This window comes from Mus caroli, unplaced genomic scaffold (genome assembly GCF_978045245.1).
Source record: "Mus caroli unplaced genomic scaffold, Mus_caroli_1 scaffold_9, whole genome shotgun sequence".
Taxonomy (NCBI): domain Eukaryota; kingdom Metazoa; phylum Chordata; class Mammalia; order Rodentia; family Muridae; genus Mus; species Mus caroli.
The window spans coordinates 4,811,696-4,937,431 of record NW_028227264.1 but is presented as its reverse complement, the minus strand read 5'-3'; the positions used below and the strand labels follow the sequence as shown (position 1 = coordinate 4,937,431).

Below are 125,736 nucleotides of genomic sequence, written 5' to 3'. Positions count from 1 at the left end.
CTGAGTGATGGAGATTAGAAATCAGGAGGAAAAAGGGCCCGGCGGCTCTCTTTCCTGCTTGCACAGCAAACACTCTTACCCACTGGGTCATTTATGTTTTTTGAAACACCGTCTTTGTATGTATTCTAGGATGTCCTTGAGCATGCTATACCTAGGCTGGCCTTGAACTCAGTCCTCCTACCTCGGCCTCCCAGTGCTGAGATTAAAGGTGTGAACTACCATGCCTAGCCTTGAGAGCTTAGGTCAAGGCAACAGGTTTCAGCAGCTCTGGGAAGATTATTAAGATGGACCAGGGATATGGGATATAAAGATCTTGATTTGTAGGCCATTGAGATGCCTTAGCAGGTAGAGGCACCCATGGCCGAGGCTGATAACCTGTGATACCTAGGACCGACATGTGGAAGGAGAGAACCCATTCCTGCAAGCTGTCCCTTGACCTTGACATACACTGTGGCAGAGTGCACATACACACACACACACGAAATCCTAAAATTTTGAGTAGACAGTGCCTCAGGAGCCTCCTCTTCCATATATGCTCATGCTTTCACTCACAGATGCACACATATGAACAAAAGTGATGGTGTCAGCTGGGCAGTGGTGGCACACACCTTTTGTCCTAGCACTTGGAAAGCAGAAGCAGGCAGATGTCTGAGTTCAAGTGCAGCCTGGTCTACAGAGTGAGTTCTAGGATAGCCAGGGCTACACAGAGAAACCGTCTCAAAAAAAAAAAAAAAGTTCAATTGTCAGACTAGAATGTGTTTAGTGATGGCCAAAAGAGGAGACACCATTTTAGCTGGAAAACTCCACACTCAGTTGTCAGTTGTCTTTGTCAAAAGAACTACCTATCATATATATGGCCCCTTTATAGTATCTGATCTAGAGAAAGCTGGGCTGGGTTCATGCACAGTTGGGTGCTTCAGCTGCCGTGACTGTGGGGCTAGGAAAGAAGTCTCACCTGTTTGGACGACGTGTTACCCACCGGAAAGAGAAACAGTTATGGTGTCATTCACTCCAAACTGAGCTCTGTCTACAAGAGGAGAGGAAAGAGCAGCCACTTGTATATGAAGGGTCCCAGGACTCCGTCTCCAGCCCCACAAACATCAGTCAACTAAATAAGAAAAGGAGAGGAGGCTGAAATCTTGTAGTGGTGCTTGGGTATGGGTCTATACCCCACAAATACAGTTGTTGAATCCTGAGCAAGCCTCTCTCCCTTTCCTCTTCTGCCTGGTCTACCCCAAGGCTACTTCTGCCTACTCCCTGCCTTTTTGGTAACACTTGGGTCTGTGCCATGAGGAAGTGGCCCCAGAGGGCGTAGGTATGTGTGGATAGACCCTGACCACAGAGGAGGACAACATGCAAGTAGGTAACACGCACACAGAGCCCTGGAAGCTCAGGGCACTCAAGACTCAGGCTGCCTCCTTCCATCTACAGCACCAGTGGACACCAAACTTAGACAAATTTCCTGAGTGACCTTAGACTGCATAGTCCAGTGGGGACAAGGTCATAGCCCTGGCCAGAAAGAATTCTCCTCAGCCTTCCATGAGAGTTCACCAGAGGCAGGTGGGAGTCACCAGTCATGCTGACCTCGGGGTTTCTGCTTTTTGCCAAACCTACACGTGAGGAAGTGTTTGCCAAGGCCATCTCAGTTTCTCTTCCCTAAATGCTAGGAGCTTCACGGACAGTTCAACCAGGCTTCCCCCACGGTGGCCAGTCGTCTTCCTAGAGTGTTCCTTTACTTTTTGGTTTATATTATCTTTCATGTTATTGAGCCTTGTGTGTTTTGTGTATGTCGTAGGTACATGTTCTGTTTTGCACATAACTTTTAACTTATCGTGTTTTGAGATGTACACACACTTTTCAGTAAATGTATTGGTTTTTCCTTCATAATTTACAGTTTGTATATTGTTTTGTGTTTTTTTTAATCCTTTCTTCACCCAGGATTGAAACATTTTCTCTCTCAAGCTATAAAGGTTGGTTATATATATATATATATATATATATATATATATATATATATAATTACGTGTGTGTGTGTGTGTGTGTGTGTGTTTATACCTGTGTATGGAAGTCAGAGGACAACTTATAGAAACTATTCTCTTCTACAGTGTAGGTCTCAGGGTTTGACCTCACTCAGATGTCAGACTCCGCAGCAGGCGCATTTACCAGCTGAGCCATCCTACTCTGTTCTTTTGTCATTTAAATAAGACTTTTAACTATAACCTGAAGTTTATTTTGATGTGTGTGCTGAGGCAGATTCTGGTTTATGTTTTGTGGTTTGGAGTCATGGACTTGAAGCCATGCAGATCACTCTGCTATTCATCTGTGTAACCCACAAGCCAATGGACATCTATGTTTCAGCCTCTTTCTATGTAAATGGGGCAGTCATTCATTTAATCTTATCTGATGAAGACAGTGTGAGAATAAATGAGCACATGTAACGATGAGACTGCATCTCAGCATCTCAGTGGCAGATCGATAGCTTACCCAGGCTCAGTCCTTAGCGCTGCCCAATAGAGACGTTTATGACAGGCTTTACAAAGAAACACATGTATTTTTAAATGCACCTGGTCTGTGTGAAATGCTCAGTCAATGGCTATTACCACTTTGAGTATAAGCTCTTTCATTCTTTTTGTGTGTCTGTGTTACGAGGACCCACTGTCAGGCCTCCGTTCCCAATTCAAAAGTCTGGCGCTTTCAGTGATTGACAGTCTCCCTAGATATCTTAGACTAGCTTTGAAGTGCCCCAATCCTGAGTGTTTTACTATTTGTTATTTGTGTGTGTGTGTGTACATTCATGCCACGCCATGTCTGTGGAGGCCAGAATGTAACTTTTGGCAGTGAGTTCTCCCCTCTACCTTGTTGATCTTGTTGTTTTTGCTGCTTAATGCATACCTCAGGACAGCTGGCCAGCAATTCCAGGCTATCCTCCTATCTCTGCCTCCCATCTCCAATGTAGGGGTGCTGGGATTACAGATGTGTACCACCACACCTGGCTTTTTATGTGAGCTCCGGGGATCAAACTCAGGTTGTCAGGCTTGCATAGCAAACCCTTTTAGTGGTGGTCCCATCTCTGCAGCCCTGTGTTGGTTTTGAGGTCCCCTCTTGCCTCAGCATCCTAAAGCCCTAGCCCATGAGTGCCTGACACTACACCTGACTTAAACATAATCTGTGACAGAGACAGGCTTACCACAGTTGGCTGTGGCCAAGCCCAGCACCTAGAAACCCCTGACAAATTGCAGAGACAAACAGGGTGTTGTGGAACACATCTTTAATCCCAGCACGCATGAGGCAGAAGCAGGAAGGAGATTCTCTATGAGGTGGAGGCTAGTAGGTCTACATAGAGTTCCAGGGCAGCTAAGGCTGTATACTGAGACCAGCTTTCTAACACAAAACAATGTTACAGAGACTAGCAAAACTACCTTCCCAGTCAGAAGTGTGTGTGCTCATCCCATGAAGATTGAGGGGCTGGAGAGATGGCTGAGCTGTTTAGGGTACTTGCTCTTCTTGTAGGTGACCAGGGCTCAATTTCTACCATCTGTATGGCAGCTCTCAAATATCTGTAAGACCAGTTTCAGGAGATTTGATCCTCTCTTCTGAACATACATTTATACATGCATACATATATACATACATGCTGTCTTAGTCAGGGTTTCTATTTCTGCACAAACATCATGACCAAGAAGCAAGTTGGGAAGGAAAGGGTTTATTCAGCTTACACTTCCATACTGCTGTTCATCATCAAAGGAAGTCAGGACTGGAACTCAAGCAGGTCAGGAAGCAGGAGCTGATGCAGAAGCCATGGAGGGATGTTCCTTACTGGCTTGCTTCCCCTGGCTTGCTCAGCCTGCTCTCTTATAGAACCAAGACTACCGGCCCAGAGATGGCTCCACCCACAAGGGGCCTTTCCCCCTTGATCACTAATTGAGGAAATGCCTTACAGTTGGATCTCATGGAGGCATTTCCTCAACTGAAGCTCCTTTCTCTGTGATAACTCTAGCTGTGTCAAGTTGACACAAAACTAACCAGTACACATGCATACATACATACATGCATGCATACAGGCAAAACATTCATACATATAAAATAAAAACCAGTTCAATTATTTTTACGTACTATCACACACAGGCTGTTTGGTTAAGGTTTAGGGAAAACCTTTATTTATTTTATTTATTTTCATTTCTGGGCCATCATGACACCCCAGCTTGAGAAAACTGATTGTCTCCTCCAGTGCAGGGCCATTAGACAGATCCAAATGTGGGAAAGTCTGGCCTTCCAAAAACCAGGCATATCTTCTCAGGACTGCGGGCCTTGTGAATAACATCAGACAGAAGCAATGGTCCAGCAGGGTGCTCTGTAGCATTCCACTGTCTTTGTACAATCCCAGCTACTGAACTCACACGCCTACGATACCAGTGGTTCTCAACCTGTGGGTCGTGGCCCCTTTGGGGTTCAACACCCCTTTCATGGGAGACAAATATCAGATATCCTGTATATCTGATATTTATATTACGATTCATAACATCAGCAAAAAAATACAGTAATGAAGTAGCCATGAAAATGATTTTATGGTTGGGGGTCATATCATGAGCGGAGTAATGCTTAGCTTTAACAGGCCATTCTTGACTCTGGAAGACCTGCCTTTCCTAAAATCCGGAGAAATCTTAGATTTTTTTCAGAGAGCCCCTCCCCCACGGGAAATGAGATGTACTTCATGCTTAGCACTCCATTCATCCCTAAGAAGAAATGCTATGAACCAATGAGCCAAAAGACACGAGGACTGACGGTCACTAACAGAGGAACTAAGATGAGCACAGGCAACAATGAGGGGTGTTGCACATGCTACATGAAGCCTTGAACCCTGGCCACATTGTTTAGAAACATAGGCTCCAAGGCTTATCCCAGCATCCTCTGTTGGCCTCTGGCCAAAACACTATAGAAGCTTTTCTTGAGCCCCACAGTACCTCACCCCACAAGGAAGGTGACAAGCTACCATGCCCTCACCCTGACCCCTGTCCTAAAACATGGTCAAGTTCCGACTTCTTCTGTGAACATAACTTTATTTGAAAACAGTCTCTGTAAAAGTCACCCAGGTAAGCTGGAGTTGTACAGCCGTGAGGGGGCCCTGATGTAATGGCTAGCATTCTTACTAGAAATAAGGAGAGGGAGACTCAGACATAGAGAAGCAGGATAAAGGCCATGTGAAGGCAGAGGCTGAGCTTAAAGTGATGTAACTGTAAGCCAAGGAATGTACCAGAAGCTAGAAAGAATCATTAGCACCTTCAAGCTGCTACCGCGTGCTGCAGCATCATGTGTCCACTCATGTAGAGGCCGTAGACACAAGATGTAACACAGGCTCCCAAACAGAGCAAGTATCCAGCTGAGACATCACATTATTTCCTGTAAGCATGCGAGGGGGTAAGGCAATGAATCTGTGCCTTTGGTTTGTGAATAGTAGATGATTATCAATGTCACAGAGAAACAACCCCCCTGAAGGGAAAGGTATCTGCCGTCCAATGAGATTACAGAAAGGCAAGGCTCTCCACTGCACGCCGTGGGTATAAAGATGAGTTGCACAGGGCGACTGCCCCCAACACAGTATGAGAAGTGGCCCACTATGGGACTAGAGACCATGTTAACTAGGGAGCTCTACTAATCCTGCTCTCAGTGTATCAAAGTTTTACCCAAACCACATCCATCTGTAGCCACTCCAGACCCTTGAACTGCTGGCCTTCATCAGTAAGTGATTGTGGAGCAGAGACCATAGACTTTTTGTGATCTTTTTTATTATTATTATTGATGGAAGGCCCATTCTATGTCTCAAATCCAGGCTTCTGCACCTACCCTGGGAACGTGACTTGGATTAAATCTGGTTTGGGGTTGCACGAGGCACGAATATGGGATGAGTTATGTGCAAAGCAATGGGGGCTGTGGAACCAGCTTGTTGCAGAACCCACTTTCCTTGGCTACACTCTACCACTTCCCTCCTTAGGAATGTGCTCAGCTTTTCTACCCCCTAAGAATCAAATGCAGGCTTTCTGGATTTGCTTCCCACTCCCTCCTGTCTTTTGGCCCTTCCTTTCTCTTTATAATCCTTTGCTTTGGTCAGCCCATCACCACGTGTTCCCATAGTTTTCTGCTCCTACATCTGGCACCGACCTTTTTCTTTCTGAATCGAGCTTCCCAACTGGAAAGCCAAGCCTCCCCACCACACCAAGGAAACAGTACAAAGCAAAACTGTTTTCAGGAACCAGGGGCCACTGTGGTAGAGTTCTAGAATTCTAGCCGCGTTCCCCAACTTCTCTTTTTATACACACTATTGCTAGTATGTTACTGTGTGGGTCAGCTTCCCAGCAATCCAAAGGGAAGACCATCAACACAGGTTTTTTAAAAATCATTGAGTTGGCTGAGCAGTGGCACACACCTTTAATCCCAGAACAACTCAAGAAGGTAGAGGCAGGCTGATCTTTGTATTCAAGGCCAGCCTGGTCTACTGAGCAAGTTCTGGGACAGCCAGACAAACCCTATCTCTAAAAAAACCCATCACATATATTTATTGTGTGCTTGCAGACATCACAGGGCACATGTAGAACCCAGGGGTCAAATCCAGGCTTGGTGACATGCGCCTTTACTGGATGAGGTGCATGGCAGCCCTCACAATACCATTTTTAAACTGCACAATGAAAACACTCAACAGCTCACCCGTCTGCCTGCTCAAACGAACAAGGAATAGAGGAGGCAAAATGTTAGACTGCTAACTCTTAGCATTACTCATATTTCCCAGACCTGGGTGGGTTATAAACACGTAGGAATAAAGACCAGCAAGAATAACTGATGTTATTTGCTTTGAAACAGAGTCCGTTTTGAAAATGAAGGGGATCTCCACATGTTCACTTAACAGGAAACAACCTCTCAAGTTTCCCATCAAAGCATGGTCTCCTAGCAACAGCCACTTAAAGGTGAAGCTTCTGAGATTTCGATTTTACTATCTGTTATGTATTCTCTGTGACTCAACCTTCCAGGTATGAAATGTCAAACTTAGATTAAATTTCCACTGACCAAAATGCAGTTTATTAAAGGAACTGGTCCAACTGCTGAGACAACACGGAGGTTCTCACTCAGCCTACTAAAGAACTATTAGAGTGCTGGCCAAAGTCTTTGACAATTCAACTGGTAAAAGATTAACACCCTAGCCAGGCGGTGGTGGCGCACGCCTTTAGTCCCAGCACTTGGGAGGCAGAGGGAGGCGGATTTCTGAGTTCGAGGCCAGCCTGGTCTACAGAGTGAGTTCCAGGACAGCCAGGACTACACAGAGAAACCCTGTCTCAGAAAAAAAAACAAAAACAAAAAACAAACAAACAAAAAAAGATTAACAGCCTAAACTGAAGCTATATTAATGAGCAATCTGGGGTTTGAAGTAACTACTTTAACGCAAAATGTACTTGCTGTTTTTTTTTTTTTTTTTTTTCCAAAAGTCAATGGAAAATCACTGGTTTCATCTAGTACAGTGGGAGGTAGAAGATTCTCCTTTCAATGCCAGCACCTAAGGGGAAAAGGTGGGGCTCACCCAAACCCTGAAGCCAAATCTGAGACAGAAGTTATGGGTCACTTCATCTAGATATATATGCAGTAGTAATTCAGATTACTGCCCCATATCTCATCAAGATACATAACCATGTTATGACTAAAAATATAATTAAAATCACCTAGTGAGGCTAGGCATAGTAGTGCATAAATACCCTTAATCCCAGCTTTTGGAAGGCAGAGACAGGCAGATCTCTAGGAGTTCCAGGCAAAGGCCTGGACTACAGAGTGAGTTCCAGGCCACCAAGGCTACACAGTCTCAAAAACAAAGAATGGAAGTCTGTTGGTAGAGGGCTTGTCTAGCAGTCCTTACAACCACATAATACAGGCGTGGTGGTACACATTTATAATTCCAGATCTCTGCAAGTTTGGACAGGAGGACCAGAAGTTCAACCTCATACTCGGCTAGGTTTGAGGTCAGGCTGGGTTACAAATAACCCCATTAAAGTAAAACAATTAAATAAATAAATAAATAAATAAATAAATAAATAAAAGGAAAAAAACTCCTGGTTAAAATCACAGCTTCCAGCCGGGCATGGTGGTGCACGCCTTTAGTCCCAGCACTAGGGAGGCAGAGGCAGGCAGATTTCTGAGTTTGAGGCCAGCCTGGTCTACAGAGTGAGTTCCAGGACAGCCAGGGCTACACAGAGAAACCCTGTCTAGAAAAAAAAAAAAAAAACAAACCCACAGCTTCTCAAAAGAAATCCTCATATATTGTCTTTGGGAATGTGAATTATTATAGCCACTATGGAAAACAGTGGAGATATTTTGGGGGGACAAACTTTGAAGATGTACTACTATGATCCAACAGTGTAAAGGGTTTCAGTTTGCATGCTGCAAACAAAGAATGCATATACTTGCCTAATAACAACAGAGAACACATGTCATATAGACACAAAGGATACTGTTCATCCTTTAGGAAGGAAAGTCATTTGAACATGGGTGAACCTGGACAACATTAGTACTGAGTGATATAAGCAGGCACAGAAACACAAATTCTTTGTGACCTCATTTTTATGGGAGTCTACAAAAGTCCAACTCAAGAATGAAATGACTTCAGACTCCAGGGCAGTGGTTCTCAACCTGTGGGTTGCAACTGCTCTGGGGGCCAAATGACCTCTTCATAAGGGTTGCCTAAGACTACTGGAAAACACAGATACAATTCGTAAAAGCACTAAGATTACAGTTAGGAAGAAGGAATGAAATAATTTTATGGTTGGGGGTCACCACAACAGGAACTGAAGGGCTGCAGCCTTAGGAAGATCGAGAAGCACTGCCCTGGGGCACAGTGAAGAATAAAGGAGATTTGGGTCAAAGAGTAGATGTTTTTACTAAATGAAAGGAAGAAATGCCTGGAAAGTATTGCAGGGAGTGCAAGCTACAGTTAATAATAATGAATAGATTTCAAAAATCCCTGAGAGCAAACTTTGGCCAAAAGAAAGAAAAAAGTGAGCTGATATGTCTGTAAATGGATTTACTTGTTCCAGAGTACTAACATATAGCAAACATACTACACCCCCATAAGCATATAAAGTTACTGTCAAATACATAGGAAAAATAAAACCGTTTCTTATAATTTGGAGTCAAGGATATGTTTGCCTTGAAATGCTTGTTGCATACATTTTCCTATTTCAATACCCCAGAGCTCTTAAATCGAGTCTCCGAAGTCAGTGGGTGACTTCTCGTTGCTTCCAGTTTGTCCCTGCTCATTCTTCTAGAACATGTTTTAGATTCATCTGTGTGAGCAACACCTACAGTTCTGTATGCAGAACAGCTGTGTATTCGGATGTGTGTGTGCCTGCACGCACGAGTTTGTACAGTATGTGGAGGCAAGAGGTCAGTGCCAAGTGTCTTCCTCAGTCACTCCCACTGCCTGGAGCTTCCCCTGCTCCTGTCTCCCCAGTGCTGGATTATCAGTCGCATGCACTGGGTGTGTGGTGAGGATCTGAACTCAGTCCTATGCTGATGAAGAAACACTGTACCCACTGAGCCATTCCCCTAGAAAAGATGCTAGCTCCTGATATCGTTAAGCCTTTTCTATTGGTAGTCAAAACTATGTACAATAATGGAGCAAATGTGCTCTGAGCTGTATGGTAGACTAACTACTCTTGTGGCTACCCCTGACCCCATACAATTCACATACCAGGTAAATTACAGCAACCATAACTATAAATGCATTGAAAACTCAAACCACATGGCCAGAAAGTGCCATGCCCAGTTGAAATGTTCACAGTGGCATTCCTTAGATAGCAAAAATAACAAACAACCTAAAAGTCCATCAACAGATCACATTACATTCACCACAACTATGTAACAATAAAAATAAATGGACTCTTAAAAAAAGAAAGTCACAGAAGGAAAATATACATTGTGCCATTTGTATAAAATTCAAAAACATACAAAATTAACAGCAGGGTAAATACAACTCAGAATAATTCCTGCAAGGAGAAGGGACATATGGAGCTTTCATAGTGAGTGACACTCTTATCTCTTACACTGCAGCCAGGTACATTTTCTATGTTTTATGTTTTACATACAAGTTTATGGACTTCCGTGATATGATTCATTTTTAAAAGACTGAAACTATGAAAGGTGTCAAATATGAACGTTACCATGTATGCATAACAATAAAATTTATATAAAAAGTATACACAAAATGCCTCCCTCTCTTCCAGAGCCCCACACCATCCATCAGTGTAACCTGAAAGGCAACAAGGCTAACATGGAAACCGCAGTCAGCTGTGCTGGCAGGCACTGAGTGCGTCTGCGCACCCCAGGTCAGGCCGGAGCAGACCTGCTACAATTGTCCACCTCCTCTGCTCATCTGTACTTGGATTTTTCTTTATCTTTGGATTTCTTTGGACTCCTGCTTCTGTCCCTCTTTCTGCTTCTTTCCCTCTCATAAGGTTCTGTCTGGTACTTGGGTTTGTGGCTGTTGCTATAGTGACCATCCCTTTCTCGAGATCGGCTACGACTGCGGTTCTGACGTCGGTCTCTCTTCTCATTCTTCTGCTTCTCCCAACAGCTTTCTTCTTCTTCATAATGGCCAAAACCCATTTCCCTGTAGATATCCTGTCAAAGAGATGCAGTGTTAAAGTCAGTCAGTAAAATAATCATCTATGAGTTCCGTCAACGCATGAAGCCCATAAAAATCTGCCGGAAGCAAGCCACTGCAACAGCTCAAAATCACTTGTTTATATTTTACTTCTTCTTTTTTTTTTTTTTTTTTTTTTTGGAGGGGGTGGGGGCCAGGCTCAGCTATGTAGCCTGAGCTGGTAATAAACTCATTCATTTCATCTCCTCAGCTTCTCTCAGTCACCTGCCCTAATGGTTTCAGTGTATGTCCTACCACTAATACTAGAATCTTATAAACTGTATTAAAGTAAATAACTCACAAGAGTTAACATTTAAAGGTCTAACTGGTTTACATCTATTTCAGTTGACCTCAAAGATCAGTCCCAAAAACATGGAGCTGAAGCAGCCACATAAACACTGACCAGGTCTTTTTTTTTTTTCCTAATGGAGTCTGTGGAATGAGCCCAGAGCTTCACACAAGCCAGGAAAGTATTCCAAGACACCCCCAGCCCAAGAGCAAAGCCCAGTGTTCTTATAAAAAGAAGCTATCCTCCAGTTCTCATTGCCCACTTACCCAAACTGAGACTCTATCACTGAACTACTAAAGTCCCCTACTAAGTCTACAAAGACAGTATCACGCAAAGGACACAGTAGGAAGAGGTCTAGGTGTGTCAGTCAGGCTAGGATGAAAACAGTCACTGCAAATACTGCAAATGTTGGCCTGTACAGCCCCACAATCCCTTCCAGGCTGGTCTTCAACTCACTCTGCAATCCAGGAAAGCCCTGAACTCCTGATCCCCTATCTCAACCTCCTAGTAGCTGCAATTGGAGGCCCGTGTTGCCATGCCTGGCTCATTAAAAAATAAAACAAAACCAACTTAAGAAAAAAAAAACTGTGTTGGGATCAAACCCAGGGTCCCTTGCATACTACGCACACTCCTACTATCCCCTGGCCCTGGTTGATTTTAAAGTGTTTTATAATGTTGTCTCTCTCTATCTTCTAATACACTTTCTATGGTCTATGAGCTGATACACGATGTGTTAACACTCTTACTTAATATGTCAGACATTAAAGGCGGTGCATGGTGCACTTTGAGGCAGAGATAAGTAGATCTCTATGAGTTTAAGACTAGGCAGATATACATAGCCAGCTCGAGGGCAGCCAAGGCTACACAGTAAGTCTCTGCCCTCAGACAAAGAAAAATAACCTATCCTTAAAAGTGACAGCAACAGTGTGTGCTGTCAGAGAATAACATGGTATATGTGGGCTGGCGGTGCAGAGGCAGACATACTAGAAAGTTACTTGGCAAGGCTATAGCTCTCAGTTTAGTCTCCAGTTCGACCCCCAAAACATGGATCTTTGGAGAACTGAGACCCATTTTGACTACTTCAACTAGATACTACTCAAGTTCCTGTAACCTAGTAAAAATCCAAAACCTCAACAACACAAGAACACCTATGGAATTAAGGCAGAGGGAACAATTAAAAAGCCGGTTTCTGAACTGAATAGCAAGGCTGCCATTTAACAAGCAACAATTTAAAGAAACAGAAACCGAATTCTCCCAGCAAACAGCAGCAAATAGGAAAATCTTAGCTACACTGACAGCTTGTACTGAAATTCCCGTTAGTAATTATGTCTTTGAAACTGAAATAGAAAATAGCTGAGCTTTCTTACAAAGGAAAGGAATTCATATAGCTACATTATCAAATCAAACTGAAATCTAAAAGACTTACTTTAATGTACTTACTGGGAAAAGGTTAGAAAAATGTATTTTAGAATCTAAAACTTTTATAGTTACAATCTCCATAAAGTATTTTGAAACTTAATGGTGTGTGTGCACGTGTGTGTGTGTGTGTGTGTGTGTGTGTGTGTGTGTGTGAGAGAGAGAGGACAACTCTCAGGGGGGCCATTTCCTTCAACTCTGCCAAGGCTGGGTTTGCTCTGCCACCCTTTTCTGCTAGGTTGGCGCACCATACCCCTATGCTGGTCCTCAGGTTTCTGGGGGATTTTCCTGTTTCTACTTTCCACATCAGCACAGAAGTACAGAGATCACAGATGTGTGGCATAAAAGCATGTCGTTTGGTTTTTCTTTTTAAAGGGAGTTCCAGGGACTAAACTCAAATCATTAGATTTGCATGGCAAGTGATTTTTTACCTGATGAGCCATCTCTTCAGCCTTTAGATTTAAAAAAACAAGCTTCTAACAGCATTTCTTCCTTTTTATTGCATGCCACTGTAAAGTCTTAATTAAGTAATCAGAAAGTAAAGGTTAGGGAGATGGCTCAGTCACAAAGTCCTTGCATACCAGGACAATGGTCTGAGCTCAGATCCACAGATCCCATATGAAATGTTAGGTGAGGTGGCATGTGCCTGGGATCCTAGCACGGCTGGAACAATGACAAACAGATCAGACAATCAGTGAGTTCTGAGCTCAGGTGGAGATGCTGTTTCAAAGAAAACAAGATAGAGTAGAACAGAGGAAGACACTTAACTTGAACCTCTGGCCTCCATACACACATACCACAAATTATATACACACACACACACATACAAACACACCTGTACACAAACATATGCAAAAAAAAACCATAAATACACATTTAAAAATACTCACAAAGTAGGGTAAAAAGGTTCCTAATAGCAGGGAACTTAAAACACGCCGTCTTTCCATTTCTTTAAACCTATAATTATCTACAACAGAACATTTATCTCAGGCCTAGATTGACTCACTGAAATAAATACAAGTTTGAATGCCTGTAGCTAAAAGCAGTATGTAAAGAGGGGACTTAAAAGGCTTTAGTAGAAAACATGTTAAATATTCCTAGTAATGTAATATGACATTTATTTTGAAAGACTGGAGTGAAATGGCTTATATGCCATTTCCCCCTGTAGGCTGGCATAGACAGGAGGATAGCTCAAGTTTGTGGGCTACCAGTCTAGCTGCAGTAAGAGACCCTGATATAAAGGAGTAAGGTGGAGAGTGACACCCCCCTGTAGTCTCCAGAGCATACTCCCTGCACACACGTGTATGTATGTACTAAGATGCACTTGCACACATACAAACACACATAAGAAGTCCTATAGGGAAGGGAGGAGATACTCTGGCGACATCACCTGGAATACTGCAGTATGGGTAATTCTATATAATAATGAAGGACTGAGGAAAGAGGGGGATGATACTATATTCCTGGTAAACAGCAGTAGACTGTGATTCTGATCTAACCTATGGTTTCACGGCACACTATACCTGTAAGCTTGTCAGTAACAAGCCGCCTCCTCTGTCCTTGTTGTGAACTTGGGGTAAAAGACTTGACCTTACATTTTACAGACAAAATAGCCTTTATTCCTTTTCCTTTTACATATTTATTTGAGGAACATTTGAAGGAATGGACCAAGATAGTTTAAAATCTGAAACAGGACGTGAGAGATGGCAATCTTTAAATACCTAACAGGCCACAGAAAAGAGAGAGACCGTAGCTCTGTTAGATGACACTGAGGGTAGGAATGCATGCTATCTATGAGTATTTATCAAATATAAGGTAGAAAGCTTACATAGGCAAATGTACTTGAACATCCATGTTAACACACACGCAGAGGAGAGAGAGAGAGAGAGAGAGAGAAAGAGAGAGAGAGAGCCATCATCTACAAGATGAAGAAAAAAGGGAATGGAACAGGGTTCAAGTTTCACTTTGTATGTGTATTAGTCTGTAGATTTCTCCTTTTTGTTTCTTTAAACTCAGAGCCTCACTATGTAGCTCACCCTGGCTTCCAACTCTTGACCTTCTTGCCTCAGATTCCCAGGCACTACAGTCAGAGATGTGTACTACCATAGTGTTCAGTTAGACTTTATGTTTGTATCTTACTGTTCTAAAATCTACAAACCACTTAATCACACTACCTGGGAGGCAAAGACAAGCAGATTTCTGTGAGGTTGAAGCCAGCCTGGTTTATATGAGTTCCAGGCCAGCTAAGGTTATACAGTGAGATCCTGTCTCAAAACAAAGCAAGCCACAAAACAAAACTATAAACCAAAACAATGTTTTGCACAATCCATTAACATGAAACAGAAAATGAGACCCATTACCTGAAATAGGAACTAAACAAATGGTATAGCCACAAGGAGACCTGTAAGTGACCTTGACAGTACTAGCTGCAGTAAGGAGATTAGGCAGACATAGGAAATGTCTGCACACACTTGTCCACGTTTACAGTAACAGCCTGTCTGAGAAGTATCTCCCTCCTCAAAAAAGGAGACTGTGACTCAACGTTAACTTGCCCAGGTCATATCAATGACAAGCAGTGCACAACTGTCACTCTTAACTCTCCTGACAGCAAGGCTGCCTTGCCCTAACACATCTACCTGTGTCTCTGCTTCAGTGTCGCACTCCTGTGCTCGCTGCCTCCTTACCATAGTCTCCTGATGTCTTTCTCACTCATCAAGACCATCTCAAATGACTACCATAAAATAAGATAAAAGCATGCAGCTGGGATGAAATGGCTTTTTTAAATTTAACAAAGAGCTAAAACGAGCTAGAAATTATTTCACTATTACTGTTTTAGGAAATATGCTGCTCAGGAGAGCTTTGTTATGATGTTTAATTATGAATTTTATTTTTATTTTGTATCTATAAAACAGACCGGACATAAAAACTTCAAGGGCTAGCCAGAGGTGAGAGCTCATGGCTGTCACCCTATCAACTGGAAGATGAAGGCAGCAGATCAGTTCAAGGACAGCTGCTGCCACAAATCAAGTTCAAGACCAACCAGGATTAACAGAGACCTGTCAGTAAACAAACAAGCCAAAGGAATCTTCAAGCCTACTGGCAGTGCTGCACATAAGACACATGCTGACCACCAATGTTTACTGTAGAACCATTCACAATAGCTAAGTTACGGGCACAACTAAGTGTCTAGCAACAGAGGAATGGCTGAGGACGATGTGGATGTCCACAAAGGAAAAGTCCTCAGCCACAAAGTGTGACGTCTTGTGTAGTAAAAGGATATAGCTGGACAGTCATAGTCAGCAAATTAAATCAGTCTCAGAAAGACAAACTATGTAAGTCTTCTCTCATTTGTGGTTCTAGATTTTATATAGTCAGGTACATATAGATTAAATATAGGAGTGAATTGTATAGGGAAACAAGAGGACTAATGGGAAGGGAGTGGAGAGAATATTTGCAATATACAATACATACACATAAAAAGATTTAAAATAAAATCAAGAGGCTGGAGACTGTGCCTCAGATAGAAGTGCTGACTGTACAAGCATAAGGAACTGTGCTCAAACCTCCAGAACCACAGTAAGAAGCTGGGCAAGGTCACAAGCCTTAACCAGAGTGCTAAGGGAGTGGAGGCAGGAGGACTGCTGGGGCTTGCTGGCTACCAGCCTGGCTCCAGGTTCAGTGAGACTCCGTCTCCAGGGATGAAGATGGTGCGTGATAGAACAGGTCAGTGTCCTACTCTGGCTTCCCTGCATGCATATGCCCACACACATGCACTACACACACAGAACTTTTTAACTTAGTGTGTAAGTGCTGAGAAGCCAGCAGATGCTCAGTATTTAAGAGGATGTAAGGATTTAAGGTCTTCAGAGGACCCATGTTCAGATCCCATCACCCACGTAAAGTTTCCGTATAACTGCCTGTAGTTCCAGCTCCAGGGAATCCAACACCCTCTTCTGACCTCCAATGGCAAGTACCATATATCTACAGACATATATGGAAAATAGTAACAGTAGTAATAATAATAAATCTTTTTAAAAGTATTGAGAAATTAAGCAGCAATTGAGAAGCAATTTTTCAACATAGACACATTGGTTTTTTAATGAAAATGAGTAAGGTAAGGAGATCACTCTTGATTACAATGTAAAAATGTATATATTACTCTAAAAACAGTATTTATAACCTGTGGGATACAGTCTTTAAAATTCAAGTCTGTATGCCCATTCTATAGCTCAAAGTAGGGAATGATTATCTAAAACTATCCCTTACTTCCTAAATCACACTACCAAGATACACTGTACAAAATTATAAACTACCGATCTCTCCATATTTAAGCCTGAATATTAGAAATACCTGATTAGGATTTTTGATTGGCATATGATCTTCATCTTCTTTCTCCTCGGAGCAGTGGCGTGTTTTCTTTCTGTGCTTTTTACTTGTGTGTGAGTGGCCTGACTTGGAGTCTTCTCCCTGCTCATCTAGTATAAGATCATAGTTTGCACTGAAGCACTGCATTAAGGACAAATGGAATAAACGATGGGTAAGAAGCAAGCCACAGGCAACATGGCAAAGAGAGGAGGCCATAAGGCTATGTGTAACTAAAGCAAGCAGCATCTGCGAGCATAGGCTGCATTTATAATACCAGTAACACACTGTCTTCACAGCAGTCCAGAGCACTGGAAGGGACCCTGGAATCAGCCAGCTAACAACCACCTGGCAAAAGTTCTAAAGAGAACAGAAACCAAAATGTATTTGTCAATACTGAAAGACTTAATTTAGAAAGGAGGCACACCATCAATTAAAGAAACTGAAGGTGTTATGAACCCCAAAGCTAGACACACTCTACATAAAAGGTGCATTGTATGAGTCTCCTTAGGTCAGCTGGGAGGGGGTTTAGTAACTAACAGTTATGATGTAGACATTTTTATAAGAATTTATAGCAACTAAAACCATAAGCTACATGAGTACAGATATACACATTAGAACCATTTTTAGTTACCAGGAAATGGGAACAATGTTTAAAAACATACATTTCAGTATCATAGCAAGATGCAATATAAAAGAAGTTATTAATAATGATTTTTAAATGTAATGAAAGCCTATATGAAGATTAAAAGTGAAAAAAAGCTTAAGTCAAACACTGTATGAGGTCCCGCAACTCAGGAGACAAAGCAGGCAGATTTCTGTGAGTTTCAGTTTGTAGCAAGCTCCAGGCTAGGCCCTCTCAAAAGAAACAAGCAAACAAAAGTACACAGACTGGAAAGTTAAGAGCTAAGAGTCTTGCTGCTCTTCTAGAGGACCTATGTTTTGTCCCCAGCACACACATCAGTTAGATTACAATTACCTCTAACTCCAGCTCCAGAGGTTCCAGACCCTTTTCTGGCCTCTTCTGGTACCCACATTTACACATGTGTGGATACCCACATAAAGCCTGACTTTAAAGCCTCCCGTCCATCCTTGTAACCCCAGCTACTCAGAAAGATGAGGGAAAGATTAGTCTAACACTCGTCTGCGCTACAAAGGAAGGCCCTAGGGGCCTGGGGAAATGATGGAGACTCCGCATACACATTACTGTAACTTTAACGTCAACAAACTCTAGTAAAAATAAAGGACTGAAAGGAAAAAATAAAAAGCACTGGAAAAGTATATTTTATTCAGCTGATGTAATTCTCATTCCTGAGGCTTACTGTCTCTAACCTAGGTCTAGTCCTGGAAGCTTCTAGACTCAGTACAATATAATCTAGACCTAGAGTGTTTTCAACCTCTGAGATGTACTGTTCAATAATCTCACCCTTTCTTTTTCTTTCTGATCTCTGGCTGGCTGATTCAACTCAGCTTTTCTGCCTCAAAACTCCTCTCTTAACTGACTGATTCAATCTGGCTTCTGTCTTTCAGCCTCTCCTGAATTGTTCTGCTTGGCCTCATACTAACTCAGGCAATGTGTTCTAATCTTCTGGGTCATTCCGACTTCACCTAGCTTGTTCTCTCTCTCCAACACTCTCCCAGTAAAACTGCCTCTTTCTTTTTTCTGCACTGCCTCAAGTCTCTTCCTTTACCTCTCTCTTCCTGAACAGATCCTATTCTGTCAAACCTGTCAATTAGACAACTCTTTCAAACAGGAGTGGCTCCTTCTACAAACTAGCTTTACCTTCATGATTTGGGACTACAGGCGTGTACTAAGGGCATGACTATTCCAGTCAGAGATTAAAGGTATGTGCTAAGGCTGAGCCACACCACAATTTAAAAAAAGGATTTTTTTTTTCAGTAAATATCACAATCTGGCTTTTCTCATGCCCTTAGTATACACCTGTAATCCCAAATAATGAAGGTAAAGCTAGTTTGTAGAAGGAAGCACTCCTGTTTGAAAGAGCTGTCTAATTGAGTTGCAGGACAAAGTGATGAATCGGAATTAAAGTAATTTCTCTAATGTAATATAAAGCCTTAGAATAAAATAAAGCATAAACTGGCTGATTCAACTCAGCTTTTCTGCCTCAAAACTCCTCTCTAAACTGAATTCAATCTGGCTTCTCTCTCTTTCCCTGAGCCACACCACAATTAGAAAAATATTTTTTTTCAGTTAAATAACACAATCTTGGGGTTCACAATGTGATCAAATATCCTGCAACAAGGCACCATTTGTGTGTGTGAGATTAGAACACACTGTCCGAGTTAGTATGAGGCCACGCAGAGTAATTCAGGAAAGGCTGAAAGAGTGAAGCCAGATTGAATCAGTCAGTTTTTAGATTAATGGTGGCACACACCTTTAATCTAGGCACTTGAGAGGCAGGGGCAGGCAGAACTCTAATGAGCTTGAGATCACCCTGGTCTATATAGTGAGTTCTAAGACAGGTACGTAGTTAAGACCCCGTCTTAAAAAATAAACTAAGAAAAAGCATAGAACTAGTGTAAAAATAATCCCAGTCTCTGCAGTGAATTCTGAGAAAGTTGGGCTCTGGAATTTGAGGAGTATGAGGAAGCCTAACATAAAAGTGCTATTGTATTTGAATCTGGGACTGAAGTCAACATGGCCATGTTCTTTAGGACCATACACATTCTGCTGTCTTCATACACATACCCATAGTTTTCTGAATGATGGGGAAGAAAACAGTCCCAAGGGCTGGGGTATACCTCAATTAGTAGAGTAGTTGCCCAACATTCATTAAAACACTTTAGTGCTACAAACGTAAAAATAATACAGTGACTTCCTTAAAATCAGAAGGGCCTCTGTAAGCATCTTGACTTTATGCCCTATGCTTCCTTGATTTGCCCTGTCCTTCCTAAGTGGTTAGCCCAAACTTACCTTTGATACGAAGGTAACATTTGCACATGCTCATCTATGCCTTTTATGACTGTAAGCTTTAGTCACATGCCTTCTAATATCCTTTGTTAAAGACCAGACTCAGCATGCTGGCCTGGCTGCCTGGGAAGACTTAGGGTGATGCTGTCAGCACCCTTCAGACACATCCCAATACTTTGTGCAGCACAGACAGGCAACACACTTTAAATAAAGCATGACTATCTAAAGGCCAACCTGATACTCAGCCTTCTTGATGAATACCTGGAGAAGACATGCCTATGTAACACAAAACAAAGACACGTTTTACCAAAGATGATCACCAAAGAAATGACCTTTGCAACGTGTGCAGTGATAGATTTATAATGGGAAATCAGTCATAGTTGAGCAAACAGAAATGACGCAATACGAGCAGTATGCTTCATGGCTTTTTTTCTTGTCATAACTTGGAAGAACCTGAATTGCATGGTCCAGTCTATAAATTTCTTTTAGATCCTATAAATGTCAACTCTTGTACTGAACAGGAAGGAGCCCTAGACAAAAATTTAGCAAAAAGATTTAGCAAATCTTTGTTGTTAAATGGCAATGTATTATACAGAAGAAAAAAAATCTAATCCTGTGACAGAGAACTACAAGATTTTGTTATGTAAATAAGGAAATTAAATATAAGGGAATGAATATCAGGGGCTGGAGAGATGGCTCAGAGGTTAAGAGCACTGGCTACTCTTCCAGAGGTCATGAGTACAATTCCCAGCAACTACATGGTGGCTCACAACCATCTACAGTAGATCTGGTGCCCTCTTCTGGTACACCAGCATACATGTGGGCAGAACATTGTAAACAGAGTAAATAAATAAAATCTTTAAAAAAGAGAGAATGAATAGCACAAGGATATTCAATAGAAAGAATTTAAAACATTAGTATATATAAAAGTAACGAATTTACTTCCTGAAGATCATCTGAGAACAGTGGGTAAGTAAGTAAGGTATTTATCGTAAGAGTCGGAGATAAAATATTTAGGCCTAAGGTTTCTTTCAACTCTAACTTTCTTCATAATACATGGTATACTAAAAAAGCCAAGTCTATGGGAAACACTGACCAGCTATGACAACAAAATGTCCCCCTCACAAATGACCTACAGAGGGGAGGCCAGCCGAGCATACGGTTCTTATAAAGGATACTCCTGCTTGGGCTTTACTTTTTCTTTCAGAACCAAATTGGCTGGTTTATCCTGTTCCTTTTCATACTCCTTGAAATCACTCTTGGTATATTTCCCACCTGTTTATTAAAAGAAATAAAAGAATTAGCATCCTATAGTGGTATACTAACAATTTTATAAAACACAAAGGACTACTTATGAAAGCACACAGTGGGAGGTAGGGAAGGTGAGGAAGGCCTTAAACCCAAAGCCTGTCTCTGCTGTTACTTTAGTTCAAAGTGCATGTCCAGTTTTCTTTAGTTCTATGCTGCCACCTAGTGACCTGGGTGAATATTATAACATCCAACTGAAAAAAACCTGCCCTACAACACTGTTCAAGCAAAGCCACTAAGTCCATGAACTCAACTACTGCATCAGCCAGCAGCTAACACTACTCCTAAACAGACACCACCCACCACCAATAGGTCTGTGATCATAACATGTAAAAAACACATCAAGAGGCTGGGCTGGGAAAGGGTATGGGCCTGGTAAGACTGGCGAGCCAAGCTGGGACAGGATTCTCCTTCCACCACGAGAGAAGCCAATTCAGAGAGAAACAAAGACTTCTGTACTATGAGCCAACTGTGAACAAAAAAGCTCTCCTCATGAAACAGAAAAAGCTCGACTCCCTCTAAGCAGTGGGTTGGAAAGGAACATGATTGATGAGTGAGAACACTGAGGGTGAGGCGCTGCTTCAGACTGCAGTGTGCACTGAACTAGAGTTTCCTCTACAACATGGCCTCTGGCGAGGTAAAGGCTGTTGTGAATGAACAATGTGGAGAAAGAACATTCCTCACAGAGACCAGATATTTCTTTCTCTAGATTTTTTTACAGACCTTATTAAAAAATATTGAAAAAAATCAATACAGCCTACTACTTATTACCAAACAGTCCTCTTTATTTCTAAAGTCATGGACAACAAACCATAAATGGTACAGAAAAGGTAATCTTGTGGCTATAGTGACGGCTCCATGGTTAAGAACAAGGTCTTGCAGAGGACCTGGGTTCGACTCCAAGTACCCACATGACGGCTCATAGCCATCTGTAACTCCAGTTCCAGGGTCTCTGCTGGGACCAGGCATACACAAAGTACACATACATATAGAGAGATAAAATATTTAGACACATAAAATAAGAGTGAATCTTTAAAATAAGAAAAACCAGGAATCTTAATTTTTCTGGTAAAATTTAGCATTACATGTGAATAACTACCAAAGTTTTCTGAGACAGGGTCTTAACTACATAGCCAACTAGCCTGGAAGTGGCTATATAAAGAAAGCTGGCCTTCAACTCACAGAGATATGCCTGCCACTGCCTCCCCAATGCACAACCCTAAGTGAAGCCTTTTTAAAAAACTGTAAAAGGATCTTTTTAAACTCAGCTAGAAATGCAGTTCAATGGCAGGACACGCGCTCAGCATCTGTGAGACTGCTATGCTCAATCCTTAGCATACACACATGCACACACACACACTTTACAAGATACAAAATTCATGACTAGTGTGGGGAGTTAACACTTACAATCTCAGCACTCAGAAGACTGAAGCAGGAGGATATTAAGTTTGAGACCAATCTAGACTCCATAGAAAAACTGTCTCACAGCCATTGAAGTACATTGAGCTCCACAGAGACAGCGGACAGGCACTGGGCAACTCTGCCTCACGGAGAAAAATCAACTAAACATGGGCAAAGGAGATCCTAAGAAGCGGAGAGGCCAAATGTCCTCAAATGCATTCTTTGTGCAAACCTGCCAGGAGGAGCACAAGAACAAACACCCAGATGTTTTTGTCAACTTCTCAGAGTTCTCCGAGAAGTACTCTGAGAGGTGGAAGACCATGTCTGCTAAAGAAAAGGGGAAATTTGAATATATGGCAAAGGCTGGCAAGGCTCATTATGGAAGAGAAATAAAAACTTACACCGCCCAGCCCCAAAGGGAAGACCAAAAAGAAGTTCAAGGACCCCAATACATCCAACGAGGCCTTCTCCAGCCTTCTTCTGTTCTGTTCTGAGTACCACCCAAAAAATCAAGGGCAAGCATCCTGGCTTATCCATTGGTGATGCTGCAAAGAAACTAGGAGCGATGTGGAACAACACTGCAGTGGATGACAAGCAGCCCTAGGAGAAGAAGGCTGCTAAGCTGAGGGAACATACGAGAAGGATATTGCTGCCTACAGAGCTAAAGGAAAACCTGATGCAGCGAAAAAGGGGGTGGTCAAGGCTGAAAAGAGCAAGAAAAAGAAGGAAGAAGAAGATGAGGAGGACAAAGAGGACGATGAAGAGAGGGAAGAGGAAGATGAAGAAGAAAAAGATGATGAATAAGTTGGTTCTATCGCATAATGTTCTAGCATATAAGAGATCCAAACTTAAGTTAAGCATGCCTCTATCAAGGACTTACATGTAGGTATACAGCAAATGCGAGAAATGTCACACATACAGGGACAGCCTATGGAGAACTCCAGCAACAAATGATGACATACACATTCAATGGAAGACTAGCAGCCAATGAAAAGCAGCCATATACTAGCACACAGATGCACAATGAATGATCTCTGAAGACACATTATCAACGGGGGCTTCAAAATACTGAGTATATAATCTGCATTCTGTGAACTATACTTTTTAAAAAAGCATGCATGTTTACAAAGAATGGCTGTAGAAACAGGCAACTGGTTACTTCTGGGAAGAGAAACAGTACAAGAGAAGTGGAAGAGAATTTCATATTACAACAAAAACAATAAACTTTTAAAAAGTTTGTATCTAAAAGAACTAAATCATCAAAGTCATTAATTATTTCATCAGTATATGTCTTCAATAGGTAATTTAGATAACTTACAATATAAGCAAACATTAAAGATAAAGGTATTTTCATCCATCAACACATATATACACACACACATTCCAAATAGCAGCTTTATAAAATCCTAAATGATCTGAAGTCTACTAACATTTCTCTTAACAGCACATAATTAAAGCATGCGTACACACGCGCGCACACATACACCACCAAAAGCAGGACATGGGTAAAAGAAGATAAACCAACATACCTTTTCCTTTCCATTTAACCTTTGCAACAGACTGGCTGAAATCCACATGTATCCTCCTGTCATCTATAAGCACATTATCCATTTTGAAGAATGCTTTCTCACAGTCTTCTTCCTATTGGTGATTACAAAAACTCAAGCATGAATGTTTCAGGAGAGATTTCTGCAGCTAGATCAAATAATATGAATACAAGAAGGCTATTACTACTAAACTGATATTCAAATACTTCTATACCAGATATTAAATGTATTGCATCTACTATCTCAATTAACCCTGGTAATAAACTTTTGAGGCTCCATCTAGTCATAATCTTCACTATCTCAAAACAACAAAACAAAACAAGAATGAAAAAAAAAAAAGTTAGAGGACTCACACTCTGAGATGTCTAACATGAGCATGGTCCCAGTGCCTTGAACTAGACTTTAAACACATATGAATGCCTGATTTATAACAAAGATGGTCCCACAGAGCTCTGGGGAACAGGAAGACCTTTATTTTCAGTGGGGCTGGGTCACATGAGTATCCAAAGTCAGACAAATGAAATGCAACATAATCCACATTGGGCACAGACAAAGCACTGACCCCAATGGAAACAATCTAATAACGTGGTTTATGAAGACAGTGCAGAGGGGCTGCAGAGACAGGTGGCTTAGTAGGCTCCTGCATTTGCTGCTTTTGCAGAGAACCCACGTTTGGTTTCTAGCACCCATTAGCCCACAACCATCCTTAACTCCAATTTTAGTGAATGCAGAGAATGCTCTCTTATGGCCGGCAAGGGCACCATACATGGTGCACATGCATATATGTAGACAAAAGACTCATATATGTGTATAAATTAAAATAAATAAAGCTCAAAAAAGAACATAGAGATTATTCTCATGTCTTTAAACAGATTTTTAGAGGCCATCTTGAGAAAATGTTGACAAATGAAACTAAATTAAAACTATTACTTCTGTGTTTATCAAATGGGTAATCCACAGAACAGAAGATAGATACATATGACGTATATTTTTAAAAAGAGCTTACATTTGTAACATATACAGAGTTCCTAAAGGTCAATAAAAGGCAGGACAGTCAGTAGGAAAGCAGGCAAGCAACCATCTAATACTTGATGGCACAAAGGCAGAGTGAGGGAGCAAGATATCTTGCATGGCTACTTCATTTCAGGAGCACATCTGGGCCAGTGAGGTGACACAGCTGGCTGCTGTGCTTGCCACACGTGCCTAACAACCTGGGTTTTATCCCTCAAACTAAAAGAAGAAGCCAGACATGATGGCTCATCTATAGTCGCAGCACTCCCACAGCAAGACGGGAGGCAGAAACAGAAGACTCTTGGAGGCCTAGGGTCAGCTAGCTCTGCAGCACAGCAGAAACAGAAACACAAGAAATCTTGCCTTAGAGTAAGATGGAAGAATCAACTCCCAAAAGTTGTCCTCTGACCTCCACATGTGGGCTGCCGTATGTGTGTACCCCCCACATATTAATAACAATATTATTAAACTTGGATTTTGAGATTTTATTTTATTTTATATTTATTTATTTATGTTTTTTTTTCGAGACAGGGTTTCTCTGTATAGCCCTGGCTGACCTGGAACTCTCTTTGTAGACCAGGCTGGCCTCGAACTCAGAAATCTGCCTGCCTCTGCTTCCCAAGTGCTGGGATTAAAGGCGTGCGCCACCACTGCCCGGCTGAGATTTTATTTTTTTTATCTGTGTGTTACCCTGAATGCATGTCTGTGCACTGTGGGAAACTCTGCTAATTAAGGTTGATGTCTACCATTGACGTTCTGGGGCTCAGTGCATAATGGAGAACTGAGAGTTGTACATACTACACACAGAAAAATGAGGTAATGTCTGACCTGAAGTAAGCACTTGCCAACCAACCTATCATCACTAAGGCAGATCTAGCAGCAGTTACCTGATCCAGTCCTCCCACTGCACACCAAGGAGGGAAAAACCTTGGGAAGAAGCGTTAAATACGTGAGCGCTTCCAGTAGCTGGCCAGTAATTGAGCCTAGATCTTAACACTCCACCATTTCTTTTTCTGCTACTCAGTTATATAATTAACAGTATGTGAAGGACTTTTTCTAAAACAATTACATTCAGACAGATTATAGCTGAACTTATAGTAAACAAACATTAACATCAGTAGCTGTTGAATGTATTTCTAATGAAAAGTTAAAATAGTTAATGTTCTTGGATACCTGAGGAAAAGCACATCCTAGAGACTGAAAAAGCAAAACTTTCCATCTTTAAGACTACTCGGAGGCAGACAGGCTGGTGCAGTGGTGAACACCAGTAATCTCAGACACATGGAAGCATTAGTCAAAGCAAAAAGTAAGTAAGAAAAACCAGATCTGGTAGATTTACATTATGACATACCTTTTCTTTTTTTTTTTTTTTTTTTTTTAAAGATTTATTTATTTATTATATGTAAGTACACTGTAGCTGTCTTCAGACAGTCCAGAAGAGGGCGCCAGATCTCGTTACGGATGGTTGTGAGCCACCATGTGGTTGCTGGGAGTTGAACTCTGGACCTTTGGAAGAGCAGTTGGGTGCTCTTACCCACTGAGCCATCTCACCAGCCCCATGACATACCTTTTCAAATTCAATAAAAGCATAACAGAGGGACTCTCCTGTTTTCCAATCCCGGATAACTTCACAACTGAAAAAAAAATTTTTTTTTTAAAGTCACTCAAAAAAAGAAAGCAAGCAAAGAAACCATTTACTCTAATTCTACATACCAGAACAAAATAAGCCAGCTATTAAACACACAGAACTCTATGGCTCCAAAGTTTTCAGCCCCAATTCTATTTAAACACATACACACATAGCTTATCAATCCAGTAAGCTAATTATCTAAATTCTATTCCAAATTCACAAACTAGGCTGGGGGGGGGGGGAAGCAGGGAGACTTCCTTTGAACAAAAATAAACTGCTAAATTAGTTTCATTCCAAAATGATTGTATGTATTGTTCCATTTCTTATTTTTAGATTTCTGAGATAAGGTCTTCTGGGCATCCCTGGCTGACCTGGTATTCACTATGAAACCCAGGCAACTTCAAAATCACAGCAATCTTCCTGCCTCAAAGATTAAAGATTTGTGTGGCGTGTACTGAGATTAAAGGTGTGTACAATAATGTCCAGTAAAATCTTTAAATCCTAAGTCTTTTTTAGTCCAAATATAAAAGACTTTAAATATCCGTTACATATGTAAGTCCTTTGTTTATGCTTTGGAACTTGTCACAAGGATCTACATGTAGCCCTGGTTAGTCTGGAACTCAGGATGTAAAGCAAGCTGGCCTTCATCACAGAGACCTCTCTGCTGCTGCCTCCCTAGGACTTTGATTAAAGGCACAAGTCACCATGGTTTGGGCTTATGCTTTGGATTTAAAGGCTCAAATTTAATACTGTAAGTACAGTTACCATACAGAACTAATTTACCAAATAATAACCAAGGGAAAGAGCTAAGAATGTGGAGTTGAGAGCAGCTGGCTTGTCTTGTTCCATGTATCATGTGATATGAACCAGTTTAAAAACATTAAATGAAAGGACATGCTGAACATAGCTAGCACATGTTAGAAAAAGTCTCCCTACTGGTTCTCTCTGTGTTCACATTAATCCTCTAGGGAAGGGGCCCGTGAGACAGCTGAGGAAGGAAAGGCACTTGCTCCTGACACTGAGGAGTTGAGGTTGCTCCCAACACCTACACGGAGAAGGAGAGAACCATCACTCCAAGCTGTCTTTTGATCTCCATGTGCACCCAATGAATACATGTAGATATTTTCTAAAAAGCCAGAAATAGTTTATTTTTATGATGATGATGGTGATAATGGTGATGATAAATAATGATGATGGCCAGAGAGATGACTCTGGTTAAGAGCACTTGCTGCTCTGCCAAGGGACTCCAAGTTCTATTCCCGGCAACCCAGTGGGCAATTTACAACTATCTATAACTCTAGTTCAGGGACCTAGTGCTCTCTTCTACCCTCCAAGGACACCTCACACATGTGGCATATACTCACACAAGACACAGACACACACATGTACTTTTAAAAATAGTAATAAATACTTAAAGTAAAATACTCAATGATAAAAATAATATAGGAAAAATTAAGCAAAAGAAAAATTTAAGATTTATTTATCTATTTAATTTATGTGTGTGAATACACTGTCATTCTCTTCAGACACACCAGAAGAGAGTATCGGTTCCATTACCGACGGTTGTGAGCCATCAGCTGGGAACTGAACTCAAGACCTCTGGAAGAAGAACAGTCAGTATTCTTAACCAATGAGACATCTTTCCAACTCAAGAAAAAAAAATTATTTTAAATTAATTTATTTTTATTTTATGTACATTGGTGTTCTGCCTGTTTTGCCTGCAGGTATATCTATGCAAGGATGTAGTTACAGGCAGTTGTGAGCCACTATGTAGGTTCTAGGAGTTGAACCCAGGTTCTCTGGAAGAACAGTCAGTGCTCTTAAATGCTAGACATCTCTCCAGCTCAAGAAAATAGAATTAATTGGGGAAGTATGGTAATTTATAAAATGCCTACTCGGAATGCAAGGGGACCCAAGTATGCAGTGAGGTGAGCTTGTAATCACAGCACTAAAGAGGTGGAGACAGGTGGGTCCTTATGACTCGGCCTACTTGGTGAGCTCTAGCCAGCAAGAAATACTGCCTCAAAAAAAAAAAAAAAAAAAAGGTAGACACCCCTAGAGGAAGACAGCCAAGCTTGTCTTCTGGCCTCTATTCATCTGCACATGCAAAATAAAAATACAACCCACAACAACAAACCACAGTTTTTCGTTTTTGAGATAATGATGTAAACAGAGGCTGCAATAGTGAAACAATGTTTTAAAAGACTAGTACATACACATACATACACACACACACACACACACACACACACACACACACACACACCCACCCCTTAACTGAGGAAGTGTTTGCCAAGTATGCAAGAAGGCCTAGGCTCAAGGCACAGAACCACAGAAACTGAGTGTGGTGGCCACTCAGGAGTGGAAGCAGAAGGATCAGAAGGTTTCAAGGCATCCTTGGCTACTTGGTAAGTTAAAAAATAAATACTTCGATTTGGATAGTCTCATTCTGGCAGACTGCTGAGAGTTTTAGAAGCTGAATTAAATAAGTATTTTAAACGTTGAATAAGGTTGAGAATAGTATAGAAGTAGGCTTAATGGCTCCACTCCTATATTCTATTGTGAAAATTTGTGGTAGGAACTGAAGAACCACTCAGATAGTAAAGTAATGTGTCTGAAAGCACACTTCTCTCTCCAACTGCTGAAACATTGACTTGTTAAGTCACCAGTAGGAAAGGCACCAAAGGGGCAGGACTGTGTCTCAGAGGGAGGGAGCTTGCTTAGCGTGCATGGTTACCTAGGTTTCATCCCCAGCCCCACAAACAATTAAAATAAAACAAAAAGTAAATTTAAAAACTCACTCAAAATTGACAAACTCACCAAAAATGTGTAATTAAAAAACCTCTGCTGAATGTGGTGACATCTGGCTTTAAGTTTTAACACTCAGGAAGCAGAGGAAGGCAGATCTCAAGTTCAAGCCCACTATGTGGCTAGTTGCTGGCCAGTCAAGACTACATAATAAGACCCTGTTCCAAAAAGACAAAACATAGAACTAACACCCACACCAATCAGTTAATACCTAGATATTTCCAAATTTCTCTTTTACTAATCCTGGGATTACCTTCTTATTGGCCCAAATCTTGAGAATATTATCTCCAAGTCCTCATCTGTGGTCACTGGATTCAATTTACACACAAACAGCACATTTTCTGGAGGTTTAATATCTGCATCAGGTAAGTCTCCCACCTAATGTTACAAATAATCAAGCATACAAATTAATTCCTTTAGTTTCTATTCCAAATATTTTTGCCCAAGCCCACAAACACTAATAATTCCTAAAACAATATAAATTTACACAATAGGCTGAGGGTGAAAAAAAATAACCTAAAAGATATTTCAAGGTCTAGAAGATATCTCCTGGGGTAAAAGTGCTTGCCATCAAGCCCAGTGACCTGAGTTCAACTCCTAGGACTCACATATGTCAGAATATGGTCCAAAAACGGAGTCATGTGAGGAGATTTCGGAGTGTTTGTGAGAGAACTCTAAGAAACCAAGATAAGAGTCTAGTGACCTCAGTTTCTCCAGAAGCAGGGAAGTGTTCCTGGATTGTACTTCCCTGCCCCTCCCACGTGCAGCAGCAGATAAGAGTGAGTTTACTTCAGACTATGTGTTACAACTTGCTATTGTTATCTGTTTATATGCCTGGATGGAAAAAGAGGGGTTTTGCCTGTGCAGTCTGCCTGTCTCACATGCAGCTTGCCTCCTCTTACCCTCAGAGTATAAACTGTGCAGTGCTCTGAGTAAAGTGAGCTACTGGATGAGCCTTCAGTCGGCCTCACTTATCACCTCCATTCCCCCAGGCCCCACTGCCTTCAGAGAAGTAAACACACAGTGGAAGAATCAACTTCCAAAACTTATTTTTCTTTTTAAATATAGAAAAGTACCTTTATATTTTTTTGCAGTTTTTTTTAAGATTTATTTATTTCATTTTATATGAGTACACTGTCACTGTTTTCAGACACTATAAGAGGGCATCAGATCCCACTACAGATGGTTGAGAGCCACCATGTGGTTGATGGGAATTGAATTCAGGACCTCTGGAAGAGCAAGAAGCCAGTGCTCTAACTGCTAAGCCATCACTCCAGCCTCTCAACTTCCAAAACTTGTCCCTCAATTTTTACATGCAAACCATAACCTGAATGTATTTATACACTTATACACAAAAAAACAAAATTTAGTAAATTTTGCAATCAAGAAAACTTGATACTCTTATCTTTCCTGGCATTAACAATATTAACAGCTATGTTACTTGATATTGCTTACTTGATAGTTACCTTACTTGATAACTGCTGCTAGTTCTTCAAGCAATACCATAATTTCTATCCCTTTACTTATTTCTAAGTTTTATTTCTATTTCAGATAGGAACTAACTGGAGCTCTGACTAGACTCACACCTGCAGCCCTATATCCCCACCATCCCAGGCACAATCTCCCATTTAAAGGCAATTGCACTGAAGTCAAGTTTTATAGCTAGGACACAAATCCAGACCTATCCTGGCCTCAAAACCCAAATAACACCCATGATTTCTTTTTTAAGTATTTGACATATTGTTTGTAGAGCACAGGCTATGAAGAAGAACAAAAGAAACCACTGGGGCTAGCTCAGTGGTAACAGCATCTGCCATCAAGCCTGATGACCTAAGTTGGACCCTCAGGGGACACAGATAACCAACTCCTGTATGTTGTCCTCTGACCTTCAAATATGCACCTAATTAACAACCACATACAAAGTAAAAATTATACGCTTTAAAATTAATTAAAAACTACCTTTCCTAAGAACAAATACACTCCCCTGGCCCCACAGTCCTGCTTCTCTCACATACATACCAATCAATCAATCAATATCACATGGTTTTTGTTTTCATTTTTGGCTATTCCTATTCATTCCTCTAAGATGTTTACCCAGTACATCATCAAGTAATATATTATTTAGTTTTACTTGTTACTGAATTTTGAAAAATGATTATGTAGAATCTAGTCTTTAGTGATTTGTAACACCCAATTCTTTCCAGACTGCTTTTCAATATGCAACCATAATTTCTACCTAGTTTTTCCCCTTAGACTCTCAATTGTAGGTCTTTTACTTTATCCAAGCTAAAGCCAAGATCAAAGTCAGCTGCCACAGCAGAGACCACACTGAGGTGTGCCGGGCATGCTTCCTACTAAAGAGACCACAGAGGGCAGCAGTGAGGTAGAACCATCATGACAAGAGCGCACTTCCCACAAGCATTTCAGAGCAACAATATCCCTTTATATGTATATCTGAAAACTGAGATGATTGTGTAAAGAATTGCTGACTGAATAAACACACCAAAAAGAAAAATCTTGAAATTCAGAAACATAAAAGCTGTAAGTGTGCTCAACATTCCTGTAGTCTGCCAATGGCAACAGCAGCCTATTAAGCTATGCCCAACAAAAAGTACCACAGTCAGGCATGATGGCACACATCTGGCATCCAAGATACCTGGCAGGCTGATGAGTCTAGGAAACTGAGACTAACTTGGGCAGCACAGTAAGACTCCATCTCAAAAAAATAAAATGAAAAGTATCATAACACCAAGGAGAAAAAAAAAAAAAAACCCAAATCAATAGAAATCCATAAATAAGCCAGGAAGTGGTGGCACATGCGTTTAATCCCAGCACTTGGGAGGCAGAGGCAGGTGGATTTCTGAGTTTGAGGCCAGCCTGGTCTACAGAGTGAGTTCCAGGAAAGCTAGTTCTATACAGAGAAACCCTGTCTCGAAAAACCAAGAAGAAAAAGGAAAAAAAAGAAATTCATAAATGAGAGAAAGGAGGACAAATAAGAAAAATTAATGGGAAAAGCATGCAGGAGACTGAAGGGATGGCTCTGTAGCTGGGAGACTGAAGGGATGGCTCTGTAGCTGGGAGACTGAAGGGATGGCTCTGTAGCTGGGAGACTGAAGGGATGGCTCTGTAGCTGGGAGACTGAAGGGATGGCTCTGTAGCTGGGAGACTGAAGGGATGGCTCTGTAGCTGGGAGCACGCACTTCTCTTTCAGAACCGAATGAACATCAGGAGGCTCACAACTCCAGGACCTGACACATCTGGCCTCTATGGGAACCTGTGCTCACCAAATTCATACACAAACACACATAGTTAACTGGGCTGATACAGTTAGCCAAAGAAATGTGATTCAGTGTAGAGAATTAAATGATTAATCAGCCCAAAATAAACTTTTCTCTACGATACATGAAAATGTAGTCTAATTAAACAACATTCAAAAATTATATGAATACTAAACTATATATAAACTATATGTTATAAACTATATATATATGTAGCTATAAATTAGATAACCATCTCCCATTTTTTAAACTTCTTTTCTTCCATTTATTTGTGTGTGTGTGTGTGTGTGTGTGTGTGTGTTTGTGTGTGGGCATGTGCATGCCATGGTGTATAAACAAGAGGTGAGGCTGTCACAACAGTGGGTCACAGTGTGAACACTTGAGGATTCAAGATCTCTGGATGGAAATGTAATAGAGCTTACTGGGTGATTGTAATAGCGATTACTGGGCGAAGCCTCTGAGCGTGTGTAGATTGGAAATTCCTTTAGTGTCAAGTTTTGAAGCCAATGATGTTTGTCCCAGATATAGTCACATTCATCGAAATATTTTATATTTTCATGGAACTTTAAGTGATGCTATGCACGCAGAGTTAATTTCTTGTTCTTAATAGAACTACATTCAATTTTAACTAGTCTTTGATTTTAAGGGCCATACTGTAATTTCTAAGTTCTTATTAAAATCTAATTACGTGTGTTTTTTAATTTTTGTTTTTTTTTTGGGTTCTTCCAGACAGGGTTTCTCTGTATAGCCCTGGCTGACCTGAAGCTCACTCTGTAGACCAGGCTGGCCTCGAACTCAGAAATCTGCCTGCCTCTGCCTCCCGAGTGCTGGAATTAAAGGCATGCGCCACCACGCCTGGCAGCTTTTTAATTTTCTAAGACAGTCCTTTGAATACTATAATACAATTTTATGTAATAAATTACTAATGAAATTGTACTGAAAAAAAAAAAAAAAACAAAAAAACAAGAGGTGAGGACAGTGGCAGGAGTGGGCTCTGTCCTTTCACCATGTGGGTTCTGGTGATCCAACACAGGTCACCAGGCTCGTCAGCAAGTGCTTTTACTCACCTCTTCACCCTAACTCTTCTCCTTTTTAAAACAGCACTCAGTAATTCGTGAAAAAACCAATCTGTTTATTTCCATATCATTGTATCTGACAAACATAATCCAAGCCAGGCAGTGGTACCACACACCTTTAATCCCAGCACTCAGCTCAGGGGGCAAAAGCAGGTGGATCTCTGAGTTTGAAGCCACCTTGGTCTATAGAGTGAGTTCCAGGACAGACAGGACTATAAAGAGAAACCCTATATCAAACACCCGCCCCCACCCCCAAAAAGTAACCCAGAAAAATAACCTAAATTTTTACTAGTTTATTTTCACAAAAGCAGATAAACTCCCCAAAATGTGTTATGTAAGTTACATAACAATTATCTTACCATCTCCAAGAGAATAGCTTGAGTTTTAGCCTCTTTTTCTGCCTTAATTTCTTCTACTTCTTCAGCCGATCTTCCTTTGAAGTCATCAATTTCTTCATCTGCTCCTATTCGACCACTCTGTAATATAGAAGATAGAACTCTGAGAATCATGGAAGAAATCATGTTTTACTCTTAGCCTATCAAACATAACAGAACAGAAATTTATAAACACCTGGGCATTCATTTAAATTAATTCTATTTGCCAGACTCAGCTTTGGAGTGATTATAAAATCAAAAGAAATATTTATATAGATACTATTATCCAAATAAGTGTTCAGTAGAAAGGATATATAATTTTAGAATTAAATACTAAACTCAACCATAAATTCAGCTTTGAGAAAGCCTAGTAAACAGCTTTGAGAAAGCCTACTAAATTTATACTTTAAATGCTTGACAAAATGTTCTCTGTCTTCCACAAAAATGGCTAGGTTGAGCCGGGCGTGGTGGTGCATGCCTTTAATCCCAGCACTTGGGAGGCAGAGGCAAGCAGATTTCTGAGTTTGAGGCCAGCCTGGTCTACAAAGTGAGTTCCAGGACAGTCAGAGCTACACAGAGAAACCCTGTCTCCAAAAGCCAAAAAAAAAAAAAAAAAAAAAAAAAAGAAAGAAAGAAATAAAAAAGAAATGGCTAGGTCTAGCCTGGCTCTAGAATATCCCCACTGAAAAAGTGTCTTACAAGACAGTCATTCATTTAGACCCTGAGGTTATTCTCCTAGGATTAGGTGCTAAAGAAACTTCCAAAGCACTGGTTTATATAACGTTTCAGAACTGAGACTCCTGGTAAAATAGAAACTAAAGAGAGAAATTAAGGAAATAATGAGACAGCTACAAAAATAACCATCTCTGTGTGTGAGAAAGTAATTCTAAACTTGCTCTTGTGTAACAGATCAAACAAGATAAACAATAGAAAGAAATGTCTTAATACACCTGTATAAGAAGGTGCTACTAGCTGGGGGGGGGGGGGGGTAGTGGTGGTGGTGGTAGTGGTGAACTCCTTTAATCCTAGTATGAGAAGAGGCAGACAGATCTCTATGAATTTGAGGCCAGCCTGGTCTCCACAGCAAAATTCTAAGCTAGCCAGAGCTACATAGAATCTGTCTCAAAAGAAAAGAAACGAACAATGCCACCAAGGTGCTACTTACATCTAATTGTTCCTTTGTAGGTTCGGGTGATCGATCAGGAATTAATAAATCAGGAGGGTCATCAAATGGATCATCTAAAATCACTGTATGATTTATCCTTGCAAAACAAATCCAAGTCAAATGTTACGTTTATTTCAGAATCTATAGTTTTTTTTATAGACTTTAGCATATAAATATTTCTACTACCCAAAGACTCCACAGGGCTTGGGAATTACTGACCTAGCGTATACTTTTATAGTGAGCAGCACAGTACTCCCTGACCTTGGTGCTCTGCATGACTTTATGAGGTAAAGTAAGCCTGGCATGACAGCTGGCACCTCAGCACTCCGGAGGTTGAAAGAAGAGAATTCCAAGACTGAGGTTAGCCTGAGCTAGAGAGTAAGTTCCAAGAAAGCTGGACTACAGAGTGAGACCCAGGCTCAAAGCATACACACGAAAAACTAAAGAGAAAGAAAAAGTAAATGCCTAAACCTTGTTACTTGTACCCTATTTTGTAAAAAATAATCTGCCTTTAAAAAAATAAACTGAAGCAAGAGTAATTCTAATCAACATAACAATTAGTACAAAAGAAAAATATGAAAGCTCCTTTCACAAGGATGGATGCTCTCATCTTAACTCACATTTTGAATTATTAACTAGTTGTGATGGTTAATTTCAACGGTCACTGTGGTAGGATCTGGAAAGTCCTGGAAAGGGAGTCTAGATTAAAGCCATGTGCGGAATGCCTGGGAAGGACCTGCTGAACAGGGCTGATGGGAAGAGCCTCCCCGATCACGGGAAGCGCCGTCTCCCTGGCTGGGCCCTGGACTGAATGAGGAGGGAGCGGTGCCCAAGCGCTCCTCACTCTGCTCCAGGCTGTGGATGCAATGTAACCTGTGGTCTCAGGTGTCATTTAACTACCCTACTGCAGCCTGGAGCTGTGAGCTCAAGTAAGCCCTTTCCTCTGAGAGTTACTTATGTCAGAGTAATTCATTACAGAAAAATCAAAGAAACTGAGATCTTACTCTATGTGTAGAAATCTCACTCATGCCAGTACATGTTCAGTACCAAGTGCTAAAACGTTCTCGTATATTAAGAAAGTAAAGCCGACCACACCTGATATCTTGATATGGTACAAAGTCCTTGTCCACAAAGGTCTCATTGATTCTCTTTACTATGTCCATGCCTTCTGTCACCTCACCAAACACTGTATGAACACCATCCAGGTAATCTAAATTTTCTCCTGTAGTAATAAGAAACTAGACCAAAAGGCACATAATAAATATTTGAAAACATATATAACTCTGAAATCACTTTGAACTATAAAAACCACAAAACCAAGACTCTAGATCTACTGTATCAATTCTTGTATACTTATTTTTAAAACTAAATAAAAAACAGAGATTATGTTTATATCAACAGGTACAAAGATGTTCCCGTGACAGTTTAAAATACTTCAACAAGACAGGTGTGGTGCCACAGCTCCTGTATACACACGGAAGCCAGAAGAGAGAGGCCATCAGGTGTCCTGGAACTGGAGTCCCAAAGCACTGTGAGCCATCATGTGGGTGTGGGGAATTAAGCTAGAACCTCTGGAAGAAGAGTTAGTGTTTTTAACCACTAAGACGTCTGCCCCACCCCAACCCCTGCACTTTTAATGTGGGAAAGAAATAACTTGACATTTCCCTTAATACACTTGACATTTGTCCTTAATATATTTTCTCATTACTGAATAGCTTGAAAAGGTAACTTCTCAGGCTCCATCCAGTCCTGCATGCCTAAGCATAGCTCATCCATCCACATCCTAACCTGAGATCCATGCTGGTCACTGCCATTGTTCACCATGGACACAGTGCCTTTCTTCTTGTGCTTTATCCTTGGTACTTTTTCTGCCTCAAAAAAGCTTGCTTGATCACCATACAGTTGTCTGAAAGTATACAAAAAAGTTATAAAACCTCAATACTCTCAAAATGAAACACAGTGAGCCAGGTGTGGTGGTGGCGCACGCCTTTAATCCCAGCACTTGGGAGGCAGAGGCAGGCGGATTTCTGAGTTCGAGGCCAGCCTGGTCTACAGAGTGAGTTCCAGGACAGCCAGGGCTACACAGAGAAACCCTGTCTCGAAACCCACCACCACCGTCCCCCCCCCCCCAAAAAAAGAAAGAACCACAGTGGTACTGCTACAGTGTGACTGTGTCTTTATAAATACCCTGCTGATTCAAACGCTCCTTCTTTTTCCTTATGGGTATTCTGGGAACTTAGGGTACCACTGTGGAGTTTGAGTCATATTTTAATGTGATGATTGAACCACCACTGCCCGGAAGATTTTAACAAGTTTGAAACCAGTCTGGGCAATACAGTGAGTTCCAGGACAGGCTGAACTAGAGTGAGATTCTGGCTCATGAAACCAAATCAATAATGACTGAGATGGGTGTGATGATGCCCATCTATAATCTAACACTTAGGAGGCTAAGGCATAAGAATCTTGAGTCTGGCTAGGCAATGGTGGTACACATCTTTATTCCGAGCACTTGAGAAGCAAAGGAAGGCAGATCTCTGAGTTCAAAACCAGCCTGGTCTATAGAATGAATTCCAGGCCAGCCAGAAATAGAGACATCCTCTCTCAAAAAAACAAAACAAAACAGAACAGAACAAAATCTGAGTCAGAGGCAAACCTAAGCTACATGGTGAATCCCAGATTAATCTGGGCTACAGAATAACACTCCATTTTAGAAGCCATCAATAAAATAGATAAAAATAGAAGATAGGGATATATAGCTCAATTGGTACAATGTATGTTTAGTATACACTGTAATAGGGCATGCCTCTATTCTCAACACGAGGAAAATGGAGGCAAGAGGATCAGTTTAAGCCCATTCTCAGCTTGGTTGGCACTGAGTTAAAGATCAGTTACATGAGATCTGGGTTACATGAGATCTTGTCTCTAAATACATACATACATGTACACACACACACAGTCCTGCCTGGTTGCTCTTTTATCAACTTGACAGAAGTTAGAGTTAGTTGTCTAGGAAGAGGACCCTCAATTAAGAAAACGGCTCCCTCAGATTGCCTGTACCAAGTATATAGAACATTTTCTTGATTACTGATTGATAGAAGAGGGTTCAGCCCACACAGGGTCAGTGCCACCCTGGCAAGTAGTTCCCTGTTGTATAAGAAAGTACACTGAGCAAGCTGTGAGGAGCAAGTCAGAGAGAAGTGTTACTTCATGGCTTCTGCTTCGGTTCCTGCCTTAAGTTCATGTCCTGACTTCCTTTAGTAAGTGTTACCCAAAAGGAATACACCCTCTCCTTTCCAGGTTTTTTTTTGATCATAATGTTTCATTATAGCATAGAAATGCTAACAAAAATACACACATAGGAGCTTACCCAAATATAGACTCTCCTCCTCGGCCAGTCCCTGTGGGATCTCCTGTTTGTATGATAAAATCCCTCTAGAATATACAAAATTCTTTGTTAATTCATGGTTTGCTACATGTTTCCAATAACTAAGAGCCTGACTGAGACCTACCAACTCACCTGTACATTGTGTATGAGGCAATAGTTGTAATATTTTATTTTGCACAGCTTCAAAAAATTCAAGCAAGCTGAAAAGAAAGTAAAAACTAAATTACAGGAAAGCAAAAAATCAGTTTTAGACAAATTAGTGACAACGTAATTAGTACAATTTAATCTAACTTTGCATTTTTATTAAAAGAAAAACAAAGGTTCTGTGAGCTGGACATTTTAGGATGGGAGCCTTGCCAAAGGAAATTCATCACTAGGGACAGGTTCACCCTACTTCTGGTTCACTCTCCCTGATTGGTGTGCTGTGCTAAAGATGTGATCTCACAGCTGCCTAATCCAGCCAAAAACTGCTGTGCCTGCCCCACCATTATGAACTGTCCCTCTGGAACCATAATCCAAAATAACTGCTTCCATGAGTCCCTTTCTGGTCACAGTGTTTTGTCACACCGATAGAAGAGTAATTAGTACAGCCTTCTAGATGTTTGGCACTGCCATCAGAAACATCACTAAATTATAGCTCATGCCCGTGAAGGACTCATAGATACATGTCAACAAGTTCTTAAAGCACTAAGAACCCACACAGAAAGTTAAATACATGAGGCTCCTTGCCCTTGGTAAATTTTTATTTATGGAACTAGGGTCATAACCAGGTATGATGAGAAGAATCAGAACCATGAATTTAAAACTAGTGTGAGGAACAACAATATGAACTAACCAGTAACCCCAGAGCTCGTGTCTCTAGCTGCATATGTAGCAGAAGATGGCCCAGTCAGCCATCATTGGAAAGAGAGGCCCCTTGGTTTTGCAAACTTTATATGCCTCAGTACAGGGGAACACCAGGGCCAAGAAGTGGGAGTGGATGGTTAGGGGAGTTGTGGGGGAGAGTATGGTGGACTTTTGGGATAGCATTTGAAATGTAAATGAAGAAAATACCTAATTAAAAAAAAAACAAAAAACTAGTGTGAGATATACAATAAGGCAGCCTCAAAAATAGAGAGAGAAAAAAAAACAAAAAACAAAAATACAACAAAGGTCCTCACAACTAAACATAAAATAATGACACTAGGCATTTCTAATAATACCATCTATATTACTTAAGTAGTTATATATACATATCTATTACACACACATTTGGTTTCCTGAGACAGGGTTTTTCTATGCAGACCTCTGTGAATTTGCCTGGCCTAGAGAGTGAATTCCAGGACAACCAGGGAGGCTTTTTCTTTTTCTTCTTCTTCAATACATAGTCTCTCTTTGTAGCCCTGGCTGTCCTGGAACTCACCCTTTAAGCTCAGAGGCCCACCTACGTACTTCTGCCTCCTGAGTGTTGGGATTAAAGGCCTGTGTTAGCACTGCCCAGCTCGTACCAGATTCTTAGGATAATGGAGATATTAAGGCACAGTTTCTGCTCTCCTTGAAGCACATCACTGGGAGGAGACAACCATGCGCAGAGTTCCAGGACAGTAAGCACATGTTCTAATAACATGAGTGCTGCTGGGATTTATAAAACCACTGCAGACAAGACAGAAGAAACAGACTAACTGTAGCTGACCTGAGTGCTACACACAAGAGCTCATGCTTTAGTTGAGCTCTTCATATATATACATACATATATATATATATATATATTACACACACACATACACATATATCCACATATCCACATATCCATATATATATATATATATATATATATATTACACACACACATATATCCACATATATATAGTATATACATATATACTATGTATACATGTATACATATATATAGTCAGGAAGTAAAGTTCTCAGAAGGATAGGGAGTGGAGAGGAGTGTGGGCATTGGCAACAATAAGAATATAGAAGGCTGCAACAGAAAGTGTAGGGTTTGTGAGGGAGGGGAGGAACAGTTGAGCGTGGGAGAAGGTGTGCAGGCAGGAGGCACTCCCTGTGTGCAGTACCGAAGCACACATCCTTTCATTCTGTGGTAATCTCTGCATTCCATGGGAGAAGGACAATGATTGTAGCTAATCTCTCCCAGTTTCCCGATTCTCCCAAAGGATACATTCTCCACACAGCTGCCTAGTGTCTCTCCAAGGCAAGTGTGCTATGCTATAATCCTGCTCCTGAAGTGTTCAAACCAACAACATGGCAAAGAGGACTTACTAAGGACCTGGCCTACCAGTATTTGGCCTGACTGGAAGTCAGTGGCAGCTATTTCATTTCACATACAAATTCGTTCCAGACATGCCAGATTTCTTCCTATTATCAGAAAAACTCCAAAGAAACTGCTAAGCACACCTTATCTAACACTCATCTCCGAAAAGGCTAGGTTTCTTATATGGCTTCTTCCCACCTCTCTGTTTTCATAGCAATATGCATATCCTTCTGTTAGGACTCGAAGTTAAAACTGGAGCCCGCTTCGTCCTCCCTCAATGGACATTCAGACGCCTAAACTCTAGTTGATCCCTGACGCCTTGCCGACCAGCCACACAGGCAGACACCAGGTAGAATAGGTAGCCAGGAAATACGCGACGGCCACCTTCCCGAAAACCAGACCCATCCTACCTGCTTTCATCATGACAAATGATGTCAAGTCAAACCGTATTTAACCCTTCCTTTACCTTTCACGAGTAAAGAAAGCATAGCCACGAAAGCTACACCTCACCCAGACACACAAGCCAAAGTTCTACACAAAACACACACACACACACACAGCCAAGGCCCGCTATGAAACTGAGCTCGAGCCAGAAACAGCGAAGAAAAGGGAACGTGGGCAGCGGGCTCACGGCCCCGCCAGGTCGCGAAGGCCTCCAGTCTCACCACGGGGACGCTCTTCGGTGTACAAGTCGATGACCACGTCGCCCAGAGTTGTCTCCAAGAGAACCGCCATGGCGCCGGCTTCTCCGCAGGAACAAACACCCCGGCAATGACAGGCGCATGCGCAGCCAGTGCGCGCCTACGTCTTACGTCACGATGTGTGCGACGGCTTCTGGCGTCAGCCGCGGGCGCCGTCGCCCACCTCGGAGGCGCGATTTCCCTCCTTCGGCCCGGCAGCTGTTATCTGGTGCCTGCTGTCTTCTGGCTGTGGAGGCTGTTTGAAGACTCTCTTCCGCCCTTGGTGACCCATATAAAGACCTGTATCAGCCGGGCGTGGTGGCGCACGCCTTTAATCCCAGCACTCGGGAGGCAGAGGCAGGCGGATTTCTGAGTTCGAGGCCAGCCTGGTCTACAGAGTGAGTTCCAGGACAGCCAGGGCTACACAGAGAAACCCTGTCTCGAAAAACCAAAAAAAAAAAAAAAAAAAAAAAAAAAACCTGTATCTCAAGAGGGCCATTCTGTAGGAATAGCGGAGGCATCCAAGAGCTGAGAAACCTCCAAGCCGGCGGCACATCCTCCCCTTGCCTTTGGAAGAGGTTGCCTTGGGGTTTCCATAGTCTCTCCATCAAAATCGCCAGGCCCGAGGCATCGATTGCTACCTGAGAAGGTGACTAACAAGCTTTGGTTTGGGGTTTTTCTTGTTGTTGATTTTGATCATACTAGTGTGTGTAGATCAGGACTGGACATGGCTTAACAGCACAGAGGTTTTGTGCAACAAATTAGAATACAAAGGCTTCAGTCTTACATTGGAGATATATAATAAAAACTACCGGTTTTTTTTGATGCTGATAACATATTTCCATGTTTTAGTACACTCTTTACTTTTTTAAAAAATATTTTTTAAGATTTATTTACTTATTATAATAAATAATAACATAAAAACAGCATACTGTAGCTGTCTTCAGACACTCCAGAAGAGGGAGTCAGATCTCATTATGGACGGTTGTGAGCCACCATGTGGTTGCTGAGGTTTGAACTCAGGACCTTCAGAAGAGCAGTCAGTGCTCTTAACCACTTAGCCATCTCTCCAGCCCGGTACATTCTTTTCTAATCAAGCAGGTTATTCACTTTTATGTCATTTTAATGTGTACTTGTGAAAATCAGAGATATGACAGATCATAGGCATATCCAGGAAGATGAGGAGAAAGGACTTTTTAAAGGTAAAAATTTTTTAATAAGAAAAATAGTATTTGCAGCAATTCCATGGCTAGAAGTGTTCACCACGCATGTGTTATTCCTTATATTCCAAGGAATTTAGGAAACAGAAGATGGTAAAGAAACATGAATTTATTTACAGTCTGGTCCCATTTAGAAGGGTGTAATGAAAAGCCCTGCACCTGTTACCGTCTTCTAGTTTAGAAAATCATTGGATAAGGGCTAGAACACATGTAGATGATATAGCTGTGCAGGAGTTAATAAGTCACTGGACTGATTTGTTCCCTTACCAATGAAGCCATTGTGAATACATCTCTCTTCTCTGCCTCTCACTATTATTTATCTCTTGCATTGGTATAGTTTGGATGGATGGCTAAGCCTTTCTGGTTTGAACTGGAAGAAAACAAGATTTGTCCTCAAAGAAATTCAATAGCAGTACAGCATTTGCCTTGCATGTGTAAGTCCCTTGTTTCAAACTCTGGTACCAGAGTTTAGATCTGGTTTTGATAAATAAATAACAAAATAAAAATTTCAACTCAATAAGGTATTTAAAAGAAAAATGAAAGCCTGTGTCCATGTTCTTTACTTTGATTGACAGTACTGAGATGTTAATGTCCTTATCGTTTTCTAAAATCATAGTAGAATCTTGGAACAGCAGAGATTTTCAGGAGAGGTACCCTTCAGTGAGGGCAAATGTAATAGCCAAGCCAAGGATGTAGGACAGGAGTGATCGTCTTGTGAGAAGACTGCGTTTGAACTCAGGCTGAGAAAATGGTCAGTGACTAAAAACACTTCCACCTCAGGCCTACAGCCTGTGTGTGGGCCTCAGGAACCCACCAGTTACCACAGAGCCAGCACCAAATGCTACCCTGTGACCTCCACATGCACACCACAGCCATGCATGCTCACACATTTTTTAGAAATTTTTGGGGGGTTGTGGAGAGAAGCATTTGTGGATAGTAGCACTGGCTGCTCTTCCAAAGGACCCATTTCAGCACCTAGCATGGCCACGGCTGCTTACAACCAACTCTACTCCCAAGGGATCACACATCCTCCTCTAGCCTCTAAGGGCACTGCATGCTTGTGCTGCACAGGCACACATGTAGGTGAAACTCCCATACACATAAAATAAAATAAAGATATTTAAAGTTTCTCAGAGATAATACACTAAGGACTTGTCAGGAAGTGGCTGGAGATGACATCAGATTATACGATGCTTGCCTAGCATGGGTACAACCTAGGATAATGTTTCTTGTACCGTATAAACTACATGTCTGTAATCCCCGCACTCAAGTTGTAGAAGCGGGAGAATCGTTGAAGATCACAGTCACTGTGTAGCGAGTAAAAGCAAACCAAGGATGCATAGGCCCTGCCTCAAAAACAAACATTTGAATCAGATCTGCATAGCCTTCAGTGAACTGAAAACCTGGTAGGAACTAAAGTATACATAGGAACTTACATACAGACTCTTTGCAGAATACAAGACAGTGGGAACAACTACACAGAGGCAGGACCAACATTTGCAACCAGTGTCCTGAAGGAATTGGCAGAGGTGTGACAAGACCTGACAATCCATCTGTGAGACACTGCCCGATAACTAGGGTAGCACTGGTAATATGAGCATCCTAAGGAGTGTTCCCATTGCAGAGGAATGCTCAAGCTGTAAACGGGATTCTAGGACTTAGGAAAGGAATGCAAGAGAATCCAGATGAGAGTCAACCATGTTTACTGTCAGCTTTAGCATTCATTCCCAGCCCCACGGTGGGAGAGTAACCAAACCCAGCCCTACATGGAAAAACATCCCACCAATCCCTAAGCCCATCCAAGTTCAAGACTTGAAACCCCACTAATCCTTACCCTGGAAAGCTCCGCCCCTAAGAAATCCTATATAAGCCCTACCTTCTGCACAATTAGCTGCTGCAGCAGCCACCCAAGAGGCAACAACCACCACCCTCCCTGGGTTTTTTCCTGCCAGTAGATGTCGTGTGTGAGGTTTGTTGTGCAGTGTGACTATGGTATTCCTTGGCTCCTGATTGCCAGAATACCTTTCTGGGCAGACCTGAACCACTTCTACAGAGAATGACTTTCGTTTCAGAACTGCAACACTTACAATGTGTATACCTGCTTTCCACCTAGAAGGCTGGAAGTGGATGTTGTTAATAGCATGGTGATCTGTGCTGTTTATAGGGCCACACCACACTATTATATTTATCCCATATTCTCCTTCCCTAGACTTTTATCTTTCTCAGGCAATAGAACCCTCCTTAGAAGAGATGTCACATGTACTTTATAGCTTAGTGCCCTCTAAACATCTGTAGGACTGAGACCAAGCCAGATCCTAGGTACTCAAGCTATAGAACCCATCTTCATGGTAGAGGTCACATGTACTTTGCAAAAGAATTTCAATGAAATTACACCGAAAGCTTTATTGTACACACAGAATTGAAACAACGGTTATCAGAAAACATGTTTTTCTCAAATTGTGACATACTTAAATATATCTAAAACAAACTGCTTGGTATCAGACTATAGAAGTATGAACCAACACCAACTAAGTAAGTCATGTTGAGCTGGCTTTCCTTCTTGCTGCATACAGACTCTCTCTCTGCCAGCCATGACATTTGCCAGAGACCCACAAGTCTCTGAAAAAAACACAAGTAAAATGAAAAAGGCAGTATGACTTCTCTCAAAAATACCAGTCCCAGGGTGTTGACACGCAGTGGGACTAGTTTAGAAGAAATTCAAAGAGTGATGATATATGTGTTCAAAGACAGCATGGGCATGCATAATCGAAATGAACTACAAGAGAATAAATATACAGCTCAGTGAGGAAAGAGACTCAATATGTGAAATGGAATTTAATAAAGAGAAAGTCTGAAAATAATTATAGCAAAAAGTGTCCCAAATGTAAGGAAAGAGCCATACCCACACTCAAGAAATAGGATCAGAAAAGAAATTTTCATCATATTATGGTTAAAACACCAAATATACAAAACAAAGGAAGTGTATTGAGCTGCAGGAGAGAAAAACACTGAGACATGTATAAAAGGAAGCTTTGTAGAATAATAGTTATCTACAGAAACATTAAAAAGTCCCAAAGGTACAGAATGTATTTCAAGTTCTGAGAGACTGTGGCTGCCAACGCAGACTACTATTCCCCAGAAAACTATGTTATAATTGATTGAGAGTCACAGAAACATTCCATGATTGAACGAACAAACAAAAACAGGCTGAAGGAATTTATGAGCACAAAGCCAGCTGGCCCTACAGAGGATACTGTGAGAGGAACTCTTGAACCTGTGGGTAATGATATACACATGAAGAGGATACAGGAGAGAAAAGTAAAAGATGTTAGAACAGTAGATAAACAAATGAGGATCAAGGAAACAGCACTTCATAAAGACAACAAAGTAGCAGGGATTAATACACCCCTTTTCTGAATATCTGGGTCTCAATTTGCCAATCAGAAAGAGAAAGGCTTGCAGATTTGTGTTTAAAAACAAAAGCCAGGTGATAGTGGTCCACACCTTTAATCTCAGCACATCTCCCATTTGCTGCCTCCAAAAACCACACCTTCATCAAAGACAGAATTTGTCTTAGAGCAGAAGGATGGAGGAAAGGTATTCAAAGCAAATGGAACTGGGAGAAAGTAGACTTTGCTATTCTATATCTGACAAAGTAATCTTCAAATCAGAAGAGACAAAGGAACTCACTTCATACTGATTATGGGGACATGGTTTAGACATTACAATTCTAAACAAATGCACTGAACATGTGAACCAAACATGAAGCAAACACTGCTAGATAGAGTCAGACTTAACCCTACGTTATCACCAATAGACAGGTTATATGTATGAAAAAGCTAAAAACCCTGGAGTTAGATGACATCATAAATCAAATAGGCTTAACAGATTAGAACATCCATCCACACACTACAGAATACATTTCTCAGGAGCGTGTAGAACTATCTTTAAAATAGATAAATCATATATTAGGACAAAAGTCAAGTCTCAACAAGTACAGAAAATTTGAGATAACCTTTTGTAATCTATTTGACCATAATGGAATAAAAGCTAGAAAGCAACAGAAACTAAAGAAAGTACACAAAGTAGATATTAACACTATTGAACATGAATGCTAAAAAAAAAACTAAGGATAAAAAATTTTAAATTCCTAGTGTTGAATGAAAATGAGAATAGAACATGCCAAAACCTATGGGATACAACAAAAATAAGCTTAAGAGAGACATCTCCAAGGCTCAGGAACACTGGAGAAGTAGGGTGCAGAAGGGATGTAAGAGCTGGAGGAAGAGGTGAGGGAGCAGTGTGGAATGCTGTCTTTCAGGCATGATGTGGCTGAGGCATTGCTGAGCCCACAGTAACTGTGATTATTTGCACAAGTCTGGGCCCATAAACACTCTTGTCATAAAAGGGAAGGGTTCACAGGGCTCCACCTCTCCTTGAGGATTTACATGTAGTTAATGATTGATGGGAGAAAGAGACATTTCCTTCAGTGGTAACGGGTCCATGCCCCTGTAAAGAAACTCACCCATGTCCATTTACAACCCTAATAAACCCCATCTGAGAGACAGATGAAAAGGCAGGAGTTGGGAAGAGGAAGGCTATTGGTGGGAAGGGAGCGAGAGGGCAATGGGCGGGTGAATATGATTGAAATACATTGTGTATACATATGAAAGGTTGATAATGAAACTTGTGCATAGTTAGTAGATACTAATAAAAACACTTTTTAAAAGCACCAGTGTGGCTTCGGTGAAAATTGTGGGTTCTTTTGTATGTAGTATATTTATGTTTCTTTTTGTATATAAGTCTTCTAAAATGCGAAACTTAGAAAAATGCTTGATAAAGCTGGTCTCCTGCAAACTAGAATTGTTAATGGTGCTAACATTGTGTAGCTTTGTGTTCATGTGTTCCTAATTGTACTGTGACTGCTATTTTATTTTTGTTGTAGTTTTGAAGGAGGCTCACTATGTGACTACCATCTCTTAAAAACTATTTATCTATGTGTGTGTGTGTGTGTGTGTGTGTGTGTGTGTCTGTGATGGGACAGACTGACAGACAGACAGACACACACACACACACTCTCACACTCACACCATAGACACAAGAACAACAAAAATGTAGAAAAATGAGGTAAGATTTGATTGCCCATGACAAAGCACCATGACCAAAGCAAGTTGGAGAGGAAAGGGTTTATTTGGCTTATGCCTTCCATCTATAGTTCATTACTGAGGGAGTTAAGCCAGGGTGGGAACCTTAGAGGTAGGAGCTGATGCAGAGGCCTTGGAGAGGTGCTGCTTCCTGCTGTGCTTTCTCTCATGTGTGCAGTCTCAGCCTGATTTCTTATAAAAACCCAGGGCCACCAGCCCAGAGACAGCCCCTCCTACAATTGGTTGGCCCTTCCCTATCAATCAGGAATTAAGAAAATGCCCTACAGTACAGCCCCATTTTATGGAAGAATTTTCTTAATTGAGGGACCCTCCTCTCAGGTGACGTTAGCTTGTGTCAGGTTGACATAATACTATTTAACAACAAAATATGTGGCTTTGTTTGTTCTCCCACTTGGGACTCTTCTGGGAATCTTTGGGAAGTATAAAAATATGTAGTTGGCTAATTCTGGAAAACACCAAGTAAGATGTGTGACGGAAAGCCCTGTGACTCACTCTGTCCCAAAAATTGCATCCAGGCACAATATTCCCCAGATTTCCCTTTGCTGGCAAGAATGCTTTGCATCACAGAAAACAGCAAACTCAAACTTTGATCATGAAAATAATGGAAATAACAGTGAAATAAGGAGTTACTTAGGAGGCAGATGGATTCATATTTGGGTTTCAAAGATTATTAATGATCAATTAGAGGTCTATTCTGTGTCTTACATACTTCACTTTCTAAGCTATTAGATGTTTCAAACTATGTTCTGCCTCAAATATCAGAATGCACCAAATGTGCACATAATCAAACTGGCTGGATATTAGGTAAATTGAACCCTTGGATGAGTTTTGTGCTCAAATAAATCCAGTTGACATGAGCTGACTCAAAATAAGATCAAAGTATGTACTGCATTAATACTGATGGGTTTATTATTCATAAGCAACTGCCAAGTTAATTCTTGATTTTGCATATGAATGTCAAAGTCAGTGGAGGAAACCATTTCCTTCTGAATAGAAAGTGAGCAGAACCTTTTACCGAGGAATAGTCACAGTTGGGGGACTGTGAGCTCATCATGGTTGTGTAATTTTATTTTTTCAGATTATGGGATTCATGTGTGCATGTAATAGAAAGCGGCCCAAAGAAAGCAGTGTCAGACAGATGATAAAGTTGCTCTTCATCAGCCATAACTACTTGGCTTTTTTTTCCTTTGTCCAAAGAATAAGTGCCAAGGAGAATCTATTTGAGCTGGCTCCATGCTTTAAAGTTTGGCTGCTCCTTCCCGGAGCTCATGCCACGAGCAGAGACAGTGAAATAAAGAATGGACTACTGTCTGATACTAGGAAGAGCTCTCTTGCAAAACAAGCAGCCTTATCTCCCTACCACCTTGTCACACACACGTGCTTTGGGACCTTTTGCATATATTCTATATATTCTACACTCCACGCCTGTCTTTTTCTGAACTTGGATTATTATTTTTTTATATATTTATTTGTGTGTGTCTGTGTTTGCATGTGTTAGTCAGAAGGCCTTACAACCTTTGGAACTAAAACTACAGGTGTTGTGAGCCACCTACATTGGGCCCTCGGAACTGAATTCCAGTCAGTTGTTGGAAGAGCAACAAGCACTCTTAACTGCTGAGCCATCTCTCTAGTTCTCTAGACTCATTTTTAATTCCAGAAGTTTATCACAGAGTGAACTAGCCAGTAGTTTTAGATGACCATAGAAGTAAGTAGGGCTTCATTATAGAATCCACCTATGAGTTAGTACTGATGTACAGTACCTCATAGTGGTTGAGAACTTAGCTAAAAAGTGAACATTTTCTGGGCTGTGGTGGTACACACCTTTGATCCCAGCACTTGGGAGACAGAGGCATGTGGATGTCTGTGAGTTCAAAGCCAACCTGGTCTGTAGAGTGAATTCTAGAACAGCCAGGGCTACACAGTAACACTGTGAACATTTAACGAGTCCTTCTTAGGTTTGTTATGGCGAATGTCATCCTAGTCTCCTCTTTGCCCATGTTACCTCTGTCAAAAAGAATTCCAAGACACACAAATGTCGTGTAGAGATATTGCAAGGTAAAGTGGGGCACTCTCAAGGTTGACAAGTGGACAAGGAACCACCGCAAAGGAAACACTCTCAAAGGATGAGGGTGGATAAAGACCAGAGAGATAGCTTTCCTGAGGGATGGTTTTCCTGTCCAGGTAATTGATAGGCCCATTTTGGTTAACTCAAGTTTTTTTTTTTTTTTTCTTTTTTGAGACAAGTTTTCATGTAACCAACAATGACCTTGAGCTGATGGGAATTATATTCCTGTATCACACGCAGGTTTTGGGTTTTGCTTTTATTTATTTACGTGTGTGTGTGTGTGTGTGGTGTGTACACACTTGTACCACAGTGGGTATGTGAACATCAGAGGATAACTCACAAAGAGTTGGTTCTCTCCTTCTATCATGTGGGCTTCCAAGGGCTAAAGTCAGGTTTTCAGGCTTGGCAGCAAGAGCCTTTATCAGCTTCACCATCTTGATGAGCCCACAGTCAATGCTGGGAATGAACCCAGGGCTCTGAAGCACTGTACCAAGGGAGAGGTGGATTCATTGCTAAGGATGGGGACAGTGATGTGTCTGTGACTTACCAGGAAGCCCCCAGCTAAACAGTAATATTCTAGACTGCTACAGTGTCTCCAGGCAGAGCTCATGCATTCAACCAGTAGTTACAGTTCAGCAATTTCATCTCCTGGATTTACAAGCTGCCGATTATGAAGGCGGGGACCCATCCTTAATGACCTAAAAGCCTACTAATGTCTGAGAGCTACCTAGCAGTTTACTGTAGCCTAGAAGTAAGGCATATGGCAGAGGTAGTAGGAGAAAATGGCTTCGAAAGCTGAAAAAAAAATCCTTTCTATGGCAAAGGTTTTATTGCAAAGAAAAACTAAATAAATTTCTTTTTAAAAAGATTTATTTATTTATTTTATGTATATGAGTGCACTGTAGCTGTACAGATGGTTGTGAGCCATCATGTGGTTGTTGGGATTTGAACTCAGGACCTTTGGAAGAGCAGTCGGTGCTCTTAACCACTGAGCTGTCTCACCAGCCCCCTAAATAAATTTCTTATTCTACCTAACAGGCCATACATACAACTATGTGTCAATCAGTATGCAATCCTGTATTAAGAAAACTCCTTCCCCGGGGGAGCTGTGAGCATCTACCCCTACTTCTAAGGTCTATGACAAGCCAAAATATAATCCCACCAGCATTCGCCCAGGAAATCCTTGGGTTTATTGGGCTTACGCATGTGAGGGGTTAGTAACAGAAGTTTGGGGACCCCAGGGCAATGGTGGGAAATCACCATGGCTGAGGGCTTCTCAGTAGCCTCCTGGCTGGAGCCCGGTCTCCTACTCTTCCCCAGTCAATATGCTCCAGTCCCTCCCTGAAGTTCAGTGCGATTAGGACAGAATTGTTTTCCAGCTGGCCTCACGACCTGAGTTGGATCCCTGTAAGCCACATGGCAGAAGCTGAGAACTGGCCCCCGGATGTTGTCCTCTCACGTCCACATGACACCTTGCTCCACAATAAATACAAGCTAAAGGGTTAGAAAAAGGGTTTGGAGAGGTGGCTCAGCGGTTAAGGCCCCTAATTGCTCTTACAAAGGACTAGGGTTTGACTCTCAGCACCCACATGGTGGTTTACAACACATTTACATAAATTTTTAAAAATTAACAGGTCAAAGAAAGGTCTACAACTTCATTTCATAGGTTAGGAAAGTAATGGAGCAGGATGTGGAGACATGTGAACCGGGCTTCATTTGGTGGCATTTTCTCTCGACGCTAAAAGTACAGTGTGACATTTAAGGTAAGGGCCAGGTCCTCAGCCCTGACCCATGACAAATTATCAGTTTCCCAGCTCTAGTGCAATCTAATCAGATACTTGGGGCTGTAAGGAGGCCCAGTACTTCATAAACTTCTTAAGAAAGTCTCACATGGCCGGGCAGTGGTGGCGCACGCCTTTAATCCCAGCACTTGGGAGGCAGAGGCAGGTGGATTTTTGAGTTCGAGGCCAGCCTGGTCTACAAAGTGAGTTCCAGGACAGCCAGGGCTATACAGAGAAACCCTGTCTCAAAAAACAAACAAACAAAAACAAAAACAAAAAGTCTCACCTGTAGCCAGAGGTGGCAACTTATGAGTCAGTAGGAATGGTGGTGTTTGCCTGTAATCTCAACACTCAGTAGGCAGAGGCAGGAGAATTGTCACAAGTTGAATGTCAGGTTGGTGTAGATAGAGGGTTCTGGGGCTGCATAGTGAGAACCAGTGAAAAAGCAGGTACCTCTCCAAGTGCTAAATTTTTATTTTTCATTCCTGACAGTTTATAAGACACTAGTTGTGCTTTCATTTTTGTAAGTATATCAACATATTGATATTAATGAAAAAGTACCATCAAGGTTGAGGTGAGAGGGTGGCACACTTCTGTAATTCCAGCAGGATCAGTAAGTAGTTCAAAGCTAGCCTAGGCTACTGTTTCGAGATCCTGTTTCGAAAGAGAAAACAAAATCACACTCCAAAAGTAAAGGCTTCATAAAGAATCGCACTTGTTTGGAGAAAATCCCTTTCTCATCCCAAACGCCCGGAGGACGCTCACAAAGTTGGCTCCGCCCATAGACGTCAAAGGCCTGCGAAACCCCAGCAGCTCGGTCGACCCGCCCCATTTGGGAGGGGTCGGCCCCGCCCTTCTGTCCCTCCTCTCCCCTAGGCCCCGCCTCGCCCCGGACCGCCACGCCCTCACCTCCCGCCTCTCCGCGCCGGTGTTGTCCAAGATGGAGGGCGGCCTGTCGGCGCCGCTGTCCGTCCCGCTGTTGCTGTTCATGGCGCTGCCAGCCGCGGGATGGCTGACCACCAACGCGCCCAGGCCGCCGTCCACAGCCCCGCAGGTAGGGCTGGGCGGCCGCAACAGGCCGCTCCTCTGCCGGGACCTCCGGGAGGACGGGCGGGGTGACGCTGCCCCCTCCCGCAGGTGGACAGCCGAGAGTGCGGGGCTGGACCGGGTCTGGCCGCCGGGAGAGAAAGGTGGGGCTTTCCGGGATGCCGGGCGGGGTGGGTCCCCCGAAGGGGAACGCAAGGAAGGCGCGCAGGCGTCCTTGAAAGTGTGGTCAAAACTGCGGCCATCGAACTTGAGTTTCGTAGCGGCTCTAGCTTCGGTTCGGATCCTGCCAGGCTTTGCTGTCGAAAATGCGTGATCGCTAGTGACTTCGGTCGTTTGTAATGGCTCCTTCCTGGGTTAGGGCCCGGCCCTGGGCCCTGGAGATGTTTGTGTTGCCCAATTAGCAATTTTCCAGGCCACCTGTGTCTGCTCGGCCGCGACCAGGAGGGAGTGCCTTTCCTGGTCGCGGGGCCACTCGGGCTAGCGACTGAGGGAGGCTGAAGGTTTATCCCCTCCCGGATGGGCTTTTTATTGTGTGTGTGTGTGTGTGTGTGTGTGTGTGGTCGTGGGGGTGGGGGGAGGAGGAGCGGTCCTTTCCTGCGTGATGGGTCGGAGATGAGCTTCAACATCCCAGGGGAACGAGATTCAACCGCTCTAAGGTCTGACAAGTCTTTCAGATTCCTGGCTTACTGTGAGAACCCTGCCATTGCAAAATGCCTGCCCATGTTTTACTCTTGTTGCCACACTGGCCTTCAGTATAGTAGGAGAAAGTTTAGAGATTATAAAATTCGAGTTTTCCCCAAATGACAAGAAACTTATTTGGTAGGAACACACTAAAGAGAGAAGTGACTGTCATGATAAATGTCACTTGTTATGTTTAAAACTTTACTTGTTATGTATGTGTGGTGTTGGATCGGGACGTACACCGATGGAGGTCACAGAATAACCTTGTGTGGATTCAGTGTTCCCCACGGTCCTGTTTTGCAACAAGTGCTTTTATAACTCTTGAGCCATCTCCAGCTCTTCATTCTGCTTGTAATGTTTTAGAATTATGCTAGAACTCTTTTGAATACAGAAATCACAAAGCAGCAGCAACAACCTTGTAACTCTTAAGCACACTTGTTATGAAATTGTAGGTGAGCCGCAATTGCTTCTGGGTAAAAATAGCAACTGTGCGGACAAGCACCAGGAGACCAAAGAAGTACTGGGTGATTGTAAACTTATAGAGATGTGGACTTATTTCCTCTCTTTTAGAATTTTGGAGATTCTTCATCATCACTTGTGAATCCAAGAAATATTTGAACTTGCCCGCACAGTCAGTTTATTTTCAGTATGTAAAGTGAGTATCTGTCCAACCTATACCTTTGTTTTGTAGAATGGCATCCAAATCAATGTAACTACCCTGAGCAAGAGTGGGGAAGTGTCTGAAGAACAGGTTTGTCTTCTTTGGATTGTATTTTTACTATAATATTTAGCCAGAAAGTTTTACTGATTGTATTAGTCCATTTTCTGTTATTACATTGGAATGCCCAAGGCAGGCTACTATATATAAATACATGAAATCTATGTCAGGCTATATGAGGCTTTGCTAATGAGGCTAGGTGTAGCACTTCATTCCTGTAATCCCAGCACTTTGGAGGCTGAGGCAGAAAGGCCTTACCTCAAATTAAAGTCAGCCTGTGCTTCTTAAGTAGGGAGACTGTCTTAAGAAACCCAAAACCAAGGACTGGAAGGATGGCTCAGTGGTTAAGAGCAGTGACTGCTCTTGTAGAAGATCCAGGTTGGATTCCCAACGTCCCCAAATGGCAGTTTATAACCGTCTATAGCTGACCTAGACCAGCAGGTCAATCTCCAGTGACAGGCTTCTGAGGGGATGAGAAGATAAAGAAGATAGAAAAGTTGGGATCAGGGGGCTTGCATAAGCTATGTCTTATGTCAAGCAAGCTTACGATATACAGTGTCTGTTTTATGGGAAACATGGTACTGTGTCAGTAAAAGCCTGCCGTACTGTGGGGATAAGTCAGCAGGAAGTGATCCAAGCAGTTCTACACAAGGGGGATGCTGGATGTCTCAAGGGTGTCAGAGGATGGGGTTGGGACACACAGCGTAGCCCCTTAGGGTGGGACCTGTCGGGTTCTCAAAGATCAGAATCTGTAGCTGTCCCAAGGTCTTGGCTCCAGGCCATCCTGACTCTGCCACGCAGGCTCAGGTTTAGAGACAGTGTAGAAGCATGTTTCTGCTATACATCAGGGCCTCAGGGAAAGCCTTAGATCAGCGTAGCCTTCAACATGTATCTTCACTTCCAGGGGACCAGCACCCTGTTTTCCTCTTAGGCACTACACACATGGTGCACAGACACGCATGCAGGCAAAGCATCTATACAAATAAAATAAAAATATATAACTTTAAAAAAAAACAAATCAAACAAAACAAAAGCCCTAAACAAAACCAAAAGGGCTTTTGATGTTTTCTTTTAGCTTAGTTACAGAGGCTCAAGAACATAGTGCTGGTGTTGGTTGTCTTTGGTCTTATGGCAAATGGTACCATAGTGATAGGAGCTAACAGGAGAACAAATTTATTTTGCCAGATACCAGATAAGAGAGACTGGGGTCTCACAGTGCCTTTGAAGACATTGTTCTAGGGATTAGACATCTACCACTAAGCTTTGTATCTTAGAGGGCCCCCCTCCCCCAAACATCGCCGCTTAGAGAGAGACCAAGCTCCCAACACATGGGTCTTTGAGGGGCAAGCACATTCAAACTATAACACCTGCTACACACATAGTTAGATGCTGTATTTGATATGAAGACTTTGTGGTCATTTATAAACCATTGAAATTAATGTATATGCTGCTTTATTTCAAGGTTGTTCTTAACATAACCTATGAGCGTGGGCAGGTATATGTAAATGACTTACCTGTAAATAGTGGTGTAACCCGAATACGCTGCCAGACTTTGATGGGTGAGTACTATTGAATTGTTTCCAACATTGCTGTGTCTTTAATAATACTAAATTAGTTCTGCTGTGACGTGTGACCTTAAAGTGATACATTGTTTCTATAGCTAAGGCATTTAAAACCAGTTGATTATTGAGATGCGGTTTACTTGTTCCTTCCTGGGCCTGGCCTTTAGTTGCTGGTAGGTTAGAAGTGTAACTGTGGGCATAGGTGTGGGCTAGCCAGCTGGAGAATCCTCGTTCTCATTCATCCCGGTTGTAGAAGATAGATAGTAATTGTATGTGCGGCTCCTCCTTTATTGCTCTTACTCATCTGTCAACAAAATGCTCTTCTTTTTAAAGACTCATTTCTTTTTATGTGCATGGTGTTTTCTCTGCATACATAGCTGTACCATATGTGTACCTGGTACCCAAGAAGGCCAGAGAGGATGTTGGATCCTCTGGAATAGGAGTGGTTAGCAGTTGTGAGCCACTGTATGGGTTCTGAGAACTGATCCCAGGTCCTCTGCGAGAGCAGCAGGTGCTCTTAAGAAAAGCCCCTGCTTTTCTTTTTAAACCTCAAGGGTTTTGGTTATTTAAAGAATCGAATAGTGTTTGTTGGACTGTATAATTTTATTTGAGTAACATAAAGGACATGGGAGATGTCACTCGTGCTCTGTGCCTCGTGAGAAGTCATGACTGGGCCTGTCTGGCACTGAGGTGGCGAGTTAAGCAGGGTTGTTCATTCATGCCTGGAAGCAAGCATCACTGAGAAAATTCTTTCAAAGCTGATGACTGCAGTGAGGAGGAAGTCAGCACCAGTGGATTTTGCTGTTGTGAATTTATTCTACGGTAGGGTATGAGAGTACCTCTGTGTTGTATTTCTCCTGTGCCCCAGGCTGTGGGCTTAGACATGCTGACCAGGCTGGGAGGGACACTAGTAAGTAAATAGGACTAAAACACTGATTTATTAAGCCAGTGACATGCAGATTTGTGTTTCCATAGTCCTAGCTCCTGGCTTGGCCTAGGTAGGAGAATCACTGGGTCTGGATAACTTAGTGAGGGAAGATGCCCGCCTCCTGCCCCAGCTCAGAGAGGTGCTGAAGACAGAGCTCAGTGGTAGATATTTGCCTAACAAGTGAACTGCCCTCCCTGGGTTCCATCCTCAGCACCACAGTAAGCACAACAAAACCACTTAGACAATAAGAGGGATGCTGAGGTGTCTGGCTGAAGGAGAGCTGGTTGACAGTACCAGAGAACTCAGGGCTGACAGCACTGAAGCCCAGAGGGCACTAATCACAATTACATCATGGCCACATGCCCCAAATTACTGTGAGCATGCTATGGCTAGAGCCTGAGGAAAATCTGAGTGAGGTGACTGACAATACTAAGTAGCTAATGAATTGGTATCCAGTGTTCTAGATCAAAGGAACAGCCCTTTAACAGCTCACAATGAGTTTAAGCCCCTAGGTGTGCATTTAGGAATGTGTATCTGTGTTCTTTTTGACAAGTAGTCCTCATATTTGGTAGACAACAACTAAATGTTCATGTTGTGGCAAATTGATCAGTGTGTACCTCTTTACAAGTGTTTTAAAGATTGTCTGTGCAGGTGCCCACAGAGGTTAGAAGGGAGCATTTGATCCTATTACAGCTGTTTGTAAGATGTCTGCTGCACATGCTGGGTTCTGAACTCAGGCCCTCTGATAGGCTAGTAAGCTCTCGCAATGGATGGACCAGCTCTCTAGTCCCTTAATTTGCTGTTTGGAGAAAGTCTTGTTATGCAGCCCTGGCTAGCCACATGCTGCCTCAGCTGCCCAAGTGCTGGGATTAGAGGTGTGTACCTCTATTCCTGGCCGCTTTCTCGTTTAAAATGTTTTCTTTATCTTTGAGAATTCCATACATGTATACAATAAAATATGTTCAGATCTTTCCCCATCACCATTACAGAGGGCTAGACCTCTCTCCCTTTCCCCATCCCTGATCTGTCCAGCTATAAAAAGCCACTTACTAGATTCAGAGAATGAAGAAAAGAAGTAAAAAGTAAAGGCTTGCATGTGTGCCCTCCGCTGACTGCTGGCTTTGTGAGAGTGAGACTGACTCCCTGGAGCGGAGCTTGCTGTCCACGTGCACTGTGTTGCTCCTCACTGGCAAACACTGAAACCCGAGCAGCCACTGCAACGTGGCACATTCTGACTGCAGACCAGCAAGCGTTTCTTTATCCAATGGCTGGATGCCACTGGAAGGACTTGCCAGCTCATCTCTGCTTTTATAAATCTGAGACTGGGAAGGTCAAGGACAGAGGAAGCCAGTAAAACACATTTGCCATGGTCTTATTCCAAGTCCATGTCACAGAAATCATCAAATACAGTAACTGCTATCATGGCAATTTTTGTACAAAATCTCCCTACTTTTGTTTTTTGTTTGTTTAATAGTGAAGAGTGAAAATCTGGAAAAGTTGGAGGAGAAACACTATTTTGGAATTGTCACTGTGAGGATCTTAGTTCTCGAGAAGCCTGTGACATACAGTGCCAGCTCCCAGCTGATTGTCATCCAAGGAGAGGTTGTGGAGATTGACGGGAGACAAGTAAGACACTGTGCTTGCTAACTAGACATTCAATTTCTGTTGTGTGCAAATGTTGGTGCTTTTGTTTCTGAAACGATGAGCAAGAAGGTGCTTGTCTGTCTTTCCTGTTGCTGTGAAAGGACACCATGACCAGTGCAACTTACCGAAGAAGAAAACATTTATTTGACTGGCTTATGGTTTCAGAGGGCTAGTCCTTTATCATCATGGTGGGACACATGGCAGTAAGCAGGCAGACATGGAGCCTAGAGAAGGAGCTAAGAGCTACATCCTAATCCATGCCTCCTAATCCTTTCCAAATAATTCCACTAACTGGGGACAAATCATTCAAACAGCCTGTGGGGGCCATTCTCTTTCAAACCATCACAGTACCCTAAAACTGTCTCATCACATAACAAATCTGACATTCGTACTCCTTTTTGTCTTCTGAAATGTGCCAAGCATCTGCAGACAGAAAGAGAAGGCACTTGGTGGTGTTGGTAATTCTGTTGCCATCTCTTCAGCGCTGTGTGAATGAAGTGAAGCTGCAGCTGAAGCTGTAAATACCACACAGTAGGACACAGTAGGACTGGGAGGGAGGAAGAAGGATGAATTTCTTAGTTAGGAAATAAAGGAGGGAAGTGCACTTTTAAACTCTAGGGCATTATTTAAAGTAAATCGTACTTATTTTTTCTTTTATAGGCTCAACAAAAGAATGTTACAGAAATTGACATTTTAGTTAAGAACCAGAGAGTACTCAGATATTCAAGCTATTTCCTTCCTTTGGAAGAAAGCATGCTTTATTCTATTTCTCGAGACAGTGACATTTTATTCACGCTTCCTGACTTTTCCAAAAAAGGTATTTTAAAAAAAAAACATTTAAAATGTTAATAAAATTAGTTTGCTTTATATACTTAAAAAGAAAAGTGTGTGTGTGTGTTTGTGTGTGTGTATGTGTGTATGGATACATGGATACCCCAAGAGGCCAGAACAGAATCAGAGCCTAGAGCTGGAGTTCCAGCATGGCAGCTGAGAACTGAACTTCTTGAATTTGCTCCTGTTTCCCAAGTCTAGGGTTATAGAACTGAGCCACCACGCCTGGCAGAACTGAAAATGTAGCTTTTCTGTGTGATAAAACAGTAATTTTTGTAGCCCCTTATAGTGGTCTGAGTTCGTCTTTCTTCCTGGTAGTAACTCAGTAAATAAAATTCTTATTCTGTCACAGCGAAATGCATGTTAGTGCCGTATTCACAGCTATTACTGCTGTGCTCTGGCAGGGCTTGTAGCAGAGGCCAGCTGCTCCTGCAGTTTGCTAACTTACTTCTCCCTCTTCAGTAGGAACTGTTAGCTCACTGCAGACCACCAGCCACTACCTCATGGGGAATGTGGAAACCACTGTGGATGGAAATGCTTTACCTGGCAAGTTGCCTGAGACTCCTCTTAGAGCAGAGCCTCCATCTTCATACAAGGTAATTCAAATACTTGGTGGTATTTTTTTGCTGTGCTGCCAGAAGCAGTTATGGTTATGATGAAGATAAATGTATCCTTTAGAATGAAGTAGAAAACATAAAGACAAAACAGCTAATCACGTTTAATGATGGATGTGTTTGGTTTTGATGTTGTTATTAAAGACTGTAGCCTAGGCTGAACTCCTAGCAAAACCTCCTGTCTTTATCTCCTGAGTGTTGGTTCTGTTGATGGGAGTCACCATGCTTGGCTCACTTGGGGTTGATTTTATTTTTGAAACATTTATGTATTCTGTGTGTATGCACATAGGCATGTGTGTGCTGTGCATGTCACAGGGACAACTGTCAGGACTTTGCTCCTCCTTTGCCTGTTTATCCCAGCAACCACATTCAGGTCACGAGGCTTGAGCACAGCTTTCTCACTGAGCTATCGCACTGGCTAGGTCTTTTTTTTGTTGTTTTTTTGTTTTTGTTTTTTCCGAGACAGGGTTTCTCTGTGTAGCCCTGGCTGTCCTGGAACTCACTCTGTAGACCAGGCTGGCCTGGAACTTAGAAATCCTCCTGCCTCTGCCTCCCGAGTGCTGGGATTAAAGGTGTGTCCCACCACCGCCCGGCTATTATCTTAATCCTACTGTGGTATTCATAGTGTTCCTGTCTCCCTCTGGAAGCTTTATCAAATGATAGTGTCAGGTTCTGATTAGCACGGCATGGACTTCATTAGTTGGGAATCTTCAGTTCCAAAGCTCATTCTCATGTCATGCCCGAGTTTTTAATCATTTAGCCCTCGCCTGTGTATGCACAGGTGCAGTGTGCGCTCAGGTTCCCGGGAACGCAGTGATTGAGTGCTGTGAAATGCTACATTTGGAGCATGCTGTTTAGGATTAAAATGTGACCTGCCATTTACTAGTTATGTATCCCTGGCTCAATCCTTAACCTCTTTAACTTATCTCTTCGGTTAACCTGTGCTTACTCTATCATGTACTGTAAAATATTTCATCACGCTGTCATTAGTGTTCCACGTGAAGCTACATCAGTACCGACTAAGAACATTTATATCACACATGACCTTTACAGCTATAGTTCAGGGAGTGTCCTAGTATGTCTGCCCCTGAATGGGTAAGGTCTATGCAGTAGTCCCCACTGAAGGTCAAAACTCTTGATTTGGGGTTGCTGGATTCTAGGTTAGTGGGGCAGTGTGCACCATGGCATCCCCCAAAAGGTCAACCTCAAAGGGACTGTCTTCATAGTCCAGCCCACCACTGCCCATGCATGTATTCACCAGTGGACCACCCCATTCTAAAAGCTGTGGGGCTTGTTTCTTCCCTTCCTTGTCCTTTACCTGTAAGAGTGGACAGGCCTGTCTACTAGTCAGTCAGCATTAACATTCCCTTGATGTGTGTGTGTGTGCGCGCGTGTGTGTATGTGTGCACGTGCGAACACCTGCCTGCCTGTGTTTCGGGAAGATACATTTTTAAATTGTAAAAGTTTATTTAGGTGCATTTTAAAATACAGTTTTGTTATCATATTACATATGCCCCACCCATCACTGCAGAATGAGAGCGAAGCACTCATTTCTGAGCTATTTACCTTACTCCAAACCATGCTTTTTCTTCTTCCTTCTCCTTATCTCTCTCTCTCCCTCCCTCTCTCTCTCTCTCCCCCTCTCCCTCTCTCCCTCTCCCCCTCTCCCTCCCTCCCTCCCTCCCTCCTTCTCTCCTTCTTTCTTTTCTTGAGTTACTTTTGACACATATGTAACCACTGTTATAATCAAGACACAGGTTGTTTCTGTCAACCCAAAGCCAAAACATTAAGAAATTTGGCTAGGCATCTTAGTAAATAACCCACAGAAACATTACACAAGAGGCCAGGCAGTGATGTATGCCTTTAGCCCGAGCACTTGGGAGATGAGGCAGGTGAGTCTCTATATGAGCCCAGTCTGATGGAGGGCAAGTGGAGTGTGCCACCAGATAGAAGAACTGGTAAGGTTGAGCAGGCTCAGACCCCAGGGAACTCTCAGAATTAAGAACGGCAGGAGTAAAGCCAACTGCCTACCAAACTACCTGATCTGGAACATGTAACCATGACACCCCACTAAGAGGTCCATAGCAGTCAGTCATGTAGCATAAAAACCTGGACTTCTCCATGCTAATGAGGTCCCCAGTCTTCAGCCAATGAGCTTCCCTTCCTGGGCATTCCTTCCCACAAAAGGTATTCAATCCCTGGTTTACCCTGAGTAAGGTGTGTGTATTCACATTCGCCATCAAACAAAACAATTTAGACAAGCAAGAACCATCCCCTTCTTCAGGGATCACCATGGGCCTTTCTCATAAAGAGCCACGCCTAAATCTCCTGGAGGAGGTCTTCTTTCTCTTGGCCCCTCCTGACTCTCAGCACTCACTGGGAACCAAACTGGTTTCCGTCCCCATCAGAGGCTCAGCTTTCCCCTTCCCTCCAAGTAAATGTCCTGAAGGGAAGCACACACCCACGGGGCCCCCATTCCCAACTCTCAGCTGTACCCAGCAGTGCCTGGGTACACAGGAGACTGGGAACCACAGCAGTTGTCCTAGACCCCGTGTTTCTCACCCAAGAAAACACAGACCAAGGACCCTCATTTCGGACTGTTGTAGGGGGTAGCACAACAGACTGTGTTCTGCTCACCCCCAAGCCCCTGAGCATGCTAGCCATTTCCCAGTGGCAAGGCAGGCATGCAGCTCCACAAAGAGAGCCCCCCCTCCCCCCATCTAAAAAGAAAACAGAAATTTAAGTTTTAGTTCGTGGAACAGGCCTTTCTAATCACAAGCCGTTTCCTAGGTAATGTGCCAGTGGATGGAGAAACTGAGAAAAGCGCTGTGTCGGTTCTGGAGCAGTGTGGCCCCGGTGCTCTTCATGTTTCTGGACGTCATGGTGGTTGGAGTTCTGGGAGCAGCAGGAGTCATAGCAGTGTTAAAGCTGCTCTTCCCAGTGTGTGAGAACAAGTAAGTACCAGAGTCTCGAGCCATCATTGATCTTAACTATAAAAAGGAGGTGGCTTCACTATATGCTGTGGTAGAAAGTATTGTATAGTACAAAATATAGTGCTAGGGTCAGACAGTGAGAGAAAAAAATCACTTTTTCTAGCCTATTTTCTAATTTTAGTGGAATCTAAATATATTTATGTACTACTTGAGATCACTGTACTCTCAGAGGTGCAACCATGAACAGAGATTTGCTGGATCTCCTAAGAGCAGAGAATGAACAGAAAACCTAGGAAGTACTGTGTGATTGGAGCCAGTGAGACCCACACCAACTAGTCTCAACTCCTGAGTATCCGTTTAGTTGATATCAGAAGACCAGTGCGGTCTTCCCCTCAGCACCATGGGGAAGACAGAAAGGCACCAACATTCTCTTACCATTTGTGAGGGATAGGGTCTCATGTGGCCCAGACTGGCTCTGAACTTGTCTGAGGATGTAGCTGAGGATGGCTTGGGCTTCTGATTCCCCTACCTCCTCCTTTGAAGTGCTGGTATTATAGGTGTATGCCAGCAAGCCTGGCTAGACCCTGAGTGTTCTTGATTTCATTTGATACTTGTAGCCACTGGCAAACAGGTTTGTTGATTCCACTCCATTAATTACTCTGACTCTCAGCTTTCACATCATAGGTCATGAAGTGCATTGCTGAATGGCTAAGAAAGAGTTAAAGTGGCCACAGAATTCTAAGGGCAAGAGGCAGAGAGCCTGTATAATCACTGCCCACTGTTAGATTTCAGTACAGTCCATTAACTGTTCAGACACTGGCTGCGCTGGCAATATCAGTGCTGGCCCTAGACTCAAAGGGCCTGGGAGTGGCAGTTCCATTAGGTCTGGTCGGGCAGGAACAGGGTTAGGAGCATCAGTTACCTGTTAACCCTGATGGCCTGAAGACTGCTTAGTTTGTGGATGCTGCCATCCAGTCTTAGGTACCCTGCTCGCTGTCTTGTTCAGTTTGGGTGTTTTTTTTTTTTTTTTTTTTTTTTTTTAAAGATTTATTTATTTATTATATGTAAGTACACTGTAGCTGTCTTCAGACATTCCAGAAGAGGGCGCCAGATCTCGTTACGGATGGTTGTGAGCCACCATGTGGTTGCTGGGATTTGAACTCTGGACCTTCGGAAGAACAGTCGGGTGCTCTTACCCACTGAGCCATCTCACCAGCCCAGTTTGGGTGTTTTTAGATGGGCCTTCATATGCAGACCATGCTGGCTCTGGATTCATGAATGACCCTCTAGCCTGTGCCTCCTGAGTTGAGTGTTGAGATTCTAGGTGTGAGCCACCACAGCTGGCTTATACATGACACAGGGAAGGGGCCCGCATCATCCTTGGATCTGGGTGCTTGGTAACCACTGGCTTGCTTTCTCTACTATGTTTTAAGCCCATTTGCTAGGTTAGAAGGTAGTAAACTTATTTAATTCAGTCCTCGGCCTTTGCACCATGGCCTGGGTTCAACAGCTGATGGGGACTGTGTTGTCAGAGCAAGAGGGAGAGCCACTGTGTCAGCGTTTGGCACCCAAGATGAAGCAAATTGCTGCATTGAATAATAAAATGGACTCTCTTAGAGCAGGATACAACTTGAAAACTGCTGTTGTTATGCCATACAGAGTAAGTTATCACAGCACATAGCCTGACCACATATACAGTCAGCTGGATTGGTTTGAAACTGACCTCAGGTGCTGTTTTAATGGGAGAAATCTGGAAAAGGTAACATAGGATCTTGGGTTCAAGATGAAACCCATTGTGTGGTCAGGGTTGTGTCTGTGGACAGAGTCTGGAAAGCTGCCTGGGCTTTGCTTCCACCGACCTACACCTTCCAGGGCAACACCAGCTCTTGCCTTGAAGACTTATGTTTCCTTCATGTAGGACCAGGCAGTGGTCTGCTCCCTTCTAGTCATTCAGTGTGTTTGCTCATGAGCAGGAAGGAGGACTGTAGCCTGAAGAAGCATTGTTATATATTAGCCTAGTAGAGGAGATTTGTGATGCTGGCAGTAATGACTTATCTTGCATTTCAGAGGAATTCTTCAGGTGGATAAAATGAATGGGATCTCGGTACCTATCATCTTATACCCAGACGGCTCTGAGAAAACAGCACAGAAACTTACAGATAAAACAGATATTTAAAGCACCATCTCCAATCATGGACTCTACTGCCCCATTGAATACCATTTTATTTAAATCATTCAATTTATACAAAGAAATTGCCAAATTCCCAAGACCTTTACAGTTGGCCTTTCCAGTGTGAGGCTCCGTGCACAGGCTGGCTGCTCAGAAGATGAATTACTAAGGAAAGTTTAAATGGAAAGAAGATGACTGAGAAATAACCAGACTGAAAGGGGAAGTGAGACAAAGCCAAGTGCCAAGACCTCCCAGGTGCCTTTGCTGCAGAAACTGTATCTATTTGATTACTATTGTAAGATTTTATAAGAAGCACTTTATAAAATTCTAATTTAAAAGCTGGAGAACTTAACACTTATTTTTTTTACTCAGTACAATGTGCCTTTATATCACATACATGACACAGTATAAAAATCACTGAAGTGTATCATGATTTGTGTTTGTACAAAACCCCTTACCTTGAATGCACCAGGATTTATAATAGTGACATGGTTTCACTGTAAAATAAACTTTTTCTTAAAAGAATTGCTTTATTTTTAATTATTGCATGGAGGAGAGAGTTTGTGCACATGAGTAAAAATGCTTGTTGAGGCCTAAGAGGGCACTGGATCTCCTGCAGCTGGAGCTGTCTGCCTTGGGCACTGAGAACCACACTCGAGTGGTGTGTAAGGGCAGGAAGAACTCAGAACACTGAGCTATTGCTCCAGCCCCCACTGAACAGGATAGATGTTGGAGGATGGGTTGGGGTACTGTGCATTCAGACATCTGGTTGTGGCCCAAGGTTCAAACACAATGGCATGATAATGAGGCTCTGCAAAGTACTAAGAGAATAACCAATCAGATGTGAGACATGCAAATGAGGTATGATAATGAGGTACTGAGACACATGGCATATCTCTGGTCTGTTATGTAAAAATTGCTGCCCATCACCCCTGATTGGTTAACAAAAAAACTGATCAGCCAGTTAGCTGGACAGAAGAGAACAGGGTGGGACTAATGATTCCGGGTGTGGGAAGCCGCATGTTCAGTTGCAGAGTGGCGCAGGCTTCTGCTGGCCACCACGCATAAGTTTGAGCAAACGACCAATGCTTATGCAGTAAAGTTTTTCACCAAAACACTGCCTGGCCCCGGCATGATAATGAGGCTCTGCAAAGTACTAAGAGAATAACCAATCAGATGTGAGACATGCAAATGAGGTATGATAATGAGGTACTGAGAGAATAACCAATCAGATGAGAGACATGCAAATGAGGTATTTTAATGAGGTACTGTGAGATACTGAGAGAGAGTAGCCAATCAGATGAGGAACATGCAAATGAGGCATAGTGCATAACCAATCCGGGTGTGAGACACGCCTCTCCTAGGCCTATATAAGCAGCACCAGTTCTGGGCTCGGGGCCTCTTCGCCTCTACAATCAAGCTCTCCCAATAAACGTGTGGAGAAGGATCCTGTTGCAGCGTCATTCTTGCTGGTAGAGTTGGACGTGCAAGATCCGGGGACAGGGGGTGTCCCAGAGAGACCAAAGTGGAAGAGAGTAGAGAACTGGGAGGTGGTGTGGAGAGACCAGGAGGATTCAATATGAGGTCAGGATGAGAGAGCAGACATGAGGAGACAAGTGGACCAGAGTGAATCAGGGCAAGACCGGATGGCAAGTAATAGGACTCAGAACCTGCCCAGCTTAGGCTTAATTAAAATACTAGGTCTCTGTGTCTTTAGGAACTGAAAAGGGCTAGAGCAGGTATATAAACACCCTGCAGGAGCAAATGGGCCATAGAAACCTCACCAAAAAATTACATTTCCAGATAAAAGTGTGGCTGTTTGGGTTAAAGTTTATTTATCTGAGGAGCACCTGTACGTGGTGTGGTATATAGGTCCTATCATTCCCATGGCTGAACTGAGGCTCAGCTCTTTCAAAGAAGTTAACATCAAGGGATAAAGGCTATGGCCTCAGTCCTCCAGTTTGAGCACAGTACAGGTACAAGCATGTTTCATCCCGTTTCTTCTCTGTCACTCAGAATTGCCCATTTCAACAGTGTTATCTGGTACACAGTGTATTCCATGTGGTACTTCTTATTGTTTCATTGTAAGAGTTTTGGTGGTAACCCATTGTAAAAACATGGCCCAAGAAACAAGAAAGTACTTGCTCTTATTTTACCTTTTCTACCAATAGCAGGGAATTGAACCCATGAATGCCAGGAATGCACTGCACTACAGAGCCACAGGCCCAGAAAGCACTGCACTGCTGAGCTACAGACCCAGGAAAGCACTGCACTGAGTTACGGCCTAGGCCTGCTAGGCAGGAAGGATGACAAGTGTGACAGTGAAGTTGAATCTTGTTGGGTTTTGATTATTGTGTATAGTCCAGGCTGGTCTTAGACTCAACATGACCTTGATCCTAGATTCTCCTGCACGCTGGGATTACAGGCAGGGAACACTATGTAAGAACTCTCAATGTGACATACCCCTAGCCACAGATGTATTGTTTTGTTGTTGTTGTTGTTTTCAAGACAGGGTTTCTCCATGTAGCCTGACTGTCCTGGAACTCAATCTATAAGGCAAGCTAGTCTAGAACTCAGAGAACAGCCCGTCTCTGCTTCCCAAGTGCTGGCATTAAAGGTGTGCGCCACCACTGTCTGGCTTCACTGGTACCCACTAGCATCCATTTGTCTTTGCTGATTCTGTGAATTGTTAGAAAAAGTACCAGTTCCAGTTCCAAGCGACAACGGCGACTTACGTTATACATTAACACACACTCGCAGATCCTAGTGAGATTTACTATGGTTCCTTCGCTCCCAGTAAGACGTGTGACCACAGCACTGTACAGAATTTCCCTGAGTGTGTGTTCTCTTCTGCTGCCTCCTCCCCACAATGTGTGTGTGCATGGGTGCCCACCAGGGCCAGTAGAGAGCATGGGATCCCTTGGAACAGGAGCTTCCTCACTTGGGTGCTGAGAATCAAACTCATTCTTTGCAAGGGCAGCAAGTTCTCTTAATCACAAATCTCCAACCCCAAATACATTACTTTCTTCTCAGTGGAAATGGAACCCAAAGGTTTACCTGTGTGTGTGTGTGTGTAGGCCAGACATCAGCCACTAGTGGTGTTCCTTGAGGTGCCTTTTTTGAGATAAGGTCTCCCAATGGACTAGGCTCTTCCCGTGGGCCAGGGTGGCTAGCCAGAAAGCCCCAGGGATCTGCCCATCTCCACTTTCCACAGGGAGGACTGCAAGTACCTACAACCAAGCCCAGCCTTTTTTTTTTTTTTTTTTTTAATTTGGGTGCTGGAGACCTGATTCAGAGCCTCATGCTGCCATGGCAAGCACCTCCTACCCCAGGACGATAACTTTCACTACACTCACTAGCTTTTCTTTGTGCCATTACTTGTCTGTCTCAGTTTTATGCTTACTGTGATTGTGAGTAAATGGGTTGATGAGTCTGCCTAGACAATGATACACAGCCTAAGTGTACGGTAGGGACACGTCCTGCACTACACAGCCTTTTTCTTTACATTTCAAATGTTACCCCCTTTATGGGTTTCCCTCCCTCCTATAAACACCCTATCACATCTTCCCTTCCCCTGCTTCTATGAGGGTGTTCCTCCACCCACCCACTTCCACCTCCTCACCTTCAATTCCCCTACACTGGGGCATCTATTGAGCCTTCACAGGGCCAAGAACCTCTCCTTCCATTGATGGCTGACAAGGCCATCCTCTGCTATATATGCAGCTGGAGCCATGTGTATTCCTTTGTTGATGGCTTAGTCCCTGGGAGCTCTGGGGAGTCTGTTTGGTTGATCTTGTTCTTCCTATGGGGTTGCAAACCCCTTCAACTCCTTTAGTCCTTTCTCTAACTCCTTTGTTAGATGACCCGCACATAGTATAGTGGTTGTCTGCAAACATCCAACTCTATTTGTAAGGCTCTGTCAGGGCCTCTCAGGAGACAGCTCTTTTCAGTATACACTTTTTGGCATCCACAATAGTGTCTGAGTTTGGTAACTGTATATGGGATGAATCTCTAGGTGGGACAGTCTTTGGATGGCCTTTCCTTCAGTCTCTGCTCTACAGTTTATCTCCATATTTGCTCCTGTATTTTGTTCTCCTTCTAAGAAGGACCAATGCACCCACACTTTGGTCTTCTTTCTTATTGAGCGTCATGTAGTCTGTGAAATGTATCCTGGTTATTTGGAGCTTTTGGGCTAATATCTACTTATCAGTGAGTGCATACCACGTGCGTTCTTTTGCAATTGGGTTACCTCACTCAGGATGATATTTTCTAGTTCCATCCATTTACCTAAGAATTTCATGAATTCATCATTTTTAATAGCTGAGTAGTACTCCATTGTGTAAATGTACCACATTTTCTGTAATCATTCCTCTGTTGAGGGGCATCTGGGTTCTTTCCAGCTCCTGGTATTATAAATAAGGCCGCTATGAACATAATGGAGCATGTGACCTTATTACATGTTGGGACATCTTCTGGGTATATGCCCAGGAGAGGTATTGCTGGATCCTCCGGTAGTACTATGTCCAATTTTCTGAGGAACCGCCAGACTGATTTCCAGAGTGGTTGTACAAGCTTGCAATCCCACCAACAATGGAGGAGTGTTCCTCTTTCTCCACATCCTCGCCAGCATCTGCTGTCACCTGAATTTTTGATCTTAGCCATTCTGACTGGCGTGAGGTGGAATCTCAGGGTTGTTTTGATTTGCATTTCCCTGATGACTAAGGATGTTGAGCATTTCTTTAGGTGCTTCTCAGCTAGTTGTATTTCTCAGTTGAGAATTCTTTGTTTAGCTCTGAGCCCCATTTATAATAGGGTTATTTGGTTCTCTGGAGTCTAACCTCTTGAGTTCTTTGTATATATTGATGTAGGATTGGTAAAAATCTTTTCCCAATCTGTTGGTTGCCTTTTTATTCTACTGACAGTGTCCTTTGCCTTACAGAAGCTTTGCAATTTTATGAGGTCCCATTTGTTGATTCTTGATCTTACAGTATAAGCCATTGGTGTTCTGTTCAGGATTTTTTCCCCATGTCCATGTGTTTGAGGCCTTTTCCCCACTTTCTCCTCTATAAGTTTCAGTGTCTCTGGTTTTATGTGGAGTTCCTTAATCCTTAATGCTTGGACTTGAGCTTTGTACAAGGAGCATTTTTGTATATGCTGATCACCAGTTGAACCAGCACCATTTGTTAAAAATGCTGTCGTTTTTCCACTAGATGGTTTTAGTTCCTTTGTCAAAGATCAAGTGACCATATGCGTGTACACAGCCTTTTTCAAAGGCAGAATAAAGTCATTTAAGCCAGGAGTAGTGACACAACCACTAGTGCACATGGGAGAAGAAGCAGTGGATCTTCTCTCAAACAATCAAGTTATTCAGAAAATACTGTATTTTTGCCATACCTCTTTTAAATGAACTTTAAGGTGAAGAGTCCTAATGTTTTTCCTTAAGATTTTTAAGAGAGAGAGCACGTATGTGTGTGTAGGTGTCTAAGGACCTCAGAGGCACCGTATCCCCTGAAGCTGAACAGAACATTAGGTACTCTTCAAACCATTGAGCCAATCTCTCTAGCCCCAAGAGTCCTGCCTTACTCCGAGAGAAAGAAAAGCTACCATGATAGCAGATGAGAAGGAAGATACACTAAGTCTGGCTATGCTTTAACAAGCTGCATGTGTGAGCATTCACTAGTTTTCTGTTATTACCATAGAACAGCAGCAACAAGCAGTGTCGAGAGGTGCTGTACTTAGCAGAAGTCAAGCAGTGCTAAATGGAAACAAAGAGCAGCTTAAAAATAGTCTTTATTCAGAACCAGAAAGAATTTTCAAATCACACCATTATGAAAGTTTACAAAAATATAGCACTCCGTGCACTGAAATTCTACATTTAATTATTTTTCAAAGACTTAAGGCAGATTCCTCACAGCTTACATGTGAGAACATAGCTAGCATGATCCAAACTCAACTATCCATTTCTCGTATCTTTCAATATCTGCAGCTGACACTGATTTAGAAATCTTCTTTAAAGCCATTTCAAAATCCTCCATAGTGGTAGGCATATGCATTGCTTCTCTTGAAAGGTTCCGGATTTCTTCTGGGGTTAGACCCTCAATACGCCGTCTCATGGCCATCAAGGATGCGTCCCTAGGCATTAAGTTTTTTAAAAAGCCCAAAGTGTTACTTCAAAACAAAAACAAACAAACAAAACCCTAACCAAAACAACAACAACAAAAAACCTGTTAATTCTCTAAGATCTTATATACATTATATGCATAGATTGAATCCTATACTGGAAAATTAGAGCTGCTTTTAGTTGCTTTTTAGCAATGCATCTTCCACAATGAAATAAATATAATTTCATTCAGTTCAGTATAAATGCTGACTGTACAGTCCAAGACTTAAGTAAAAAGGTACAATAAAGAAAACTGTATTAGGGCTGGAGAGATGGCTCAGCAGTTAAGAGCACTGGCTGCGCTTCCAGAGGTCCTGAGTTCAAATCCCAGCAACCACATGGTGGCTCACAACCATCTATAAAGGGATCTGATGCCCTCTGCTGGTGTGCAGGTGTACATGCAGCAGAGTACTCAGACATTTATATTAAAAAGAAAAAAAAGGAGAAACTTGCAATTGCATCTCCTTATCTGCTCAGAAAAGAATAGGTATTCAGCATGGAAAGAGAAAGGAATGTTAGCTACAAAAATTAAACATTTTCTCCAAAAGAAAGAAAATCAGGGCAAGCAGGGTTTCCCTCTTCCCTCTATTACAGGAACTTTCCATCAAGAATGTCTTTTATAAGCCGGGCAGTGCAGCACACACCTGGGATGCAGAGGTAGGCAGATCTGTGAATTAGAGGCCATCCTGGTCTACAAAGTAAGTTCCACAATAGCCAGGGCTATCCAAATCTTTAAGGAAGAGTTTCATGTAGCCCAGACTGACCTTGAATTGTCAGTGTTCCGGGGATGACTTACATTGCTGATTGCCCTGCCTCTGTGTTCACCACCACATGTCATGAGATACTGAGGACTACGTACAGCCAACTGCTTCATGCATGTTAAACAAGTATTCTACCTGAGTCACTTGCCCCATTCTTTGACCAATTTCATCCTTAACTGCAGTCACTATGTATGCATAGGGACAATAACTTCATCTGTATATAATATCTCTGGCTCACTTAGAAATGAAGAAGCATGGGCAGTCAAGCCCCGGAGACTTAGGTTAGGACTATGCTTTGCTGAGCATCCCATGAGTACATTAAGCACACTTCAGTGGATTCCCACCTAACACTGCAGAGAAGCAATACTTGCACTTGTAGCTTTCAAAGGAACTGTGGATCATCATATGCAAATATCTTACCAACACTTCAAGCTACCTTGCAACCATAAACATACTGTAGTGTAAAGTGGGGCTCTTCATTTTTTACAGTGCTTGGGATTAAACTCACGGCTTCACATGCTAGGCAATTATTCCACAAATGAGCTATAGCCCTTGGCTAATGTAGGCCATTTGCCTTAATATAATATAAACACTTACAAATGAAGTTTATGCTTACAAAATGTGAGAGGAATACACACCTGCATACATTGGTAATGTCTGCACCCGAGTAGCCTTCCATGTTTTCTGCTATGCTCGCAAGGTTAACATCATCAGCCAATTCCAGCTCTCGCAGACTTATTCTCAACAGTTCTTCCCTGCCTTTTGCTAATGGGAGAAACACATTTGAAAATGTATGCGTTCAATGGGAACAGAATACTGTTTATCTTGCTCAAGCTTACTTTCTGATATAGTTTTAAAGATGATCTCACAATGTAGCTTAGGCTGTCCTTGAATCCTCCTGCTTCAGCCAAAGAGAGCTGATTTACAGGCATAAGGAGCCATGTGCACTTCAGGCCCACGGAGTACCAAGAACTGTTTTCCAAGTCTTGGAGCAAGCACACTTATGATGGACCAAGGCTTCCAGGGTCGCCGAACAGCTACATAAGAGTATGTATCTGCCTCTTCAAGGAAGGTGAGCATCAAATTCTAAATTATAAAAACCTACTTGGAAGCTGGAACCCCCAGAAAGAGTCATACTACCTGATGGTAATGGAATATAGATTCTTTTCTCCAGACGACGCCTTAAAGCCTCATCTATGTCCCATGGGAAATTAGTAGCCGCCAGAACCATAACCATTTTGGAAGGGTCATCGTTCTCTGAGGCACCTCCAACACCTAAAAGGGCAGAAAGAATAAAAGTTCCTGCATGGGATTCATGAAATAAAGCTCAGTTCCTCACAGCCTATGACACCCACGCACGGCGATGCAAGGCAGTGCACTTTTCCAGCCTCCCGAAGGCTCATGTGAGTATGTGGCCCAAGGAAAATGAGGTTTTACAGCACACAAAAATTTGACAATGGATCTTATGATAACACCAGATCAGCTCAAATACTTGCCAAATTCTTAAAAAAAAAAAAAAAGTCCTTGGGTGTGGTGGTGCATGACTTAAATCTCAGCACTTGGGAGGCAGAGGTAGGCAGATCTCTGTGCGTTTGAGGCCACAATGGTCTACAGAGTCTCAAGACAGTCAAGACCGTGTAGAGAGCCTGTCTCAAAACAAACAAAACCAAACCAAAACCAAACTATGAGGCTGGAGAGACACTGCAGTGGGTGAGAGCATTGGCTGCTCTTCCAGAGGCCTTCAGTTCAATCCCAGCACCATATGGTGGCTCAACCGTACTCCAGTTCTGGGGGCTGACACCCTCTTCTGACCTCTGACACCAGGGATGACTAAGATACACATACATAAATGAAAACAAAACATTCATAAAGTGTGAATATATTTTAAGAAGCATTCCAAGTACATACATAGCCTCTAAGGTTAATCTGTTTGCATTTTTACTTGAATTCTGTGGCTAAAAATAAGGGACCAATACATATACCAAGAGGGTGTGTGAATGCCATTACTTCTGACGTGTCGCCCTCCAAGAACACCAGAATACCCACTTACAGCTACTAATCTCTAAGTCCTAAGTGCCTTCCCCTCTGATCTACCTACAGTTGTGAATACAGACTGCATGCTCTGGGCTAGCACTACAACAGAGCCAACTCCGTCCCAAGCTCATCTATGCACAGGCATGCATGTACCGTCCATTTGAACGAGCAGCTCAGCTTTCATCCTTCGACTGGCTTCATGCTCTTCAGAAGTTCCTCGGCGGCTGCAAATGGAATCTATCTCATCAATAAATATGGTAGCTGGGGAGTAAAACCGAGCCTAAAGGAAGAAACCAAGCAATAAGAGATTTTAGGATTTTGAGCTTTCCTATTTAAAAATAATCCAAAGCTGAGGATACAACCTAGCGATAGAGTGCTTGCCTGGTGCTTAAGGCACAGTATTGCAGAAATAAACAATTTATAGATTAGAAACTGGGAAATGTGGACCTGGAAAGATGGTTCTGTAGTTCTCTTGTAAAGAACATGAGTTTAGTTCCCAGCCACCCAAAAGAGCAACTCACTGTTTTCTGTAAGTGCAGTTCCAGGGAATTCCACACCCTCTACTGGCCTTTGGGAACCAGCATACACATGGCGCACAGACATACACACAGGCACTCATACAGACACAGAAGATACAAAGAAATTGCTTAAGGAAACTGGGAAACAGCTTAAGAGTCTGGCTGCCATACTGCACCTTTTGCTTTAGCCCAATGGAGGAGAAGAAGAGATGGCATCTCCCTTAACATTTTTAAAATGATGTTTATTTGTGTGAATGTTTCTATGAATTGGTGTAGGAGAGCCACAGAGCCATGTGAAAGGACCATGGGCAGGTTCAGTCTCTTTCTGCCATGTGGGTCCCAGAGAGCAAACTGAGGTCAACAAGCTTGGTGGCAAGCACCACTCAACAATCTTGTTGTCCTACCTTTGCTTTTATGGACACAGGGACTCATGAATCCCAGTTGTCCTCAATGTGCTATGTAGCTAAAGGTGACCTTGGGCCCATGTATTCTGCTGAAGTTTTAGCAGAGCAGTCAAGCAAACAGCTTTGAAATATCACTTCTAATGAAAACATAGATGTCATTTTTTCCCATTATATAATTAAACTGGCTCTCTCAAAAACGTGTGTGTGTGGGGGGGGGGGGGTAAATACAGGGTTACCCTGTACCCTATTAATGGTAGGAACAACTGTGGTAGGACATTTAGAGTTATCAGTAGATAGTTTCACAAGTTCTACGAAAAGCTTGGTTGAAACTACTCCCTTACATTACAGAGCCTGTCTAATAGAAAAATTCTAGTTAGATGGCCACTTTTTACATAGATTTTTTTTTTACATTTTTATGTATAAAGCACACTTTATTGTTTCTAAGTAGACCATTATAGAAGAGTAAACCTACATTGATGTGTTCTCTATTGATGTATTCTAAGCACATCACAGACTTTAATTTTTGTTTTGTTTTGTTTTGTTTTGTTTTGTTTTTTTCGAGACTGGGTTTCTCTGTATAGTCCTGGCTGTCCTGGAACTCACTCTGTAGACCAGGCTGGCCTCCAACTCAGAGATCCGCCTGCCTCTGCCTCCCAAGTGCTGGGATTAAAGGCGTGCGTCAACATCGCCGGCGAGACTTTAAATTTCATTTTGCATGTTTTCACACCAAGGACAAATAATTATTTCTGATGGATTCTTCTCAAGCACGGAGTCAGAACTGCCTGACTTCCAGCAGAGACGACAGGACACAGGCAAAAATGGTTTTTCTAAGCTTAGAAAGGCACCATGGAGAGATTTTCTCTTTTTCTTTTCTTTTCTTTTCTTTTCTTTTCTTTTCTTTTCTTTTCTTTTCTTTTCTTTTCTTCCTTCCTTCCTTCCTTCCTTCCTTCCTTCCTTCCCTGTTTTATTTTGTTGGGACAGGATTTCTCTGTGTAGCCTTGGCTGTCCTGGAATTCACAGAGATCCGCCTGCCTTTGCCTCCCAAGTGCTAGGATTAAAGGCATGTGCTACCACCACCTGGCATGGAAAAGTGACTTTTAAAAAGCCCTATAGATCCCACTTTCTGTTTAACTTTAAAATAAAACTTAACAATTTAAACAATTACATTTGTAATGTCATATGAAAAATCATGGACATTTTCACTGAATTTAAATGGTCTTATTTAAATACAGGCCTTTGGGTGCTGAAGACACTATGGCTCGGTAGACACTGAAGACACTAGTGTTGTCTCAGCACCCCAAAGCAGTTCACAATAGTAACTCCAGGTCCAGGGAGCTGAAGCTTTCTTCCTGCCTCCTTGGGCACATTGGTGCACACACATACAGGCAAAACATCAGACACTAAAAATAAGAATACAAACTTTGACTTGCAGACAAACCCCCATAACAAGGAAGTGGAAGCAGCCACAAGATCTTATGCTATACTCAGGAGTAGCTGGGCAACACCAGAAGACTACATGTGTTTAGTTGGTCTCTTCTTCTATGTTTAATAAAGCTTTATTTTTACAGTCATTGATGATTTGCCTATATATGTCTGTGAGATAGTGTCTGTCCCCCGGAAACTGGAATTACAGACAGTTATAAGACGCCATGTGAGTGCTAGGAATTGAGCCCAGGTCCTCTGGAAGAGCAGCTGGTGCTCTTAAACTGCTGAGCCATCTCTCTAGCCCTGACTTGTTCTTTAGGGGGCTGGGGAGATGGCTCAGTGGTTGAGAGCACTGGATGCTCTCCTACAGGACCTGGATTCAATTTCTATTGCCTACATGGTGGCTCACAATAGTCTACAGCCCTAGTCTCGGGGAATGTGACATCCTTTCCTGACCTCCTCAGGCACTGCATATCCATGCTTCATCGGACATACATGTAGGCAAAACACCCATGCAACATAAACAGGAAAATACTTGGAAGGTTTTTTTGAAATGAGAAAGAAAGAACATGAAATTGGGTGGGTACAAAGTGGGGAAAACTGAGAGAAGTTACGGGACAGGAGAAATATGCTAAAAATATACTGTATAAAAGCCTCAAAGAGCCAGGTGGTGGTGGCGCACGCCTTTAATTCCAGCACTTGGGAGGCAGAGGCAGGTGGATTTCTGAGTTCGAGGCCAGCCTGGTCTACAGAGTGAGTTCCAGGACAGCCAGGGCTACACAGAGAAACCCTGTCTCGAAAAAAATAAAAACAAAAAATCAAAAACTGACCTCAAAGAACAGAGACCTTGACTGAAGGATCAGAAGTTCAATGTCATCCTGAGATACAGAGAGAGTTTGAAGCCACCCTATGATACATGAGGTCCCATCTCAAGAAACTAAATCAATTAATTAGAACATAGTGTACAACATCCACTTTGAGAGATTCTGGGAAAACGAAAACATGTGAAAAAGAAGTATCATCTACCAGGCATAGTGGCTCATGCCTATAACCTCAGCACTTAGGCAGATGAAGCAGCAGGACTGCTATGAATTTTAAGCTAACCAGGACTAGATAGCCAAGACTCTATCTTGAAATACAAAGTGAAAGAAGTTACAAGAGAGGCAGAAGTTTTAGGTCTTTGAGAAAGGAGTCCATTTTGAAATGGGCTAACTCTGGATCTCAATGGCAGGAACAGCAAACTCTAGGACTGGCTTGTGACTCAGCCAGTGCTCATCTGTACTCAAGCAGCACACTCCTGGAGATGCAAAGGGACGACCTCTTTAATGAGGTTAGGTTTCTCAAGCAGCTCCAGGGAAGCCAGGAAAGACAGGCTTTTTGATATGTGTGACAAGCAGGGCTCTAAGTGGAGGGCATGCTTGAGGCCTCGGGCATGGAGAAAAGAATGGCACAAGCCACCACTTACAAGAGATTGGCCTACAGCAACCTAAAAATCTACACTTGAAAATGGGGTAAATGGCCAGGCAATGGCAGCACTTGAGAGGCAGAATTGTGAGTTCAAGGCCATCCTGGTCTACAAAATGTGTTCCAGGACTGCCAGGGCTTCAGAGAGACCCTGACCAACTTGGGGGGTGGGGAGGACATGAGCTTGTGTGTGCAAAGGCATGATATGCATGTGGAGGCCAGAGGTCAGTCTCAGGTGCTGTCTACCTTGAGTTTTGAGATAATGTCTCTCACTGGCCTGGGACTCAACAATGCAGTTAGGCTGGCTTGTCAGCAGTGCCCCACGAATCTGCTTGTCTTTGCCTCCCCAGCTGAGACTACAAAGACAAAATAGTACAACCAATATTTTACATGAATGCTAGGGATGGATCTCAGGTCCTTGCACTGCTTTTTTTTTTTTTTTTTTTGGTTTTTTGAGACAGGGTTTCTCTATGTAGTCCTGGCTGTCCTGGAACTCACTCTGTAGACCAGGCTGTCCTCGAACTCAGAAATTCATCTGCCTCTGCCTCCCAAGTGCTGGGATCAAAGGCGTGCGCCACCACCGCCCAGTTCTTGCACTGCATTTTCCCAATTAAGCTATCTTCCCAATCTGTAAATTACATAATATATTAATATTAAATTAAATTTAAAACAATACAAAATATTAATGCCTTCTGAATAAAGGAATGGAGACTCAGAAAGGGGAGAGCCTGCTGGCGGGATGGCTAGGGAAGTGAGTGGTAAGGACTGAACGCACACAGTGTCAGCTTAGGTCTTCTGAGATATTGGCAGTACACTTTTCCCCTATCTCTCAAGGACTGGGAAAATCAGTTTTCCAAAATTATCAGAGATTCTCCATTAGACTGCTATTGTGCTATAGATTTCTAACAAGCCATTAAAAGTCTGTTAAAAATTGCCTCCTGGCGTGTAAGTTGTATAAGTTCAATAGGAAGCAGAAATAAAAACAAAAACATGAAGCTTTCCAGGAAACAGATAATTTAAATATTTTAGTTCCACTGATGATTCATTTATTTATTTGTATGTTTTGAGCTTAGAAACTGTAAGATCTGGGATGGTATCAGCATCATCACCTCAGACTTTTTCCACTAGAATGAAGTCTTCGTGTCTTCTTCCTCCCCAGGGCTGACTCTGTAGTATCTGAAGGTACAAGGTGAGCTGACAAGGGAGAAAGGCAACCAATAGTCCAACCGAGCTGGCGCCTCACAATCCTACAGCTACAACATCTAACAACATCCCTACAGCTACAGCATCTAACAACATCCCTACAGCTACAGCCTCTAACAACATCCCTACAGCTACAGCATCTAACAACATCCCTACAGCTACAGCATCTAACAACATTCCTACAGCTACAGCCTCTAACAACATCCCTACAGCTACAACATCTAACAACATCCCTACAGCTACAGCATCTAACAACATCCCTACAGCTACAGCATCTAACAACATCCCTACAGCTACAGCATCTAACAACATCCCTACAGCTACAACATCTAACAACATCCCTACAGCTACAGCATCTAACAACATCCCTACAGCTACAGCCTCTAACAACATCCCTACAGCTACAGCTCAAGGGGTAGCACATAAGAGGAGGCAGAAGGATTGCAAGAGCCAAAGCACCAGGGAGAGAGTGTCTTCTAGACATCACAGGGAAGCTGCACCCCTGAAATCCTAACAATATGGCTGCCTAAGCAAGACCTGCACAATGACACCAGTTAACGTGCCAATGTGGATGGAGGAACTCCCTAAGGAAGGCGTCGACCTGAAATGAAGGCTACAGGCAACAATGGCTGCAGAGAGGGGGATAATCAGTCTTCTCCAGGGACAGGCCAACAGGTAGATTATCCAACCCTGATGGCAGCACTAAACATACATAAGATGAGAGGGGGTGGGGACTCCTATCTTCATCACTATGTAGTAGTGTCATTGACAACCTAATATGGAGTCACTTGCACTACTTTTTAGAGGGAAGACTTCAGTCATCAGTGAGGCTTAACAAAGTCTTTAAAAGGTGGGAGAGTTGAACCCAAACAATATTGGAACTTGTAGAATTATATTGTTCCTACTGGTACTGACCTTTGTGAGGTGAAATTAAGAATCAGGAACTTGAGTTAGCCCTGCTCAGAGGTCATGTTGGGCAGCAGGGTGGCTGTCAGCAGCACAGCCATCTGGGTGGTGAAGCTATCTGCTCCATTAACAGGGTTCCCTGGCAGACAGAAGGGTCAGGCTAACCTTGCTGCCTCAGAAGCTCTCAGATCAGGAGGACTGCCCCTCACTCCCATGTGATCTCACTGCAATTGTAAGTTTCAGTACATACTTATTTATCTGTGTGTGTTAAAGTGTCTTTTCTCTTGTATTGATTGACTGATTGTTAGCTTTGTGACAGGATCTCACTATGTTACTTTGGTTGTCCTGCAATTTCCTATGAAGACCACCTTGGCCTAAAGCTCACAGAGAGTATCTGCCTCTGTCTCTCAGTGCTAGGATCAAAGGTGTACTCCACAAATCTGGCTTCTCAGAGCTCTAAAGTTAAGTAAATACCTAGATTTGCTGATGCATCAGGGGTCACCAGACACTGCAGAAGTAATGATTAAACAAAAAAATTTACCTCAGAAATACAGAAGACAGCCTGTATCTCAAGAAAAACATGGAATTTATCCAATGTGGGGATCCAGAATGACCATGGTGGCTGCTGTTTGTTACCAGACAAATGAGTTTTCTTTATAATACATGACTTCCAAAATGACAAATGAAAAATTATATATTAAGCAACCTTAATAAATACTCTGCAAAATGAATGAACTATAGAAGAAAAAAAGGGAGAAACTCAAAGTAAGAACTGAAGAAAAGAATTCAAACACTGGGACCCCATGCTTAAGGTCACCACAGTCAAGGGAGGAGCTGGAGAGTCAGTGGTTAAGAGTTGTCACTGCTCTTGCACACACCTGCAGTTTAGTTCCCTGCACCCACGGCAGGCTGCTACAAACACCTGTAACTAACTTCAGCTACGAGAGATTGAGCACCCTCTTCAGGTCTCCACAGGCATCTGCACTCATGTCCTTCTACCTCACACAGACATACACAGACGCACACAATTAACATAAAATTCATCTTAAACTCAAATCCTTGGCACAGCTGATAAGACTGGAGGAAATCAAAGTTCCATAGCTACTTAAGATTTTCATCTTTAGCTTGTTAAAATACAGCACTTACCATGTCATTAAGCAGGGTGCTGTTCAACAAACATTAATTATGGAGCTGGCAAGATGTCTCATGCAGATAGATGTACTTGTTGCACAAGTGTGAGCCCTGGAATCCACGTAAGGGTGGAAAGAGAGAACCACACCACAAAATTGTCCTCCAATGTCTACTTGAGTGTGGTGTTACGCACAGGGCCCCTTCCCATCATATATATGTGTATACACACAACAATCAAATTTTAAAGAAACCAATTAGCCATAATTACTTTAGACTCTTACAGCACACTAGTAATGCTCAGAAAATAGCAGATGTGGCTCCACCTCTGGAGGAAAGGAGACAAACAGAAGCCAAAGTTACTTATGCTCATAAAGGACATGTCAAAGGCATAGAATCAGGTCCTAGGAAGAGTGTCACCCTACCTATGTAATGGAGAAAGTCAGACAGAGGTAAAAAATGTCTATTAGAGCTGTTTCAAACATTACCATTTCAAACAGAAGACGGACAAGCTTCTCAGACTCTCCTCTGTATTTGGATGTCAGAGTTGATGAAGAGACATTGAAGAATGTTGTCTTGCATTCTGTGGCAACTGCTTTAGCTAGAAGGGTCTTCCCAGTGCCAGGTGGGCCAACCATCAGCACACCCTGTAGGGAACATAACAGTAAAGACTGCAGCTGGCATTGTTATCTCCTTACCTCCTCTGCTTTGGTTTTCCGAGGAGGATAAACACAGATGTGGGCTCTACTGACCATCCTTTCTCATTCTCTGGAGGCGGGGCTATGGGTGACGACGCCCTGTATGGGTGACGCTTGCCCTCGTAATAACTCTCAGTACCAAATTCACTACATCTACATACAACACTGGGACAAAGAGCAAAGTGAATGATGCTTCATAACAAAGTTGGCTTGTTCCTTTATGTTAAATAGAGCCTCACTAATTTAGCCCCAGCTGTCCTGGAACCCATATGTAGACCTCAAACTCACAGAGCTCCACCTATCTCTGCCTCCCAAATGTTGGGTCTATACCATCACAACTGACACAAATAACTTTTCTATTACACAAAAGGAAGAGAATCACATTAAAAGTTTGGAACTCAATTAACAAAAAAGGAAAACTGACTGTTAATTTATTAATCTTTATCAAAAGATTAACTACTAGTAATTGGTATTTTGAAGAGGCAGATGTTTACTCTTCACCCAGATTGTCTTAAATAGCTCCTTTCATACCATCCTAGGATCTTCAAAACCATCCATTATGAGATAAAAATATTGCTGAATTTGTCAAAAGAATTCCCAATCTACCATGACAAATTACGCGGTAAGACAAATGAAGTGCACTAGCCAACCGGGTCCCACGTGCAGACACAAGGTTATTCTAAGACTGACCCCGAGTACTGTACTGCTGGGACTGTACACTCTGGGAGCCCTGCATTAGCTTGTGATCAAAACATTCTGAATAATGTAACATAAATTCTTTCTTTTAAAAGCTTTTTTAAGACGGTGTCTTACGCTAATCCAGTCTGTCCTGGAATTCACTATGTGGCCAACGCTTACCTCAAAGCCAAGGTGATCCTCCTGCCTCTGCTTCCTGAGTGCTGGGGTTACAGGCTTGAGCTACCTGGCTTAAAATTTTCTTGTTCCACTTTCACCAATATAAATAAGTAAGGGTTATTTACTCTGCTGATGATAAGGGCATAAACTTACTTTCCATGGTCTCCTAATGCCCTTAAAGAATTCTGGCATCCACATTGGTAACACCACTGCTTCCTGAAGCAACTTTTTGGCTTCTACTAAATCAGCAATATCATACCTGAAAGAAAAGATACTTTATCAGCCAACTCCTTAGATCATATATCCAATCCTATATCATCACCCTGAAAACCATCACCTGCAGACGTTTTTATGCCACAGACAAAATGTTCAATCCTTTCTTGGGCCCTGGAGAATACACATTCTTACCACAGCCAACCAGCATACACAGATACACCTTCGTCTGTAGTTCTTGCCAATAACGGCTTTCAGTGTAAAGTCTGATAACAGCTCTCCTTCCTTCACTCTCTGTGTTGCCAGGCTAGTGTCAAAGTTGTCATGTGTTTGAGCACCTCCTTAACTAAAGAGCTTGGGACCACGTTTCCCGGTCAGGAATGTTGGCATACACTTCACTAGTTGAGCTCTCTAATCCAGAAACCATTATTATTAATTTCTTTTAAAACTCTCCAAACTTTCTAAGGATAATGGCCTTGCTTTAAAAAAAAAAAAAAAAAAAGGAAAGTGGCTCAGGGGCTAGAGAGATGACTCAGTGGTTAAGAGCACTGACTGCTCTTCCATAGGTCCTAAGTTCAAATCTCAGCAACCACATGGTGGCTCACAATCATCTGTAATGAGATCTGATGCCCTCTTCTGCTATGTCTGAAGACAGCCACAGTGTACTCATATATAAAAATAATTAAATCTTTTTTTTAAAAAAATGTGGCTCAAGGCCCTAGATTGGAGAAAGAATGACATTAAGCAAGCACTTAGGAGGGAGGAGGCCTCTTCCCACAGAGAAAAGTACTTCACCTCTACACTGGAAAATTTATCCAGTAACCAGGCAGTGGGAGTGCACATCTTTAATCCCAGTACTCAGGGGGCAGGGGCATTTTGACGCCAGCCTGGTGTACAGAGTGAGTTCCAGGACAGACAGGGCTACACAGAGAAATCCTGTCTTGAAAACCAATACATTTCTAGATGCCTGATTTGCAGATTAGGGATACTGAATCACAGATTGCATAGATGGCATGTTTTTTAAATCAATTATTTTTATTTTATGTGCTTTGGTGTTTTGCTTGCATGTATGTCTGTGTGAGGGTGTCAGATCTTGTAGTTACAGAAAATTGTGAGCTGGGATCTGAACCCAGGTCTTCTGGAAGAGCAGTCAGTGCTCTTAACTACTAAGCCATCTCTCCAGCCCCAAGCATCTTATCTTGTATCTCATAATGGCTCAGAAGAATGGCCGTTAAAAAAAATAACACACAGGGCATACAGCAGACACCTGCTATGCTTCCAACTCTAAGAGGCAGAAGCCAAACTGAACAAAGTCATCAACATCATTATAAAGTTCTCCCCAGACACTAAAATATCTACTGGTACAACTAGTGCATGTAGCAATTTTATTATGAAAATAGATTTTACTTATAAATGTCAATTATTAGAAATGTTTACATATTATAAAGACACCTACTAATCATCTATATTTTAATAGAAATAGAAAATAACTAACGATATAACTAACTTGTGGAAAAGTGAGCTTTTATAATATTCTGTAAAAAGGCATTTTATTAGATATAAAGTTGAGAATCTAGCACTAATTGCAAATCAAAGCAAGCTCTACCACAAGCTATACACACGATGCATGCATTAAAAATCTCCTCGTAGGGTTGGTGAGATGGCTCAGTGTGTACAAGTGGTTAGTGTGCAAGCCTGAGGCTCTGGCCCTCAGAACGCACAGAAATGTGAGAGAGACCCGAATCCACAAAGTTAGCCTCTGATCTCCAACATGTGTCACAGCGCAGGCTCTGCCCCACCACACATGCACACAATAAAAGTTTGAAACAGATAATAAAAACCTCAACCTTTTCAACATTAGCAGGGGCGCCAAAAGATGAAATTTGTACTATCTTTGTCCCACTTTGTATATGACATTATTAATTTAAAAGAATTTCAAGGAGCTAGTGATATTCAGTTAGCAGAGAACTTGCCTCACACGTATGAGACTCTGTGTTCAATACTTAATACAAACAAGCAAAAACAAAAAGAGGTTGGCGAGAGAGATGGCTCAGCTATTAAGAGCACTGGCTGCTCTCACAGAGTGCCAGGCTTGACTCCCAGCACCCACAATGTAGCTCACAGGCATTTACAACTCTAGTTCCAGGGAATTTGCCTTCTTCTTTCCTCCAAAGGCACATACACATGTGATGCGATGACATGCATGCAAGCAAAACACTCATACACATAAAATAATAAGCCTAACAGTGCACAATACAAATAAAGTTTTAAATAATGTGAACTAAAGTTTAGGTAACATAGCTCAGCTCCTTCAGTCCTTGTTGAGCATGCAGATGCCCTAGAGTCCTAGCCATCATCATAGAAGTTGGGCATGTGGTGTCTGTCTGTTACCTCAGCACTCAGGTAAGAGGACTGAAGCTCAATGCCATGCTGGCTACATAGCCACTGTGAAGCCAGCCTGGTCTACACGGAACCCTGCCTCAAAACAAACAAAGGTAAGACCCTCAAGACAGCAGAGTGACACAGCTCAGTGGGGATCAGTGTCACTGCATGGGCTGCTTACACTGCACATCCTCCAGTGCTGTCCCCAAAGGCACACACCATTAGCACATGTCATCTTTTCTTCACTTCAGTTTCCACAACCATGTGATATGACTCACCACCGAACGTTGGGATTCTGAGAAATTATATCTCTTTCCAAAGCTTCTACTAAGTCCTTGTCATACCCAGTGCCATCAAACTTATTTGCCTCTGGTTCTGTAACTGCAGCAGGTAATTTGTTCTACACGAAGAGATAAAAAAAAACAGAAGAGCTTTTAATTGACCAAAAATTTATATTTCATTTCTGTAGGTCAGAAACAATGATCATACCAAAGTGATTTTGCTTACTGAATTGTCTCCTTATAGGAACCCAATATGAATCAAATTTCTGATCTCCTTGCTTCCCAAAGTGCTGATATAATCACCACACCTGGCCAAGGAAAACCAATCCTAATCAAAGTAGATTTCTCCAAAGAAACCAGAGAGCCCGGAAGGAAGTGATACAGTATTTTTTCCAAGATTACAAAGAGAATCCAGGGTCCTTTCAGCATAATATCCTTCAGAAAAGGCGAAGATAGCAAGGCATTCTTAGAGAGACAGGCATGGGCAAACATGCCAAAAATCCCAGCATTTGGGAATCAGAGACAAGAGGACTATCTCACAAATTTAAACCAAACTAAAACCAACCCCACCTGAAAAAAATTAAGAAGAAAGAAAAAGGAAAGACAAAAAGACCTCAGATAAGAAAAAACTAACAGGCTGGGCGTGGTGGCGCACGCCTTTAATCCCAGCACTTGGGAGGCAGAGGCAGGCGGATTTCTGAGTTCGAGGCCAGCCTGGTCTACAGAGTGAGTTCCAGGACAGCCAGGGCTACACAGAGAAGCCCTGTCTCGAAAAAACCAAAAAAAAGAAAAAGAAAAAGAAAAACCGAACAGAACTTTATCAACTCTGAAACACCAGGAAGTCAGTAAACAATCCGTGGAATTATGTAAGTCTGTCAGGCTTTATTTCCTCCTAAGCTTTCTAAATTACATTTGACAGCAAAAGCTACAACCGTCTGCTATGTTTATAACTGTAAATAGGAAAATAAAGGAATATCTGACTTCTGACTACAGTACCGAGATCATAGAGTAACTATCAATAAATAACTTTGCAGATTCATTCATAGACACACGGATTAAAAACAAACAAACAAAAAACTTCAAAGAATGTCCTATTTTAAAAAATTACAATTTTAAAAGGGGCTCAAACACATGACAAATGAAGTAAGATTATCAACTCAGGACCTAAATCAGGAAGTCAGCAACATAATGAAAAATTCAACCAAGAAAGTTCTACTTAGAAATTGAGATTCTGGCCGGGCGTGGTGGCTCACGGGAGGCAGAGGCAGGTGGATTTCTGAGTTCGAGGACAGCCTGGTGTACAGAGTGAGTTCCAGGACAGCCAGGGCTACACAGAGAAACCCTGTCTTGAAAAAAAAAAAAAAAAAAAAGAAATTGAGATTCTGAAAATACATGTTAGAAATGAGAGTTATCCATTAAAAATAACGACAAACACTCACTGAAAGGCATTGCTAATAGAGTAGAACAACCATAAGAATATCAGGGTAGAAAAAAAAATCACATAGTATATTCAAACAACTACTACACACAAAAATTAAGCATAATCACAAGTTTCAAGAACTCTAGGACATTCCAAAAACTAAAGATAAGATTCCATGGCAGAGAATACATTAAAGTCTAAAGTTATTTGGGTGGCGAGATTGCTTGTCCACTAATGGCTAAGCCTCATTCACAACAAAAAAGGCATGGAAAAACCACTTCAATGAAACTATACCAGAAAAATTCTCAGAGCTAGGGAAAGACATGGGCATACAAGAGGCATTAGAACCATACAGACAGGACAGAAAGACTCTTACAAGACAAATCATCATGTAATGTCTAATCAAATATGTATATCTATGGACGAGACACAGTTGACGTGGAAACCTAAGGGTTCTCTGGAAAGTCAGTTGGGTGGGATTTTGCTGGGGTAAACAAGTGAAGGAATGCTTCACTGAAGCAGACACAGGAGAGAGGATGCTCTGTAAAGCACGCACGTGAAAGGACACTGATGGAGGACTCTTTGCTAAGGACATACATGGATTGGTCAGCCTTCTATTGCACAGTTGAGCTGCATTTGTTGGGACTCCATAGAGAGCTGCACCAAAACCTGTCTGGTGTTGTGCCTCGGCTTTTTTGCTGATTCTGTGGGCTCAGGTTAATTGGCAGAGTGATGTCAGCTGAGATAGGCACACGTGCTGAGGCAAGACCTGTGAAAGACACGTGCTATTTGGAGAGCGTATAAAAGGACTGCACAGACAGTGATGGAGGAGTAGCTAGGCCTGCTTACAGAGGTAGCTGTTTGTGGGTCTGGAGTCTTCACTGATCTTCCCTCCAGGCCCCTCCTGCTGACTCCCGCTGAGGCAGGCCGAGGCCTAGCCGTCTCTGCTAGGTAGTTCCACCGCTGACTAGTGTTTGCTATCCTGACTCCACTGAACTGCAGTGCTGGTGTAGCCATGAAGTGTTTGCAAATGGATCGAGCTGCCGCTGCTGACCTATGAACTGAACTGCCAATTTCCTGGCAACACAGATGGGAGTTGCTCCAAAGAACCTTTCTAAACAGATACAACCCCCCACCCCCACCCCATCCTTTCTTTCTCACTGCCTCTGGTGGGTGGTGGGCTAAAAGGGAGGTTAAAGTATTTAAGAACCATCATTAAAAGTAGACTTTGAAAAAAATTATAAAGTTACACACAATATTAAACCTGAGAGAGAGAGAGAGACGTGCCTACAAAGGCAAATGTATCAGATCTCTCACCAGAAACACTGTAGGGTAACACTAGATACACTGTAATTCAGAAAGCAATTCCCAAACCAAGACTAGATCCAGCAAAGAGAGTTTAAAATCCTGTGGAGAAATAGAGACTTCCCATTATAAGTATGAACTAAAACAATTCATGACCATCATATAAAATACTAAAAAGAACCTTATGTATATAAAAAAAGACAACCACAGTGGGTCACATGAAAGAGAGAAAAAGGAACAGATTAACAAGAGCAAGAAGAGATCAAATATATCTGTGTGGTCGTTCTCCATAATCAACGTGATGAGATCAGAATCATCATGGAAACCTATTTTAGGGCATGCCTGTCTGGACTTTTCCAGACTAGATCAATGAAGTGGGAAGGCCCACCCTAAATGTGGGCTAGGTCCCAGCCTGGGTAAAAGGAGAAGGGACCTGGGTACTGGCACTTGTCCCTCTCTGCTTCTGACACACTGCAAACAGCAGCCTCACCTCCCACCATTATACCTTCCCTGTCAGGATGGACTCCCCAAACTGCAAGTCAAAGTATGACATTTCTTTCATCCATTAAGTTGTTATTGCTACAGCAACACGGAAGGTAGTGACATGAAGTCCAATTCTGTACTTCAGCAAACCCTAAGAATCTATGGCAAGAACTAAATAAGCCAGGAGAGCGATCAAAACAATGGCAGCAATCAACCAGGGTCTTGAAAGAATTAATCTAGCAGTTAAAGGTTCCAGCTCAGTTAAAGGTGCAGACTAGCCAGCAGTAGTGGCACATACTTTTAATCGATGCACTTGGGAGGCAGAGGCTGGTGGATCTGTGAGTGAGAGGCCAGCCTGGTCTACAGAGTGAGTTCTAGAACAGCCAGGGCTACACAGAGAAACCGTGCCTGAAACAAACACACACACACACATGCAGACCAGATGGCTGGATCAGAACACAAGATCCAACTACTTGCCTATAGGAGGGAGGTATGAGTCACCAGTAAAGACACACACATGGAACGGCAAAGGACAGAAGAGAATGCAGCAAGAGTGGAAGCAGGAAACACACAGGGGCAGAACTCTATCCTCAGGAAAGCACAAGTTGGAGAGAAAATGGCCATTAGCTATTGATATGATGGAAATCCATCCAAAGAAAGAACTAGAGATGTATATAACCAAACCCTGGCATATCTACTTCATAAGACAAACACTACTGAACACACAGGACTAGATACAAGAGCAAGTGATTTCCATACTTCATTTTCAGCAACACAGCTGAAACAGAAATAAGAAACCTTAAAAAAAAAAAAACCCTATTATTGCATGTGTGATATATGCACACGTATGCTATGCCATGATGTACATGTGAAGACCACAGAACCATTTTGTGAAGTCAGTTCTTTTCCTCTACCTCCACACAGGTTCTGGGATCAAGCTCGGGTTGTCAAACTGTCTTCACCTGATGAACCATCTTGCAGGTCCAAACAAGGAAACACTTTAGCTGGGTGTGCTAGTGAACACCGATAGCCCCGGCAGCACTTGCACTTGGCAGGTGGAGACAGCAGAATCAGGAGTTCAAAGCCAGCCTCCACTACATGAGTCTTTATCTCAAAAACAAGATCACTACCACCATCAACAAAATCTTCACAGTTAAACTACATTGATCAAACAGGCTTAACAAAAAAGCCACCAATAACTACACACACACAGGTAAGAATAAGCATTCTACTAAGCAGCCTATAGAACCTGCAACAACACAGGTACAATTTCTTATATCCTAACAGACCACAGTGGAATTAAAAGAAGGTCAGTAGTGAGAGAAACCACAGACACCACAGATGGAAATCAAGCAACGCCCTCCTGAATATCCACAGGTGACTGAGGAAACCAAGGAGGAAACACAGAACTCCCTAGCTGGACAGGAAATGTCTCAGCAGGGGAAGGCTTTCACACCTGACACACAACTCCCTAGCTGACAGGACATGTCTCAGCAGGGGAAGGCTTTCACACCTGACACACAACTCCCTAGCTGACAGGACATGTCTCAGCAGGGGAAGGCTTTCACACCTGACACACAACTCCCTAGCTGGACAGGACAGGTCTCAGCAGGGGAAGGCTTTCACACCTGACACACAACTCCCTAGCTGGACAGGACAGGTCTCAGCAGGCGAAGGCTTTCACACCTGACAACTTGAGCTTGAGTCTCAGGATCCATGTGGAAGGAGAGGACTGACCCTGACCTCCACACGTGTGCCATGGCACATGTACATGTATACACACACACAATCTGAGGAGAGAGGTATGACACAGGGACTCTCTATGTAGTCTTGGCTGGCCGGGAACTCACTATGTGGAACAGTCTAGCCTAAACTCAGAAAAACCGGCCAGCCTCCGCCTCCCGAGTGGTAGGATTAAAGGCATATGCCACCATACCTGGCTTCAAAAGTTTTTAAAAGAGAATTCCCCCTGCCCCACCATGCCTCCTGACTGGGGAATGGAAACCCTACATGTACAGATTCTATGGCAAATATGGCTCTAGTGACTGAAGCAAGTGGCCCCCCGTGTTTCAAATCTTGATTTCTAATGTTAACAAATGACTCACTTAAAAACATTTTGAGGGACCTGGAGAGGTGGCTCAGTGGTTAAGAGCTCTGGCAGCTCTGTCATAGTTCAGTTCCCAGCACCCGCATGATGCTCACAACTGTCTGTAACTGTATCTCTGTGTAGTTCAGTGCACAATGTAGTTCTGGGATGCAAATGCAGACATAACATCCACATACATAAAATAAATCTCAAAAACAATTTTGTTCTTTTATTGTTAGTGTGCGTGCGTGTGAGTGTGTTTCTGTAAGCCACAGGTGTGGAGCTGCCTGCAGAGACCAGAAGAGGGATGGGACTCCCAGAGCTGGAGGTATAGGAAGTTGTGAGCTGACCCATGTAGGTGCTGGGATCTAACTTGGGAAGAGCAGCATGTGCACTTTAACCCCTGAGCCATCTCTTCAGGTCCAGCCTTCACTTTGAAGACGGTAACATTTACCTTTTCCTCTCTTCCCTTACTCTGTTCTTTCTTTTCACGACTACGAACAGCTTTGCCTCTGTCATTGTGAAGATTCTGTGGAGATGGCCGATGAGCTCTGACGACTGTGCCTGGCCGGTTACTGTGTGGCTTAGGGTCACTGTGCTGAGAAGACTGGCGTTTCCTAGGTCCTGGTAAGGGTCTAAACAACACAAGGTTATTAAAGTCATAAGTCCTGAAGAAGCTGGGCATACAGAGAACACAATGGTATAACAAACTTGAGGACGCTGCACCCCAAGGGCTGAAATGTAAACCTGGCATAGCCTCTACGGCCAGGGACACAGTACTGTCATATTTACTAGCAACTAGGGCAAAGTGAAAATGACTTCTACTCAGGACATCACTGTACAAGCTACTTTTGCATGCTGGAAAGTGATAAACTAGTGTTCTATCACAGCCACCAGAACAGAGTGCAAATGCCCATGTTTTAACTAAGGCTTTAATAATCTTCCTATTCTAAAAGACTAGGGTGAAAGTTGGGGAGGGTGGCTGGTGCCCTTTAGTTCCTGAATTTGAAAGACATAGGCACGTGGATCACTGTGAGTTAGACACCAGGACTGCATAGTGAGACCCTGTCTCAAAAAGAAAAAACAAAGGTTGTGGTTGAAGAGATGGCTTAGTGATTGAGAGCAGTTGCTGCTTCTGTACTGACTTGGTTCTCAGTTCCCAGGATTTACACATTAGTTCACAACTGTCTGTGACTACTCTCCAGGATCCAATGCTGCTTCTAGCCTCTGCAGGCACCAGGCAGAGGTTGTAGACATAGACATGTGGACAAAACATGCACACATATAAAGTAGGTAAGGAAAAGTAATGGTGCTAGGACACACAAAGGCAAGGTGCCTTCTGTCCACAGAGATCCACTCAGTTCCTCTGGACTTAGCAGCAGAATTTAGACCTCCATATTTAATGGCTCTTCGGTTTATCTGGGATGAATAAAAACACAAAACCCCCAAAGAATAAAACAGAATAACCTATTCTCAAGTGACTCAGAGTATACTTCAACACAAAGAAGGTACGTTACCTAATGTAAGTAAAGTTTTGTTGTTTTTAATATAAAAAAATAAAATATTGCCTATTGGAAGCTTTGTTATGAGAAATAAATGATCTATATAGCCTGAACAATACTTAGAGATCTACAGATGCTCAATATAAAGAACCAGTGTTTATGCAGTGCAATAAAAAACTACAAGAAAGAATGACAGAATACCTAAGGTGGGTCATAGCTTAGTGCAAGGGTCTTAAACCAGTAGTCAACAAAGAGTCAAGTTAGAGTTCTTTTCAGACAGCCAAAAGATTCATATATTTACACCAGGATACAGACAGGAAATCTGTCCTGTGAAGCAGGGAATGGACATCTACATACATACCTGTCACTTATTAAGTCTTCTGTGAAAGCAAGCACAATTAGGTAGAAACAACATTTCAGTCAAAGCACTTCCATTGATTTGTTTTTTTGTACTTTTAAGACAGGGTTTCTCTCTGTCCTAGAACTCACTCTGTAGACCAGGCTGGCCTGGAACTCACAGAAATCCACCTGCCTCTGCCCAAGTGCTAGGATTACAGGTGTGTGCGATTACCACCTGGTACTTGATCAATTATCCATTTGCTATCACTTGGTAGTAGAAAGCTGGGGGCAAAAATTCCAAATAAAACCAAGCAGGCTCAGGGCAGGGCGTGGTGGCGCACGCCTTTAATTCCAGCACTTGGGAGGCAGAGGCAGGCGGATTTCTGAGTTTGAGGCCAGCCTGGTCTACAGAGTGAGTTCCAGGACAGCCAAGGCTATACAGAGAAACCCTGTCTCGAAAAAACAAAAACAAAACAAAACAAACAAACAAAACCAAGCAGGCTCAAAAACTTGTCAGTCTAACTTTCTCAATCTACATGAGAAAAGTCTAAGCTCTAGATAGTGTACATAATTTCCAACAGCTACAAAGAGTGAAAACTTCAGTTCCCACACCTCAGTCCCTAAAACAACACTGAGTCTGCTACTTTAAGCCCATGCATCAAAAACCTCGCTCTGGCTAATTTCCACCTAAACTTGATAAACATTTAAACAATTCATAAAAGGCATTTCCATACAAACCTCCCCCCCAGCCCTGTCCCCAGCAACTCAGTCCTCCTCCGAGATATGGACCAAGGCGAGACGGCCAGCTACCTGAGCTGGTTGATCTCTAACCGTCCCCACTTACCTTCGCTCAACAGGCACAGGCAAGGACCAGACTTCTCCTTCAGCAGCTGGAAGTTCATGCTGTGCAGCTTGCAGAGAAGTGATGTCTAGTTTGAAGCTCTCCAGTGTTTTCATGATATCCTTAACTTGCTTAGCTTCCACATTTATTTCCTGCCAAACCTGGTTTCAACGAAGAATAATAAGACTAAGCTTCTTTAATAAATCACTGCTAAAATTAAGCTTAGGACCGTTTTCTATTCTATGTCTCAGCCTCCACTCTGAATGAAAGCCAGCAGACTACATCAAACATCTTCACAAAATTGCAATGATTCTTTTTTTTTTCCTGTTTTCAAGTGCAAAATTAATTCTGAAAGCATGAATAAAACTGTTGACTAAGGGGCTGGAGAACTGTCTCCCAGGCTAACAGGCTGCTCTACCATAGGGTGCGGGGATTGAGTCTCAGCACCCACACAGCAGCTCACAATCTCTATAACTCCAGTTCAAGGGATCTGATGCCCTCTTCTGGCCTCCTTGGGCAATGTATGCACCTTGTGCACAGGTTTGCATGCAGGCAAAACATTCAAACACATAAAATAAAAATAAATCTTTTAAAACAAATCCTGGCTAAGTTGCTACCCACATAGTTCTTACTAAAACTGTTGAGCAATTGAAAGACTAGCTGAAACTTTCAAATCTGACAAAAACAAAAAGTTGCCTTTGGATAGTTTTATACTATTTAATTAACTGATTTTGATTTTTAAGCAAGGGTTCCATGAGTATTGAACAGTGTTCTCAAGATCACTGTCCTCCTGCCTGAGCCTCCCAAGTGCTGGCACTGTAGGTGTGCATCACCTTATTGGGTTTAGCTAACTTTTAAAACCTCAAACTCTGTTATATGGGGTGCTGGTACAACATCTGAATGTATTTAACATTACTGAACTATACATTTAAAGTGATTTACATATTTTTAAGGTATGTTCCCCCCTTCCTAGTAACATAGATATGGAAAGTCAGATTTAAGGAAAAGTTCATTTCAAAAACAAGACACTTCTCTCCAAACATGTGGTATTGGATTTAAACAGTAGCCAGGCAGTAATATGTCACATACAAGTTCAGCTCAAAAGAACCATTAATTTCTGTAACATTCTTTCCTGTTATGAAAGTGCTGTTCTGGACAAAACTTCTGCTCCTCCGTGTCTAAAATTCCTTAAATGGGATTCAAATATGATCAGCTTTGTAAAGTTTTATAGGAAATAAGGTTCTTGAAGAATTTGCTGTCCACATAATAAAAAGCTACTTGTATTGTACCATAACTGTAAGTCCTTGAACATCCCACTATGTGTCAATCTGTCCCACCTGAAATTAAAAACATTCACTGTTTCTTTAAAAAAAAAAAAAAAGAATTTGCTGTCATTTGCAATTTCACCAATATCTTTATAAAAAGATGTTGTCCCCTGAGGGCCTGAGTATGGCAGAATATCCATTAACCCTAGGACTGGGCAGGCAGCGACAAGAGGACTGAGTATGAGGCCATCACAGCCCACACAGCAAATTCCAGGACATCCAGGGCCACCAAATGTCTCAAAGAAAGAATGGAAGAAAAGAAAAAGGGTACCACTTTAAAGCTATTATTAGAGCACAATAATTAGAAAAACGAAGCAGAGCTTAACACTGCTGATGCTTTGTAAAAGGGCTGCTGCTCATGTGATGGCTATTCTTGGTGGTCAACTTGACTATATATGGAATTAACTAAAATCCCGAGTCACTAGGCATACATGTGAGGGAGTTTTAGTTAATTGGATCATTAAAAGTGGGAAAACCCACAGTAAATCTGGAATGAACCCACACATGGTGGCCTATAAAAAGGACAAGAAAGAAAAGCTTTGCTCTTGGCCTCTTTGACCTCCTCCTCGCTTTCCTGCATTCCAGCATACTTCTTTGGAACCCCAACCTTAGATCAGCTAAGACAACTTAGCCTTGTGGAGAGAACAAACTACCAGGTTCTGTCTGTTTGTCTTTTTCCTTCCCACTGAGAGGCAAGCAACCATTGCTGGACTAGCTGAACGACAGCCTCTAAGCAGCTGTAATAAATCTCTCATACATGAGTGAACATACATACATATTCATTCATTCTATCAGTACTGTTCCTCTAGAGAATCCTCAGTAATACACCAATGTGAAGTTTCAAATAACGTTGTATAAAAATCCATGTAATAAAACTATATTCTCTGAGGCCTAGTAGTGGTGGTGCAGGCCTTTACTCCCAGCACTCAGGAGGCAGAAGTAGGTGAAGCTCTGTGAGTCTGAAGCCAGCCTGGTCTGCAGAGCTACTTCTAGAACAGCCAAAGCCACACAAAGGAACCCTGTCTCAAAAAAACAAAACCAAACAAACTACTGTACAGCATTGAATGTCAATGTAAATTTCTGAGTATTAAAGCCAGCAGCCATGACTCTTACCTGTTGCCATTTCTGACGGAGGTGTGTCTCTTTGACTGAGTACAGGTACTTGTTCATTTGGTCAAGAACTCCCTGATAGTAGACCATTGCCGAGTCATAGTTCCCCAGCAGTGCATATTCACGAGCCAATTTTACATTCTCAACAATCATTTGAAGACTCATGGCCACATGTAAGCTAAGAAAGGAAGAGACAAGAAACATTTTGGTGTTATATATCTCTTAAAAATAATTATAAAGCTTTTTTTTTCTTATATATACTTTCCAGGGCTCCTTTACTAAGGAAGTTTACAATGGACCAGTGAGACCATTTAGTAGATGACCCAACTTTAATCCAGTGAAGCCAAGTAAAGATCAACCAAACTCACAAAGTTGTCCTGACTTCTATGTAAACACGCCACAGTACACACCTGCCCCCAAACTGACAAAATTACAACAGTGTTAATAATTCATTTATTAAACAGTATTTAAAGAACTCATTTATATGGATGAGTATTTTATCTTTATGTCTGTCTATATACCGTGTGCATGCAGTGTGTGCAGAGGCCAGAGAAGGTGTTTGATCCTCTGAGACTGGAGTTAAAGATGGTTGAGAGGCACAATGTGTGTACTGAGAGTTGTTCCAGGTCCCTGGAAACACTGCCAGAGCAATTAACCACTGAGCCATAGGTTTACAATACCACACATAACACCATCTCTACACTCGCTCCTACAATTTCCATCCTTAAAGAAACAGCATGGGACTGGGAGATAAAGTTCAGGTCAATGCTAGATTGCTTTCCTAGCATGCACTAAGGCCTTTGGTTCAATGCTCAGTTGCAAACAGACACATAACACATGACAAACAAAACAGCTTGAGCTGGAGATAGAGTTTAGACATAAAGCACACATAAGATAAGACCTTGGCTTCAAATTATAGTCCCATCAAAAATAACATACAAATATACAAACATGCTTGGTTTTAGTTCTCACTTCAAGGCTAGCTCTGCCATCACTTCTTAGGTAAACTCAGTTCGGAACAAATGTTTGCCTAGGTAGGTCCTCTAGCATTTGACTGGAATTTTCATCAAGACATTTGTCTAAAGTTACTCTACATTTGTCTCTACTAGACTGAAGTTCTCTGAGCTTAGGATATACATGCAAAACCTGTCGAATTGTATCTCAGTGCAGGACACACATGTTTTGTAAACATATGCAGAACTAATGCTCACTCCTGGGCATAGTTTTGAGAAGTACAAATTTGCAAATGAGTTCTGAAGTTAGAAAAACCTTGGTTACAATTCTAATTCTGCCATCTTGGTTAAGTTCTTAATATTTCTTCCAAGTCTCAATTGCTAAATTGTCTGAGATAGTTAACTATTTCCAAGGTTACACAACCAATAAAAAGTGACTAGGCAGATGCTGAAGTGAATGTCTGTAATCCTCATTACTTGGAAACTGAAATGGTAGAATCACAAGTTTAAGGCCAGCCTGGGAAACACACCAATTTCAAAGTGAGCCTGAGCAGCTCAGCCAGACCATGTCCCTGAGCAAACGTAAAAAGGAAGCTAGTGCTAGGGACAGAGCTCAATAGAGGAGCACTTGGTTAGCATGCATGAAGTCCTACACTCAATCCCTAGTACAAAGTAAATAAGTAAGTAAGTTGGTGCCAGGCATGACAGCTCAGGCTTCTAAGTCCAGCATTTGGGGTACAAGGAAGGAGGATCCTGAGATGGAAGCCAGGTCATACTCTTCCACAGAGAAGTGCATCTTCAATGAGTGTTTCTGCACATTGAGAACTAAGGTATTTGCATTTACTAGGCTATGGATATGCAGCGATGGACATAAGTAAAGCATTAAAAGTAGGCACTTGGTAAATGCCAGCTTTGCTAATGGGGACAATGAGTGCTATTCTGCTAAGTACAGCTAACAGCAGAAGTTAGTCAGGAGGATGTGCGTGTTCTCAGGGAAATGATTGGGATGAGGACGGTGCTCATGAGACTAGAAAAGCAAGTCTGCAACACTGCCGGCAAAGAACTGCAGGCTACTTGGGCGTTCCCTACGCTACAAGCAGCAGTACTTTAAGCTTAGGGAAGTACTACGGTAACCAAGGTCACAGGAAAACTGAGAGGACAGAAGTAGGAGTGAAATGAAATGATTTCTTCCTCCTTTTGTGTATCAGTAGAATATTGAAATGGGAGCTTTTAGGCAGTGATGGATCATCACAGGACAAGAACAGGGCTTAGGGACTAAAACACTTACTCAGGGACTCTTGCACACTCACCACTGTCTGTAACTACAGTGTCAGGAGATCCGAAGCCCACTGCTGACCTCCAGTGTCAGTGCGTGCACACACCCAGGCACACACATTCACACAAATCTTTTCTTCTATGGAGGAACCCTACCCCAGCTTAATCTATCCACACTAACTGTGCTTCTTGCCCTGTCATGTCACCCATAGTCAAGAGCAACTTTATAATCCCAGCACTTGGGAGGCAGAGGCAGGTGGATTTCTGAGTTCGCGGCCAGCCTGGTCTACAAAGTGAGTTCCAGGACAGCCAGGGCTACACAGAGAAACCCTGTCTCGAAAAACCAAAAAAAAAAAAAAAAAAAAGAGCAACTTTAAGTTGATGATTTTTTTTTTTTTCCCAGTTTGGTTTTTTGAGACAGACTGGCTTCATACTTATTATGTAACCCAGGCTGGTCTCTAACTGGCAATCCTCCTGCCTCAGTCTCTCAAATGGTGGGAATGCTAGCATGTGCCACCATACTTCACTAGACAAGAAACAATCTTTCTTATTTTCTTTACTTTTTGGACAAGAACTTTGAAAGAACATGTCAAATAAATCTCCTCCAATGTAATTTTAAGTAGAAAGCTTGTTCCGGTGGGCAGGGGCAAGGATGATGGTAGTGGGCAGGCATCTCAGGAATCAATGAGACTAGCTACTAGGATTTTCTGCCCAGTAGCCAAATTATAGGAAGCAATAGGAAATGTTAGCTGGGGTTGGGGAGAGAGCTAGGATGAACACTATTTACTAGTGCACATGGGGCTAGTACTGCATTCCACAGAAGAAACCTATTGAGAGATGGTGTTGCAACCTCAGCTGAAAGAAAAAGATATGAGGCTCACTCCAACTTCAGACTCACGTCCTCACCCTTTATTCAGTCAGTTGCAGCTACTAATCCTTTCCTGAGCTAGGTTTGATTAAAACATGTCATGAGCTGTGTATTAGGTGCTGTATTGAAATCATCAAGCTCACAATATTTCATCTAATTATCAGACTCAACTTCTAAGCACAAGGAAAAGACAAGAAGCCCAAATAGATGCCAGTAGCTTACTGAGCCAACCCTAAGGAGTCACAGGCATGTAAGAAAGACCTTAGCACCACAGAACATTGTGAAAACTAGGGAAATGACAGGGCTAGGTCCCAACGTAGGGGAGGAACAGTAGCCTCTATGGAAACAGACTAAGGGAGTTTTCTAATTTTCACTCTCCTGGCAAACTGTTTCCCCAGCCCTCTGCTTAACACAGGGCAGAAAAGCAGCAGTGCTGCTGGGGCCAGCCACAGACAGCAGGAACTTCAGTGTGGAGAGCCAGCAAGAGCAGGGAGTGCAGCAACTCTGCAGGCACTCTCTGTCACCTTTTCCTTCATCTCAGACTAGAAGGGTCATAACTAAGAAAACCTATTCTTAGAGAAGGGTGGCTCCTAGCCCAAGATGCTACCCACACTGGGGCAAGCACACAGTACCAACGTGATGGGGTGGCATTACCACCCAGGGAAGAAATTCTCTCCATGCACTGCTGTAACAGAACAGACATGACCAGCAGCTACTAACGCAGGAAACGGGGAATAGACTAATGGCAGGCTAAAAACCACAGAGAATATAGAAATAAGAAAATCATCAAACTTAATTAAAAAAAAAAAAAACTACCCCGAAACTGGAAAAGAATTCTAGAACTAAAACCTGAATCTTTGAAAAACTGAAAACAACTCTTTGCTAGGATTCTGATCATGAAAAAACAAAAAGGTGTGTACAGAAAAGAAATTAAGTACAAATGAAAATATAACACGGGCTGGTGAGATGGCTCAGTGGGTAAGAGCACCCGACTGCTCTTCCAAAGGTCCTTAGTTCAAATCCCAGCAACCACATGGTGGCTCACAACCATCCGTAACAAGATCTGACTCCCTCTTCTGGTGTGTCTGAAGACAGCTACAGTGTACTTACATATAATAAATAAATAAATCTTTAAAAAAAAAAAAAGAAAATATAACACAATTTAAGACAAAACGAAGTAGATATTTTCTTTCTTTCACTGTTTAAAAAAATAAAATTTTAGCCAGGTCTGGCAGTGCAAATGCCGGCACTATGGCAACAGAGGCACTATGAAAACAGAGCAGGCAGATCTTGAGTCTAGCTAGCCGAGTCTACATAGTCTGGTGCTACATAATATAATAATGCAATAAAAAGTCCTTCAGAAACTTTAGGATAAGGGCTGCAGAGATGGCTCAGCAGTTAAGAGCACTGGCTGCTCTTCTAGAGGTCCTGAGTTCAATTCCCAGCAACCATACGGTGGCTCACAACCATCTGTAACGGGATCCAATGCCCTCTTCTCTTGTGTCTGAAGACAGTGACATTGCATTCATATACATAAAATAAATAAATAAATAAATAAACGCATCTTAAAAAAACAAAACAAAACAAAACAAAAAACTTTAGCACAGCATGCTTTTAATCCTAGCACTCTGAAAGCAGAGGCAGATGGATACCTGTGAGTTGAAGGCCAGCAAGGTCTGCAAAGCCATTTCTAGAACAGCTGAGTGCACAGAGAAACTCTGCCTTGAAACACACAAAACAAACATCAAAAATCAAAACTTTAGGAGTTTTTTACATGTGTGGGAAGGGGGAGTGGGGGGGAGGAGGATTGGGGTGTGGGGGGAGGGGTCAGAGTAAGGGGGTGGGGATGGACACATAGACTAGTATCTTCCTAAGTGCTCTCCACCTTATTTTTTTGAGACAGGGTTTCTTCCTGAACCTAGAGCTTACTGAATGGCTAGTTTGGCTGGCCTGCAGGCCTCAGGGATCCTGTCTGTCTCCCCAGCACTCGTACCCAGCGGCTTCTGAGATCCAACCCAGGTTTCTATGCTTGCTGGCAAGCACTTTAGCAACAGAGCCATCTCCTCAGCTTCTACGGGTACATTTTTACCTACCTTCTAAACAGCAAGAATTCCAGTTACATCAAAATTGATAAACAAAACAAGGGAAAACTGACCATTCTCCTCCTTTCTCTTTTGGCTGCTGCTGGTGGAACTTGCACATGCTCCACGTTCTACTACTGAACTATATCCCAGTCTTCTGATCAATTCCTCTCATGGGTTCCAATTCTGACACTGAGTAAGAACAATATCAATTTCTTCCAAATAGAAATCTTAAACATTAGACAACTACAATGCACCAACACACAGACACACACACCACACATAGACAGACAGACAGACAGACAGACACATACTCAGACACCAGGATCTAGAAGGGTTTATCCCAGGAATATAAGGATAACTAGAGATCAGAAAAATCTATCACCGCAATTCCCTACACTAAAGGACAAAGCACTTTACATAAAAGTGTCAAGAACATAAAAATCAAGTCACAAAAGGGAAAATTCAAATGTTTAACAAGATGGACATTAGTAAGAGATTCTTTTACATTTATGAAACTTAAAAATATAGTAAATTTAAGGCTGGAGAGATGGCCCAGTGGTTAAGAGCACTTGCTGCTCTTGTAGAGGACCTGGGTTAGGACCTCACTTCCCATAGCAGACATCCCACAACTGCCTGTAACTACAGTTCAGGGAGTCTACCAGCCTCTTGCCTCCATGGATACTTTGCCTGCAAGTGGTGTACATAAACTCATGCAGGTACACACCTATACACATAAAAAATAAAGCTATTTTTAAAAATATACCAAATTGATTTGGGGAGACACAAACCCTCACAATTTGTGGGAATAAAGAACAATCTGGCAATATTCAGGGATATCTTTGTGTGTGTGTGTGTGTGTGTGTATCAATGGCCCTATGCAGAAATGTTATAGCCAGCAATCTCATTCCTTTGTAAAGACTCCAGAGGAAGCCCCCCAATGACTCATAAAGGGACTTGATTCTAGATGTTAATGATAGAAGTATGTGAAGAATCAAGCAGTTGAAAGCAGGGGGAATAAAATCATAGTGTATTATGTGTATGTATAATGATATGTATGTGTAAATGATAACCTGTATCATGTACAATTCATATACTTGATTATAAAACACCACAAAAAAGTTGGAGAAAATCTGTTAAGAAAATGTAGTAAAGAACATAGCTAAATATATAGCACATTGTTGGGGATGGTTTTGTGCACTGCACATTCAGATGCTGACTTCTGTGCCCAGAGATCTGGTTGCAGACCACTGTTGTGATTACTGGAGCATTTGTCTCACTGATGTGTAGAGACTGTTTTCCATCACCTCTAATTGGTTAATAAAGTGCTGTTCAGCTAACAGCTGGGCAGGAGGAGAGGGGAGGCAGGACTTCTGATCCTAGTCAGGGGTCCCATGAGAAGGAGGGAGAGAGGGGAGATGAGGATTCCCCATGAGCAGATCGCGAGGGGAGTTGCCATGAGGAACTCATACAGAGCAGAGTGAGCCAGGGCAAGACTCAGATGGGGCCATGTGGCTTGAAGCCTTTTAGTAAATTTAAGGACAGTGTCTTTATTCGGCACCTCAACAGGATAATAGGCACAGAAGAGCCCCCAGAAGTACATTTATAGTACACGGAAACAATGAACACTTTATAAACAGCAACATGAATTACATCATCAAAAATAAAGGGTTGGGTCGAATCCACTGTCTCCTGTGTGAGATACGTTTCGACCCGGAGCTCCGCCATTAAAATACCTCGTGTTGTTACATCAAGGCGTTGTGTTCTATTCGTGATTCTTGGGTGCACGCTGAATCGGGAGTTGGGTGGGGGTTTCCCCACTAAGTTCTTTCATTTGGAGGTCCCACCGAGATCTGCGTGACACCCAGGAACCCCGAAGGACCCCTTGGAGGTGCGTTTGTTTGTGTGTGAGTCTTGTTATGTTGTCTGTTGTCTAAGTGTCTAAGTGTGGCACTGCCGAATTTTTGTCTTAGTTTTTCAGTTCTGAGATTGTGGGTTTGAGTCCCACCTGTGTTACCAGTTCTGGTTTTCTGTATTCTGGCAGCTGCCACTGAGGACCGTAAGGACCCTAGTGGCTGTGGGAAGACGACGGTCTATTTCCCCACAGGCTGCACCCTTGGAAGACGTTCCGAGGGAGACCCTGGAGTGCCCAGGGTACGGAACAGTCAGGAGGACCTGGCTGTTGCCTGGCAGAGTGAAGAAGAGTGAGTGCTCTTCCTGCCAGAGGAGTGGACGCGGAATCCCACTCCGTCAGAGGTAGCATTTGGCTGGTTGTATAAGTCCAGACGCGGACGAGTGTGTTTGGATGTCTTAGTGTTTTCAGTCTCTGTCATTGTGTTGTGTTTATTCTTATTCTTCACTATGGGACAGACCGTGTCTACTCCTTTATCTTTGACTAAGGACCATTGGACGGACGTTAGGGCTAGAGGACGAAATTTGTCAGTAACACTGAAGAAAAAGCCATGGATGACTTTCTGTTCCTCGGAATGGCCTGTTTTTGGAGTAGGTTGGCCAGCAGAAGGAACTTTTTACTTACCCACCATAAGGGCTGTGAAGGCCATTGTTTTTCAGGAGGGGCCAGGATCGTATCCAGAGCAGCAACCGTACATCACGGTATGGGAGGACTTGGCACGCTACCCACCCCCGTGGGTTCGCCCATTCCTCCCGCCTCTCCGCCCTGGCACCAAGATTCTAGCCATCCGAGAAAATGGTGAGAAAGAGAAACCGAAACCACCGCTCGGGGGAGATGATGATCGCAGCACACCAGTGACGAAACCCCCCAAGATCTATCCAGAGATTGAAGAACCCCCTGAGTGGCCCGACACCCCTCAACCCCCACCATATGCTCTCCAGCCCCAAACTTCAGCTCCCCCGGGACCACTGCCTCAGGCCCGGGCTGGAGGAGGGGGTCCCTCCACAGGAACAAGGAGCAGGCGAGGAGTCACCACTGAGGGGCCTGAGGATTCACCCGTGGCGCTCCCCCTCAGGGCTATTGGGGCTCCCCCTGCCGATCCGAACAGTCTACAGCCCCTACAGTATTGGCCTTTTTCCTCTTCTGACCTCTATAACTGGAAAGCTAATCACCCCCCTTTTTCAGAGAACCCTGCAGGACTCACTGGGTTGGTTGAATCATTAATGTATTCACACCAGCCGACCTGGGATGACTGCCAGCAGCTTCTGCAGACTCTATTCACAACCGAGGAGAGGGAGAGAATTCTCCTTGAGGCTCGGAAAAAACGTCCGAGATGAGGCTGGGCGCCCTGTCCAAACTCCAGCTGAAATAGATGAAGGATTCCCGCTAACCCGGCCCCGATGGGATTATAATACGGCACCAGGTAGGGAACGACTGTCCAATTATCGCCGGGTCCTAGTGGCGGGTCTCAGAGGTGCTGCCCGGCAGCCCACGAATCTGGCCAAGGTAAGAGAGGTTATGCAGGGAGCGACTGAGCCCCCCTCAGTCTTCCTCGAAAGGCTCATGGAGGCTTATAGGAGATATACCCCATTCGACCCCACGTCTGAGGGTCAAAGGGCCTCAGTAATTATGGCCTTCATTGGCCAGTCAGCTCCTGACATTAGGAAGAAGTTACAGCGAATTGAGGGCTTGCAGGATTACACCATAAGGGATGTAGTTAGAGAGGCAGAGAAAGTGTATCATAGGAGAGAAACAGAAGATGAAAAGTTAGAGAGAGAGAAAAGAGAGAAAAGAGAAGATGAGGATAGGAGAGACAGGAGGCAAGAAAAGGTTTTGACTAGGATCCTGGCCGCAGTAGGAGAAAGAGATAACGGAAGAAAAGGTAAACAGTCAGGGAACCTGGGAGACAAAAGACAGCAGGGACCAAGGAGACCCCGAGAAGGCGGGCAGCGCCTGGAGAGGAACCAATGCGCATATTGCAAGGAAATGGGCCACTGGAAGAGCGACTGTCCGAAAAAAAAAAACAAGAGGTAAAGGTGCTTTCTCTTGGAGAAGATGAAGACTAGGGGGAACGGGGCTCGGACCCCCTCCCCGAGCCTAGGGTAACCTTAGAAGTGGAGGGGACCCCCGTGGACTTTCTAGTTGACACGGGAGCCGAATTTTCAGTACTCAAAACACCTCTAGGAAAAGTGAAGAAAAATGAAAAAACCTTGGTGATTGGGGCCACGGGACAAAAGTTGTATCCATGGACCACATCCCGAGTAGTAGACATAGGGCGAAATCGAGTAACTCATTCGTTTGTAGTCATTCCAGAGTGTCCTATGCCTTTATTGGGGAGAGACTTACTAACCAAGTTAAAAGCACAAATAACTTTCACCTCTCATCGACCGGAGGTTTTCTGGGGAATAAAAGTGCCCCAGACTCTAGAGCTGTCTTTACAACTAGGAGAGGAATATCGACTTTACCAAAATAAAGTAAAGCCCCATGAGGGATTACAGGACTGATTGAATCGATACCCTCAGGCATGGGCAGAGACGGGAGGAGTGGGGATGGCAAAACTGGTCCCCCCCCCCCCCGTGGTGATTGAACTTAAGTCCGGGGCCACCCCTATAGGGGTCCGACAATATCCCATGAGCAGAGAAGCTCAAGAGGGTATACGCCCCCAAATCAACAAACTGCTCCAACAAGGGATTTTGGTCCCATGCAAATCCCCTTGGAACACTCCTCTACTTCCAGTAAAAAAACCAGGGACCAGTGACTACCGTCCAGTCCAGGACCTTAGAGAAGTCAATAAGAGAGTTCAGGACATACACCCCACGGTGCCAAATCCTTATAACCTCCTCAGCACCTTGCCACCTGGTCGGACATGGTACACAGTCCTGGATCTCAAAGACGCTTTTTTCTGTTTGAGGTTACACCCCAACAGCCAGCCCTTGTTCGCTTTCGAGTGGCGAGACTCCGAGAGTGGACAAGCCGGACAGCTCACATGGACGAGGCTGCCTCAGGGATTCAAGAACTCGCCCACTTTGTTCGATGAAGCCCTACACCGAGATCTTGCTCTTTTCCGAGCCAATAACCCACAGGTGACTCTTTTGCAATATGTAGATGACCTGCTCCTAGCTGCAGAAACACGCGAGGACTGTGAAATTGGGACCCATAACCTCCTGGGCGAGTTAGGTAAGCTGGGGTATCGGGCCTCTGCTAAAAAGGCTCAGTTATGCCAGATAGAAGTGACCTACCTAGGATATGTCCTGAGAGATGGACAACGGTGGCTCACAGAAGCCAGAAAACAAGCTGTTATGCAGATCCCGGCCCCAACCACTGCTCGCCAGGTAAGAGAGTTCCTGGGGACTGCCGGGTTTTGCAGACTCTGGATTCCCGGATTTGCCTCACTGGCAGCTCCCTTGTATCCACTAACCAAAGAGAAAGGGGAATTCACCTGGACCAGGGAACATCAGCTAGCCTTTGAAACTCTCAAAAAGGCACTGCTGTAGGCTCCGGCATTGGCCCTGCCAGATTTAAACAAATCTTTCACCCTATACATTGATGAAAGAAATGGAGTGGCAAGGGGAGTCCTTACCCAGGTTTTGGGACCATGGAAGCGCCCGGTAGCCTACTTATCAAAGAAACTGGACTCTGTGGCCAGTGGATGGCCCTCCTGCCTGCGAGCGATAGCAGCCACGGCTGTGCTAGTAAGAGATGCTGACAAACTGACTATGGGCCAGAATGTTACCATAGTGGCCCCACACTCTCTTGAGAGCATTGTCAGGCAACCACCGGACCGCTGGATGACCAACGCCCGAATGACGCATTACCAGAGCCTATTGCTGACAGAGCGAGTAAGTTTCGCACACCCAGCCATTCTCAACCCTGCCTCCTTACTACCTGAGGCTGACGAGGCCCCTGCACATAAGTGTGAAGAAATACTGGCAGAAGAGACTGGAATCCGGCCAGACCTCACAGACCAACCTTGGCCAGGGGCGATGACTTGGTTCACAGACGGAAGCAGCTTTGTGGTAGAAGGTAAGCGGAGGGCTGGGGCAGCAGTAGTGGATGGAAAGTCTGTCATATGGGCCAGCAGCCTGCCGGAGGGTACATCAGCTCAAAAAGCAGAACTAATTGCACTAATTCAAGCCTTAAGGCTGGCAGAAGGAAGGACTCTTAATGTCTATACTGACAGCCGGTATGCTTTTGCCACGGCTCATGTTCACGGAGCAATATACCAACACCGTGGACTGCTGACGTCTGCCGGCAAAGATATCAAAAATAAAGAAGAAATTCTCAGCTTATTAGAAGCTGTTCATCTGCCCCGTAGGGTGGCAATTATCCATTGCCCAGGACACCAGAAGGGAACTGGGCCCGTTGAAAAAGGAAATCAAATGGCAGACCAAGAAGCTAAAAAAGCAGCCCAAGGGCCAATGACTCTGGTGGTGAGAACCCAACAGCCCGCTGCTGAGGAAATTAATAAAAGAACCCTCACAGAAGAAGAGGGGCGAGATTACTTAGCTAACATACACCATCTGACTCATTTAGGAACTAAAAAAATACTAAAATTGGTTAGTAAGTCCCCCTATTACATTCCTGGATTAAAGAGAATTGTGCAGGAAATAGTAAAAAACTGCCGTGCTTGTGCACTTACCAATGCTGGGTCTAGCAGGCTCCAGGAAGAAAAACGACTGCGAGGAGACAGGCCTGGAGCCTACCTGGAAACTGACTTCACTGAGGTGAAACCGGCTAGGTATGGAAATAAATATCTCCTAGTTTTTATAGACACCTTCTCGGGATGGGTCGAAGCGTTCCCCACCAAGAAAGAAACGGCTAATGTAGTGGTCAAGAAGATACTTGAAGAAATCCTTCCCCGCTTTGGGATACCTAAGGTAATGGGGTCAGACAACGGACCTGCCTTCGTCTCCCAGGTAAGTCAGGGATTGGCCAGGCAACTGGGGACAAATTGGAAATTACATTGTGCATAAAGACCCCAGAGTTCAGGACAGGTAGAGAGGATGAACAGGACGCTAAAGGAGACTCTGACTAAAATAGCCTTAGAATCCGGCGGAAGCGATTGGACAGCCGTTCTCCCTTATGCCTTGTTCAGGGTTCGGAATACACCTGGACCCCTTGGCCTAACTCCATTTGAATTAATGTATGGGGCGCCCCCACCCATTTTTATGACTGTAGGGGATAGGAATCACCCGGATGTGTCTTTCTCTCCTTCTTCTAGTCTTTTGGCTCGATTAAAAGCTCTCGAAGTAGTAAAAAAAGAGGTCTGGGAACAGCTAAAAGAAACCTATGGGGGCTGGTGAGATGGCTCAGTGGGTAAGAGCACCCGACTGCTCTTCCGAAGGTCAGGAGTTCAAATGCCAGCAACCACATGGTGGCTCACAACCATCTGTAACGAGATCTGGCGCCCTCTTCTGGAGTGTCTGAAGACAGCTACAGTGTACTTACATATAATAAATAAATAAAAAAAAAAAAAAAAAAAAAAGAAACCTATGTTGCTAGTGACACACAGGTGCCGCACCAGTTTAAAGTAGGAGACGCAGTCCTGGTGAGGAGACACCGAGCGGGAAACCTAGAACCGAGGTAGAAGGGACCCTACTTGGTGCTACTGACAACGCCCACCGCGGTCAAAGTGGAAGGAATCCCCACTTGGGTCCACGCATCCCACGTCAAGAGAGCACCCCCTGGAGTCAGCCATGATGAGTGGACTTTGGAGAAGACTACTAACCCTTTTAAGTTGCGCCTGCTTCGTAGGAGCGATCCCAAAGGACTTCAACCCCCACAGTCCTGTTCAACAAACGTGGGAGGTACTCAATGAGGGGGGTAGGGCTGTATGGACAATCGCCGAGGTACACCCTCTGTGGACTTGGTGGCCTGATCTTTTCCCTGACATCTGTAAGTTGGCTATAGGAGCCCCTCCTGGATGGGACTTGGAGGGGTACTCTGACATTCAGAGGGCACCTTTAACACCCCCTCCGTACGTAGAAAAACATTCGAGAGACCCATGGGGTGGTTGCTCTAACCAAAGGGATAGAAGTATGCTTCGAACCCATCCCTTCTATGTCTGTCCCGGGCCCCACCAAAGTCAATCCCTTAATCCAACATGTGGAGGTAAGGCTGACTTCTATTGCAAGAGCTGGGGTTGCGAGACTTCAGGTACAGCCCACTGGAAGCCCTCCTCAAGCTGGGACTATATTAGAGTAACAGCCAACTATTCCCTAGCGTCTTATGTACCTGGAGGATTCGACCTAGACGAGTGTACTGACTGGTGCCATCTGCTCCGTGTCACCTTTACTGAACCAGGGAAAAGAGCTCTGGGATGGACAAAAGGGTATACCTGGGGTCTTAGGATTTACAAGGAAAGATATGATGAGGGATTATTGTTCACCATCAGACTAAAAATAGAGACCCCCCTACAATCCTTTAGGCCCCCCAACCAAGTCCACACCCCTCACCCATACTATTACTCAGCCTACTCCGGTGATTGCGGACCCTCTTAGTATGGCTGCTATCACCCAACCTCCCACTCCTCAGGTACCTCTAACTATTACCCCTGAGATTCCTTCAACAAGACAGAGGATGTTTAACCTAGTGAGAGGAGCCTTTTATGCCCTTAATAGAACTGATCCAAGGGCTACTGAGGACTGCTGGCTATGCCTGTCCTCGGGTCCGCCTTATTATGAAGGAATTGCTTTCAATGGAGATTTCAACAGAACCAGCAGCCATACTTCCTGCTCTTGGGGAACAGGACAAAAACTGACCCTGACTGAAGTATCTGCGAGGAGTCCAGGTCTCTGTATAGGCACCCCACCTTCCACTCACAAACACCTATGCGGACAAATTCAGTCCGTGTCCAGAACGGAAGCTAATTACTATCTTGTACCTTCCCCGGTTGGATGGTGGGCTTGCAATACAGGACTTACTCCCTGTGTATCAACTAAGGTTTTTAATTCATCTCATGATTTTTGTGTCATGATCCAGCTGTTACCCCGCGTATATTATCACCCTGCATCCAGTTTAGAAGAAAGCTATGCTGGCCAGCGGTCGAAAAGAGAACCAATTACTTTAACCCTGGCTGCATTCTTGGGAATAGGTATGGCAGTAGGAGTGGGGACAGGAGTGTCAGCTTTGATAGAAGGAAGACAGGGAATTCAGTCTTTGAGGGATGCTGTCAATGAAGACCTAGCGGCAATAGAGAAGTCCATTGACGCTTTAGAAAAATCTTTGACCTCCCTGTCTGAGGTAGTTTTGCAGAACAGGAGAGGTCTTGATTTGTTGTTCCTAAAGGAAGGAGGACTGTGTGCTGCCTTTAAAGAAGAGTGCTGCTTCTATACAGATCATACAGGAATAGTTAGAGACTCTATGCAGAAACTGAGAGAAAGATTAGAGCGAAGGAAACAGGAACGGGATGCTCAACGGGGGTGGTTTGAGTCGTGGTTTGAATCACGACCATCTTGGATAACTTCTTTGATTTCCGCTGTAGCTGGACCAATCCTTATGATATGCTTAGCTTTAGTTTTCGGCCCCTGTATAATAAATAGAGGAATGGCTTTCATCCAGAGTAGAATTGATACAGTAAAACTCATGGTTCTTCAAAGGCAATATCAACCTATAGTTCAGGTAGATGAAGAGTTAGGGGACACCAATCTCTAAAATTCTATGATTAGAATTAGTCTAAACAGAAGAAGAGGGGAATGAAAGGAAATAAAACTTGAGACCTGTGATTCATGTAATGTATGTCAAATAGCCCAAAGAGTTGTTTGTGAGCTTTGAAACCTGGGGCTGAGAACATAGCAGAACAGACCAGGACATGCCCGGGCAGGCCCATCGCCTCCCTATCTCCCACCCCTCTGACCTCAGGCTGCTGATGTCTAAATGGACCAATCATGTGAAACCTCCCCCAGCCCCACTCCTTTTCTATAATAACCCCTAGCTTCCAAGCCTCGTGGTCGAATCCACTGTCTCCTGTGTGAGATACGTTTCGACCCGGAGCTCCGCCATTAAAATACCTCGTGTTGTTACATCAAAAAAAAAAAAAAAGGGTTGGGTAACAAAAATCTTAGACATAGAACAATGTCTAATTTGGATACCATTTTATTAAAGTAAAAATTACTTATGCTACATAAACACTTTAAAATATATACATGCATATCTAAGTATATTGAATGTGCCAGTCAAAAGAGGGTGAGGAGGAAAAACTGAATCAAAGAATCAGGTGCAAGGATACACACCTGTAATCCTAGCACTTAAGAATTCAAAGCCATCCTCAGCTGTGTATTGAGCTTTAAGGCCAACCTGGGCTATATGAGACCTGAATTTGTGCTTGTAAGCAGGCAAAAAGGTTGGGGGTGGGGGAAGAGGATTTTCCTCTTGGGATTAAACTATGACTTCTATCCTACTCACTGTCTCTTTTGTATCTGCTCAAAGGAAAACCAGCTATTATGTGGCAAGTTCCTCTGTGAAGTGGCTCACATCACAAAGAAATGAAGACAGTCCCAGGCCATCAATTAGTGATGAACTAAGTTTCTTACATCAAATGGGCATGAGTGGCTAAGTCCTGTTAACATTATGCATGAGCTTGGATCCTTCTTTGGTTATGTCTGGAGATGACTGAAGCCTTGGATAACGTCATTACAGCTTTGTGGAAAACAGAATCAGAGGTAGCCACAAAGCCACACATTCCCTATTTTAACAATAGGCTATGCAATAACTGATGCATACAATACAGGTTAGGTCTAAGCTAATGTCACCTCATCAGCATCTGAAGTCCAAAAGGAAAAAAAAAAAAAAATCCCAGGAGAAATGAGTGCCAGAAGTTATGACCACTCATGTTGCACCTCAATAAAAGCTCCAGAAGAGCAGAGCCTACAGCTTTTATTTGTTGACTATATCCTTAGCACCCAGGACCCTGGTTGGCACACAAATCTCAAAATACCCTCGAAGGCTGCCTTAACTACAAACCCTCTTCCTGGGTCTAGCTTCTGATCCCCAAAACTCTCACATCCCACCAAGCTGGGACTACCAAGTTTTATTCTTTTGTTGAGATTTTATTTTATGTACCAGGGTGTTCTGCCTGAATATCTGAACACCTAGTGCATGCAGTGCCCACAGAGGTCAGAGGGTGGCATCAGATTCCAACACTGAAATCGCAGATGCTTGTAACAGCTACATGGGAGCTGGAAATCAAACCTGGGTCCTCTGGAAGACTGAGCCATCTCTCCAGACCCATTCCATTATTGTGTGATTACTTCTACCTTGAAACTATCTTTGCCCTATAGCAATGCCTAGTCTGGGCAGCAGCATTGAAAGAGAGGAACCTGCCCAGCTCTGGCCAGCTCTGGAAGTGTACAGTAGACCTGTATGGCCCAGGCAGCAGGTCTCTCTGACTTTTTTTTTTGATGGTCATGGTCAAGGCTCAAAGCCCAAAGAAGTTATTCCTAGCCTTCTTCAATGGTATACTGTTTTGAATTTCTCTTTCTAGTCAGATAAAATTCCTTTTGAGCCAAATCTGTTTCTTTTCTTCAGAGAGGGAAGTGGAAGGACTTCATTAGCTCTGGTTGGCCTAGAACCACAGTGACTCTCTTGCTTAGCCTCCCAGATGACAGGATTACAGATGTGAGCTTTCATGCCTAGCTTGATATTTTCCTAACGAACAAATAATGCAACATCAGTCCAAGGCTACATTAACAGATGGCATGCACAGTCCTTGGCTATCAAAAAAAAAAAAAAATCAAGCCGGGCGTGGTGGCGCATGTCTTTAGTCCCAGCACTCGAGGCAGAGGCAGAGGCAGGCGGATTTCTGAGTTTGAGGCCAGCCTGGTCTACAAAGTGAGTTCTAGGACAGCCAGGGCTATACAGAGAAACCCTGTCTCAAAAAACAAAAACAAAAACAAAAAACAAAAACCCAAATCAGAACAAAACGAAACCCAAAGTGTTTATGGATATACTGACAAAGCACTCTTATTTCACTAAAAGTTAGATTAAAAATCATCATTTCTCTATTACTCCAACAGTATCTAAGCCAGAATATTAACATCTGTATTTTTGACATTCTTCAGTTTCCATTATCATTGCTCAAATTCCACTGCAGAAGAACAGAAACTGGGTTTATCTAGCATAGTATCTGGCAGAATTTGAGGAAGTGTCTATAAAGAGGGAAAAACTAATAGACAAGATTTTAACTACTATTAGTTATAAACGGTACCCACTGGCTCAAGGTTAATGTAAACACTCCCCCACCCCCAAAACCCAGTTGCCTCAAGATTGAGCATCTTAGCTCTTAGAAAGACAATCTGCTGCTTCATCTTACTCAAGCCTTCCTTTACACTAACTACCCAATACTCTGTTTACAAGACAAGTATAATTGTGGCCAACAAGCTACAGCAGGAAATTCTAATTTAAGCAGAAATTTAATTACATGCAAAAAAGTCACAGCTGTATCAAGCACTCTTAATATCTGCCCAAGTAAAGTTCCTCTACAAAGAGACGAAATAGCCACCCCCCCCCCACACACACACACCCATGTACAACTGGAAAAACCAGTAACTAAAGAGCTCCAGAAGAGGCAGCAAATCCAAGCACTGAGCACTAAGATCTAACCACCAGCCTCACATGAGGCCCTCCCTGCTCCACATCTACATAGAACGACATAGTTGGTCCACATCTGCATAGGACATCATAGCTGTCTAATTTCTAAAGGTATGTAAGGCTGGACTCCACTGAGAACTGCTAATTTTACTCTAACATGCATGGGTCAATCATTCAAGAACCATTTACAGAGCACCGTGGTTTTGTTTGGTTTTGTTTGGTTTTTGTTTTTTTGAGACAGGGTTTCTCTGTATAGCTCTGGCTGTCCTGGAACTCACTTTGTAGACCAGGCTGGCCTTGGACTCTGAAATCTGCCTGCCTCTGCCTCCCGAGTGCTGGGAGTAAAGGTGTGCACCACCACGCTCGGCTGAGCACCGCGTTTTAAAAGAATTGCTTTGAAGATAAAAAGACAGAAGGAGATGAGCAGCTGAGGTAGTGAAGGCAGAGGTCATCATCGGCTGCAGAGCCAGCCTGGACTATATGACAGTCTGTTTCAAATATATACACAAGGAGGAAATACTAGCAATAGACTTTCTAAGAAAAAACAAAAAGTGTGTGGCAAACCAGGCGTGGTGGCGCACTCCTTTAATCCCAGCACTTGGGAGGCAGAGGCAGGCAGATTTCTGAGTTCAAGGCCAGCCTGGTCTACAAAGTGAGTTCCAGGACAGCCAAGGATATACAGAGAAACCCTGTCTCGAAAAACAACAACAACAAAAAAGTGTGTGGCACAGTGCATGTGCAGAGGTCAGAGGACAAATAACCGTGTGGAGTAGACCCTCCTGGTTTCTGGAATTGAACTCAGGCTGGCAAAGCACCCTCAAATGTACTAGAGACAAACAAGTAATTTCAGGAAATTTACCTCTAGAATATCAGGAGTTAGTTATTGCCAGTCAATGGCTGACAAGAACAGTCACTGACTATGAGCCACAGATGCTGGCCGGCTGGCCACCCATGTACACACAGACAACACTAACTGGTCTCAAAGGCTTATTAATAACAATGGGAGTTTATTAATAAAACAACATAGGATCTGAAGTTGGGGAGATGGAAACACTTGGGGGGGTGTTGGAGGTAGTGTTGAAGGGATACAATCAACATACATGGTGTAAATACATGAAATTTTCAGAGTAAAAATATTTAAAAGAAAATAGTAGTGACTGTGTAGCAATTATGGAATTATGATAAAGACAAAAAGAAATTAGACTTTGAAATTCCTTTTTAGGTTTTGTGGAAAGGATATGGTAGGTTTTATTTATTTATTTATTTATTGCCTTATTTTAATGGGAGAGCACAAGAAGCCAGAATGTTTCTAAAGCATAGTCTGAAAATATCAGCTTTATACAACAATACAGTAAATTCAACAAGATCCTCTGATCCTTAATATTTATCAGAATTTTAATTTCAGTTTCAAAATCAGATACAGACTTCTTTGCAGATTTTATTTACATGCACACACGCACGCCCTCGATTCCAATGCTGGAAGGCTAAAAATCTTTGAATATTTATCTGCATAGATAGAGGATGTAAACTCAGTGTGTGACAGTTTAGCATGTGCAAGGCCTGGAGTTTGATCCACAGTACTAAAAAAGTAAAACAAAAATAACAAAAGTAAACAATCAGTCTATTAAATGTATCTCCTGGAAAAAAAGGAAAATTAAAAACACATAAGGCCTGCCCTGGGACTGGCAAGATGGCTTAGCAGGTGAACAGCCCTTGACACCCAGGGTAACAACAACTTGACCTGTAAGATGGAAGGAGAGAACCGACTGCTCTGAAATATCCAGGCAATTCTCCAGTTCCTGTGCTGAGGGTGTAGGTTCTGGTCCCAGCTCTCACAACTGCAGTTCCAGAGGACTCAATGCCCACTTCTGGCCTCCTCAGGCACATAGGCAGTGCACATACATACATGCAACAAGTATTCATAAGCAAAAATAAATGATTCTTCAAAACAAAACAAAAGGGAGCTAGAGAGACTGCTTGGTGGGCAAGGTGCTTCTGCTCCTGCATAGAGAACCCTAGTGCTTCCCAGTACCAATGATCCCGGTCAATCACTCCAGCATCGGATCCTCTTGCCTCTGCTCTATACTGCCTTGTACACTTGTACCGTCAAGGAAAATGAGCATCAGCCGGGCAGTAGTGGCACACGCCTGTAATCCCAGCATTTGGGAGTCAGAGGCAGACAGATTTCTGAGTTCGAGGCCAGTCCTGGTCTCCAGGACAGTCAGGGCTACACAAAGAAACCCTGTCTCGAAAAACAAAAAAAAAAAAAAAAACGAAAGAAAGAAAGAAAAGAAAAGAAAAGAAAAGAAAAGAAAAGAAAAGAAAAGAAAAAGGCAGGCATCACTGTTCTCTTGGGAGCTAATTACATAAAAAGTACTAATTACTACTAAATAAAAGCTTGAACTGGGGGTAGTGTAGCCGCCTGTAATCCCAATACAAGGCAGAAGCAAGAGTTTCAGAAGTTCACGGCCAGTTTAGGCTACAAAGGACACTGTCTATAAATAAATAAACAAATAAGGGCTGGCAACAGTTACAAGCCTAGCCTACATCCACTACAAGGCAGAGGCAAAAGGATCAGGAGTTAAGGGCCAGCTCTGGCTACAAGAGACAGACCGACCGACAGACAGAAAGAAAGGAAAGAAAAGAAAGAGAAGAGAAGTCTTCGTTTGTATGCCACTGCACCCACATACTGAATGAAACAAATGCTTCCTGGGATAAATTTTCTCCATAGCGCCAAATCAAAAAAGCCAAAAGCTTTCATGAGAACACTAGGCTCTCAGATTAAGAAACTAACCCCAAGTGTGCGTGGTGGCGCACACCTTTCATTCCAGCGCCAGGAGGTAAAGGAAGGCGAATCTCTGAGGCTAGTCGGGTCTACAGAACAGCCAGGGGGAGAAAGAACGTCAATAGTATCACCTTTAAAAGCAACAAAAACTAAACAAACGCCGGTGAGCTGGCTCAGCTGGTAAAGGCATTTGCCTAGCATGCCGGGCTACCCGAGTTCAAATCTAGGACCCTCGTAAAGGCGGATGGAGGGAAGCGACCCCAGAAAGCTGTCCTCTGACCTCCACTCACGCGCCCACATCTACACCATACTCACACAATAGCAATAAATCTAAAGCTAAAAACAAAGGCCAACACAAAGTAGAAACAACAGAAAGAAGTAAGCCACCAGAAAGCAGTGCCACTCCAACCTAACAAAGTATTCGAAAAGAAGCTGAACCCCAACCTCCAGGCTCTGGGGATTTTACAAGGCGGAAGTTTCGGGATGGGGGCGTGAAAGCTTCGAACGCGTTCCCAGGTCGGGTGTCGCGGGGACGGAACAGGGAGCTTGGAGGTCCGAGCACTCACCTGGCGCAGCCCTGGCTACACTCCGCAGCTCCCGGTCGCGACCAAGTTGAAATAAAACCGGGAAAGCCCCTCTTATAAAGGCAGTCCTCGCACCCACGGGGCCACGCCCCGGAAGTGAGGGCTCTACGGGCGTGCGCGCGCAGGCGGAACCTGCGGAGGGGCGTGACCGAGCTCGGGGTGCTTCTGCGCACTGTGCGCCACCGCTAGGAATGGGAGTAGGCGTGGGGAAGGGAAGTAGGCGGGGCGAAGGACTTGGCAATACCCCGCCTACTTCAGTACTTACTCTGTGGACCATTATCTCTTCCCAGGGCTTCTTCACTCTGCCTTAGCGGGAGATTTACACTAAGCTGATCTGAGGTTAGGAGGTCAGGGTCTCTCTTACAGGTGTCAGTGCCCAAGCAATTCGTTTATGACAAATCTTGCTTTAGAACCCGGTACTTAGATTATGTAGCCTGGGACCCATGTGTCAGGGTAACACCAATACTCTTCAAGATATGCTAAGAGGTGAGATTTTATTTCCAATTCCAGGTGATCCATCACCCTCTTCTGCTATCACAAGACACAGGGCACCAACTGGTACACATACATGCATGCAGGCAAGCCACTGCATATATGAAATAATGTTTTACAGGGCTTAAAGTCTTCTAAATTTTTCACCCAAAATAGAAAATATATTTTCTGCTCTAGTAGATGTGAATGTTAGTGTCACAGAGCACAGAAAACTATTATCAGCACATCAGCAAGAATAAAAAAGACCACTTAGAGAGATATAGATCAATTACTCCAAGAGATGGATTTATAATCTACATGAATGCAAAGGTCTGTTAATTTATAAAACCGGGTCATGGTTTAAAAGCTTCTCAAAGGTGCAAAATGAATGTATATGGTATACTTAAATATATAGGAAATCCTAGAACCTACAGGATGAATCTGGAGTAACAGTAATCAGAAGTATCTGGTGTGGGAGTTAGTTAGGAGTTGGGGTGATGTTCTGTAGTGGAGATGTTTTCCCAGGTGTACAGTTTTACACATGAAATGAATGTTGTCATTTGAGTTTATGTAAATTATACCTCAGTGATGTTTTGCTGTTGTTGTTTGTTCCTTGGATATTTTCTTTTCTTTTAAGAATTATTTATTTATTATATGTATATGAGTTCACTGTAACTGTCTTCTGACACACCAGAAGAGAGCATCGGATCCCATTACAGGTGGTTGTGAGCCACCATGTGGTTGCTGGGAATTGAACTCAGGACCTCTGGAAGAGCAGTCGGTGCTCTTAACCGCTGGGCCTTCTCTCCATCCAGATATTTTCTTTACTTACAATTCAAATGTTATCCCCTTTCCCACCCTGCCCTCCAGGAAGCCCCCTTTCCCATCCTCCCTCCCCCTGCTTCTATGAGGATGTTCCTCCACCCATCCACCTACTCCCACCTCCCTGTTTGCTGTTGTTTTGAGACAAAGTCTCACTCTATCACCTCTCCTAGCCTGGAACTTATCACATACCCCAGGTTGACCTCAGACTCATAGTTTCTCTGCTCTTAAGAGTCCCCATTACAGCCATGGGCTTCTGTGCCTGGCTTCAGTGAAAATGTTTGAAATAGAAAAACAAACCTCCAAAAGGTGGCTTACAGTGTGTGGTGGTTTGAACATGTTTGGCCCAGGAAAGTGGCACTGTTAGGAGTCATAGCCTTATTGGAGTAGGTGTGGCCTTGTTGGAGGAAGTATGCCACTGTGGGGGTGGGCTTGAGACCCTCCTCCTAGCTACCTGGAAGACAGTAGTCTTCTCCTGTCTGCCTTTGAAACAAGGTTTACAACTCTCAGCTCCCCGAGCCATGCCTGCGTGGAAACTTCCATGATGATAATGGACTGAACCCGTGAACCTGTAAGCCAGCTCCAATTAAATGTTCACCTTTATAAAAGCTGCCGTGGTCATAGTGTCTCTTCACAGCAACGAAACCCTAAGACACAGTGACTGCTTCTATTTACTCACTTGTACAATTAAACAACAAATGTTCACCTTTATAAAAGCTGCCGTGGTCATAGTGTCTCTTCACAGCAACGAAACCCTAAGACACAGTGAGTGCTTCTATTTACTCACTTGTACAATTAAACAACAAATGTTCACCTTTATAAAAGCTGCCATGGTCAGAGTGACTCTTCACAGCAACGAAGCCCTAAGACACAGTGACTGCTTCTATTTACTCACTTGTACAATTAAACAACAAATGGTTATAGTTACCCTTAAACCACAGAGATTTCAAACTTCTCTTTTTTTAGAAGATAGTATCACAATAAATAGCCCATGGTCACCTCAAACTCAAGGGGAAATCCTCCTGCCTCCGTTTCCTAAGTGTGGTCACACAATTTGCTGCTGACCTACTTTGCTTTTTTACCTTTGCAGTGCTGAGCCCAGTTCTATATAGAGCTGCATCCCAGCTCTTCCTAGCTCCACCCAGCTCACCGGCTCACAGCTGGATGCATGCAATCACTAGAACCCATAAAAGTAAAAATAAAGGGTCCTGTATAGTTTTTTTGTCAACTTGACACAAGCTAGAGTCATCTCAAAGGAGGGAGCCTCAGTTGAGAAAATGCCTTCATAAGAGCCAACTGTAGGGGATTTTCTTAATTAGTAATTAATATGGGAAGACTCAGGCCATTGTTGGTAGGGCCATCCCTGGGTTTGCAGTCCTAGTCTCTATGAAAAAGCAGACTGAGCAAGCCATGAGGAGCAAGCCAGTAAGCATCAGCTTACTCCATGGCCTCTGCATCAGCTCTTGCCTCCAGGTTCCCGCCCTGTTTGAGCTCCTGTCCTGGCTTCCTTCACTGATAGACTATAAAGTGGAAGTATAAGCCCAACCCTTTCCTCCCCAACTTGCTTTTGGTTGTGGTGTTTTATCACAGTAACAGTAGCCCAGACTAGGACTGGGGCTTAGGATATGGTGATACACACCTTTGATCCCAGCACTCTCAGGAGGCAGAGACAGGAGGATCTCTATGAGTTTGAGTCATCCTGGTCTATATAACAAGATCTAGGACAGCCAGAGTTACATAGAGATACTCCGTCTCAAAGGAGGAGAAAGAGAAGGGAAAGGAATAGGAAGAGGAGGAGAAGAGGAGGAGAAGGAAGGAAGGAAGGGAGGGAGGGAGGGAGGGAGGGAGGGAGGGAGGAAGGAAGGGAAGGAAGGAAAGGAAGGAAGGATTGCATAGCTTCTGTCTGGATAGAATACATGTCAGTTGCCCTCACATTTCATTACCCTAGAAAATCATGTGGTCAGTCTAACTTCAAAGGGACAGACATGTGGGACTCTGCAGTGTCCTCTGGAGAGAGTGCATAGGAGCCATTATTGCTTCACTAGTCATTACTCAAAGAAGTGCATCTCAAGTGGGGCTTAGGAAATGAGACTGTATTTTTTTTTTTTTTTTTTTTTTTTTGTGGTGAACAGCCAGACTAATGTGAACTGAGAAGCTACAGGGAAAGAGGTAGAAAGGTGGGTGCTAGCCAAAGAGTTAAACTTTATTAACTAAGCAAAGGAAAAGTGGAAAGTGTTCAAGTGAAGGTATAGATTATGTAGCAAAAGGAGGATACATTTGCAGCTAAAGGTAGAAGTAACTTGGAGGAAAGGGAAAACACAGTGGCTTCTCAGAGAGAATTACACAGGAGGGGAATGGCCATAAAGGGTAAATTCCTGACAATGTTTGCTTACTGTCTCTTGCTCCAGGAGGCAAAATTACATTAGATACCATGCCTATCATATTGAAAGTACCAATTAGAAAGCTGTAGAATAAATAAAATCATAATAAATAAAATCAGTATATACTTGGGGGATGCCATAATGTTTTCAAAGGTTTTTATTTTTCTATGTATGAATGTTTTGCTTGCATGTGTATATGTGCATTAAATGTATGCCTGGAGTGTGTAGAGACCAGAAAATGGTGCCTAATCTCTCGAAACTGGAATTATAGCTGGTCAAGAGCCCCTGTGTGGGTGCTGGAAACCGAACCTGTGTTCTCTGTAGAAGCAGCAAGTGCTGTAACCACTGAGTCACCTCTCATCCCCCAAACAAAGTCATTCTAAAACTTAGAGATGTATCTCCCAGCTCATGAGAAGCTAAAGGGGGCTCAGCTACAGGTACAGATCATTAATCTGATCAGCTATCAATTTTATATATATATTTTTTAAATTGGGCTGGTGAGATGGCTCAGTGGGTAAGAGCACCCGACTGCTCTTCCGAAGGTCCAAAGTTCAAATCCCAGCAACCACATGGTGGCTCACAACCATCCGTATTGAGATCTGACTCTCTCTTCTGGAGTGTCTGGAGACAGCTACAGGGTACTTACATATAATAAATAAATAAATCTTTAAAAAAAAAAAAAAGCCGGGCATGGTGACGCATGCCTTTAATCCCAGCACTCGGGAGGCAGAGGCAGGCGGATTTCTGAGTTCGAGGCCAGCCTGGTCTACAAAGTGAGTTTGAGGCCAGCCTGGTCTACAAAGTGAGTTCCAGGACAGCCAGGGCTATACAGAGAAACCCTGTCTTAAAAAAACAAACAAACAAACAAAAAAAAAATCGAGCCATCTCTTAGAACACACAGTAGTCTGGTTTTTATTATAATTCTTCCATTTATTTGTTGTGTGTTGTGGGGAAGGGACTTGCATGTGCCACATTCAGTGGCTTGCATGTGAATTTCAGAGGCTAACCTTCAGCATGTGAGGTTCTGGTATTGATCTCAAGCTGTTCAGCTTAGCAGCAAGTGCCTTTACCCTCGGAGCCATGTTACTGCCCAAAGTTGTTAACACCAGTGAACATATCTAAGATATGAATTTCACTGAATCTTAGATTATACCACACAGAATCATCCCATTGTCTTCTGGCTTTGATGTGTAGATTTGTATAAGCCAGTGGACACTCACTATGAAATATAATGTATTGTTTCCCTTTGTCTGCTTTAGGGTTTTCTCCTGGAAGATCTGACAGGTTTGTTTCTAGGGCTGCCAAACCTTTCTAGATATAGTCAACTTCTTTTTCACCCTCTGGTTTTCCAAGTTTTTAAATATTGTCTATCCACCCGTCTGTCTGTCTGTCTGTCTGTCTGTCTGTCTGTCTATCCCTATCTCTATCTATCTATCTATCTATCTATCTATCTATCTATCTATCTATCTATCTATCTGCCTACCTACCCACCCCTATCTCCTTCCACGCAATCCTCTGGTATCAGCCTCTGAGTTGGAATTACAGGTCCAGGTGCACACCACCATATCCAGTTTGCGTTACTTATATTATGTATTGGTAAATTTGTGACCAGTGTTTCCTTTAAAATGTTAAAGCAAAACGCCAACAAACCAAGGTCTCACTATGTAGGTAGTCCTGCGGATCTGGGATTCATTTCATAGACCAGGTTAGCCTCAAACTCACAGAGATCCCCCTGCCTCTGCCTCCCAAGAGCTGGCTCATTTCTTCATTTTTATGCACTGTTATCCTACTGAGAAGAGAGGGATATCAACAACATTTAATAAACACTTAGGTTTTGTTTTACATTTTCTTTGCACGATGGTTGCATAAGAAAGAACAAACTGAAAAGAGAATGTTTGTACAGTGGTTATCGGCATAGTTCTATTGCCTGCCAAATCTAGATCTCAGTGATTGTTTCCCCTAAGGAAGTCACACCTTACATTTCTTTGTCAAGTAATGTTAGGTTTTACCCTAGGAATTGGAAATGTTATGTCACAGAGATTGTAGACACATGTGTTTGTCTTTGATAAAACAACAAATTGACTTGGCATGGCCACTTCTGTCCTGGGCACCACTCCAACTGCCAGTTTGTTTTTCTCTTCACTTTTTGTTTTTGTTTTCTGGAAACAGGGTGTCTCTGTGTAGTCCTGGCTGTCCTTGGAACTCTATTTGTAGACCAGGCTGGCCTTGAACTCACAGAGATCCTCCTGCCTCTGCTTCCTCTGTGCTGGGATTAAAGGTGCACACGACCATTTTCTGGCATCTTCTTTTGTTCTTGAACAGGATATCTGGGTTCTCCCTGCACATGTGCTTCATGATTCGGCCAGAAGTCAGGTGTGATGGTGCATGCTTGAATTCCTAGAACTTACACAGTGGAGGCAGGAGAGTTGAGTTTAGGCCAGCAAAGGCCAAATAGAATGAGTGTCTCAAAACAAACAAGCATGCTTTTACAGGTTGTCAATTTCCAAGGACCTGTATAGATCTTTTCTGCTATACCTGGGAGGTACAGTTTAATGCTGGAGACAGCCTTATTCCAGTTTCAGCGGACTTGTATATACAAGTGTAACAAAGAAAGCAATGATCTAAGGAAGGTTGTTTGAGTTCAGAAAAGCCTGATCAGGAAAACATGTAAATAAATGCCAGTAAGCACATACTAAATGTTAACAGAGCAGCCCTTCCCAGAGATGTCTGAGGAAACATTGATGTAAACACAATTGCCTGGCATGTACTATAGATTGTATCTGGGAAAGAATTGGGCTCTGTAGCTATGATCTGACATCCAACTATAAACACATCTGAATGTAAACGTTTGTCACAGGAAGCACAAAATGACCATGTCCAAGAACAATGCAGGAAACAAAATGCACCTGAGATAAAAGGCCCTCTGACTTTTTTCCTGGAGCCCCTCTCACAGGTCTCCAAGACATTGTTCACCATATGACACCCTTTTGACAGCACTCTGACAACAGGTCGAGATGTATCTGGATGGGCACTCACCACGTGCCATTCATTTATCCTTCTAAGTGGCCCCTGGACTCAAGAATCTGCTGGGCTTGGTTCTGCCCAGTATCTTCAAGGAGGTTTTTCCCCATGGAGTTTGTAACTATCATATCTAATGGCACATATACATTAGGAGATGATGTGGTGACAGCCGAGGCAAGATCTGCAATAATCTCTTACATAGGTCTCGTGGGTGATGGATCAGGTAATAAACTGGAAGGGCTGGAGTGAAATCCGACTCCCTTGAGGCAGTGCTCACTGACTGAAGAGCTGACTGTGAGGTGGTGGCGCGTGCTTAACCTCAGAGCTCACTGCTGACACAGCAGTATCACAAGTTTGCGACCAGCCTGGGACAAACTGTGAGACGCTCTTTCAAAAAGTAACAACAAGGGCTGGAGAGATGGCTCAGCGGTTAAGAGCACCGTCTGCTCTTCCTTAGGTCCCAAGCTCAAATCCCAGCAACCACATGGTGGTTCACAACCATGTGTGATGAGATCTGATGCCCTCTTCTGGGATGTCTGAAGACAGATACAGTGTACGTACATATAATAAATAAATTAATTTAAAAAGTAACAACAAGCTGATATGGGCTCTGATGGTCTGAATGAGAATGGTTCCCACAGGGTCATATATTTGAATGTTTGGTTCCCAGTTGGTAGAGTGTTTGGGAAGGATTAGGTGTAGCCTTGTTGGAGGAGGTGTGTCATTGGAGGTGAACTTTTGAGGTTCCAAAAGCGCATGCCAGGCTAAGTATCTCCCTCTGCCTCCTGTCTGTGGATCAGGTGTAAGCTCCTAACCACTAATCCAGCACCACTGCCTGCTTGCCTGCCGCCATGCTTCCTTCCATGATAGGCATGGACTAACTTAACCCTCTGGAATTGTAAACGAGCCCCAGTTAAATGTTATTTCCTATAAGTTGTCTCGGACATGATGTTCCTTTACAGCAACAGTTAAAACAAGGGTCTCAGCCAACTTAGTAACAATGAGGATGGAGATAGGAATTAGAGGAAATTATAAAAGATAAGAATAGCCAGGCAGTGGTGGCGCACGCCTTTAATGCCAGCACTTGGGAGGCAGAGGCAGGCGGATTTCTGAGTTTGAGGCCAGCCTGGTCTACAGAGTGAGTTCCAGGACAGCCAGGGCTACACAGAGAAAAACCTTGTCTCCAAAAACAAAACAAAAAACTATACAAATAACTTATGAAGAAATCTAGAGTACAAAAATGACCTTAAATAGTTCTGCAAACTAGACTATACATATTATGGGCTTTTTAAGCTATGGTGTGGATTCAGTGGCTGGAATGGAATTTGTATTTTTGTCTCTCATATTGTAGTCGATCATCTCCCATGTGTATTGTATACCATTTGGGGGCTTTTGTTCATTTTGTTCTCATCCTTTGTGATTTCCTGATTTTTATGGTCAATATGCCCATGCCCCATGCCTCTATGCCCATGCCCCATCCTGTGGGAAGAAGGCAACAGAAATAGAGAGCAGAGAATTTCAGACTTACTGTGTAAAATCTCCTCTTGTCCTAGTGACAGTGATTGCTACATGTCACAAATATGTAAAAACAGAGCCTTTTATAAAGTGAGCCAGCAGAGGCTGTCTGCGAGGAATGCAGCATAGATGTTGGGAACAAGAAGAGCCTCTGTTATCCAGCCTAAGGTTGAGTTATTCATTTGAGTTAAGCATGCAGTATTAGAAGCCAGCTCAGGGCTCTCCTCAGGGAAACTGGCAGGCACCCTGCTAGGTCGCTGTCAGTAAACCCAGAGCTAGCAGATTTGCTATTGGAACCTACATCAAAAGACAGTTATATCCAGTACTAGCAGCCTCTTCCCTGACTCCTTCCTGAGAACCAGATCCTGGCTTCCAGCTCTTGCTAGGATCCTCTCAACCCTCAACATGTGTAAGAGGAGGCTCCATTCTCTTCAGAGACCAAATTGTGCTGTCTGTGCTGTGGTACTGGGGTCTAACCTTTCCTGGGACTCCTGTGCTATGCTTTTCCCATCTGTCTGCCCATGTCATAACTCCAATAAACTCCTTAATCCCTAGTAATCTGTCTGTGTTCTCTGGAGCTACTAACTAGCTCCATTCACAATTTAGCTCTGAGGGCCCATTTAGGTGCTGAGCAGACTGAACCCCTCCCCAGTAGAAACAACCCAGTTACACCCAGATTGTGCAT

At 43.0% G+C, this 125,736-nt stretch overlaps 3 protein-coding genes across 4 annotated transcripts; 1 reads left to right on the top strand and 2 right to left on the bottom strand.

Annotated features, from left to right (window-relative positions):
* Nucleotides 1-9,040: 9,040 nt before the first annotated feature.
* On the bottom strand, nt 9,041-41,696 carry Ppil4 (peptidylprolyl isomerase like 4). The gene is made up of 13 exons (XM_021174863.2): nt 41,580-41,696; nt 38,790-38,857; nt 38,640-38,704; nt 37,061-37,178; nt 36,368-36,510; nt 35,273-35,369; nt 34,093-34,209; nt 29,633-29,757; nt 26,509-26,575; nt 23,913-24,024; nt 20,853-20,949; nt 16,731-16,878; nt 9,041-10,653 (listed from the first exon to the last, which is right to left on the bottom strand). The coding sequence occupies exons 1-13, from the start codon at nt 41,647-41,649 to the stop codon at nt 10,402-10,404; spliced, it is 1,479 nt and encodes a 492-aa protein (XP_021030522.1). The 5' UTR covers nt 41,650-41,696; the 3' UTR covers nt 9,041-10,401.
* An 11,027-nt stretch (nt 41,697-52,723) lies between these two features.
* Ginm1 (glycosylated integral membrane protein 1) lies at nt 52,724-65,478 on the top strand. Of its 2 annotated transcripts, none has more exons than XM_029482851.2 (8): nt 52,724-52,879; nt 54,245-54,304; nt 55,734-55,830; nt 58,236-58,387; nt 59,066-59,222; nt 59,702-59,832; nt 62,641-62,804; nt 64,851-65,478. In XM_029482851.2, exons 1-8 carry the CDS (start codon nt 52,766-52,768, stop codon nt 64,957-64,959), a joined length of 984 nt encoding a protein of 327 aa, XP_029338711.1. In that variant the 5' UTR covers nt 52,724-52,765; the 3' UTR covers nt 64,960-65,478. The 2 variants fall into 2 exon arrangements, with proteins under 2 accessions (XP_029338711.1, XP_021030042.1); XM_021174383.3 differs by having other exon boundaries at nt 52,725-52,879; nt 59,699-59,832.
* A 5,248-nt stretch (nt 65,479-70,726) lies between these two features.
* On the bottom strand, nt 70,727-116,933 carry Katna1 (katanin catalytic subunit A1). Its single transcript, XM_021174288.2, has 11 exons — nt 116,824-116,933; nt 95,800-95,974; nt 93,365-93,522; nt 91,134-91,314; nt 85,383-85,504; nt 82,663-82,768; nt 81,445-81,603; nt 74,062-74,188; nt 73,015-73,149; nt 72,513-72,639; nt 70,727-71,085 (listed from the first exon to the last, which is right to left on the bottom strand). The coding sequence occupies exons 2-11, from the start codon at nt 95,959-95,961 to the stop codon at nt 70,887-70,889; spliced, it is 1,476 nt and encodes a 491-aa protein (XP_021029947.2). The 5' UTR covers nt 95,962-95,974; nt 116,824-116,933; the 3' UTR covers nt 70,727-70,886.
* Between the last annotated feature and the right edge of the window lie 8,803 nt (nt 116,934-125,736).

What these genes read in the sequence shown, in the direction of transcription:
- Katna1 (XM_021174288.2), bottom strand. Translation starts at nt 95,961, where the DNA reads ATGAGTCTTCAAATGATTGTTGAGAATGTAAAATTGGCTCGTGAATAT. An exon ending in CTATATTCCATTACCATCAG is followed by an intron (nt 72,640 to 73,014) that starts GTAGTATGACTC and finishes TTCTCCCATTAG; the next exon opens with CAAAAGGCAGGGAAGAACTG. An exon ending in GACATTACCAATGTATGCAG is followed by an intron (nt 71,086 to 72,512) that starts GTGTGTATTCCT and finishes CTTAATGCCTAG; the next exon opens with GGACGCATCCTTGATGGCCA.
- Ppil4 (XM_021174863.2), bottom strand. Translation starts at nt 41,649, where the DNA reads ATGGCGGTTCTCTTGGAGACAACTCTGGGCGACGTGGTCATCGACTTG. An exon ending in AGATTTGGGCCAATAAGAAG is followed by an intron (nt 26,576 to 29,632) that starts GTAATCCCAGGA and finishes TTTTTTTTTCAG; the next exon opens with TTGTGAAGTTATCCGGGATT. An exon ending in AAAGTAAAGCCCAAGCAGGA is followed by an intron (nt 16,879 to 20,852) that starts GTATCCTTTATA and finishes GCAGTGCTTCAG; the next exon opens with TGCAAACTATGATCTTATAC.
- Ginm1 (XM_021174383.3), top strand. Translation starts at nt 52,766, where the DNA reads ATGGAGGGCGGCCTGTCGGCGCCGCTGTCCGTCCCGCTGTTGCTGTTC. An exon ending in CGCCGTCCACAGCCCCGCAG is followed by an intron (nt 52,880 to 54,244) that starts GTAGGGCTGGGC and finishes TTTGTTTTGTAG; the next exon opens with AATGGCATCCAAATCAATGT. An exon ending in ACGCTGCCAGACTTTGATGG is followed by an intron (nt 55,831 to 58,235) that starts GTGAGTACTATT and finishes TTTGTTTAATAG; the next exon opens with TGAAGAGTGAAAATCTGGAA.